Genomic DNA, 120044 nt, shown 5'->3' with positions numbered 1-120044 from the left:
GTTGTAAAGCAATGTGATCATAAGTTTGTTCTTTCCAACCTGTCGTCACTCTCAAAGAACCATTCCCCTTCATAGACCAACTGAATATGAAAATGCAATTTGAATTTCACAGATTATAAACTTAACTCAGGTGGAGCTTTCTTCTCAAAATGAGGATGATATATTAGAGTATTTAGTACAGTATATCACATTTTGTCCTTAGCATTGAAATAGAAATGTCTCTTATGTTGATAAATCCAATTCCTATATATATATATATATATATATATATATATATATATATATATATATATATATATATATATATATATATTTTGTTTGTTCTCACAGGGACAGCGATATATTTCATTTCTGCGTTTTTGGGAAGATTTTTGTTTGTTCTCACAGGGACAGCGATGTTTTGTAACAATGCAAAGAAATAAACACTGGACTCAAGGTTGTGGGTGATTTGTGTGCATCTTTTATTTTTAGGACGCATACCGAGTCTTATGTCAGTCTGAATTTGCTCTCTGAAATTGAAGGTTTGTGTAAATGTGGGGTCTGAGGTGCTATAAAGTGGTAATTATAGGTCATTTCAAAGGCTGGGGTAAACAGTGTTTTCGGGTTAAACTATGGTAGATGTGTTTTGATTGTCCAGATTTAGCTCTGTGGATCAAGGGGTTTAGTGTAACATTTTGCTCTCATCTACACACTCTCACTTGACATCCACTATGAAAGGAAAACCAGTGCCATATGTCTTATTTCAACTCATTTTATTGCAGCAATTTTCTGAGTCAGACAGAGATTTGAATTTCACAAGTGCTAAAAGAGTTTCAAATGAAATTGCAAAAAAAGTATGCACAAAAAGAATACCAACAATATAGAATTAAAAAAAAAAACTTCAAATGTGCTGATGAAAAACACCACAATGAAAATGTGCCCAAAACACTGTCTACTCGTGTTCTACTGAAATGATACAACTTTTTTTATATCCAAGTGATAGTTTGTTAAAAAAAAGAGATATGCTTATGAAAATACAAACTGTATTTTTTACATTCATCAATTCCATGTTTTAGCTTTTATATTACAGTATATACAATGTATCCTAATGGATTTAAGAATACAACACCTAAAAACTTCTTCATAATTCTGCCAGTCGTACGAGAGGTATAGCTATACACATAAAGAGCTTTGATTCCTAGTGCAAAAGCAAGCGACAATATCTAAAGAAATGGCCATCAGTGTAAACCGCAAAGCTCATATAGCTGCAGTGTAGGGGTGTTAAGAAATTCAGTTTACAACAAGTTCCTTTGTTTCCGCCATAAATGTAACAATACAAGTCAATTTTTACACTATGAAAACATTACAGCAAGTACATTAAACTACATCAAGTTAAGAAAAGCTGAGTGAACTGATCCACAATCCACTTAAACACATTTATGGTTTCTTCTATTTTGTGCAAAGGATGTACTTGCTCTGCCGTTAGGGTCTACAGTGGGTCTACATATGCAAACTGAATATTATAAGTGACTTGATGTCCGTTATCCCAGGCGTACAACACCCTCTCTTTGGGGTTGTAATCGATCTGAGTGATGTAAGTATAGTTGTTGCTGAAAGGCAGGTGAGGGATCACCTGAGTGTTGGTGTGGGTGTCAAAGGCATAGGACAATTTAGTATCGTGCTGATTGTAGCTATCTGTCGCGTAAAGAACGCCGCATACGATGAAGCAATTACCGTAACGATTGCGTCGGAGCCCGGTCCTCCATGTGGTTTCACGCTTCATGCTTAAATCATTGGGGTTCAGGCGGCTCAAGACGATCATTTCCTGCAAGAAGCCCTCGTCGTCCAGCGCTGGGTAGATCACCCAAAGCCCGCTTTCGTCGACGGCCAGATCCATTTCCGAGTTTCCTCTCCATCTCCATGTAGACACGTCGTCATTATCAAACACTGCGTCATGGAGCATGGTCCAGGCAGCCACGTAACGCAACCGCAGGTCATACTTAATAATGTCTCGTGAGAATGCGCGGTTGTAGTAGAAAGCACCTTTGTAGACCACGTGGCCAGTGCCGATCCAGTTATAAGGCAGCTTGTAGGAATTAGTGAAGCGGCCGAATGAAAGAAAGAAAAAAAACAAGTAAAATTACTTGGAAAAATTCCTTTAATGTTCCGAGTTTGTTTATTTGAATTAAAGAGCAATACCTTGTTTGAAGACATCCATGTTGCGGAATTCCAGTAGGTTGTTGCCGTAATGATAGTTTGTGACATAGATCTTGTCATCTTGAGCCAGTGGATCCTTCATCCAAGCGCCCTCGCTTCGACCGTATGAATTGTGTGTGACAGGCTCTGAGATTGTGGCCAAGGTGTCTTTACACATTCCTGCAAACAAAACCAGAATTAAAACCACAGTGAAGTTCGTGTTATTTAATCAATTTTGTACTAAACAATGCCGAGTATTCTTCAGTGCAGAAATCCCATTCTGAATATATATATATATATTAAACATTGTAATTATTACTTTTACTTTCAGAAATTAATCGGTACAATTATTTAAAAAAATATATTTAAAAATATTAATACTCACAATTGTATACGTGTGTGTGTGTGTAACTGTATTTATTATATATGAATTTTATTTATATTATTTTTTTAATAATTGTATAGAAAAAAGTTGAAATCAGCACTTCAAAAATGGAAAATAAATAACAAGAACATAATACATCTATACCTGGCTTCCTTTGAGGTTCCTCTCCCACACTCTTTTCCACCATAGTTTTTACGGCTTTCACTCCTTCCATTTCCTCCTCTACCACTACCTCTTCCTCTTCATCCCAGCTTATGCTATATTTGCGTTTGCCAGGTTTGCTTGTGGTTGTAGTAGTAGTTGTTGTTGTTGCTGTGGTAGTTTTTTTAGTGGTCCTCAAAGATGACACTGAGGTTAATGTCTGTTTAGGAGTCATCTTGGGTAAGTAGGTAACTGAGTCTGCCTTGCTTTCAGTGACATGAGGTGACTTCACAATGGTGGTAGCAGCTCTTGTGTGAGCAGCTGATCCCAGTGAGCTTTCTGTGACTGTTAAAGTGTCCGAATGAGGAGTTGGTAATGATGTTATTCCCCTAAATGTGCTTTGAGTTAAGCTCTCCATTGAAAATGGAGGTTTACCAGTGTGAGAAGCATTTTCTTTCAGATTTCCCTTGTTCACAATTCCACTTTCAGTCAGAGAAGATACATATGTTTGTTTTTTAATAGTCCCATTGGTGGTAATCTCTGATAGGTTTGGCTGTGCAGCCACCACTTTAGCAGCAGCTGCTGTGGCTGACTCATTTGTTTTTATGTGGCCCAGATTGAATGACCTGACCAACATGTTTTGAGCTTGTTTTACAGATGGAGTTGAGGGCTCCACGTTGCTTGCCTCCATTTTTTTGATGATGGTTTGAGGGTTAGTATGTTCCTTGGGGATGGTGACCTTCAAATTATCCATCACAGTAAGTGTCGCTGTGGTTCTTTCATCTCCTTTAGAGTTGTCTGTGGTGGAACGACTGGTTTCAGTTTGAACAGATACTGGTTCAATAGGGGTTTTAATCTGCAAGGCAGAGCCCAACAGTCCAGTAAATTGAGTTTGATGACCATTTCGTGCATCTCCCCCTTTTGAAACTTCACTCTTTGGTTTTGGTCGGACAGACCACGCTTTGAGGATCGGCCTGAAGTGGCGAGCTTTGTGATGAAGGAACTGCTCATCGGCAAAGAGATCAATTGGGCTGTCACCACTGTGATTATCATCGACTGGAATGAAGGACAAAATATTTTAGAGTGGCTGTAGCGATTGTAGGCGACTACAATTAAAAAAAAAAAACAGCTTTCACAGCAATGCCATAGAAGAACCATTTTAGCTTCTCCAAAGAATCTTTCAGCAAACTTTTTTTTTTTCTTAATGTGAAGAATATTTTAATATTCTAATAATTTTTTTCCAATATAAAGAACCTTTTGTACAATAGAAAGTTTCTATGGATGTTAAAGCTCATTCATGGAACCACAGTAACCAATAAAGAACTTTAATTTTTTAAGTGTATAGGCACATTTTTTCAAACTTCTAATTCTGAGAACTTTGAATGTAGATGTCGAAATCACACAGTTATACTTACAGTTCTCCTCTGTGTTTGTCTCATCCACTGGGTCAGATTTATAGTATGTGATCCCCTTAACAATTATTTTTGGTTGCTTCTCCCTTCCTTGGCGCTCTTGTTCTTGCAAAGCTGCGACGGCCTTGTTTAGGTCTGATCCGCTTCTCTTCAGAAGATCTCCCACAAACTTTTCCTCATATTTACTCTGTTAAGTGCATCATAGGACACTGTGATACTGCAGCCTTCAAGATATAATGCAACAAATTGATAGTTCACCCAAAAATTCAAATTCTTTAATCGTATACTGACCCTCAAGTCCCTTCATAGAATGTCCAGGTAAACAAAACTTCCAGATCCAAAAAGGTAATAAAGGCATTGTAAAATTAATCCATATGAACTGGTTTAATCCAAGTCTTTTGAAGAGATAAGATTGATTTATATGATACTTTTTCACATATACATAGAGCACATCACATATAGTAAACACGGAAACTTGTGTGTCACACAATAGAACTAACCTCATTGGTTCTCATGCATGTACATTTGAGCTTCCATGTATTTGATATGTGAGGTGCTCTATGAACGTACTGTATGTGTTAATGTAAATAAGTTTTGAGTACCTGGACTTTCAATGGGGGGACAGAAATTTCTGAGATTTCATTAAAAATATCTCAGTTTGTGTTATGAAGATTAAACAAAGTCTTCTGGTTTGGAATGATATGAGGGTGAGTAAATGCTGACAGAATTTTTTTTTTTTTTTTTTGGTGAACTACCCCCTTTAACAGGTTATTATATAGATCATCTGCTTTGGATCTTTGATAGTCCAAGTCATTTGGCTCTTTATATGCCAACTTATGTAAGAGTTGACAGTGGGATCAATTAGTGAGGGTTTCAAGTCACAACATGAGGTCACTTTTGACTCTGAGACAGCGACCCTACAGTAAGTAAATAAATAAACACTCACAGCAGATGGGCCATTTCACTTCATGGCTTAACATAATGTTTGGATTGTTCCATTGTTACGTATTGGACATACTACTTATGTAATGCAACATTTGTTTTAAAAAGCACCTCCCACCTCCTTGTGCTGAAAAGCAGCTGCCTCTTCATTCTGCTCCTTCAGACTCGTCCTCTTCTCCTGCAGCTGTGGAGGCAGAGTTGCAGGTGAAGACGTGGGCAGCTGTGGATTTGGAGAGGTGCTCATTGTGTTCGACTTCTCCTCGGTCTGGTTGTTTAAGACCATCTGTCAATAATAAAACACATTAATAATGTGTTTAATATGTATAAGAAAAAAAAAACGTATGTATAAGAAAAGCAACCACCACATACTTTTTCCATAGTGTCCATGCGATCAAGAAGCTTTGTAGTGACTGAATGCAATTTCAATAGATCCATGCCATAGAAGGAACCCTCCAGCAATTCCAGTATAGTTGACAGCTGTAACGATGAAGTAAATTCCGTCATGGTAAGAGCTGGTTTTTATTTAAGGGTAGGAAAGGTTATGCATTCATATCCTGCCATATTTTGAACTTATTCTGGTATATAAGATCCAACTGCAGATGATCTGGTCACCTTAATATTATCTTTCCCAGCCTGTTGCAGCTTCTTCAACCGGAAGTCGCCCTCACAGGGGTTTAAAGCCGACGGAGGGGCAATGCATGCGCATTTGCAGTGGGGTCCTGATGTGATGGTCTCCACCGTATAGAAATCCTGAGGCGTCGCGTGACCGTCCCGGATCCGCTGGCACGCGCTCGCGCTCAGAGGTCTGACAACACATTTACAGCCACAGTCAGAGCCTTCCGCAAGCGCTTTCACTTTGTCATAATCACCCAGCAGCTACAAAGAAAAGAGGACGGATGCATTTTCCAGCCAGCAAAATCACCGCACTTTTTTGCAAACAAACACATACTGACTGTATTTATATATATATGTACATTCAATTAACATTAATTATTGTTTTTCTGTCTGATACTTTTATAGTAACTTTCATTAATAACATGAACAAACTTACATTCAAACTGTATGCGAATTGCGCATATTTTTAAAGACTTTTAAAATGTTTTTTTTTTTTCCGACTGTGAGTACTGTAACTATGTTCTCCGTTCGTCTCGCGAAACTACTTGTCACTCCCGGCACATTAGCAAAACTATCTTAAAGATGTTTAAACAAAACACAATTTCAAACAAAATTTAACGATATAGCCTACGTGTGATATGAAAATTGCAATGAAGCGATAAATAATGTCATACTTGTGTGTGTGTGTGTGTGTGTGTGTATTATCAGATACTATTGCTATGGTTACTCGCGAGACTAAGTGTCTGAACGCAATGTCTGTTCGCAACCGTATATTTAATATGCTCTGAAATGTTTTATTTTTCTTTGAAAAATATTTTTAATATATTTGTTATTTACAAGTAAACCGGCATGCTTTTGAAATCCCCAATTCAAACACTGCATTCAAATAGTTCGAATTTAGAAATGTCATCCAACTTCTTCAATATGCCTATATAATATCTGTTATCATATATTATAGGCTATTCATATGAATTTACATCAGAAACGTATGTTTAGCATTGTTGATAAGTTATTAATGAAAGTTTTCATGAAGTAATAGGCTACTGAAGGTTATAAAGAAGCTGCACAGATAGACATAATAGTTGAATTATCGTATCGAGCGCTGGTGAGGAGATTCTTACCTGACTTAATATATTTTCTTGGTTGTCTCTTTCAACTTGCAAAGTGTGGTTCTGTTCAGTCGTCTTCTCCAGAAGTCGCTGGTTTGAATTCGGAGCGGCTGAAGTGAGAGCGAATGTGGGGAGCCATAAAACGCACCAAATTCCCATCGCAGTCATCGTGCAAAGTGTGCGATATAATCCTTCCAAACATATGCTACTTTAGATTGTACGTTCAAATCGGGCCTTTTTCCACTTCAGAGACGATATAACGTCAAACAGATCTCCATTTGAAAACGATCTGGCTTTGCAAAAGTCCAGAAGAGGTAGGCTAAAGTCCAGATGAGGGCAGGTGCCTGGTCCCCAGCATGAAACTGGTTTGAGAAGAAGCAGGAGTGACGTGACATTTGAGCTGAAATGAGGGGGGCTGGATGAGAGACGCATGGAGCGCGCTGGATGTTGCGCGCACGGATCCATAGCTGCCAATGTTCACGCTTTAGCTGAAATGGCACTTCCTCTCGACTTCTATTTCTAGGAATTATCTATGTGGAATTTCTTAAATGTGTTTGTTGCCTAATAAAAACATTTACATTGACAATATGGAGCTCACCTGTGTAGTGACGTCATGGGAATAATATTGCGTATGGACCTAAAAATGACCCAATAACCCAAATATTATTTTTCGAAATTCGAAATTTTAGTAGATGGTGCATTTTATGCAAGAAGTGTGAATAAGCGTTTTAGCATTGATTTCATAATGCGTGCAGAGGGTTAACTTATTATTTTTATTTTTTTTTTTGTTCCTAAAGGTATATCTAGATCAGAAACATCACGCATGACAATCGAAGTGTTACAGCGCCACCTAGTGTGTGTAAAGACACACAAGTTCGATCTTTTTCCTATATGAAAGTGCCAGGTGTTACACTACTATTATCAACCACTAGCGGTCAGTGCTGCTCCATATTAATGTTATTACTGCGTGAACCAGAATCAACCCATTCTGTCGGGCCCCTAGTGGTCAAGTTTTCCCTTTTATTTTCACAGAACCGGTGACAGTAAACTATATAGTATGTATAGGAAGTATAATGTGACCAATATGTCACTCAAACAAGTATCTGAACAAGTAACACCACCATGTCCCTTAAACAATTAACTAAAAAGAAAACAGTGTTCATACTGACCAAATAAACTGTTAAAACAAACAGGTCTACAATATGTCATGAAAAAACAAATAAAATAAATAAATAAAAGTATTATTATCAATAATAATAATAACAATACATTTTATCAGCAACCAAAACATTTAATTATTAAATATTATCATAATTGGTAACACTGTATAATAAGGTTGCATTAGTTAATGTTAGTTAACTACTTTAGTTAACGTGAACTAAGCAAGAACAATCCTTCTACAGCATTTATTAATCTTAGTTAATGTTAATTTCAACATTTACTAATGCATTATTGAAATCAAAAGTGCTTTCAAAAACTAACAAAAAAAAAGTGAATTAGCATGAACTAACAATGAATAACTGTATTTTCATTAACTAACATTAACAAAGATTAATAAATACAGTAATAAATGTATTGTTCATTGTTTGTTCATGTTAGTTAATACGTTAACTAACATTTACTAATGGAACCTTATTCTAAAGTGTTACCTAATAATTTATATTTATTTATTTAAATTGTTTTTAATATTATTGCATATTTGTCTCCCAAAATTGCACACTTGTATATGCAAACATCATGTTTCCCCATCCACTTCCTATAAATATAGGCCTATATTATTTATAATCATACTAATAATAATATTTAGCGTAATAATACAACATTATGAATTTGATAACTATGGAAGAAAAATCTAAAAGTCAAACTGAAAACAATTTACCAGCTGATTCTCACGCAACCTGTGTAACTTCAAAATGAGTATACTCTACCCTTTAAGTCACAGCGTTATACATGGAAACATTATTGTGATTTCTCTTTTTGTGTACTATCAAGATTAGGTTACACTTTATTTTAAGGTCTCCTTGTTACAGTGTAACTATGGATTTAAGCACTGAGTAATATTAATTAACTACATGTAGGCTACTTATAAGGTTAGGGTTTGGCTTAGGGTTACCTCCATTTAATTATGCATAATTGTTTTTATAATAGTAAGTACATGTAACGTGTAACAAGGACACCTTAAAATAAAGTGTTACTCAAGAATATATACAACCCTTAACTCATTTGTTACATGTATGAGGCTATGTACTATGAACTGTCCTTTGTCCCCTGATTCACTTGAGCTTTATGAGTTGACTGGCCCTTTAAGAACCGTCGTCTGTGTTTCCACTACTACATGACAACACACAATACAGCAGCACTACACAAGCTACCGCGGAGCGGAGCAGTCTGTCACCTATCACCCACTGACTGCATATCCACTGACGAGCATAACCATCTTCAGCACCATTTTTGATTGTGACGATGTAGTTAATGTTATAAAAATTCGTCAGGACTGTATGATCATCGTTAGCTTAGCTTTCTATATTAAGCAAAGGGGATTCCAGTCTTGGCTAACGGCTACAACAGAGGTTCACCAAAGATGAGCAAATAAAGTAATGCTCCTTCACAGCGAACGACCGAAAGCATTAACGAGCGCTAACAGGACTGGTGGGAATCGACGTCAAGATGATGAAGAAAAAGAAGTTTAAGTTCAGAGTTGATTTTGAGCTGGACGAGCTGTCGTCGGTTCCGTTCGTCAACGGAGTTCTGTTCTGTAAAGTGCGCCTGCTTGACGGCGGATTCTCGGAGGAGTCATCGCGGTAAGGAGGCTGTGAGATGTGGAGGGATGGATATGTTTTATTATCATGGTTATGGGTGATATTGAGGGGCTCATTCTTTATTGCTTTTTAATAAAGCATAACCAAAACAATACATGTTATGGTGCGCATACAGAGCTGTGAAATGAACTGGTCTTAAACTGGTGTTTCTTAAAGATGGTTAGTCTTTTATGATCATTAAGGGGTATAATTGGACATTATTTCAGTCACTTTTGTGTTTTTGTAGTTTTGATTATTTCAAATCAAATTCAATGGAGACTTTTCATACTATGTGACATGTCATATCGAGTTGTTATACATGGAATGTTCATATTATAGGGTATTTATTCCAAATTAATTCATTTCATAATAATATCTAAGCGAATTAAAACCTCAACAGAGCTTCAGGTGTCAAAAACCTTGACCAAACTACTTGAATATCATCATGTATATTACTTTCATTTATAAAGAAAGTTTGACCTTCATAGCATATGAATATTACACCATATATGACCTACATGACTTCATATTTACTTAAGAGGAAATGGCCTTGTGCTCTATAAAGCTAACATGCCATTTGTGTAAAGATTAGTTAGTAATTCTAATATGTCAGAGGGCATGGTTAAAAACATAAGCATAAGTGGATTGGTCTTGAATTTTGTCAGTGTGTATATAGATTAAGTTTAATTTTAAGACAGAATAAACAAAAGTGGTCTAACATTTGGTTTAAGTTTCCCTGCTGTTTTTAACTTTATTAATAATTGCAATATATTAAGCATATCCTGTGTGCTGTTTGCGGTTCATTTTATAGCAGTTCTTGTGCTGAGTCACTTCAGGCCACACACTATAACTCTATGTGTGTGTGTTTGATGTGTAAATGAGCTGCGCTGTTCTCAGACCCGCACACAGGTTGACCTGCATGCAGGATGTTGATGCATCAAGTCTGAGGGGGCGGATTTAAATGTAGAGCGGTGAAGAGAACTGTGCAGTATTAGAGATTATTACTGCATGATGAATGTCTTTTATGACGCCATCAGAGGCGCAAATGTGACAGTCAATTGCTGCACCTTCCAAAATTACTCTAGATTTATTTATGCATTTGGCAGATGCTTTTATCCAAAGCGACTTGCATGGCGTTCAGGGTATTTATCAGTTCATGCATTCCTTGAGAATCAAACACTTGATCTTGGCATGGCTTGCATCATGCTGTTTGAGCTTCAAGAGTATTATCCCACTCCTGTTTCTATCCCTGTTTTAATATCTCAGTCTAAAAACAGACTGAATTTTTAAAAGGCCTTGTGTTTTTATTGAACATTATGGGTGAACATTAGCACCCAGCAGAGATGAAAAAAAGGACTAATTAATGATAAAAATCAATAATGACAAGTACTGACTACTAATATCATTGTTGTTAAGTCAGGTTTGTGGGTTGGTAATTTTTTTAATCACTCTATTATGGTAACTTTAATATTTGATTTTTTTTTTCGCACACAATATAGTGCATAGATTATATAGACTTAAATGTGCAGTGATCAAGATGTTGAATATCCAATTCTAAATAGTTGACAGATTAACCAAGCCCTAAAAACCAAAAAAGGATGTCTCTACTCTTCCCCCTCAGTAGAGATATCACAAACCCTTTGTCCGTGTCTTACTTTAACGTTTGTCAATCACTCTTTTTTTTTTGGAGCTCCGCAATACAAAGGCTTCCCAGAGTTAAATATTAATATGTCAGGCAGTGGAAGTAGGCTGTCAAACTTCATGACAAATTCCCTTCAGACAACTCCCCGACAATGCTTATTCATCCAAACAGAAAGAGAGCCGTAGACCAAAACCACAGCAGCTGAGGAGATCAAGCTTGGGCTATACATCAGTGCTTCTTTTTTCAGTTATGCAGTTTGCAGGAAGTATCTAAGGTTCATGAGTTTATTCTCCCTCCAGACTTGAGTTTGCCTTCATCCGCCTGTGCTGATCCTTTTGAAGAACTCCTGTTTCATTGCAGACATCCTGTGGGAGAACCTGAGGAAAGAGCACACTGAACCTGAGCACTCCAGCTCTCATTCGCTCAGCTGACTTTGCCATGGCAACGGCATATATTCCAAATACGGAAATCAGACCAGTGGCTTGTCATGGTTCTTTATTACAATATTAAGCCTGTTGCACATTTTGGCATAAGCATTGGCTTAACTGCTCGTTATTCCAGCGAGAGCAGTGGTACTAATGGCTCCAGCACATGCATGCTGCACTAATTGTGTCTGATGAACAAATAGTACTGTGCCATTTTTCCAGGAAGACAATGAGTGCAAATTTGGTAGATTGTTTTCATTTGTGTTAGTAATGCATACCATTAGTACCTAATGCTACTGAATTCAATATGTCCTCTTTCTTTTCGCATCATTAGTGGTTTGTAGGGAAGGTATTAATGAGTCATTGTGATTCTGAATTGTTCCAGTAAGCTCTGTGCACATCAAATGGAGTCTATTAGATCAGAGAGTCAGAGACTAAACATTATTCATTATGTGATAGCTAGAAAGCAAAAGTCTGAATTTGACCTGCGGAGGTGCAGTTATTACGAAGATGGAGGCCTCCTGTATCGATCAGAGCTCTGGTCTTGCTCGGGTTGTGTGTCTGAATTATGAGTCTGCAGCTTTTCGTTTCTAGTCTCACTGCCAGTAATTTGCCTATAATCATATCGGGTCAGGAAAGGAGTCATATTACCTGACATTATCATGTCCTCGTTTTATTATCATTTGCAGTACAGCCTTCGTGTTGGTGAGAAGAGGCAGCAATGCGGGACTTTGGACTGATAATGGAACACTAAGGAGAAATAACAGTTAAAATCAACATGAAATCATAGTGTAATATGATTTGATCTTGGTTTGCCTTGAAATGACTTTCCTTTTTGGCAGACATCACTATGTGAGCCATTAGTTATAGTGTTAACCAGCAGCCAAATAGCTGTTTAGACATTATTTATAGGCTACTGTTGCAGGTTCTAAAATTACAATTTAAAAAGGTGAAATTATTAGTATAGTTAAAATTTTATTTAATTTACATGTGATTAAGCATATCACTGGGATTCAAGATATTAATATCAAGTTCCGGCCTACAGTTTGTGTTATCCTGTTTACTCTGAAACATGTCTCTTTATGGAAGTAAAATGGCTTTCGAAATGCATTTCACATTGACTTTAATCTTTTTTTGTTGTCAATGTTTTTATTATTATTATTATTATTATATGCATGTCAAGAGGTTAATTTAAGTGAAAGACGGGTTGTTTACAGTGAGTCAGCAAAGTTTTGTAGTGCTTCATACAAGAGGGTTTCAGTCTAAAACACTTCAAGTCCTCTGAGGTCTCTAATAACACAGCAAGTCTCTATTCCGTCCGCCCAGTTTTTGTAAGTAAAAAAAGTGTGATATTTTGAGCGTTACAACAATTGTAGAGTGCATTCCGCTGAACAAGCTTTTGCATGTGTCATTGTGTTGTTAGCTTGAAAGAAAATCTCTCATACTGTTTATTTCCTTAGAAACCACCCACGTTCAGTGGAAGGAAAAGAATATTTCGTTGGTAGGAGAAATATGCTTGCATTGTTTAGAGAAGACATTGGCCTCTGCTGCTATGGTGACAGAATCCGAGTTGAGGGTTTCATCCAGCTGTGGTTCATTCTGGTTCATGCATTAGAGGTTGTTTTTTTTCACCCAATGACTCCCTCGGCACAGAGTGCAAGCCTTATGGTAGGGATTCTCCCCAGCTGGATGGCAGGTGGCCTGAGTGTGTATTATTTTGGCTGTGTTTCCCAAAAACGTCATTGTGGAGCGTTAGGAGATGACAGAATATGTGGAGGGACTCTGTTTATGTAAGGGCAAGTGTATGAGCTGTGGAAGTTTTTTCCCTAACATTATATTAATGATACATCAAATGCAAATTCATTTTTTCTTTATTTTTTAAAGAAATTACTCTAATTCAGGAATTCACCAAAGAATCCTGAAATACATACAAATATTAAGCATCATAACTGTTTTTAGCTTTTATAAACATAAGCAAAGTTTCTTGACCTAACCAGTGTATTAAAATGATTTCTGAAGAGACTGGAGTAATAGCTGCTAAACATTCAATTATATCATCACAGCAATTAGTAACATCTTAAAATATGGTTACAATTTTAAATATTTTACAGTATTGGTTTTACTGTTATTTTTGATCAAATAAATGCAGTCTTGGTGAGCATAAGAAACTTCTTTCAGAAACATTAAAAAAAAATTACAGATCCCAAACCTTTGAACATTAGTAAACACATGCTTTTAATGAAAGATTTATTTATTAATATGGTACACTAGATAATATGAAAATCTAGTTTTATGATCAGTGCTGCTTGGCCAAAGCAACATACAATTAAGTGTTTAAAAGGGCATTGCCTTGCATTTGCAACATGCATCTTTGTGTTAGCGCTGTCCTTTGACTTCCAACAGGGACAAAACACTTCTTCCTGGCATTTATATGCTTGCAGTGTTGTGTTCAGTCCCTTAGATGTGTATCATAGCATCACAATGTCCCTGAAGCTCGTTTTATAGCCCTCTGGGCCTCGCTCATCGTCTGCCCTGTCTGCAAACATCTATCTAATTGGGAAGCAGAGCACCTGCACAGGGAGGTCCATTTTCAAATGGGAAATTAATTAAACTTCTTGTTGTCAGCATGGCCTTCTGACTCCAGGCTCTAATTAATCAAGGAATGTGAGTCAGACTTTTTTAATGCAGTTGACTTGAAGTGAATATTAAAACTCTCTATGAGGCTGGATTGTGAGTGTCTCATTCTGTTGTGAACTCATTTCAAAATCTCCCTGAGGAGCAATGCTGCAGGAACTGTCCACCCCTGTTGGATTTTGCAAATGCAGATGTGGATGTTTGTTTTAAACTCTTGAGCCAAGTCTTTTCTTTACAGTGACCTTGTTATAACATCCTGGTGTGTGTTTGCATTTCACAGGGAGACGGTCCAGGCAAACTGTGTACGCTGGAGAAAAAGATTCTCCTTCCCCTGTAAAATGAGCGCTAATGCTGGAACCGGAGTCCTTGACCCCTGTGTGTGTCGAGTTTCAGTCAGAAAGGTAGAAACACACTCTTGCACCCTTTTTTGGTTTACAATAAACAGTTTGGAGTTTAAATACTGAGAATGATTTGATTGTTTTTATGTAACAGGAACTGAAAGGTGGAAAGACTTATGCAAAGGTAATTTCTTCTTCTTTTTTGAATTAAACATACCAACACTATTCAATTTACTTTTGTGTAGTTGACAAAAAGCAATGTGCGACATTCTCAAAGTCATCTAATACTATTTTAAAAAGTGTTTTTTACAAAATGATGGCAATTGAGAGACTATGTGGAATATTTATAAAGATTAGAATACTAGTCACTCTGCAGGACTATTTAAATCAACCATAAAAAAGCTAAATTGTCATTTTTAAATGGTGAAAAAAAATACCTCCCATGTACATTCACGTCTATTTTAAGCTGAAATCTTCATGTTGCAATAAAAAAAATTACCAAATTTACCTTTCATGAATAGAAACTAAAACAGGACATTGGTAATTCATCAAGTAGACAGTTCTGTAGAGGATTATAAAATATTGATAGCAAAGGAACAGATGAAAATAGATCACTCTGGAACACTGTGTTTGTGTGAGCAGTGCACTTCTGTTCATAAAAGCATTAACCTTATTATTTAGCTTTTTATTCTAAAGCTTCAGTGCCTTTTATTTCATTTTATTTATTTTTTTCTGGCAAAAATAAATTTCTTTCCTGAATTTGTACTGCTTTGGCTTTCTGTACAGCTGGGTTTTGCTGATCTTAACCTGGCAGAGTTTGCAGGATCGGGTAGCACCACACGCAGGTGTCTACTGGAGGGTTATGACACCAAAAACACCAGACAGGACAACTCCATCCTTAAGGTATAGAACCACTCAGACTCCCTTTCAGGGTCTTCTCAGCTATTTCTTTATTGCTTTAATCTTTATTGCATTCTTTTGCATTCATTTTTCCTCTCCTTTTGGTCAGTATTAGTCTTACTCATGCTTAAAATCCCCATGAAATCAAAATGGACAATTCTTATTTTTTAATGTAATATTGCAATATTTATTATAAATGTTTTTTTCTCATGCACATCATTCTCTTTTTTTTTATTCCTGTGCCCTCATAATCTTAACTTCCCCAAAATAACTTCCCCTCCATCTTGCAACAACATCTCTTCTCTTCTCTGATGATGTGTTTATTGGTGCAAGGGCGGGACAACCTGTCACTCATGAGAGATGGCAGCAGTAGTAAACTTCAACAATCATTCAGTCAGGTTCAGTCAGTCAGTTCCTAATGGACAAAATCAAATCCACCCCAACATTTTTTTGTTCAAGAAGCTTTTTCATTCAGATACATGTCACAATAGGGAAGAAAAGACATTTTCAACTTGTTTAATTCCGACTTTAAGAAAAAAAACATTAACCCCAGATTTGTGTACCTGAAATCATGTTATTTTAAATGGGAGTAAATCCATGTGAAAACATTGGGGGGAAAATTGCCTTTTTACCTGGCAGATAACAAAAAAGTGAAAAAAAAAAAATCCATCTCTTTTTACTTGGTCACTAAGCAACCATCCAAAACACCCTAGCAGCTGCATAGCATCACTGTAATAACCACTCAGAGCACTTTAGCAACACCCTGGAAACCATCCAAAACATGCATATGAATTTTGCATAATCAAGAGCCACTCACATTCTCAGAAAAATGTGTTACACATCCAGTTTCTTACTTTTTGTCATTTGTCTTTGCCTGCAGGTAATTATCAGCACACAGCTGATGTCTGGGGACCCCTGTTTCAAAACGTGAGTGTTACTTTAAATGCTTTTGAATGTGTTATAATTTGGTAGGAAATGCTACTGAAGTGAGAAAGAATTGAAGTTGGGTTGTAAGAAGGCCCTGTTTTTATCTCTACACCAGTGGTTTCCAATCCTGGTCCTGGAGAACCCCCAACACTGCACATTTTTGGTGTCTCTCTTATTTCACACGCACATTTGAGGTCTTGGAGTCTTCACTAATGAGCTGATGAATTGAATCAGGTGTGTTGGAATAGGGAGACATCTAAAATGTGCAGTGCTGGGGGTTCTCCAGGACCAGGATTGGGAACCACTGCTCTACACCATGCATTTTTAAAATTTAGTTTAGCTGAAGAACCAAAGAGACCTTTTCCTGTTAAACATTTTAAGTTGCTATTATAGTGTTTTCTCAGAAACGGCTTAGGAAGGAGTGTGAATGAGCGCTCTGGGGAAATCAGAGCTTTGAACACAGATTTGCATACTGGAAACCAACACTGTCCACCCACACATGTACACACACTGTGTGTGAAGGCAAAAACCTGCTTAAAAAAGTTTGTGTGGGTTGGAGCGTGGGGAGAGTATGGAGTTGGGGGATTCTGGGGGCTGTTTTTGGACCACCGTCAGTGGGTGGATTCAGATGTTATAGTTTTTTAATTCAGCTTTTTTTATAGTCTGTTCATTCAAATCCATTTAAACCATATTCTTGATTGCGTGTTCTCCATGTATTAGGCCTCCATCCACCGCAACGGTAATAGGCATTCAGGGTGATGCAGAGAGCCTGCTGGAAGACAGGAAAGGAGGAGACACACAGAAACCTTTTCTGAGTCTCTCAGGTAAACCTAACACAAAACTCACTGCTCAACCCAGGCAGTGTTTGCAGTGGGAAAGTCCTTTATGTGTGCTTAAATGTGGTTGCATTTCTTGTATTTTTATGTTGGGATAATGTTGGGTGCTCTAATCAACTGTCCAAATCAAACACCCTTTGAGAAGCTTCTTATTAATTCTGCATCGAGTCTTGTAGCAAAATACAGGACTGTATGTTTGATTTGATTTCAGCTGAACTAATGGGAGCTTGAAAGAGCGCTCTCTCTCTCCCACTTTCTCTTTTATCGTTTCTTTGCACCCATACATGCTGCGTGCCTTTTCTGTCCAGAGGCTGGCGGAAGCATCAGTCTTTAATGTATAATTTAGCCGTGTGCAGCTCATGACTCTGCTTCATAGTGATTCAGTATGACTGCTCATACTGCTCATGATGTAGAGCAGGCATACAATTCATAAAATATGATAAGCTTACAAGTCCCAGTGCCGCTTCCATTGTGTTTTTATTTTCAATAATTGAACAATAATAAAGCCATGTTAGTATTCATATTAGGCCATTTAATTTGAAATATTAATTAAATAAAAGGCAAGAGGCTAAAAGTGGCTTTCTTTTAGAGGTGACTGATGAATTAATCAGTATTACCATTTGTTCACAAGGACATGTTTGGAGAATTATACGAGTTAAATACAAGTTAGCATGGAATTTTGGCAGATAAATGCTGGTGTTTTGATGAAGCAGACTAGTTTAGAGATTGGTCAGGATGATCAGCTAGTCTTTCAGCATCTGGCAAGTCTGTTAGTGAGAGCGATTTGTCAGCTTTAATATTAGAGTATTGAGCGTTTTAATTTGTTAGTTTTAAGGCCATGCATGTGCTAGCCAGTGTTATTTTACTATTATTTATATACTATTATTGTATTTATTATATTTATTTATTAGCTTTTAGTTTTATATTTTCAATTTTTATTTTCATTTTAGTATAAGATTTAGTTATTTTGTTATGTGATTTTGTCATTTTTCATACTTTTAGTAATTCTACTACTTCAACTTGAATTTATTTAATTTCAGTTAATTGCCAAGACAACATTTCTACTTTTTTGTTTATTTTTATTTGAGCTTTATTGCCGTTATTGAGAACAATTTCTTATAGTTTGTTTTAATTTAAAATAATAACTCTTATGCTTGCATACTTAAAAATAATAATAATAATAATAATTAATGGGATCAAAATTAATAATGACAAAATTATTAACCTTGGTATATGCAAATTTCTAGCCAATAAAATGCTTACCAGAATGAGAAAATTCTTCCTTCTAATGCACCACCTGCTGTCAACTAGAATCAGCAAGTAGCAAATCATGATTCAAAGATGTGTTGTAAATGGAAGGCTAATTTAAAAATCCTATTAATATCCATAACATGTTTTTTTTTGAGGACTAAAGGTTCAAGTTGCAACAATGGTTAGTATTCAATAAAAATGTATTTATTAAAATGAGCTACTGAACTACACTTGCCAATTATATGTCCCTTATATGTCTGATCAGCTTTCGGTGGACAATGGACATGACCCTAAACCACTCTTAATTATATTGGACTTCCGCCAACTAGTCGATTTTGAACACTTATGAAATGCATATACAATCGACAGTCCTAATTTAAATAGTCAAATCATTAAATGCCTGAATACTACATGACTACATTAGATATACAGTATAATGTATTTTAAGGTTGGAAATAGGAGAAGAACAGGTTTGATTGGCTTTGAATCCCATAAAGTGATTGAGCAAGTTTAATTAAGACTGAACTGAATCCCTTATGTCCACAGAGACATCAGGGAAGTGTGGCTCTCTGCCTGATGAGCTCGGGTTGTTCGGACACTCTCGAACGTCCAGTTACGCTAGTCAGCAGTCCAAAGTATCTGGTAGGCTTTCCTTTTCCACTGTTTTCTCTCTGATTGCTCAGTCATAACTCTGGGTGATTCTGTTGTCTTGCTGGACTTGAATGCATGCCTGATTAGTATTTTCTGTAACTCTGGCTGTCAATCAACATGATGCAGTGGTATTGCATGACGCATAAGGGATTTTGCATGTAGGCTGCATGTCATGTGTCTCTGTTCTGTGCCATGGAGTGAAGATGAGTGTGTGCACATATCAGAGAGAGAGAATGTGTGTGCAAATCCATTAGCTCACATTATATTTTATTTGTCCCCCCATTGTAGGAGGATTGACCTAAAAATATTGTCATTTTTATTTATTTAAATTTTGATGTACACTATCATTCAAAAGTGTTTTATGTGTTTGAAAGAAGTTTCTTATGCTCACCAAGGCTGCATTTGTTTGATCAAAAATACAGTAAAACAGTAATATTGTAAAATGTTATTATAATTTAAAATAAATGTTTTCTATTTCAGTATATTTGAAAATGTAATTTATTTGTGTGATGACAGAGCTGAATTTTAAGCAGCCATTACTTCAGTCTTTATTTATTCTAATATGCTGATTTGGTGCTCTGCTCAAGAAACATTTCTTATTTATTATCAATGTTGAAAACAGTTGTTCTGCTAAATATTTTTGTGGAAACTGTAATACATTCATCCGGGTTATTTGATGAATAAGAAGTTCAAAAGAACAGTATTTATTTGAATAGAAATCTTTTGTAACGTAAATGTCTTTACTTCTAATGAATTTAATGTTTCTTTGTTGAATAAAATCCTTAAACAAGGAAGAAAAAAAATCTTACTGACCCCAAACCTTTGAATGGTAGTGATGTAAAATACCTTATCATATAAAATAATACAAAACAGTTCATATAATATTTAAATTGACGTCTTAGTTTGCTGATCAACAATTTAAGCACCTACCTTGACCAATTTCCTGAACATGGTAAAAAATTAAATTTTTAAGATCACTATTCTGTTCCCCTTTTATGGAAAGTGATACTTGCAGACTTGACTTGCTTTATTAAATAAGTTAGGCTTTTATAAGGATTCCGTGCCGTCACACAGTAGCTGGATTAAATGTCCCAGATCTAATTTTATAACACTACTTCCTCTAGTACTTCAGAGAGGAGACAGCACTCAGTCCTTATTTCATTAAGCTGTTCTCTCAGATTGAGTTACACATTGCTCACTTTGACCTTTTGCATTAGATTATCTCAAAGTGTAAAGTTAGTTTTAAAGTCCAACAAAGCAAACAGAAGTGTTCATTGTGTTGGAAACTGGAGTTGCTGTGTGTGTATACATGTGTGGGAGGATATTCCCTCCAGTAGCTGCCCATACTAGCATTATCACTTTCTAAAGCTCTCTGGCTTGATGGAAACATGGATAGCATGTGTAGGTGGGGGCGTTAAATGTCCCTTCAATACAAAGTGATTGATTGATTAATCTGTGAAGGTTTCTAAAGTGCATGCTGTGTATTACCAGGGCAGATCAACTTTTTTTCCTTAATTAAAAAAATAATAATAATTTAAATGTGTTGTTTCTCAGGCTATAGTACAAGTCACTCACGTTCCTCCAGTCTGTCGGAGTTCTCCCACAGGAGGAACACTTCGATCGGCAGCGCTTCCACCGGCATTGCCAGCATCCCTGAGCCCAGTGAGGAGAGTGAACTACAAACTACAGTGCCCCCTACAGCCCCGGGGGTCTGCGCTGCTGTGCCTGAACACCCATCAACCCCTGACAGAGCTGCCAGCAGGTCAGACAGACACTGCTACTGCTGCCTGCTCTATATTCATCAAGCTTTCGATTCAGGAGATTAAATAAATGTAGATTTATCAGGCGTATTTTCTCATATATACAAGTATCCAGTGAAACAGGATTCAATGGAGTCTCAGCTGAAAAGGGTGGATGCCACACGGGTGGACGCTGATGACGTAGTTGAGAAGATACTGCAAAGCCAGGATTTCACCCACAGTCTGCTGGACTCCAGCACTGAAGGTAACAGTGGGTCCATTATGTTTATTATGATCAGAACTAATTGTTATACATATAGGCTAACAATTAATAGCCAGGTTTATATTCTGTTACGTGGGCCCTTACTTTGACATTCTCTTCTGTTTTCTTTACTTCCTGTTTCAACGCTCTATTAAGATTCAGTTACATTGGTTTCTGAATATAACCTTGTTACATCATAACACACACAGATTATACATATATAGCGATAATACAACATAATGCGCTATTGAGCCACTCAAAAACTTATTTAAAAGCAAACAAAAAAATCTTAATGACCACAAACTTTTAAAAAGTAGTGTAAGTGATGTAAAATACCTACATAAAATAAAAAATAAAACAGCATATATGATATTTAGTTTGACGATCAACAATTTATGAATGTTAAGCACATCTGAGGATGTGTTGATGTAGGCTTTTAAATCGTGTATAATGCCCAAATTCCCAGTAAAGAACTATTAATGAAGCATGCAACACTTTGAAACCACCAATCAGAGAATTCGCTGTTACCATAGAAATGAGCACTGCACCAAAAGAGCTTAGCATTGAGCTGTCATGAAGAACTGCAAATCATGTAATCAAATTAGTCTTTTTACAATCTCAAACATCTTATTTTACTGTTATATGTCTCTTTCACATTTAACTTAAATTATATTGCATTTTATGCTTAGAATAAATGGCTATAGATTAAAATAGTTTTATATGGTACCATTTTTTAAAAATTTGTTTACATCATCAGTGCTTCATGGGATTAAAGTTCATTCTCTTATTAACGATTACTAAACATTTCATATTTTTAGTCACTATGTTTCCAGTAATATTTTATAAATTATATCATTCTTTCATTCTGACTGCTATAAATCAATTGTTTTATATTGTACTATTAATTGTATACATCATTTGCAGCATCTCTTGGGATTGTAGTCTTTCAAATTGTTGTCTTTCAAAAAATATTTCATAAATTCCATCTTTCATTCTGATTTCTAACACTGAAATTTTGCTGCTATGAAATTGCATTTTGGGCAACTGACGTGCTTGTGACGGATCGGCATCAGTGCAGACTTGGAAATAAAAAAAAACAGAGCTAGAAACAGGTTGTTTAATTGGTAGCAATGTTTACAGGTGGCTGCTGCTACTTAGTAGGTGTATTGAAGTGTCTCTGTGCCAGAGCACGTCTCGATGTGTGTGTCCTATTAGTTTTCGTATTATTTTTAGATGACCTGGCGACAGGTTCTCATTAGAAATGGACCAATTTGGTTTTTGTATCCCCAGAGAAGAGTCGTGACTTTGTGCGTGAAGAATGGAGGCGATATCTATTTCAAGTGTGTGTGTGTGTGTGTGTTTCAGAGGAAGGTCTGCGCTTGTTTGTGGGTCCTGGTGGGAGCACAGCACTTGGTAGCCATCACCTTCCTGCCAGGTGAGTTTGAAGGAATATTTCAGCCATAAATGAAAATGCTGTCATCATTTACTCACTAAAATGTCATTCCAAACCTATATGTCTTTTTTCCTTGTAACACAAAATGAGATGTTTAGTAGAACACCCAAGTTGCTTTTTAAATGGGGGATTGAGTCTGTTAAGCTTTAAAAAATTACCAGAAGGGACCATAAATGTATGGTTTTATGCTATATTCAAAGTATTTCAAATTCATACAATAGCCTTAGAAGACAGACAAACAGGTTTGGAATGACATGAGGGTGAGTAAATAATTATAACTATTTTAACGCTCGGGTTACTGTCTCTTTAAATAACAGAGCAAAATCAGCCCGTAAGCACTGGTATTCCTCTCCGCTCTAAAAAATAAATGTAAATCACTGCATTTACCGGGTTGTATGTAAATGCTGATTTCTTATCTTTTCAGAGTTGGAGCAGGTGCCTACGAACAGGTGGTGATCAAACGCTAGAGTTGAGAGATGACAGAAGGAGAAGTGTCAAAAACCAAAGTCTGTTTCGTGGGAGGAGAAAGGGACGAAGAGATTCAGACATGTTGGTCTCCTCTCACATTAGGTGTGTTTGTCACGAACCCGTTTCATCCTTTTGATGGAATGGTGTCCTCTGCTGGCTACATAAAGAACTGACAGCTCCTCTGTAAGAGGCTGCCGTTATAGGTGTCTGTGTTTCACTGTGAGGTCAGGTTTGTCTCTTAATACGTCCGCTTTAAAAATCATAGATCGTTTTCCTTGCAGATTTTTAAAAAATTATATTTCATATTATTGTTTTAGTTTAATTTTACTCATGTTTACATGTTTGTGAGCCATGTCAGTAACGTTTGATGGATTGTATACATCTACAGTACATATGAGGTGTATACTCTCTCTGCAGGTTTTTGTGATCTCATTACTGTCAGAATGGAAATCAAACCGTCCTCACTCACCCACAGCGTCTCACTTTGTGCGTGTGAGAAGTCGTGATGCGTTTTGACAGATTGAGCTGTTTTCAGACTTGAAAAAATGTCCCTTTGAATAGCACTTTGAATTGAAGGACCTTCTGTGTATCTCCAACACTAAGGAGTTTTGAGGCTGAGCTGTTGATCAAGTTAACCTATACACGGAAAATGTGTATTTCTTCTTTATTCATTGTCCTAAATGACTTTCAGCTTGAGAACTTAAAGGTAGATGAAACTCCTACAGCTGCATTATATGTTGAATGGGACTACTTATGAAATTTAGCAGTTCAATATATTGACATAAGCTACCTAAAATCCGAGCAGGTGAATATCTGATAAGTACGTCTTTGGCATCAATAATAATATCTCGTAAATATATGCTGGCTTTCATGCAAGGACAAAATGAGCCAAGCTGTTCTCAAGCTACAATTAGTAACATAGCAGCACAGAACAAAGCATTTAACTATTTCAGCAACGCTTGAAACATTTAGCACAAGGCTCTTGAGAGGCGTGTAGCTCCTTTTATCCTCTCTATTACACTACATAAACTTTTTAATCCATGTTTTTGTAGTTACTTGATGCATCACAAAAATGAAGGTATTGACTATTTTCATAGTATCTCTGTCTGTAAGATCAGCTATAGGGTGTATCAGAAACATACATAAGTGCTCCTCTAGTTTTATGTGACTGTATGCCCATATCTTCTCAGAATCCATTCGCTGTTTTATTAATATAAACTCACTTGCCTCTACAATTTAAATGCGTGTGAGGATTCGCATTTGAGCGAGTGTGTACAATTTATTTGTAGCACTTGATTATATCATAACTGTCTAGAGTTATAGTGTAGAAATGCATGGGTGTCACACCTACTCAATGTGTCCAAAGCATTTTGTGTAGTCTTTGCTATCTCCATCAGATTTATCCAGATCTGTTGAGATCCAAACACTAAAAAAAAAAAAACACTAATGGGAAGCTTCAACATCTCAGGTTTATTATTTTATCTTTCGCAATTGCTGCACAAATATCAAAGCACCACACTGCGAATGTACAGAGCCCCTAAAGAGACACAGTGATATGTCTAAATAAGAGATGGGAGGAAAAATTAAATATCAGTGCTCATATTGTTCTCATATTGTTCTTCACCATCTCATATTGTTCTTCATCACTAGGTCCCTTTAAGTGCTCCGTTGCAAATGTTTGCAAATACCAGTATATTTAGAGGTTATCTGCAATTTTTAAGCTTCATTAATTTTCATCAGACATTTACAAATATGAGAGTTTAAACTTGATTTTTAGTTTTTTAATTGATCTACTGCCAAAATTAAAGTCTATTTTTATGTATTTGAGCTTTAGTGTTACTGAAATTGTCAAGATTCACTTTTTCCCCCTGGTCCTAGTAGGTCCTGGTACTTTACATGTTGTAAAAACATGGTGGCTTTATCTCTTCTGTGAAGTTTTTGGTCCTTGTAATTGTACTGTGTCTGTTATTTAAAGGTGACATTGCTTTTTTGACTGTCTCGCAATGTTGTATTCTAACTTTTGGCTTCCATGCCATGTGTTCTGTTATGATGCTGGTAAGGTATGTACCATGCACTGTTAAATAAAACCATATTTCAAAGGTGGTATCACGTATTTGTATTTTTAATGACATGTTTAATGGTTGTCTTCTCCATGTGTCTTTCTGATGATCCTACACATACAGTCAAAAACGAACAATCATCTTAAGTGCAGCTGGCTTTCTTTTATTCTGGTTGCAGAGCTTTCTGGGTCCGTTATACATTTCCTTAACTACCAAGCTCCCTATCCCAGTCCTCCTCCATGTTGTTTGCTACACCTGATACGGTTTTCACATCATCTTTTTTTACCTCCACCTCCTCCTCATCATCATCGGTAGGCAGGTTTAACACCGTTCCATCAGCGCTCATCCTCACCCACGAATCGTCCAGCAGTTCCTCCCTGAGACGCTGCATGTTCCCACACAGCGCTCTGACTCTGGGACTGGACCACACACGTTCCAGAGGAACTCAAATGGTGCCGCCCTGCTGGCAGACAGGCTGCCACTCACGTGCATCCCCTTCAACCCCATGCTGGAATACTTCCATTAATGGAGGAGCGTAGAAGTGTGCAATATTGTTGGAGTCCATGTTCATTCTCCTGAGCCATTCCTGTCTCAGGTGTTGTGCCTCATACAGGACCTCATTAACTTAAGTCTTCTGGTAGATGTTGTTATCACACAGGCTTGGATACAACTAAACAAGGAACAGCAAAGAAAGATAAGTCATGACTGCAAATATCAGCAGTTTCAGACAAAAACCGATGGACAGATCCAAGTTCCCACCCAACATTTTTTTCTTTTTCAATAGTCTGTTTACAATAAGGAAGAAAAGACCTGTTTCTACTTCCTCTTCATTGTGACTTCAAGAGCCATGTCAAATTAATCTTCTTTTTTTCTTTTTTTAATCAAAGTTTGTGCTGTTCATGGCTGTGTGTAGCACTGTGTAGTACAGCAATGTAATGAAACAGATTATGGACAAAGAAAAAATTTGTTCAATGTATTGGTTGTTGATTAGGTTGGGGGGGATATCTGAATGCAAGATTGCAGTCCATTGTAAAAAAAAAAAATAAAAATAAAAGAGGTGGGTTTTAAACTGACTAAATGATTGGTCAACTGGCAATCTGTCATTCCATCGGAGGATCAAGTTATATGATATTTTAATTAAAAATTGCATGGATCCATTTATGCTGACTTTGTAATTTTTACAAAGTCTATGTAATTTTTTTTTAGAAAGTACAATATGACTCTTTTAAACAAATAAGCAATTACAAGTGCAACACCTCATGAGAAAAACAGTTTCTCACCAGTCAATACACAGAGGGTTCCAAGCTTTCAGCATTGCTCATGGATCGACCTATCCCATCAAAATTCCTTTGGAAGACACCGATCTGGGAGCAGAATCCCACATCTCTCCAGTGGCCAAAAGCTTCTCCAACTCCAGTGAACTGCACAGAGTAACCATATTCTCTACCGACCCTGTGAGGGAGAGAGGGATGAAACATCTTTTAGCCAGAAAAACTGTTAATCATTTTTAACATGGACACATCAATCAACACTGGAACGTGTTTGCACTAGATATGAACATTTGCTTAATAAGTCTGAAACTCTGCTATGGTCCATTCAAACTTATGATCATAGTTTGTTAGGTGTGCTGACAATGACAACACCAGGTGCCATGTACCCAAACACTACCTCTGAAAAGCTCTCCACCTCCACAAGCTCCAGGTGTTCGATTCTTAAAGGGGTTAGAGATGTTTATATTGACAAAGCTCAAGTGAAACATGTAATCTTAAAGTAATTTTTAGTTTATTTACCTGAAAAACCAAAGATTTGCAGGCAAGACAGACTCAACAGCCATTCATATATATACAGCTATATATACATATATATTGTTTACATTGTCAGATGTGTGTGTGTGTGTGTGTGGGCTATATATACATATATATGGTTTACATGTTTGTTTATTTGGTTAACTACTCATTTTTATTCAGTTATGTAATTTTATTAATATTATTTTTAACAAGAAATTTGCCAGACGCGTTTTCATATATGCTTAAAAATGAACCCATTCAATATAACCACCAGAGGTCAGTGGTGCGCGTTCACAACTGACTGGCAATCACTGATCAATAATATAGATCTATAATATATAGAGCAGTGCTGACAATACGTTTATTTAAAGGGTTGTCAAAAGTACACACGCGCAGGAATTAAACTCTAAACCACATAGCGACACAAAATAAAAGAGGTTTTTTTTTCACTATTTGAGTGGGATATGTCTCAATATGCCACAAACTATTAAGTAAAAACCTCAACCCCAATAAAACCCCTAATTATACAGATCACATTGGATCAGTAGAAAATTAATTTAGCTGTTTTTTAAAGTCAGTTAATGCTGGATTATGGCAGTTCTCTCTAATCTAGTCCATACAAATTAATTAAGCAAGCTAAACCCTGGGGACACTTTTCTGAGACATGCAACAAACTGTTTCCTCATTCCTAACATTAAGACTGTGTGCAAGAAGAGGGCGTTGTCTGACGAATTGGCTACTATCTTTTTTGTGTGCGCGCGCGCGTGAATAAAACAGATTGTGGTTACTATAAATAGGTACAGTGAATATTTAAGTTACATGCATGGATTTCTGTCCACGAGGTGTCTTCAAATCTGTTACTTTTGTTCTTTATAAAATAGCGTACAGAGATGTTTATCTAAGCAGGAGTCATATTTAAGTTACAATCCGTGCATGTTTCCACGCTGGTGGGGGGCATTCGAGGGCCCGTGCCCCCCCTTAAAAAAGATGGCGTGGCCCAAAAAAAAAAATCCCTTTTAGTTATTATTTTCTGTCAAAACCGAATGGTGTCTTCAACGTCTAGTGTCATACTTTATTCTTAAACTTGTTATCAGTGATAATCGCGCGCGCAAAAGCTGTTGAAACAGTTTGTCCGATAGAAGAGATGTCACAGGTTGTTGATGAATGTTTGTGGGTTCTAAACTGCATTTGTGTCTGTCTAGATAGATTTATGTCATTTCGCTTGGTGCGTGCATAAAACTGTTGGAGTCAGACTGTCTAATAAAAATTACAATCCGTTTTCAGAAATGTTTCCATTGACAGTTTTCTTTTTATCTATTTCAAGAAAAAAATCAGTTAACGGTAGTGGGCTCATGTTTGCGTCATCCTTATTCTCTGCATGAGGAATTTTTAGTTTCTGTTGGTCATACGCAGGACCTTTGTTGTGATGATGTCCAACCGTTTTATTAAGAAAAAAGCCTTAAGTTTTCAGAAAAAAAAAAACATCTATACCACTTAATACTTTGCGCTTTTCTGTATTTTTTTTTCCATTTTCCTGTATTTTCTTTTCTTTTATCTATAGTTCTACAGAGCGTCAAGTCAACACAAAAATATTAGTAATGAGTTCATGAAATTTATTTGCCAACATATGATGGGTTATTAAGAAAAAAAGCCTTAAGCGTTTCAAGAAAAATAAAGCTATCGCGAAAACACTTTGTGCTGATGGGTTTTTTATTGCGGTTTTTCTGAAGCTTATGGATGCCATTTGGGTGGTTTGGTCGTCGTCATACACAGAAGTATAAAAAAATATAAGCACATTGTATGCCAATTTTATGATTAGCTTTAAAAAAATGTCCTGTTCTGTTGTGTATGGTTCTGGCCGCCTATGTAGCCTGTATGCTCTTAAAAACGCTCTCTAACGTTCAAGGACGATAAACGTTAGCCGCAATTCGCCAACCCCCCCCGTGTGTGTGTGTATTGATGAAACTACAAACCTTTATAATAGTATATATATATCCACCTGGTTTGTATTATGAATCACGGAAAGGTAAAAAAAAAAAAAAAAAAACGCTATATAATGACATTCATATATCGATCATTGGAGCCTAAACAGTATAGGGTATATGTCATCCTATATCATATATATCTATTTCAGCGCTATATATATATAACTATAGCCCTATAAAGATATAGTTCTATATAGCCTCCATACCACACAAAGACAAAATAAAATTTCAAATCACGATTTTTTCCAGCTGATGAAAAATTCATTTGACAGCAATGAATCCATCCTGGGGTGGAATTTACGCCAATACAAAAGCTATAAAATGTTTTGATTCTATCAGCCATGATTGTTCAGACTGAGAATTAATTGTGTATTAGCATTTGAGTTATTTATTTGACGTCATTGGATGACATGACACGCTGTTTTCATTTTATGCAAATGCCTCTAAAAATAATTAATGACATGACACGCTGTTTTCATTTTATGCAAATGCCTCTAAAAATAATTAGGCAAATATTACCGTAACATAATAGTTAATACAGAGAATGGCTTTAAAATATTTACATAAAAATATTCAAATAGTCTACTATGAATGGTCACCGTGTTCACAGCGGAGATGTTTATGCCATCATTTTCACACTGAATGTCAGTGCTGAATTACACCACAGTAGCAACATTTACGAAACGCACATGAAATAAGTCGTCTATAATAAGCTTATTCGTGCTATCATAAATACATGTATGCAATCGTCTAAATATATCTAGTGTAGTAGGCTATATGGAGTCGTATTTAGAGAGTGACGTTTAGCTGGTAAAAGCGATGGCTGAGATAAGATCCGAGGAATTCCAGCGGCCGCAGGGGAGGGACGCGCGCGGCAACAAAGAAACACGCCATTCACCTTCACATGTTCTCCAAGTCCTCTCTGCTTCATTTACTTAAAAATAACAGCCAGGAAGATCAAGAGTGTGATTTTCAACACAGACCGAACAAGGAAAGGTTTTTCCCCCTATAGTTTTTGAACCGGAGCGGGAGAGACACTCGGACGCGTGAGTCTAATTTGATTTTACACCGCTGAGCACGCGGAACGCCGCTGTCATTTACACAGGTCAAGCAAGCCACAACACCACTGAGTTCCTTACATTTATGCAGTGTGTAACATCGGCTAAAGAAGTCATTCATCCAGAACCGGTGAGCTTTGAGAGGCGCCGCGTTGACTTACGGCAGGTAGTGACAAGTTTGTTTCGGACGTTTGAAGTCTCACAATCGCGGCTCTCAATCTGATGTTTACCGGGACCTTCAAAACACCGAGCTGCAGCAATGTCGACCGGTGCAGGAAGGAGACTAGAAAACCGGGTGAGAATACTGGAGTCACTCATCAAGGACCAACGATCACCTCTGAATTTGGAGGGTTTGCTGGTAAGGTTATGGGGATAATGGGATGCTATACAAAAGGTGTTTGTTGTCTTGTAGACCTTGTCACTAAAATACATCTCTGGGAGTTTGAGGTTTTGTAATAGGACTATACATATAGCCTATGTATGGAACATTCAATTCCATTTACATAACATAATAATAAAACAAAATTTTAACATAACCATAATAAAATTATAAAAAAAAAAATGTTTCTAGAAAAAAAAAAAAAATACTGCTGGCTTTATTAGCCAGAAGGTTGGATCGTGATCTAAAAACTCACCAATACAAAAACAAAACAAAAATAAAAAAAAAATAAAAAAAAAAAAAAAAATAAAAAATATAAAAGCAGTCAAAAAAATAACAACAATTAAAAAAAACATTACAAACAATATAAGACACATCTTGGCCAAAATTTGTCTCATGACATTTATTTTGTAAACATTAATCAGTTGATTAAATTAGTGTTTAAAAATAACTTACATGCTTGCATCAGAAAAAACATATATGTTTATTCAAAATATGATGATTACATGTGTACAGGAAGTTTTTGAAAAGATGTGGAGCATGCAATTTGTTTATTTTTGAATTATCCAAATTATAAGCCACATAGGCTTGTTGCGAAGAATATTTATGAAAGGTTGGTTATATTTTGTGTTTGTGTTGTAATGTTAATGTAATATATGTTATTATATTAAGACCACCTTATAAGATAATGAAGATACCAGAAAGCTCTTCCTACACACATAGATTATACAACGCAAAACAAAACTGCATTATATCTTGAGGGTGTAAACAAATGAGTGGACGTTTGTCCCAGTGGACTGTGGTCTTATCTCTGATCAGTGTGTTATCAACACACCCTCCTCCACAGTAATGCTGTCTATATATTTCAAAAATATTCAAAAAAAGTCATAAAAAATCATAAATCACCAATATTACATGATACATCCATATCATGAGAAGGCAGGAAGTGTGAAGATACCATATGTTTATTAAATGACACGGTTAGAGTGAAATGCGAGGACTTGTCAAGCAAGTTTTACAGGGTGAAAATGACTAGAATGTATGCTCCTATTGTCACTTCTAATCAAAGAGTGAAATCTCTTATTACCCAGCATTCTCCTCAGCAGAAGAAAACCCTCATTCCAGACAAGTGCTGCATTTTTGAGCAAGACTGAAAGTTGGCACACCCTGTTTTCTCTGGTGCTTCTTTACTGTTCAGCATTATCAAAATAGGCCTCAACTGTCTGCCTATTGTATTAATTAGTCATTTTGCATACACTTTTATCTGACGCATCTTACTGACTTATTACAAGGAAGTTGTCTGGACTTAAGTGGCTTGCTCAAGGGGACAATGGTGACAGTTCATACTGTCCTTTTTATAGTAGCTGTTCCTTGTGCCCAGGAATCTTTCCTCATTCATTACACCTCAAGCAATGAGTAGTATTTTTTTTAAATTCCTATTGGCTTCATAATAAAAGCCGTTTTATTTCACATGGAGTGGGTTGCCTCAGGGGGTGACCATTTTGAGACCACATGACCAGCTGAATACTTCTCATTTTGTCTTAATAAGCCTGTCATTATTGTACACTTAATCTCACCAAATAAGTTAATCATGAATGCTGACTGCCAGTAGCGCATTTCTGCAATGTCATAAGTACCTGAATACTTTTTTTTGGCTAATGCTGCATCCACAGTATAAGTCCAAGACAACTGCTGTATCATCTAAATCATTAAAATGATTAATGAACATACTTTAAAATAAATAGTTCAGCACATACATGCAGAAATATTTATACAAAGACAAACCCTTTTTTAATCTCTGTTGGAAAATTAGATGATAGCGTTGTATGCTGAACTGTTCCATTTATGGAAAGTGATAGCTATCTATGAACAAACGCTGGAGGTATTGGGTGATGTATTTTTGGTGTGTGTGTGTGCCTATCATGCTCTGTCTATGGGAGGCCCAGGGAAAGACCTAACGAAATCCCTGCTGGTTCAATCCACAGCACATCTACTTTGAAACATCCACTCACTACCTCAGCTGCTTAACCATGCATGCTAAGTAAGCTCTCAGTATCATAGCTGAAAATATAAACAGCCCGAGTTGCATTTCATTCCTCTTTTATCCAAAGGAATTATATCTTTTAATCCCATGCTCTTCCAAGTCATGCTTGTCAGACAAAGATTCGTTTTAGTTCATGATGTCGACATCACAACCCCGTTCTGATACTGAAGTCATTTAGTGTGTTGTTTATATTGATATTTATGATGCAACTGAACTATGGACACTTTATGATGAGTCTCATGACTGATGATCTTTCATTTATTATATTGGATGCAGACTCATTGTGTCCTGCTGTGTTGCTACCAGAGGTAATGTCATACAGGAAACTGAGGTCACATCCTTCAATTGTGGAGAGAGATAGCTGGCTCCAGCTTCCTTTGAGTGTGTGTCTTTGTTTTTAAACACTGTATTGTGGACTGACTCCTGATGCAAGGAAAACAGGATTCTGTCATTGTTGATTTTGCTTGTGTGTGTTTTGGTTTGTATGTGAGTGTTGATTTGTGTTACGGAAGTAGAATTCATGTAACACTCCTTGCGAAGTTAAACCTAAATTTTGAAGGTAAATAACAGATTTTTTTTTAAAGATTTTGAAAGAAGTCTATTCACCAAAGCTGCATTTATTTCATTAAAAATACAGGAAAAATTGTATTATTTTAAAATATTATTACAATTTTTAATTACTGTTTTCTATTTGAATATATTTAAAAATGTCACATGATCCTTGAGAAATCATTCTAATATGCTGATTTGCTGCTCAAGAAACATTATTATTATGAATGTTGAAAACAGTTCTGCTGCTTAATATTTTTGTGGAAACCATGATTTTTTTTCAGGATTCTGTGATAAATAGAAAGTTCAAAAGCACAGCATTTATTTTAAATATAAATCTTTTGTAACATTATAGGTGTCTTTACTGTCAATTTAATGTGTCCTAGCTGAATAAAAATATTAATTTTTACTGACTCCAGACTTATAAACTGTATGTGCATGATCAGTGAATGCAAGATGTAGTGATATCGCAGCACTGGCCTGATAAGGGCAAGTGACAGTTTTTATCAACTGGGCTGAAACGCACAATAGCACGGTGCTATTCAGTTTCCTAATGGCTGAGCCCATGATTAGCTCTTTTTCTTGTTCCAGCTGCAGTTAAACATATTTGTTAAAATTTTTATATTGGGCAAACTAGTTTATGATGAAATGGAAGTGTTTGGCCTGGGAATGTTGGTGTGGGGGTAAGTGTGTTCTATGTATTTGGAAGGGTATGTGAGGCAGTTTCCAGGATCATCCAGTGTCATTCATATCATTAATTTCCGACAAATAAAGTCATTTATAAATACAATTACTTAATGCTGACTGTAAAGGAGACTATACAGGCCTAATCCCATTCCTAAATCTCCACTTTAGCTTTATATCCAAAGTTAAATGTCTCAACAGGACTGTCAGTGTGAGCTTAGTTCTGGGATTAGAGGAGAGTGATGAACTCACTTTGAAGAGATTTTTGGCTGTGTAAATGAAGAGGAAAGCCAACTGTAGAAATCACTTTGTATTTGAAATTATAAGAACTATATCTTAAGTGTTTTTTTTAATGCTTTGCTCTTGTCTTCTGCAGGATTCAGTAACTGCTCTGGCCCTTGATCTGAATCATCCCGCACTGAGAAAGAACAAAAACATAGATTCCTTCTTAAACAGATGTAAGTCTCTTTGGAAGTTCATAGATTATTCGATTTATTGTATGTGCATGGCTTTTGCTGAAGCCTTATGACTTCATATTGTCTGTAATTATAGAACTTTATGTCAGTAACTTGATAATAACAACAAAATAATAATAGTGACTGTTTTTAATAGGTATTGCCAAAATACTACACTACTGCACTTGCTTAATTTCTTTTTTTACATTATTTTTATATATATATATATATATATATATATATATATATATATATATATATATATATATATATATATATATATATATATGTGAAATAACTGGAGAAATTTTGTGCCTGATAAATTTTTTGAGCCTTGTATAATGTAAATGTTTGTTAATGATTAAATGATTAACTGTATTCATGTAGTAACATGCGTGGTGTGATCTCTCTAGATGAAAAAGCTGTGACTCGCCTCAGGGAACTACAGGTGAAGCTGGATGATTTTGACAGAGTCAAGCTGATTGGTCGTGGAGCGTTTGGTGCAGTGCAGCTGGTGAGTGAGTGAGTGAGTGAGTGGGTGTGTGTTTTTGTGAGAGTCTGCCCATGTTATCTGCTGTTTGTCTTCAGGCATAGCCTTTTGTCTCTCTGTGTGTGTGTGTGTGTGTGTGTGTGTGTGCACGTTAACGCCTGTGAGGCTTGTATGCACATGTTCTGCTTGCTCCTACTTACCTGCAACAACACAGAGCATGCCTGCTTTTGTCCTTGTGATAGGCACATATTGTCTCATTCTTTTAGTTTCACACTTGTCAGTCTTTATAAATAGTTAACTATGATAGAGCATTATGTAATGCTTATGCATGCAGTGTGAAGATGAGTGATTTCAATTATAGGTTAAACACTTGTTTGCATAAAGCAACATATTGCAGAATTTGTGTAGTTTCATTAAGGATTTATATGGATGTTTCTGATGTTAATGCACATATGTGCATGTAGGTACGACACAAAGCATCCCAACAAGTGTATGCCATGAAGCAGCTCAGCAAGTTTGAAATGGTCAAGCGCTCTGACTCCGCCTTCTTCTGGGAGGAGCGTGACATCATGGCATTTTCCAAGAGTCCTTGGATAGTTCAGGTGGGATTCCTTCTCATATATAGATATGCCTGTGCGGTACTTTTTTGTAATGTGTGTACTTGAGGATGTTTGAGAACTGCATCTATATTTGGGAAGCTCCACAAGCTGAAAGAAAAACAAAACTAAAGCAATAACAGAGTGCATATAAGGGCACTGTTAAAATATTAAATAATAAATAAGTAAATAATCAAATTTAGGGATGTCAAAATTACCAGTACTTCAATACTAAGTTGATAATAAAATAAAATAAAAATGCAAACCAAGTGCTGTCTGACTGACAGGCGGATGTGTTTGAATGCTTGCACCTCACAGGATGCACCTGCACATGTTGTAGTACTAACACGTCAGTTGACAGTCAGTTGTGTCCTAATAATGTAAATCGGCAAGACAAGAAATATCAGATCTGCTCATTAGACCTTGAAGCCTAACAGAATTGCTGATGTAAAGCTGATTTGTTCTCTATGATAGACTTATCTTAAAAAATAATTAATAATTACTCTGAAAAACTTGATTAAGAAATAATTGAGAAATACTTGAAGACCACATGTCCCTTCTGTTTTTAACTTTACATTTGTAATAGTTATTTTAATATGATAATTTGAATGAAATTAATTTTTAAAAATATTAAATATAAGAATACATTATTACATAATAACAATGTTTTTTTAAATGAACAATTATTACTGTGTTCAATAGGATATTTAATATAGCTGTGGTCTTGCAATTGGAATCAAGTATTGTGAAAATGTTGGCCTCACTCTCTCTCTTTGTCAACATAGCTGTGCTGTGCGTTCCAAGATGTGAAGTACCTTTATTTGGTGATGGAGTTCATGCCCGGTGGAGACTTGGTGACTCTGACCAGCAACTATGACATCCCAGAAGAGTGGGCTCGATTTTACACGGCAGAAGTGGTGCTGGCACTGGATGCCATCCATTCTCTGGGCTTCATCCACCGAGACATCAAACCAGACAACATGCTGCTTGACCGCAACGGACACCTTAAACTCGCCGACTTTGGAACATGCATGAAGATGGACTCGGTGTGTTTTGGGTTGATAAGTGCTTCTGATTTGTGTGTTTGTGTAATTGGGTGTACAGGAGAAAGACAGAAAGAACAAGTCTACATTTCAAAATGTATAGTATGCAAGACTGCAGATAGTTTGTCACAAATCATAGTGTAATGACTATTTTAGGACAGGAAACCTGGTTGAAACTATTACTTTTGCATGTAGGCTGCAGAAATCCCCATGCTGTGATAATTTTGTCTTCGCTACCATCTTGTGGTTAGATCATATAGTGCAGCCTGAATTATGATGATCTCTCAATTAATTTATTAAGTGTTTTTTTTTTTTTTAAAAGCTTAAATGTGCAATTTTTCCATGCTTATATTCTAGCAACATTAGATTAACCTGTGTATAGAATGTTTATATTTATGTAGATACATCTGTATTTGTGTTTAGAAAGGTATGGTCCGCTGTGACACTGCTGTCGGGACTCCTGATTACATTTCCCCAGAGGTTTTGATGTCACAAGGAGGAACGGGTTACTACGGCCGGGAGTGTGACTGGTGGTCTGTGGGCGTTTTCATTTATGAGCTGCTAGTGGGTGAGTAGCGCCAACTTCATCTGCACCCTTCTATCTCCTATAATCTCATTTTATTGTTGTTACCATCCTATGTTCATTCTTCTGTCGATGTGGGCAGGTGACACACCGTTTTATGCCGAGTCCCTGGTGGGCACCTACGGAAAGATCATGGATCATAAAAACAGCTTAACTTTCCCAGATGATATCGAAATGTCAGAGACAGCCAAAGACCTCATTTGTGCCTTTCTGTCTGACAGGTGAGAGAGAAAAACAGTGATTTAGATTGAGTAACCTCTTTTAAACATTAGTCCCCTATTGTCCTGAGATGTGATGTCAAAAGCAGCATGGAATTTTTTTTTTTTTCTAGAGGTCGACCGATAGTGATTTTGCCCTTAACGTTAAATAAAATCATAACAAAAATAAAAAAAAAAAAAACATCCAATTCAAAATAAAACATAACTTAATTTCAAAATAAAAAATAAACAATAAACACTTAAAATTTAAAATAATTATAATAATTTAAAAAATAGCTATACTTGATATTATTTAGTTTGAATCAGTTTTTATTATTTTTATTGTCATATGAAATATATTTAAAAAATTAATAATTGTATTCAGCAAGGGCACCTTATATTGATCAAAAGTGACAATATTTAAAGTGTCAATATTAAGTGACGTTTATAAAAATGTTAAAATAATTTTATTTATTTATTTATTATTTTGTTTATTTATTTATTTAGTTTGTTAAAGAATCCTGAGGGGAAAATGTATTAGTTTCCACAAAAATATTAAGCTGCATAACCATTTTAAACATTAATAATAAAAATATGAAATCAGCATATTAGAAATGATTCCTGAAGGATCATGTGACACTGAAGACTGGAGTAATGCCTGCTGAAAATTCAGCTTTCAGCTATATTCAAATAGAAAGCCATTCAAATATATTTAAATAGAAAAAAGAAATACAGTTTTGTTCACTGTATTGTACTGTATGATTGATAAAATAAATGCAGCCTTGAAGAGCATAAGAGTAACAATCAATAAAAAAAAAATCAGTGTACAGTAAATTAAATCAACTAAAGCCTTTTTTAAAATGATGTACCTGTCTACATCTCTTCATTTTATGTAAAAAAAATCAGTCACTGGTAAAACATCATGTTCAAATGCTTCTACTACATTTCTTTTTAATGCCTTGTCACTCTTTCAGCCTGACAACTTCAATCTGTTTTTCTTATAACTCTCTTTCTCCTCCCTCTCACATGCACACACATGTGAGTATTCCTGATCAGTTATCCAGAGAGGGACTCTATGTTTTCATGTAAAAGCACAACACACAAACCCCCCTCCCTTTGCATTCTGGCTGCAGGAATGTCCCACACGTGGCAGTCCAAACTGCTGCACCCCTCTTATCCAGATGCAAGGGATGGGAGGGGAATGACCTCTCCTTATTTTGGGATGTTGCTGCGTGTGACGCTTTCGCTCCTCAACTCATCCATACTCTGCCGTTTCCCACCAGCCACTCGCTGTTGGATGTTCCAGTCTCACACACAAACGTCACTTAACGGATTAGTGAGCGTGGTTGTGGTTCTCTGTTTGGTTTGCTGACCAGTGTTTTGCTATGTTCAGGGAGGTGAGGCTTGGCCGTTCTGGAGTGGATGAAATAAAATGTCACCCCTTCTTCAAGAACGATCAGTGGACCTTCGACACCATACGAGACAGTAAGCCTCTGAGTGTGTGTGTGGCTGATCTGTGATCATGATTGTAAAAGTCACATTTACTCATGATAATGATAGCCAATTAATTATCACTACTTATAACTATTAAGTCAATATTATTCACTAACTGTAACATTATGCATGTGTAGAATGATAACAGTATACAGTAGATGTCTAGAGAATATACTGAAGTATTGCATTGGTTCATGTCTTGCGTTATTCATATATGATCAGATTATGGATATGGGTTTTTGGAGCACAGCCTTTAAATTTCCTGAAATTGCTGCTCATATTTTTCTCCAGACAAATGCAAACATTAATTTCACACCCTCATGTTATGCTTCTGAGAAAGCCATTTCAGTCATGCATACATAGTCTTGCATTTGCTGAAACCTTTTTTGTTGTGGTTTCTACACACTGACTGTTTTTATTGATATATAATTATAACTGATATAACTGACCTGTTTAGATGTGTTTGTCTTGTTAATCATAATATATTATGGCTTAATTGATGTATATTTCTCCATGAAGCATAATTATCTGATGTGATAAAAAAGCAAAGTGTGATGTTACAGCAACATCATTTTTTGCTGCTTTATGTCATCAGTATTTCATTTTATTTTTTGTTAGTTTTGTTTTGTTCAGTAACATTGCTCTCTGCTGTTATGTGCAGTGTGGAGGAGTGATGTGCTCCTTTTAGGGGGTTTGGTGTTTGGGGCAGGGTTACGGGGGTATGGGGTTGGTTTCAGTAAGGGTGGAACCCAACATGTGGCCCGTAAACAGTTACTAATGAGAGAAGAGCTTCAAAACCACAGAGTTGGACTCGTTTTCTCCTCCTCTCTCTGTCCCTCGCTCCAGTGATGCCTAAATGCACATACTCTATTTGCTTTCTCTGCCTCCACAGTAGTCTGTTATTAGCAGTGGTATCAAGGGGCATTCTGGGAAACTGAGCAACATTGTCCATTTATCTATATAGTGCGGTGTTGCCATAAGGCAAAATATAATTTTCTTTCATTTTCTTGCTATTCAGAATAAAATACAGCAGACTGTGTTTTTGCAAAGAAACCGATTCGATTTTTCTTGCACAAGTTTTTGATAAGTTTAATAGATGTTTATGTCTGACTTTATCTAAATTGGTTTTACAGTATATTGAAAAAAATATGGATGTTTCCATTGTGGTCCAGAGAAGTGCAGTAATACATTTCCTCTTTGAGATTTTTTTTATAGATCAGAATCATTATTGACGGTACTGCAGTTATTTATTAATTTTTTGGAATCACTTGTATTAATAGATTTATAATTGTATTTAATCATTAAAAACAGACAACTGACTCTTAACAATGATGATAAACTTGACTTGGGGTTCAAGATATATTAAAGGATAAATGATAATGATTTGTTTCATTTGAGTGTGTAGGAGTGCAAAATTAAAATTCATCAAATGAATGCCGTTTTTTCACTGTTTGGACATAATGTGGATTATGAATGTATTATATCCTCCTCTAATTCAAAAACTAAACTTAAAGCACAAAGATCCAGCACATCTGTCTCTTTTCTTTTGGCTGTGGAGAGTTTGAATGCAGCCCGTCCCCAATAGATATCTGACACATGTTCTCCCAGTGTGCTCAGCACGTTCGCTCCAGAAGCAAGGAGTGTTTTGGATGTGTTAGTGAGCATGAACGTGTGTGTGTGTGCACAGTAGGTAGTGAGTAAGCACCGGCCAGCTTGGCTAGTCATACATGCCACTCCTCCCTTCAGTACAGTGTCTGCATTGTGTGCTACACACACTGAGCCTTTCACTGTGAGCCTCTCTCACACACAAGCACTTAAACACGACACACTATTTTTGCTCAAATCTTTTACAATATTCTCTCAACCCCCCCTCCCCTCTCTCTCTGTCTCTCAGCCATGGCTCCAGTGGTGCCGGAGCTGAGTAGTGATATTGACACCAGTAACTTTGATGATGATATAAAGGATGATCCGTTAGGAACTGAGACCTTCCCCCCTCCCCGTGCCTTCGCAGGAAATCAGCTACCGTTTGTGGGCTTCACCTATTTCAGGGAGGACCAGTAAGTGTGAAAATGTGTGCGTTTTGTGTTTTATTTGTGACCAGATGGATTCTGACAACGGAACTGTGGCTATTGAAATGTTGTATTGTATTGTTGTATGGCAATTTAATAGAACTCACCTGCGTGGAAAAGGGATTCAAAAAGTCCTTTTTGACCAATGCATTTCCATGATTTTTCCAGGCGCTCAATAGAGATTTTAAGAGTTCTGCACTCAGAAATAACAGTTTCTAGCATATGAAATATTTAGAACTAGAAAATTATATATATATATATATATATATAGCTATATATATATATATATATATATATATATATATATATATATATATATATATATATATATATATATATATATATATAAAAACATGGCTTTTTACTGTTATATTAATTTCCATGAGCTTTTTATTATGCCAGTATAAATATCACTTCTTTTTTTTTTAAAGGAGTTTCTATGACTGGAAAAAAGTTAAATTTGTTGTGAATGATTATCTACAGTAGAGATAAATAACAAAAATGGTGCAATCTGAGACAGAAAGAGTTAAAAGCCCACCTTTCAGACACTGTAGCGCTGTTTGACTTTTACACAGGTATCTTGTTCTCTTCCACGCATGCTCACTCACAGATGAACACTAAAGAGCTATAAAACGACAGCAAGCTCTTGTTATGGATTGATAGAGACAGGATGTACAGTATTTTTGCATGATTATGGTAACCGTGAATGAGTGCTGCATTTGTTCCATCACAATTCCCTCCTTTTTCCCTTTCCTTTCACTGTTTCCTTCCTTGCTTTCTCAGTTTCTCCAGTGTGGCTGAGTGAAGCCACATGGGCCGCTGGCTGAGTTGAGGAGATTGAATAGTTGCTTTGAGATTTTCATTCTTTCATTTCCTCTCTCCTTCTTGTTCCCTCTCTCTCTCTTTCTAACATATTCTCCAAACTGTCTTTTTCATCTTGAATTGATTTGTGAAACCTCAAAGTGTGTTGCTGCAGAGTAAACAAGGATGAAACTAGCAGAGAAGAGTGGAATGTTTACCGTAATGCTCTTTCTATCTCTCTTTCAGATTGTTAAACCAAAACAATAAGTGTTCAGAAGAGAACTCTAGTGCTGAGAATGTCAATGAGGATCATAACTTGAACCAAGCAGAGGTGCATATTTTTTTTAAATAATATTACTGACTTTTATCATAGTATTGATTAATGTTAAATGAGACACACTACAATATGAGTTAAAGAACATATTTCTTATTTTATGTTGATGTATTTGAGCTTTACTGATAGAGCTGTTAGCATACATAAGGCAAAAAGTTTGGGGAATATTGCCCTATAATAGTGGGTGGCACAAAATTAGCACTTAGATTTCTAAAACAGATGCTTATATGACTTGTTCTGCAGCAGAATTTTTTGTGCCATTACTCAACATAATTGGAGTGTTTCTCCACATTCTTTAGATAATTGCTGCTTTTAATAGAGTGGAAAACTACTTGGCCTCAGTTTTTTGTTGACTTTTCAAATGTGTTATGTGCATGTCCCTAGTCCAGTGACCTGCAGAAGAGGCTGAAAAAGTTGGAAGAAAAAGTCAAACATGAGATGCAAGCAAAGGAGGAACTGGAAAATAAATGCAGGTACAAATACTCATAAACATTCAGTAGGATCCAAATAAGAACATATATATTTTTTTGCGTTTTATAAATTTTTTATTTAATATTACTTTTTAAAAAAGATTTTACCACCATAACAATTTAAGTGGAAAGATGAATTTTAATTCGAAAAATATAGCAGAATCATTAATATTTCAATTTCATGTTACGTCACAACGTTCATTTTGTTACTTTTTTTATTTTAAAAATTAAATTACGTATTTGCGGCCCCAGAAATTTGTATTCCACTGTATATAAACACACACACACACACACACACACACGTGTCTGTATGAAAGATAATGGATGTTAAATCCAGAATACTATTAAGTCAAATTCATAACATTATATATCTTAACTTATTCAACAAATTTAAACTGTGTTGTGTCTCAACAGAACAGCAAATCAGCGGCTGGAGAAGTTGTCCAAAGAGCTTGAAGAAGAAGTAAGGCACAGTTTTAAATTGCTCTCACACAACAATGGCCATTACTTCAAAACTATTCAGAAACAAAGTGCAGCTTTCTTCAAACTATTTCTCTCTTGTTATAGGTGAATGCGAGACAGGCGGCGGAAGACTCTCTGAGGGAACTGGAGAGAGATAAGGCTTTGTTGACGCACCAGCGTTCTCAGAGCATAAGAAAGGCTGGACTAGAAACAGACAGAAAGCGTCTGCTTGAGAATGAGGGTGAGAATAGCAGATAGCAACACATGCCGTTGACTCTCAACAATGGCATTCAATTCTGATTCCTTTGAACAGTGACTACACTGAGTATTTACTAGGAGAAGAAAAAAATCTATTCACTAATACATTGATATTAGATCAGTCTACAAAAATTATGATCATAATTTGCTTTATACCTGGTGGATTATTCCATCTTCGGTATTACTCAACATTCTTTGAATTTATTCCCCAAAGCACTGGCCCAAAATTTCTACCTGATTTTCTCAGTATTAACCTTCTCCCATCTAGAAAGTATTAGTTCTGCTCTGCTAATGTTGTGATGTTAACATATTTTGCATTACTCTCTTCTGCAGTGAGCAGCCTGAAAGAGCAGCTAGCTGAACTGAAGAAGAAGAACCAGAACTCTCAAATCTCTGCCGAGAAGAACATTCACCTGCAAAGACAGGTGGGTCCCTGAGAAAAACTTTATCAGACCATTAACCTCAGAACAGTAACTATTATTTAACAAATAGCCAGATGCATTTTAAAAAGAAAAAAAAAGAGGTAATAGTAATTACAAGTAATTACATGTATAAAAAAGGAATAGGAATTAAAACATTAAACCTACTAAGGTCTGTGCTTAATGCTAAAGTGTGTACTTTTTCAATTTTAAAATACTTTCTCCTATACTTTCTCCTAACTTTCTAAAGTAAAAAAAAAAATTCTAAATATTTGAGGTTGTTTATTAAAATAAATGAAGAAATCCACCAATGGAACAACATACTGTTATATTCAAGTTAAGTAAATCTGGTTTTGTTTAAGGGATATAATAAAAGAACAAAAGAGATTCTGATAATGAATGTGTTTTTAGTTGGAGGAGATGAATGCTAAACTTCAGGCTGAGGTGGAGGAGTCCGAGCGGCTGAAGAAGGCCCAGGCCGAGGCTTTGAGACAGTCCCAGCAGCTGGATATCTCTCTCAGGGAGCATCAGGAGCGTCTGGCCCAGCTGGAGAGCAGCCGGCAGGGTCTGGAACAGGAGAAACTGAGCCTGCAAACCTCACTAGAGGTGGAGAAGAGAGAGAGAAGCCTCGGCTCAGAGACCATCAATGACCTACAAGGTAAGTGCATGTGTGTCTATGCCCGTTTATGTTCATTATGAGGTAGGATCTGGAGCAACTTTACCACTCACAAGGTGCATGAAAACAACTGGAAACAAGAATGTGAGGAAAGATTCCAACACTGCTTGTGATAAGGAGATTTTTATTATTTTAACAATACAGATGCGTTTTGGCCTAAGGGCCTTCCTCCCCCTTCCTTAGGCCGAAATGCATCGGTATTGTTAAAATAATAAAACTCTCATCACAAGCAGTGCTGGAATCTTTTCTCACATTCTTGTTTATGTTCATTAGACAGATGTAGCAGTGAATCAGCATCTACAGAGCTTCCTAGAAAGAGATTGTGTTACATTCTAGGGATCACACTTGTGTGCAGGTCTATGTGAGTGAATTCTTGAGTGAAAGCTAACGTTTATGTTTGAGTATGTAGTGATCTGCTCCTCGCTGAAAGACACACTGGGCTCTTGTCTGCTGGGCAGTGTTGTTATGTTGGGGTGGAGCTGCCCGCAGCGAGTGTAAACATTTAAGTGTTATTTTAAGGTCAGAGGCAGGTAGCTGACATTATGTCACTGGACAGAGAAAAACAGGCAAACAAGAAATGTGTCGTGTTTTCAGTTTTGTCTATTAAATTTAAAGGATTTGTTTCTGCAGGTGAAACTTATCATGCCTTCATTTATTTTTGCTATTTTTCATATGCCTTTTATGTGAAGATTTTGATATTTACCCCGGACTAAAGGCCTGTTCACACCAAGGATGATAACAATATAATGATAAAGATATAGTTCTAAAAATCGTTCTCAATATTAAAGAATGGCAGAGTCCACACCACAGCTATAACCAAAAAGGCACAGAGAAACGATATTGTTGGAATCACTTTCAAAACAATTTTTTCCAGCTGATGAACAATAAAAACATTGACAGTCAATCAGAATCAATCCTGCCATAACGAGCTTGAGAATTTAAAGTGGCAGACGAGCGTGCTCATGGATTAAATGGACAATATCGTCTGCTGGTGTGGACGCTAATATAGTTATCATTCTTGGTGTGAACGGACCTTAAGACTTTAATCTTAAAATATGAAAATTTTAAGCTAAACAAATAGTGAAATAAACAAACCATAAACCACTAAATATTTATTGTGTACAAATAATTTGCATCCCTTTTTTTAATTATTCTCAATTTTTTGCTCAGATTACAACTGTCCCTCATTCTTTTCCACCATGACAAATGATTTTGTCACAAGTTTTATAAAAAATTATTTTAGGATTATTTTTGAGATGAAGTACATAATACATATGTATAAAACAAAGAAAAATCCAGGTCATTTGTCATGTCATTTCAAAAGTCAAATATATTAATAATACAGTAAAAATATTGTATTCATTTTATCCATTTGTATTCTGACAATACATAAAATATAATTTCCACCACAAAATAATAAGAATAAAAAAAAAATTGAAATGAAAATCATAAGTTAATTGTTTTTTTAGGAATAGACAAAGTGAAAAAAAAAAAACTACGTTTTATGAGAATTTATTTATTTATAAGGTCCACAGGGTCAAAAATGCCTATAGAAGAAACACCCATTTATGGTTTATATGGTTTGAGGTTTAACATTTAATAACTTGAATTCCTGTCCTTTGACTTCAACTTAGTTCTTGTGTTTTTACCTATCTGTCTTTCTTTCAATTTCATTTTTAATTTTATCTAATTTTCAGGCCGTGTTTCTGGACTGGAAGACGAGTTAAAGCACATAAAGAGTTCTTTATCAAAGACTGAAGCAGAGAAAAGACAGTTACAGGAGGATCTCACTGCCCTGGAAAAGGTGTGTGTGTGTTTTAGCAAGAGACTGAATGATTCAAGTTCTCAGCACATGATGTGTGTTTGGTTATGTGTATTTTTGTGAAACCCATATTAATGTTGTCCCCTTCACCCATAGGAGAAGAGCAAGCAGGAGATCGATTTCTCCTTCAAACTCAAAGTCATTCAGCAGAGTCTGGAGCAGGAGGAGGCAGAGCATAAAGCCACTAAAGCCAGATTGGTCGACAACAACAAAATCAACCAATCCATCGAGGAGGCCAAGTCTGAGGAGCTGAAAGGTAAAATGACAAGGTTGACTCTAATTTAAAAACTCACATGTATATGTGTACAAATTTCACTACAAATTAAAATAAAATAAAATAGGGGAGTGCAGTTTAGAGTGAGGGGGAAAAGGCTTACCTAAGGTACCCATACATTTACTCTGGGGAAAGTGCCCAATTTCCTCTCTTAAAACAAACCTGGACTAAATATAAAACTGTTGTTCAAAAGAAATTTGAGACATAATTTAGACTCACAACAAAAAACTTGAGCATTTAATCTTTGCTAGGACATTTGGAAGTGCCTTACATTTACCCCGTATGAAAACAAAATATTTTCCTCATTCCAAAATGACTTTTCCATTTTTTGTGTTCTAGCGGAGTAAATATTTCCAAAGTATGTAGTACAAGCTTTTGGCTCTTTCAGAGTTTGGTGTGTGTGTTTGTGTGACAGATATGGAACATAAGCTGCTGGAAGACCGATCAGCGAAGCAACAGTTGGAAAACAGACTGATGCAGCTGGAGAAAGAAAACTCAGTATTAGACTGTGACTACAAGCAGGCCAAACATGAGCTTCAGGAGCTCCGCTCACTCAAAGAAAAACTCACTGACGAGGTACACCTGTCTGACTCTTCTTCTTGCCTGACTGTATCTGTCTGATGTCTGAATTTTAATTATTTAATAAAAATTTGAATTATGTCACTTGCTTTGTAAATATGTTTTATTTTTGCTCATATTTTTAGCACTTCACTATTTTTGGCACTTCACTATTTTTGGTGTGTGTGTGTATGACAGATGGAGGTGCTGAGTGTGCGTGTGCAGCAGGAGACTCAGAAGAAGACTCTGTTTCAGGCAGATCTTAATGTACAGAGGCAGGAGATTAGCACCCTGCGCTCCTCTGAGAAACAGCTCAAACAAGAGCTCAACCATCTGCTGGAGCTCAAACTCAGCCTGGAGAAACAAAATCAGGAACTACGCAGGTGAGTTAGGGTTGCTGATGTACTGTTTACTCCAATGATATTGTTCTTCTGTGTCATTGTCTTTATACAGTGGTTGTGAAATGTCACTATTCTCATGGAATTAGAATGATTAATAAAACTTATAGTCATCGCTCTTTAACTCACAAAATAAGCATAATAATGCATAGCACACTCATATATTACGCATGCAATAAAAAGGTCTCTTTTCTCTGTTTCTAATCAGGGAGAGAGAAGAAGCTGACAAACAGCTGAAAGAGCTGAAGGACCAGTTGGAGACAGAGCAGTACTTCACAGTATGTCTTCACATATTTTGTCAGTGAATGTGTGGAGGGCTGTATTTAGGTTGGTTTGTGTATCTGTGTCCTCATATTTGTTTTGAAATCAAATGTTTTTCCTTGATTTCAGAAACTTTATAAAACTCAAATTAGAGAGCTGAAGGAGGATGGTGATGAAAGGGCTAAACTCTACAAAGATGCTCAGCAGAGAATAGAGGACCTGGAGGAAGAGAGGTGTGTATTTGCACACAAGTATTTGCTATTGAAATAGGATGGTGGGACATATGAAGATGACTCATCTTGTTTTTTAACTACAACTTTTTTGTTTGACACAATCACCTGTAATCATGATCTATCAGATAGATACATCTGCGCAGAACTCATGTAAGGACCTAAACAATGTTTCTCAACAAGTAACTTGTAGTTTTATGCTTCAACCGCTAGACGTTACAAAACATTACACAATGTAGCTTTAAGATTTTCTTGGCTTTTGGTTCTTGTCTTTTGGCTTTGAAGCCATCTATATGCTAGTGTATTCCACATCACAGATAGAGTGCCTCGTAATGGAACATCACAGTTGAGCGATATAAGCAGAGCTTTTTCCCAGTATGGAGAAAGAGCAATATGCATTTGAAACCATACCAGTTAGCACAAGGCTAGATGAAAAGTGAGGTAAATAGATACAGTTAGTTAAAGATGAAGGAACAGATAAGAAGTTGTATGCATGGTTCTCTTACAGCACACTGAATTCCTGTTCATATACAAACTGGTTTGTGTATGTTTATATAGGGACTCCTTGGCAACCCAGCTAGAGGTGAGCCTGACAAAGGCAGACTCCGAACAGTTGGCGCGCTCCATCGCTGAGGAGCAATACTCAGACCTGGAGAAGGAAAAGATCATGAAGGAGCTAGAGATCAAAGACATGATTGCCAGACACCGGCAGGAACTAAGCGAAAAGGAGAGTACCATCAGCTCGGTGAGAATTAGAGCGAGTATAAGAATGTATTTATTTAATATATAATAAATATTAATTAATCTGTGCACACAACATAAACATTCATTCATATTAATTAATTAAATATTATTTTTAATCTTTTGTGTTATACCAGCTCAATCAAACCAAACACACACCGACCATGTATGCAACCAACCTAACTAGAAAGAAGAGCTCAACAATCAGCTCAAAGACCTACATCATAGTGAGTAGGCTGCTGAATTCCTGTTAACAATATAACAGTATGAATGGATGCTATAATGGATGCAATATGAATGGATGCTATTGATGCTATAATGTTCATATATGTTAATATATGTGCTGTAACATTTATAAATGTGTATACACAGAGCTAGAGATGTCCAGAGAAGAAGAAAAACAGATGAAATCTTTGATCCTGTCTTTTGAGAAGCAGATACAGTCTGAGAAAACTCTCAAGAATCAGGTGTGTTTGGCTTATAACTACAGTATACATGTACATGTTACAACATTGTTCTGATAGCATAAAATAGGTGTTATTAGCATGTCTCAGGTAAATTTGATCAAATGTTTGTATTGTAGGCTATAAACAAACTGGCTGAGGTTATGAAGAAGACAGATGTCAGGCCGCAGCATGGCAACATCATTGACATCCGCAGGAAGGAGAAGGAGAACAGACAACTGCAGTCGCAGCTCCGCAATGAGAAAGAAAAACTCAACAACACCATCATTAAACACCAGAAAGAAATCAATGAAATGCAGGCTGTGAGTGATGTTAAATATATTTAAAAGAAATGTAACCACCAGAAAACCTAGCCACTGTTCTGCATACATATATAAAGGACTCATAAAATATTGTTTGGTTTGCAGACATTAGCAGAGGAGTCTCAGGTGCGACTGGAGATGCAGATGGCCCTGGACAGTAAAGACAGTGATATTGAGCGTCTGCGCTGTCAGCTCACTTCTCTCAGCATTCATTCTCTGGACACCACCAGCATCAGCAGCACCGGCAACGACCTGGATAGTGATGACGTTTATCCAGGTAACCATCCAGGTTATGACCCGTCAAGCACAGGACCGCCTAATGGTTTATGCTATCTATCTATCTATCTATCTATCTATCTATCTATCTATCTATCTATCTATCTATCTATCTATCTATCTATCTATCTATCTATCTATCTATCTATCTATCTATCTATCTATCTATCTATCTATCTATCTATCTATCTATCTATCTATCTATCTAATTATATTTTTCCCCGATTATCCACTGACTCTAGAACACATATAATCAATACGTTACTGCCACTGTTTTTCTGTTTTACCTGTTTTCCATTTCACTCTATCTTTCATTTTTGTTTACTTCTACCCTTCTTTTTAATGTTCCTTTCTTCCCCTGGTCACAATGGCAAACTAAATTTATGCATCCTTTTGCTTCTTTTCCTTCATTCTTCTTTCACTCTCACCGTGATGCCGCTGTAGTGCGTATCACACACTCACACACCTCAGAGTCCATGTCCTTCACATACCAACGAAGCTCCAGGTCAGTGTGTATTGATACCCGGCCATGCCGGATTGCTCCTCGGTTCCCCTCCGACTCAGAAGAAGAGGAGGATGAGGAAGTCGAGTGGGGGCAAAGGCCCGCCCTCACATATGAGAAACCCACTGACCAAGAGTCTGCAGGTGACCCTGCATGGAAACAAATCAGCACGCATACTGCCCCTTGCTCTCCTTTACTTGCATTCAGTGTGGAGTTCAAATACTAAACACCTAGACAGCATTTTGGGGCGTGAAAGAGCCTGTGAAGCCGAAAAATGCTGTCTAGGTAGGCAGCTCACTAGGTCAGTGATTCCCAACTAGGTGTACACATACTCCAAGCAGGCAATTGGATTATATTTTGCTTTGTTAATCTATAAAACAGTTTTAACCTATACAAATGGCTTTGTTTAACCTATACAAATAATGACTTTAAAACTATAGGAACAAAAAAAAAATTATTAATTCATTCATTTATTTGTTTATTATGTATTATTGTAATTAATGGCTTAACACATTGAGATATTAAAAACTCACAATAATAATTCTGGTCTGATGTTGATGAAGAGGTACTACTGATGGGGATGTTGGGGTACATAAGACAAAAAGGTTGGGAACCACTGCATTATGTTTTGAAACACAGCCACACTTTCCAATATGGTGTGAAGCTCATTAGATTTGCCATAATTTTGCACATAATCACACTGATCACCATGTGTGTTTTTTGAAACTCTAATAACACTACTAAAACATTTTTATTCCAAGAGACTTCCAGTACAGGTTTGCATTATCCAGCTGGGAAAGATGTTTTTGAAGGCTTAAAATTGCTTGAAGAAAAATGAATCTGCTTGGTCATTTTCAGTTTGACAAAACCTTTAAATAATTATTGATTTTGTAAAACACTCTTCTGTTTTTTTCTTTTTCTTTTACCACAGATTCTAGTTTTGAGGGATGGCTCTCAATGCCTACCAGAAACACCAAACGGTTTGGATGGGAAAAGAAGGTAAAGGTTTAGACCTATATACTCACATGTCACAACAACAAACCCACTCTGATCATCTGTGCGTGTATCTCTGTGTAAATTGCAGTATGTGGTGGTAAGCAGCAAGAAGATCCTGTTTTATGACTCTGAGCAAGACAGAGAGCAGTCCAGCCCATTCATGATTCTGGACATAGAGTGAGTTTGAAAACTTATCTAAATTTAACATTTATATATTTTAAACAGTGTTATATTAGTATCATTGAGATATTATTATAATTTTTATTAATATTTTGAGTTTATTTTAATATTTTCTTCAGTTTCATTTCTACTTTATTAAAGTTTTAGTCATTTTGTGTTTTTGACATTTTTATTCGTTTTTTATTAATATTTCTACAGTTTTTACTTTTTATTTCAGTTTTAGTAATTTTAAATTCAACTTATTTAGTTAAAGTTTATTTTGTATCAAGTAATGAATTGTAATTTTTAACAGTTTTAGTTTTAACCCTGATTCCAAGTTCATATAAAATTTTGATTACACAGGCTGAACATAAACTAATAAACTTGTGTGATGCATATTCGTCTGTCATACATAAATGAAACACATAAGATTTCTGCATATTTGTTTTTTTTTATAAACTATTTGCATCTATTTTTTTTAAATAATCATATTTTCAAATTGCTTAGAATCAGCATAAATCTGTTAATTGTGAAAATAATTAAATTAATTTAATAATAATAAAGAATATGAACATGGTTAAAATATGGCTTAAAATGTTAAAATGTGAACTGGATTTATTGATAAATATATAAACCTGGATGTTGTGTATTTTTAAAGTTTATTAGTTTGTTATTTCTCTGTAATCCAAATGGATGGAAATTTTATATGCTAAAAATATAAATTCCAATAGATAAATCATAATACATACTTCATACACCATAAACATTTACTGCTCTCTTGCACAACATTAGCCAACCCATTTAATTGTAGCCTCCTTTTTCCCCTCTTAGCAAACTCTTCCATGTGAGACCTGTCACTCAGACAGATGTGTACCGCGCAGACCCCAGAGAAATCCCACGCATCTTTCAGGTAACATGCTTAATTTGTCCCTCCAGGAAATGTTTTATCATCCTTTGAGATTAATCTTACCAAACTTCAGCTTTCTTCTTCTGTTCTGTCTGTAGATATTATATGCTAATGAGGGAGAGAGCAAGAAAGAGGAGCTTGCTATGGAACCCTTATCAGCAGCTGAAAGGTCGTCGTTTATCCCACACAAAGGTCACGAGTTTGTGCTTACGCTTTACCACTTCCCCTCAAGCTGTGAAGCATGTCCAAGGCCTCTGTGGAACGTCTTCAAGCCCCCACCAGCCCTGGAGTGCAGGCGCTGCCGAATCAAATGTCATAAAGACCACATTGATCGCAAAGAAGAGGTCCTAGCTCCTTGCAGAGGTCAGGAGGTCACACTCACAAAGCACTAAAAAATTCTAATTTATATTACTGTCTGTAGCTTGTTATAACTATTATTAACATTATAAATGTCTTTACTGCCAGTTTTTATGAATTTGATGCATCCATACTGACTTCAAATGTTTGTTTGTTTATTTTAAATATGGACTTTTGAACCTCCACATTGTGTATTTTAGATTGAAACTGACCCGTTTGGTTCTTTTTTTTTTTCTCCAGTGAACTATGACATGTCCACGGCGAAAGAGCTACTGCTGCTGGCCAACTCCACAGGAGAGCAGCAGAAATGGGTCAACCGCTTGCTCAAAAGGGTCCCACGTAAACCTATAGCCCACTCCTCAAGCATAGCTATAGCTTCTTCCCACTCCGAGGCGGCACCAAGTGGCCTGTCCCCTCAGCCATCTCCTCACCTATCAGGCCGTTCATCCCCCAGACTTTCACACAGAGGAGCCGTCAAAGTGCATTCCACCCGACAGCAGCCTTCACCTAAGACCAGGTGAGAACCTCTTGACAGATCCATTTCTTAGAAAGGAGCTTGAGAATTATGGGTTGAAATATGATTTTTAAAAACAGTGGTTCTTAACCAGGAGGTTAGGCCCACAAGGGGGCCTTGGCACACTCCCAAAGGGGACCACAGAATATTAAATTATTGTTGAATATATGTATAATTCTAATAATAGTTGATATTAATGATAATTTTAATTATCTTAATTAAACTGCTAAAAAAATAAAATTAAGATGAATCATATTTCTTCTCTTAATAATTATTGTTTTTATAGAAGAACATACAGTTCTTGAAACATTTGGAATCGCAAAATGATTTGAGATTAATTTACCTACACTGACACTCACAGTTTCTGTTAATAATATATTATAGTTCTGTTAATATGATATTATGTAGGGGGCTTGTGTCATTAGTAAGACAGTTTGGGAATAAAGTGTCATAAATTTTCTATGAGGAAAAAAAAAATTACATACAGGTTTGGAACAAAATGAAAGTGAATAAATAATGGCAGCTTTTTCATTTTTGGGTGAACTTCTGCTTCAGTCGAAGTATATGTAGATGCTCCAGGTCATGGTGCTGTCGTATGTTAACCTGGCACAATAAGTTAGATTTGGCTGTGAAGTTGCACAGGTTCTCTGTGGCTTACATTATAATGCTAACCTTTTATTGCCCTGGCCCCATGCTCCGTATCATTCTTCATTGACCTGTTCACCTTTCACCTTTCACCTTCCCCACTTGTGCTTATGTGTGGAGAGTAAGTACACTGCATCGCTGCTTGTCGCCCAGGTTTTCTGAATGCATGTGCTGCCCTGAAACAAACGGTTGGCTCTGTTCTGTTCTCTGTATGCATATAAAACAGCACAGATATTCACAGATGATTATGAATGAATGAATAGCTGCCAACAAATGCCATGGTAAAATCAGATTTTATAGTATAGTTAACTGTAAATAGAGAGCTGTGTCTGACACTATCACATCTTTTTAAAACTTAAAGAAAAAACTCATTGCATTTCTTTTGCATTGCATAAACTGCATTTATCTGTATACTTTCAGTTAAACATGGGTGGCCATAATTTTTTACGTTGACTTTGAGGCCAAATGACTCCTCTTTGTTCCAGATTGCTTGAGTTGGGCCTGAAGGACTGGGGTTGGTCTCTTGATGTTGAAATGGATGATGACGATGTAATAGACTTCTGAGTTGAGTTTGTGGGGTAACCACAGTGATGCCTTAGCATGTATTTGTGCCTGTGCGTTAATGCTTTGGCTTTAAATGTGTTTTTTGAAGTATGGCATTAAATAGCGTGTTTTGTTCTAACTGTGAGGTACTATTACTAGGGCAGGTTTTAATATTGATACTGTATTTGATGCACTAATATGAGTTGGCATGCATGTGTGTAAATGTTTGGCTGAATTAAAATATGTCTGGCTTAGTTTGATTGAATAAGGTGGGTCTGAAAACTGATGATGTGGTTGTGTGTGGTTGAATATGGAATGGGATGTGAAATGTCTGCTATTTGAGTTTTGCATATTTTTTTTTTGTCACTGACCTGAACCCTCTCTCCTCTCTTTTAATTTCAGTTAACCTTGGTGAAGGTTGGATAGGTGATAGTCCATCTGGGAACAATGAAAGCGGAGAATGTCATAGTGTTCTTTTTGGCAAATGGCAGGACTTCCAAGTGCCAAACTTCACAAGTATAAATGACTGGGGAAGGTGGGGGGGGGGTCTAATATTTAACACAGAACAAGCCATAAATCACCTAAAGGGTGTAGTTTCAATTTAAATCATTTAAAGGGTGTTTTGTGTCTTTCTAGACTATACAATTCCTCAAAAAACATTAAGTAAAAGAATTTTAAACTTCAGAAGTTATTTTTGGTTTCCTTGCAAGGTTGTCAGTTAAGTATGACTGTTGCCTGAGTGTGTGTTTGAAACAGAATATATACTTCAGCTCTGCAGTTACATGATCATCTGAATCTGAATCTATTTTTGTTAGGAAAAACAGATAAATATTTAGTGACAGATTATATTTTTATCATGCATAACATCAGAGAACACTTTTGAAAAATGTTTTTCAAAGAGCATTACTTAGTTGTTTGCCAGATCTATCTGCTCAAAATATATGCATTATTGAAGACTGATATTACATGATGCAAGGATGCAATCCATAGCACATTTTAGCATTTTATTAATTGCTGTGACAAAAATTAGATACAACCTGTATGTATAGTGGAACATGAAGATCTCCGGTCTAAACATTTTCTGTATTTTGTCATTTTGCCACTGAGAAACTGTTGAAACATTGTGAAATTGTTAATAAAAAAGATTTATTTGCTGGAAGACCTATGACTCCTTACGTGTGATGATCCAAAACTCATCTGTGGCGTTTATACAGAAAACACAAACATTTTTTTTTAGGAAGGTTGCATTAAGGTATTCAAATAGCATAATCATCATTACTTGTTTATAAGAAGATAAAGCTTTTCTAGATTGCAGTATTTAAACAGGTGGGTAACTAACATGTTGAAATATTAGATGACATTCACTGAGGCACTGTAAAAATTAACAAGAAAAAAGGGGAAAATATTATTTTATGTAGTAAGATATGTTGCCATTGTAATTTACATGCTTTTTGGTGGTTGTAAATGATTCACAAGAATTGATTAATAAAAACCTGGAAAATCCTTTATTGCATGTTTACCTATGTAATATGTGATTTAGGTTATAAAAAGCAGAATCAGCTCTGCATGAAACTTAAGTTCAAGACTAGACTATATATTCTTATTTCTGTTGTGTCTTGTCGAAATATTTACAGCTATTATTTCCTAACACTTGCACTGCTACACAGCTGCCTAGCTTATGTGCAGAGTGTTTCACATCCAGCAAAATGCAGACGTGTCTTCAGATCCGACGAGGTCAGTGTCATTTGTGTCTCTGTTAACTTCAAGCAGCAAGACCTTCCCGGGTAACACTACAGGCCTCAGTGTCCACTTCAGCAATTTAAGCTCCATAACATCTGATGACCTGAGGATCTTGTCCCATCTGAGGCAGCTCAGTCTGATCAGTAACCAGCTGTGAACATTACCTGTTGACATGCTTTTGGGCCTGTTTAATTTTCATGTGCTTGACCTTACTGGTAGTGTGTGTGTGTGTGTTTACTTAACTAAAATTAGTTCCAGTCCTCAAATTTAATCGACCCCATCTGTGTTTCCGCATCCCAGAGACTGTCAGTCTGTCTGTGCATTAGTGAGGACTTTTCATTAGTAGTACTGGTTTTATGAGTATCAAAGATTTGATCTATCAGGAGCTAAAAAAAGCAAGACGAACTTGTTTTCCTTGACCTCAGGAACAACTACCTGCAAAACCTGACTCCAGGTATATTGGATGGATGTTTGTATGCTGTGTTGTATGGTAATCCATGGCCCTGCAGCTCTAGTTTGGCATATCTATGGCATTGGCTGCATATGAATGAAAAAAACTTTTCATCATGATAAAATCACTTGACAAACACCTGAACACATGAAGTGTAGAAACATCACTGAAATTGCTGCCGCAGAGCTTGGGATCATATAATAAATCATATAATAAAATAATAAAATACATATTTTAAAACATGCTTTCACAGATGTTTTTGAAACGTCTGAATACTTTATAAACTGGAATGTAAAAATGTACTTTGCAAAATGATAACGTAATATTTACTATACTTTTAGGAGTTTACTATACTTTTTGTCTCTGATATGAAATTCTTATTTCATGGTTTGTACTGTACTTGGAAAACATTAAGGAAAAAATATATTTTCTACTACTCCATCAATTTTCATATAGACCTTTAAAGTAAATGTTTCATCATGAAGTAGAAATGTCATGTTATTAAATAAGTTTGTGCATGCATGTCCATATGAATATTTTCATGCTCAAGTGAATTACTTAAATGTGAAAATCTTCTCTGTTTACAAATATTTTTGGACAAATAATTCAGTAAAATACTGAGAATTGATAAATTAACAGTCCAAATATAATAGTGCTTTTACAGAAGGAAAACCTGATTTTGGTCAGCAGAGGGCACTAAACTCTAATCAAAGTAATTAGAGGTACATACTATATGTCCTGAGGGAAATGTAGTTTCAGAAAAATTCATTAAAATTTTTTAATGTGTACACCTATCTTTATAACTGTTCTGTCTGTGATTGCTTTTATTAACGCGTTACAAATTGTAATTTTACTTTACCTCTCTCTCTAATTTTTTGTGTTGTCTCTCTGTCTCTGATGTAGGCTGTGTGTCCTCCTACTGTATCTTAGTAAAATGTGCCTTGCAGAGATTTATAACTCTTGTGTACAAGGGCCATTTCCAGGGAAGGCTACTTATGAAAATTAAACTTTTTCATGAAGGGCATAAAGAGGATAGAAATGATCAGATCATGCCCTTGTTCCAACTTCTGCCCCCCAGTATCCATAGAGAGAGACATTATGTTGGGGCTTTCAAATTGTAATTGATATTGCATTTTTATTGGTATGACATCACTGTAAAAGCATTGAAATGTATTTTTTCAAGCAGGAAAATAGCATGGTGAATTATGAATGGCCATGTGCAGTTCCCATTAAGAAAGCCATAACAAATACAGAGAAAAATAATTAATTTATCTGACATAGTTGAAAGGATAAGTTAATGATAATGTAATGTTTACACTTTTAAACCTTCAAAAATGCAAACGGATGTGTGTCTGACCCTGTTTTCACCTTCTACATTGCATTAAGGATGTGAAGATTGGTTCAGTGTTCAGTGCAGCATGATGATTTTTATAATTCCTCTGAGAGACTGACTATTACCTGAGCCGTCTTCCAGGCCACAAATCTCATGCACTTTCATAGCCAGAATAAACCCTTTTAGAAGGTTTAAAGAGCTCCCAGAGACTCACAAAGCTACTTTGTGACCTTCAAGATCTCTGAAATGAACCAATGTTTTAAGGCCAATGATCATATATCATTGTTAAGTTGTTACAGTAAACAATTTACAATAACCATTCATTTAAAATTGACAGGAGATGTGGGATGTGACAATATATAATGATAATGATAAAAGTTTGAGTATTCTTTTAGGAGAAAAGTATGAAAATTCATTCAAGGCTATTCCACACTACCACTTAATCGATATTAAAAGCATTAATGCTAATGGAATTGTTCAAAATGAATTCCTTTCCATTTGCTTGCATGCATGAATCTACAAAAAATCTACAAACTCCAAATTATATATATAGTGAAGGCTGTATGTGGACGAAAAAAAAGGAAACACTGTCTGAAACACTGATCTATTAGTCAATAAGCTTTAAAAAGGTCATACTAACTCTTTAAGAACTCTTTGCCAAAAACATTTTGCTCAGAATATTGCCCATATCCTGAGAGAAATATGATCATAAGTCTGCCTTGTAACAGTAATTAATTATACAGAGTAATGGACCTGCCCTGCTCTAGACCCGGCTTGCTCTGCCACTCATGGCCAATTTCCTTAATTAGGTGTCTGCTGATGATTTAAGCACAGTGTGAAATATATCTTCAATAAAATCATGTCTTTTGTGGGGTCTTGCTTGACTGAAGGGCGAGAAGAGTGTGCCTCCATAAGATTTAAGAGCAGGGATTTACTAGGCTTTTCAATCTCAGCTTGTCTGTGCCGTTGTAAGAATGACCTTGCTGTTGTGAGTAAACTATAGTGTGACTGTCACTTCCTGTAATGTCGAGTGAGTCCTACCAGATAGAGATTCCTCACAGCAGCTGAGATGACATGAGGTGGTGAGGAATGGCTGCCTGAGAGCCACGTGCCTTTTTCATGCACCGAGGAGATATTGACTGCTAAACACTGCACAAATAACTTTAGCGGCATCATTTATATATGACCTGATGCCATCTGTCAACAGAAAGTTAAGTGTTTTACCATCCAGTTTATTTATATTCTCCTTCATGCTCACATTTTTATCCTCATTTAGCAAACAGGGTGGCATAGCAGCATAGTTGAGTACCGTGTGTTTTTAATGTGGTTGTGGCGCCCGGCCATCTTCCCAATAACCTGCACTTAATTATCTCAACATAACTCATTTTTTTCATTGATTTCAGTCAGAGGTTGCTATTTGCTAAATCCACGCTGGTCTGAATGTTTTAAGTGTTTATTTCACTTTGCTAAGGCCAAAGCACATTAAAATATTGTTTGAAAAAATATTTTAATTTGAGAGTTTATCTTTTTTATATCAATTTTTAGTGTTAGATATATAATCCTGAACAGAAACATTTTCATTTCAATTCAGATTTATTCCTATAGCACTTTTTACAATAAACAGGTAATATGTTAACTTTGACTGCACTCTATGTAAAAGCCTTTTTCGTTTCTCTCAGATTTCTGCTGACCTCATAGCACTCTTTTCTGGCCCCTCAGTCCCCCTATTTTGAAAGCCCCTGATTTAAAAAGATTAAACCCATAAAAGGTGAATAGGCCTATTATTTTTTGCTTTTCAGACTTTTCTCTCATTTTCTTTCCTTATCTTCCACCATCAGTAAAGGTCAGTTTTGATCACTGTAATTATTCTTCTCTAGATTAACCACAGTACTGAAGTGTGGTGAGCACTTATGTAAGTTCCTTTTGTGAAGAAATAGCTTTATTCTTAAAAGAAAAAGGGGAACTTCTACAGTACTTTCAAGTATCAGTTATGCAAATGTGCTTTTTCTCCATTTTCTCCTCTGAAAATTACTCTAGATGTGAAGGAAGATCTCTTTCGTCCTGTCATTCATTTAAATCACAACAGTTGCTTTTGTCTATTGGTATTTTTACTGTACATGAATCTGCGAATTCAAACAGTCACATTTATTTTCATTAGATTCCAGTCATTCACATTCTATCCACCTCAGCACACGGTTTCACATAAACTATGGAAAATGATTAGCTCACACCTGTTTGTCTCTTGAAATGTAATGCTTGTACTCCCACAAACTTTTGAAAGGTCAAGCACAGTGACCTCTGAAAAACAGACAATATGTAAGAAACTGGCAACGTAGCAGCTTGTGTGCAATGGCTGATTTTACCTCGTAGAACTCCTGGAGGGGAAACTTATATTTAGAAGCTGAAAAGCAGTAGGCTTTGAGATTCAGAAATGTGTCTGATGTGAAGGGGGGCAGACTATGTTCTCTGGTTACAATGTAGTGTGTGTAACTCAATACTGATCCATGTGCAATTCAGATTTTGGACACCGTCAGCTGCATGAAGCATGTGCTTCTCTCTTAGCTGGACAACAACATGATGGTGTGAGAGTTATAGAGGTGCATTTTGCTGTTATTTATGTTGTAGACACTGATGGCCTGTATTCCCTATTTTAGCCATACTGTGTTGTGTGATGCTGATTTAGCTGTGCTGGTGGGGTCAGTGATTACTGGCTATTAGCACTGGCTGCTCTTTTGTCCACCCACATTCCTGATCTAAGCCATATCTCAGTGTCCAGCCATCAGTAGTCATACACATAAAAACACAACAACCTTTTCATGTGGGCACAAATAAATTCAATGCATTAATTTACTCAGAGAGTATGAATAACACCAACACCCACACCCACGCACAAACACACCCACATGCATGTCCACCCACGTCTTTCAGGAGCCAACAAATGAATGTCTCACACCAGAGACGTTCAAAGCACTGCAGCAAAATTCAAACCCTCTAGTGACACATCATTCAAACTCCCACAGAGGGGGATGGTGGTTCACACTGTTATTTAATGGGCAGGTGACATAAAAAAATAAAAAAACCTAGGGAGAGAAATAGTACAGGTAAATTCATAGATGTCTACATGTAAAGTACAAGATCAGAGAGAATTGTTTAAATAATCTGATGTATCTGAAGCACCATATTGTAATTGCTACAAGGTTTTAAACATCAACTGGCATATCATAGCATGCACATTCAGTCACCATAGCAAAAACACATTTTTTTTTTACAGTTTTGAACTACTGCTATTGCTCAGTCTAAATAGTAGTAATAATAATATATTACACAATCAGTTGCTGTTTAATCCCAAATGGCTACAGAAAGGAGAGAGGAGAAATGTTTAATGTGGAAAGAAAAGTAAAACAGACAGTCACTTTATTTTGAAGATCATTGAAAAATATATGATGTTACAAATATTTATTCAAATTAGGTTGTGATTGAGAGTACTCTAAATCCATTATAAAGTCAAGTGATTTTTCTTCCTTCAGGCTTGTTCAGTTAAGAGACCAGTCAGATATTCTAATTACTGTAAAATGTCTTCAGAGACAATGACTCTTGAAGCCTCTGATGTGTAAAATTGAAATGATTGATTTCAAATGATTTTGTTTTTAATACATTTTACTTACAATTATGATCAACCCTTTTAAATTTACTTCTCTATTGTTTTACTTTAATGTTCCTTGATAAATTGTTGTTCTGAGTTGCACTGATCTTTAGTAACCCACTTTATTTAATTATTTTTCTGAAAAGAGACTTGGGGTGTATACAATTATAGCTATAGGTGATTAAAACAAGAGAGATTTTGTTTTTAAAATCTTCAAGTTTTGATTACTGACATGAAACAGTTTATTGACTGTTGAGCAGAGGGTTATACATCAACTACATATTTAAACATTAGATAGATAGATAGATAGATAGATAGATAGATAGATAGATAGATAGATAGATAGATGGATAGATAGATAGATAGATAGATAGATGGATAGATGGATAGATAGATAGGATTATTGATCGAGTTCAGTCGTTTTCCAGGCTGTAATAATCACAGTGTACTGTTCATATTGATTAGTTCTGTTTCCGAATTAGTTTATTATTCTCCATCCCTGCTCCTGGAGAGCTGCCGTCCTGCAGACTTTAGTTCCAACCCTGCTCCAACACACCTGTCTGTAATTATCAAGTAGCCCTGAACACCTTGATTAGCTAGTTCAGGTGTGTTTGATTGGGGTTGGAGCTGAAATCTGTAGGACGGTAGCTCTCCAGGAGCAGGGTTGGAGACCGCTGTTCTGAAGTATTGACAAAGGACAAGTGCAAATCACTCTCTAGTTATAGTTGTTCTTGCAGTTATGGACAGGTTGGCCTTTGGACACATTTGCTGTATCACCAAGTACCGGGATATATTTGTCACTCTGTGACGCGCTCTGAGCAGTGCTCTCCCAAACGGACCTGGTGCCAGCCGAAGCCGTTCTTTCAGCCTTCAGACACTCCTGCTCTTCCTCCGCGCGTAACGCCATGAGTTCGATCTCATGCTTGGCAGCGGTTTCAAGCACACGCTGCTTACTGTAAACAATGACGAAGTTGTTAATAATCGGGTGGATTGGCAACGCGATAGCTATTACGCCACACAGAAAACTGACAGCGGCGTTGCACCTGCCCAGCGTTGTTTTAGGATAGATATCCCCATAACCCACAGTGGTCATTGTAATGACAGCCCACCAGAAGGACTGTGGGATACTGGTGAACATGGTCTCAGGGTGGCTCTGCTCCAATGTGTACCCCAGGGCGGAGAACAGGAAAATCCCCACGCTCATGTACATGAACAGCAGACCTAGCTCTTTCAAGCTGATTTTGAGCGCGAATGTAAGAGTTTGCAGACCTGACGAGTGGCGCGCGAGTTTGAAGATGCGTGCAATGCGCATGATGCGCAACGCTTGCACTGCCTGCTGGACGTTAGCGAGCTCCATCACGGCAGTGCCCAAATGCGTTAGAATCAGCAATACGTAAAAAGGCATGATGGCTAGAAAGTCTATTATATTCATGAAGGAAAACACAAAGCGCAACTGGTTCGAAGAGGACATGAAACGCAAAACGTATTCCACTGTGAACCAGATGATACAAGCTGTCTCGATGGACTCAAGGGTCGGGTGTTCCACGAGGTTACCCTCGGCATCTTCCACTTGGAGCTCCGGGATGGTGCCCACGCACATGACTACAGAGGAGAGCAGGATGAACGCGAACGACACTACTGCGATTACGCGCGCGGCTAAAGATGACTCGGGTTTCTCCATGAGCTTCCACAGGAACGCTTGGCACCTCTGACCTCTAGTGACCGATGCATCATCCTCCAGGTCGTCCAGGATGGCCTTGACCTTCTCTGCTATTTCCGCCAGCTCGGTTTGCACCTCATTTAAACTATTTATACAGCATTCGTCCAGATACTCCGCGTCGATCCCCCAATAGTCCATCTCTCTCATGAAGCACATGGGACAGCTTCCTCGCTTCATATGAATCTCTCCGTAGTAATACAGCTCTAGGATGCATTTGAAGGCCTCTGGGTCTCTGTCGAAGTAAAACTCTTGCTTTGAGTCGTCATAGTCATCACAGAGCGCGCAGAGATTTGCTTGTGTGGAATACGTGGCTCGGTTCACCAGTTCCGCCAGACGCGTCTCGGGATATCGGTTCAGCACGTCCCCGTAGAGAATGTGCTTGACACCACCGATATTCACGGCAATCTCCGTCTCATCACTCGCCTCTGAGCCGTTATAGTCTGCGTAACGAGTCCTCGGGAACTCCCACATGTCAGCTGATACAATCCAGAGTTTTACACAAAAACAAAATAAGAATCATTTTTAAAGTAAAGGACCATATACTATAAAACGCAACATGTCCATAGTAGCTAGATGAGAGACCGGGGCTAGAAACTGCCACATATTTTCACTGTTTATTTATTTATTTTTTTTTTTTTGAAAGTCTGCTTCCATCTTTTTCCCCGAAAAAAGATGTTCCTTGAACACATCCTGAACTTTTATGACAACATTTGCCACCAGAAGGGCAAAATGGGGCTATGTTCACACAATGAAAACTGCTATTGTAAATTCTGCTGCAACACAAATGTTACAGGAGCCTTTATATTATACTGTTTGGACAAAAATATTTTAAGTAATATGTTGTATAAATTTATAACATTCCTATGTGAAAATAGCCTACTTTTTCCCGAGAGCAGATTATACAGACACGATATTAACATTTTTATATATATAAAATATTCAATTAAAGAGGGTTTTGATTTTGACACCAACATACAAACCACTACAAGGATTAATTAATGAGATACAGCCCTGGACAACTTCCCAATGTGACAACTATAAGCTAGTCCCGGTTTCCCTTTTTCTCTTTGTACATTAGCAAGAAAGAGGACAAAACTCGTTTTGCTTACTTTAAGATGAAATATGTTTTATTAAAATATTGAAAAATCAATTTTACCTAAGGATTCAATACATTATTCAAATATATTTAAAACATTAAGTCCTGGTCGCATTAATAATGTGGAGGGCTGCACTAATGTTCTAATGTAATGGTCAATTGTGATACAACAAAAAAAAAACTTACATATGTTTGGATCAAAACCTGTGAAGAAAGTCTTAAAAAGCTTCTGACTTCAGCTGCATGATGTCCGTTTGTAGAGCAGAATAAATCCGAAAGAGCGCAACATGCAAAGACGGGTGACAGGAGCAGAACTAAGGTGTGTTGTGTGTGTGTGTGTGTGTGTGTGTGTGTGTAAAACATATACTCTCTTATTTTGTAGGGATGGAGCAGGCGTGATGGGAGGGGTGGAGAGCCATATTTTATACTTTCGGACTGAAGGACCAGGAACAGGATGCAACTCATTCAGTCATAAAACATATACTCTCTTATCGTGGATATATTTAGGGGTGCATTTAAAATATTCACTTAGGCTACATCTCATGATTCTTAGACTTTCTTAAACTTTTTTTTTTTTACACGCGTACAGTTTTTATATTATTTTAATTAGATAAATGTTATGTTTCTCTACGTCCCCGTAGAGAATGTGCTTGACACCACCGATATTCACAGCCTTTTGTCTGAGTTTTTGCTACTGTGGTTTTACTGTTTACTTGTTTACACACACACACACACACACACACACACACACACACACACACACACACACACACACACACACACACACAAATGGTCTGGAGACATGTTCAAATATAAAGGATCAGTTGAGAAAAAACTTATGTTAGGACTGCAGTCTATAAAGAAAGTTTCAGAAAGCGTGTTCTTCATTCCACTCCGCTGCTTTCCATTAGTTCTCCTGTGTAAATATGCGCTAAACTGACGTCTTTGACCGTTGCACTCGCATCTTTTGAAGACCAAGTCAAAAAACAAAACAAAACAAACAAACAAACAAACAAAAAAACGTCTGGAGACTTTGCATTTCCCCCATTACAATTAATTATTACAACCATACGTTTCCATTTAACGCTGAAATATCCCCATCTAGTGTTGAAAACTGAAAACTGTAGTGCAGTGTCACTTGATAAAACTGGCAGACATTTTTGCAACCCATGCACTGCTTACATGCTTAGCAATTAATTTTAAAAATTATTCAGATTCTTGTTTTGAAAATGGTTTATTTCTATCCCCATAATTTAACTTGAGCTTGACATTTCAGTTGTAGTGTTGAAATGCATATTTTTCAACACATAGATTACAAATACAGATTTAATTGTTTTATTTTTCTGAAGTATATCACATGGGGAATTGCCTCATCCTGGTGGGCTGCATCTCCGGCTCAGCACTGGCCTATCAGGAGAAGTAAAGTTAGATGATTTGAGAATAACAGCAAAACAGAACCTTAACATCACGTGACACACTCATACAGTCACCTTGGAGGTTGTATAAAGATGCAGCAGCTGTCTGAGCTCAGTATTCTGTTGTTGTACATTCTGTGTTTCCACCAGAAGCTCAGCCCTTTCAGTCAGTACAGTACTAAGGATAAAACATCATTGTTAATAATACAGGTTCATTTCTCTAAGTCTAAATCAAGGTTTTAATTTGGGCGCAGTATGGTATAATTATTGACTACAAAAATGTATACTTACTGGTACTTGTTGATTGCTGTATCTAGAGCACTCCAGAGCCTGAGTTTGGACTCTGGGATGACATTAGCAATGCTTTCCCAGTGTGCTGCATCTTCTGAGTCATCTCTCATAATCAACCCCAAAACACTGCTCTTCTGTGAGGCCTGAACACCACTGGACATAATAACAAATAGTTGATTTTAAGGAATATGTGTGACAGCAGAAACTTATTGGTTTGAAATGCAAGCGCACTGACTGGGGTCTGCAGTACTGAGCAGTAAATTCTTTCAGAGCCACTAGTAGGTCATTATGATGAATGAAGTCAGAGTTGTTGGTTGTCTCCTCTTCCTAACAAGAACACAAAAGAGAAACGCAACATATTTAGTTTTGTTTCAAGAGTGGCATAGTGAGAGGTTGAGCTGTGATGGGATCCACTTTTACCTCCATCAGTTCCCTCTGCTCTCGGCCATGTTGTCTGTAGTTCATTAAGAACTCAGCCATTGTATACACATCCTTCTCACTCTCAATCCCTATTGCCTGTGTGCATTAAAGAAAGAAGAAATCAAATTAGACATCAGTCTTTTTCGTTTTTAGTGGTTCTCAAACCTTTTGACTCCATGGCTCCCCTTTGTACAAGATAATATTTGAAGGCCCTGCTATAATATGTCCCTCTGATACTTCTGCTGAAATAAAAAATAAACTGAAAAACTTTATTTTAGTGTTTCTTTAGCATTTTAATTATGTCAACACAACTAAATTTAAATAACTGAAAGATTTATTGGGGGCTCCCCTGAAAGTTTGCAGAGGCCCCCTAGTTGAGAACCACAGGTCTAATTGTACTTACTGAGAAAATGGCATCTAGCTTTATAAGGGACTCATCATTCTTCTCCAGATGAGACACCAGCTTCAGCAGTTTACTCTCTACAAGAAAACCCTGAGAGAAAGAGACAAACAGAGACAGATTTTTGCTTCTGATTTTGAAAAGAAATACAATTGCTTTAAACTATTTACATGTTTTCTGCAGGTTTTATGAGGGGGAAACGACTTAAGACAAAGTAAAGAAAATCTTAGGAATAAATTGAAGGGAATGCAAAATGCCAATATGTTCTCATAATGGAAATGCACACAATGAGTTGCATTAGTTGAAAATACAACTTCCAACCACTCTCCATTACTGTTTAAGTCTTGAAAGTCTTGACTACCTCTGCTCCCAACCACTGGAAATAACTGGAAATAAGTTTTACTGTACCTTCTGATCACACTGCAAAAAAACGGACACATTTACTTAAAAATTTAAAATTGTCTTTGTGTAGAAGTACATTTATAACATAAGATAAGTTTTTAAATGAAGTGAGTTCATGATTAAATCAAGAAGAAATTGTTAATTGAAAGGGAAAACAAGTTTTCATTCGCCATTTACAGATATTTGTTATTGTTTTAAGCATAAACTTAATTTTGTTCAGTTTTTCAAGACTTCATTTACATTTGCATCTAAAACAACATTGGACCTCACTGACTAGTTTCATAATATGCACAAAATAGTGTTTAAACACAATATAAAATATCTTCTTTTGTGTTCCATAGAAGAAAGTCATACAGGTTTGGAACAAAGACCATAATAAGATACTTTGTATGTAATAGCAGTAGAGTTTGACTCCTAACCCTAAGGTTGTGGGTTCGAGTCTCGGGCCAGCAATACCACGACTGAAGTGCCCTTCAGCAAGGCACCAAACACCAAACTGCTCCCCGGGCACCGCAGCATAAATGGCTGCCCACTGCTCCAGGTGTGTGTTCACTGCTGTGTGTGTTCACTGCTGTGTGTGTGTGTGTGCACTTTGGATGGGTTAAATGCAGAGCATGAATTCTGGGTATGGGTCACCATACTTGGCTGTATGTCACGTCACATATTAACATAATTGAAGCATAATTTCAAGAAGTTTCATTTTTCATTATTTCAATCGGACAAAAGTATCCCTAACTGTTGAATCACACACCCACAATCACACACTCACCAGTTCGTCACACAGAAGCTCCAGAATTCTCTTCACTGTTCTCCTGTTCACTCCACTAGCAGTGTCGCCCAGACCCTCAGATTCCTCCACTAAATCTCCTCTTGTTTCTTCATGCAGGGTATCTGCAGCTGCCTGTGAGGCCGTCCTGAGGGTCTTATGTTCGATCGGGCCGGAGCGCTCCATGAAGGGGAGCGGAGGAGACACCCAAGCCAGACCCAGCTGCTGCTCGTGAATGATTCTGTCTGTCTCCAGCACTCTGTGTGCCAGGGCCTTTACCTCATCTTCATTTATCAACCATAACTTCTCAAAACGCTCGGCATCGAGTGCTGCAAAGTGTCTGTCGAAAAACACAAAAACAAGGTTTGTCCAGGTACTGTCTGAATGCCTTGAAGTCATGAGGTAAGTAAGTGCACTCACCTTGCTTTCTTCTGCATGTCTATGTACTGTTGTTTGATGCGTGTGTAGTCATTTCTCAGTGATTGTTCCTCTGTTTTCAACTGCTTCTCCTGACTGGCGCATTTAGACTTTAGGTTGTTGAGAACATCTTGCATTCTGAAAGAAATTCAGGTCAGTTCTGAATTTAAACTCACCAGTATTCATGACTGTTTTCCTGCACTGGGGTGAGATTACTAGACTAAACGTCCTTTCACACCAAAAATGATAACTCTAATGATAACTATATCAGCTGAAAGGCAGTGACTCTTGCTGCATTAAAATTATTGATTGAGAATGTAATGCATTAAAATGACTTAAAACTAAAAAAAGACAGATAAGAAGTAGAATATCTTTACTAAGATTAGTATTAATGTCTGCCTGACATCAAACTTTTAACAGTAGTGTACCAAGATTATGCTGTAAAAGTTATGATACCTTATAATTTTCCTCTTCAAATGGGATTTTAAGATTGCATTCTCTTCCTCTCTTTTCTTTAGCACCTCATATTTGTAATCAAGTTTTTCTTCATTCAGATGGCAGTTGAACTTCACCTCTTGTAACTTCTTTCTTAAATTTCACACACAGACAGACACAAAGGCAGATGTTTATTTTATATCTAAAGCATTACCGTCTCTAGCATATAGTTACATGTAAGCAGTACATGCAGTTAATTAATACCATATCAAATTCACCTGTACTTCTGTATCCATTCTGATTTTGTCTGTGTTGTATTCTTCAGCTTTCCAAACCCTCAGCTTCTGCAGCAAGTCCTCATGCTCCTCCAGGAGACTTAAACCCTGCATCATGTTCCTCAGCTGCAGAAAAAGATGCATCTTTTGTCAAAGTGGCTTCAGTCAAAGGTATTCACAGTTGGTTTCAATCCATTGTGTATCTTAATCCATGTGTGTGTCACTTTTTTAAGTATTGTACCTCTTTCTCGCTTTGTTCTTTCATCTGATGCCCCCATTTCTTCCTGTGTTTGGTTAGCAATGTTCTCCTCTCCTCATCAAATGAGTTCTTTAATGTCCACAGAGAATAAATGGTATATAACAGAAAATAGTGTGCATTCATAGATATGACATTATATATAGTGTAATTGTTCATTCCTTATTAAACCAAACATATCAAAACAATATTATGAGGGTGGAATGATAATTTGTAGTTGGACTCCAGCCTGCAGGGGGCAATACAACACCTCAATCTGCTGCAGGTCCTCTCGGTATGACTTTTTCAGACTTGAGATCTGTTCTTCCATTCTCTCAATAAGCAGGTCTATGTCTTTAGCCTGTCTTTTCAGGTCCTTCACATAGTGATCATCACTGGCCTTTAGCTCCTATGCAAAAAAAAAAAGCTCCTAATTACTCTTGTCTATATGTTTTAGCATGCATTTGTTGCAGACTGAAGTTCACCTGTTGTAGCTCACTGATCAGTTTATTCTTGTCCCCTAAAATCTGTTCACAGAGTTGTTGCTGGCTGTTCATAGCATCTCTTAGATCTAGTGGGGTCTGTTTCATTTTAGCATCTGTCCATTTGCGAGTGATCTCCTCAAACTTTTCCTGGCTGGACTTGGCCTCATTTTCCAGCTTTTCTCTCTTATAGGATCAAATGACACATTTTTTTGTGTGAATACAAACTTTACAGAGGTACATTTTCAAAGACTTATAGTGACAGAAGGTGACTAAGTGTTTTAATTGCATGTACCTCAGTCGGCATGCCTCCTCTAGCTCTGTTCTCCTGTCAGACTCTCTGGCGTCTACAGCTACCTGAATGTTGGTCACCAACTCTAGACCATCACTTTGCAATTTTACCATGTGCTGGAAAAAGAGCAGAGGAAAGTGTCCTGAAAACTTGATCTAACGTTACCTTATACATTATGTGCACAATATTCAATACTACAGTATTTCAAAACTAAAATATTGGCTTGTATAATGTTTCTTATCATAATATAATATAATATAATATAATTAATAATTTATAATATAAAAGAATACAATATATTTAAATGCATAGGACTGACCCTTTTACTTTTCTCCACTTCCTTCTGACTTTTCCGTGTTTCTTCTTGAATATCCTCCTTTCCCTGGGAATCTTCGCCAAGCTCTTGACTGCAAAAAAACACAATTTGTAAGTATTTCATTGCACGTATACGTTTATTGCTAACTAATGAAACAAGGTACACGGCTAATGTAACGTTACTCGAGAGGAATGTTTAACGTTACCGTGTTTTGGTCTCATTTCGTGCGGCTATGCGAAGGCGACGGGATGTAATCCTCTCCGCTTGGTTTTTAGACTCAACAGATGGTCCAGGTTCGTCTGCCTCTTCCCCTGCAAAAGGCTCGGGTTGAAGCATTTTCAGTTGCGTTAATAAGCACTAGCCCAAGAAATATAACACAGTGCGATGAATGAGAGAGTATTGTTTACAATACCGTTGCTATGATACTGCGCGAGTGGCAGAATGTTGGTACTGCAGTGCAACCACTGATCTGTAAGAATTTCATAGATCAGCGAATGGCAAACATTTACAATCAAATTGACCATTAAAATTATATGTGATTTATGAATATTCCGTTTTGTTTATATGCATTAATATAAACATAATATAAACATATATATATATTTTAAATATATTCTGTTTTTCCAATTCATCATACATATATACATACATACATACATACATATATATATATATATATATATATATATATATAGAGAGAGAGAGAGAAAGAGAGAGAGAGAGAGAGAGAGAGAGAGAGAAATATTTACAGATATATGTTTGAAGTTTTATTAAATGTTTAAATGTATTTTGGTTAATATATTTATTGTATTTTTAATGTTAAAAAATATTTTGGATAGAAAAATATGTATATATTTATATATACTTATGCCAAATAAAAAAAATATGTATTTTTGTCATATGGGAAAACAAGAACAAACAGTAAGAACTGCAGGGCCATAACTCACGAAAAAAGTATCACATGTCAGCAATGTCTTAGCAGCAGCAGCTGGGTTTTTTTTAGCAGCAGTGATGTTTGTGTAACAAGCTGAATGTGACGATAATTTAAGAAAGCTGTCTTTATGGCTTTCTCTCTGTGTTTCCTTTTCGTGTGCAACCTTTGATTCCTGATAACTTTTGCTGAACTAGCTTGTGTCTAGCTTAATTTGTGCACATGACTGTGCCATTAGATTAAAAGACCATTCATCAGACTGTAACCTGATGTGACTCTCTATTTACAGCCACATATTCAATTATTTTGCTCTCCAAATGAGCATTTTGCACATCCATTACAGTAGAATTTTTCCAGTCACAGAAAAACAGGCACACAGTCTGAGGCTAAAGTACTTGTGTTGGCATGCTAATCACCTTAGTGATTATAGTGGCTTAACGTTTAGCATGGCACACTTTTACTTTTGCTTGACTGATCGTTTGGCATTAGGAGCAGAAGATACTGTACATCAATCAACCATAGTTCTCCTGTCTTTGGGTGTTACACGCATTTATGTGTGTGCATCCATGCATGTTTTTAGGGATGTGTTTAACTTTAATAAAGGGGATTGCCAACTAGAAGATAACATAATGTCTTTTAGATCAGTGGTTTTCACAACCCAAAATCATCTTGTCAGTCTTTCACAGGCAGTGGAGATAAAAACAATACTGAATATAAATAAAATACTAGCAACTATCATACATAATTTGAGGGGGAGGAGAAAATGCTTTTCACATCTTAGTTGTTGTTGTACAAAGGCAGCTGATTCATTCCAATCAAACTTTACAGTATTTTTTGGCATTAATGCATCTGTCACTCAGTAATATGGTTGTTCCATGTTTTTTGGATGATAAAATCACATTTCTGCTGTTGTTTATGTATTTCATTGTTTAATTTTTCTTTTCAGCCTATGAATTTTGCTTATTGTTTGGCCTATGTGGTTTGTTGTAATATTAATAAATTTCAGTTCGATTTTTAAGGAGATTTTTGCTGACATTTTGTATGATTTGCTGTTGAAAAGTGTTATTTTATTATTTTCTATATATTGTTATAGTATTTATTAAATTTTATAATTTAATTTTACATTATTGTTATTTATTTTTATTTCAATTCTAATTTTTAATTTAATAAAATTTTCTTATATTTATATTTTATTTCAGCTTTATTTTATGTTATTTTATTTCAGCTTTATTTTAATTAAGGATTTTTTTTTTTTTTACATTTTAGATTTTAGTTAACAAAACAGTAACAGGAATTGGGTTGTTACTTGATGCCCAATGTAAAATCTTTAGAAGTCTAGAAAGTAAAGAAATACTCTTGACAAGGAGCTGCAGGAAGCCTTGGAGACCATCGCTAGACCTCCAAGACAACAAATACAGTTTGGATGCCAAGAGAAGGCAAGCTGAGACGCTCAACAGACAGCTCTGATGAAACTGTAGACAGCAGCAACCAGAGCCACAGTTTTTACACTTTTGGATAATCAACATACGAATGGCTTACTCATAGTCTCATATTAAAATGAGATACGACCCTAAAGATTTTAAAACTGATATGGCTTTAAAACGCGTGATTTCAGCGCGATATACACGATAATCAAAACCAAACAGATGTTGTTTGGCAGAATATTTGAGGTACGAGCTGTAAAGGCCCAGCTCTATTCTGGAAAAGGGGGCAGGGAGCAGCAACTCATATGCATTTAAAGATACATGCACGAAAACAGTGTTGTGCTTTCTAATTCACCTACTTATACTATGTCCTAAAAGTATGTACTGTTTTTTGTGAAGAAAAAGTACATACTTTTGAGTATGAAGCAGAATAGTAGGCAGGCTTTAGGACATACTACTTCATCATAACTGCGTCTTTTAACGCACGCTCTGTTTAGCTTAGCTACATAATTACCCTAATTCAATTAAATTAAATTCCCAACCAATCATCTTGTCAAAGTAAACATTATCCGTATTTCATTTAATTTAAATTCCCACCATATTGGAGAGAAATGAAGAGGCATATTGATCTGTCAGTCGTGGGTCTATCATGCCGAGAACTCTGCTCATATGTTTGCATAATGATGCATTTAAAAAAAATGACCAAATGTATCATAATAAAGTTCACAGTGTTGCTGCAGATGAAATATAACGCGGGTAACATTAAATAAATATTTTTTCAACAGGTTAGATATTGATTATTTATCACTCAAACCCCTTTCTCTACCTGTCTGTCAGTCTTGCATATCTATAGCCATTTTTGTAGTTTTTTTTAACACTTTTCATGCGTGTTTGTATTTCTAATCGAATCCTTGTACACCACGCAATGTGTTGTGGACAATTTTAGCCATTAGAGTATTCACGGATTTCCACTTTGAATTTCTATCAGAAGCAGTAAACCATCTGGGTAAACCATCAACGGAGTCAGAGCTTATAGACTGAGATCCCGTGCATAAAGTAGTTAAAAGATGGGACACTGAAATCCCACAACAAACAGATCCAGCTCACATACATGTCACATACAAAATGTCTATTCAAGGTACAAGCAGTCATTAAAAGCATCTTGGGATTAAAATGTTTTAATGAGGAAAATAATATTAATTGCCCCCTCAAGCTTTTTAATGTATGTTCAGAGAAACACATTCACTTTATAGTATTTGTCAAACATGACAGTATCAAAACAAGAACAATTTTCACACATTCCAATATCAAAATAGAGCAGTTTCATCAATTTCATGAAAAGAAAATTGCTGTTGCTGAATTAAGCTAAAATAAGCTTTTCTTCATTTTGTTTCTATATCTTTTTTTGCAGACTATGATCTGTACACTTTGTACTTCAATTGTATAGTCTATGCCATTAAAGTGCAAACAAACCAAGCACACTGATTCTTTATGATTTCACTTAAATTTTTAACTGAATAAATCTCTTGTACAAAATGTGAGACAGTCTTGGAAGCATTTTTTAAAATTATTATTATTATTATTATTACTATAAATGCACCAGAGTTGGCCTAAAGGCTATTTTCATCTGTAGTCCCTGAAAATGTTACAAAGTCACCCTAAAAAAAAAAAAATACATTTCCAAGTATGATATTAATTTAAAAAAAGCAAAACAATCTTCTGCAAACAAAGTCTGTCCAGTATATTGGATATATAAATCCATCTAGCACAATTCAATGATATTGTTGCATAAAACAAACGCAAAATATAGCGTTTAAGGGAACAAAATATATGAATTTAACCATTATTATTTTGCTGAACGTTACAATACAATTCCAAACCATCACAGTGTTACCAGTTTCGTAACATTTTCAGTCAAAATAAAATAAATACATTTTAAATCAACACACTCTGCAATAGTGTCACAAGACTTTAATTCTGAAAATCCAACGCGTCATCGCCACTACCGGAAGTGGATGCTCGTTGCACATTTATGCTCTCTCTGTAGCTGCTATCAGTGATTAGCCGTCAGCGGTACCACAGCCTTCATCGGGACATTTTAGATACCAGGACCAGCTATGGTAAGTATTTCACTGCTGTATTTTGTATTCTGGTGTATATTATATAAGATTGCCTTGTCAGAAAGTCGTTTTTCGTCGGCTGCACTGACACGTTCTAGAAATATTCAAGTGAGTAAACCCGCGTAGCTAGCAGCAGTGTAGCGAGATAACGTCGAATGTTCACGAAATGAACGAGTTGTGAAGTCTCCTGGAATATTTCTAGACTTTCGTCTATAGAATTAAGTACTTAAAATAAAGTGTAACTAAAACTTATATTTAATTTCACCCGTTGTAGTAACTGCCTTTCTGAGAAGCATCTAGCGTTAGACTGTTTTGTTTGGGGGGGAGGGTTGGAGTCCAACAGCTGCTGTTTTCAGAGTCTTATGTCAGAGATTCCGTTTGAACGTTCGAGTTATCATTCGAGTAAGTTTGATTAGTTCATATGCCAAGCAGGGATTGTTGGATTGAATGTCAGATTAAAATGTAATCTATTTAAAATATATACGCTCTATTAATCTCACTGCTAGGAGTCAAAGCTCTGTTTCTGGCAGTAGGGGGCTCCACATAATTGGGTCATACCTGGCGTATTTAGAAGATATATATGTATATGTGTGTGTGTTTTAAGGGACAGTTCACCCAAAAATGAAGATTCTGTCATTAATAACTCACCCTCATCTCGTTTCAAACCTGTAAAAGCTTCGTTCAACTTCGGAACACAAATTAAGATAATGTTGATGAAATCTGTGAGCTTTGTCCCTGCATAGACCGCAACGCAACTGTAATGTTCCCAGGTCCAGAAGCGTAGTAAGGACATCGGTAAAACAGTCCATGTGACATCAGTGGCTCAACTTCAGTTTTGAAAAGCTACAAGAATACTTTTTGTGCACAAAGAAAACAAAAATAACAATTTATTCAACAATTCTTCTCCCCCGAGTTACGTCTTCTGCCATTTTAGAGAGTATCACAATGCATATGCACACTTTCCCCCAAGGGTAAACAATGCTGATTATGTTCATGTGCGCGCTTTCTCGATGGGTACTCTCCAAAATGGCAATTAAATAAGTTATTTTTGTTTTCTTTGCGCTCAAAGTATTCTCACAGCTTTGTAAAACTGAAGTTGAGCCACTGATGTCACATGGACTGTTTTACCAATGTCCTTACTACAATTACAGTTGCGTTGCCGTCTATGAAGGGTCTGAGAGCTCTCAGATTTCATCAAAAATATCTTAATTCGTGTTCTGAAGATGAACAAAGGTCTTAAGGGTTTTTGAACGACATGTGGGTGAGTAATTTGACAATTTTCATTTTGGGGTGAATTAACCCTTTAATTCAGCTCATGTCTTTTTGGTTTCTAAAATGTGTACACAAGTCAAAATGTATGTAATATTTATTTACACTTTTCTTTTCTTTTTCTGATGACAGTCTCACACCATTCTGTTGGTGCAACCTACCAAGAGACCAGAAGGCAGAACATATGCAGACTATGAGTCTGTTAACGAATGCATGGAAGGTAGAATATTTCTTTTGATTTTAAAGGGCCAGAAATTATAGTAATTAACAATTCTAATGCTTTATTGTGGAATTTTTAATTCTTTCTTTCCTCTCTAATGAAAGGAGTGTGTAAGATGTATGAAGAGCATCTGAAGAGGATGAACCCCAACAGTCCTTCCATCACATATGACATAAGCCAGTTATTCGACTTTGTTGATGATCTTGCTGACCTCAGCTGTCTTGTGTAAGTAAACTAACACAAGATCTTATCAATCATGTACAAGCGTACAAATTTTTTTTGAGCAATGTAGTAGTTTTCTCATTCTTTGGTCATTTAAACAGGTACAGGGCAGACACACAAACCTACCAGCCCTACAACAAAGACTGGATTAAAGAAAAGATCTACGTGCTGCTGAGGCGTCAAGCCCAGCAGGCGGGAAAATAAGGAGTGTATTTGGCTGAATTATTTCTGATGCTAGGCCCCAACTCTATCAGAACTATGCCACATCACAGGACAAACAGAGATGTGATGCCGTTTAGTTCAGATTTTGTTGAATGCATGTCTGTTCAGTCAGTACATCAAAGCATAGAGTGAAAATATTTTACATTTTAAATTGCATTTTTGTAACTGGAGTTAGGGACTTGGGATATTTATCAGAAAAGAGGGTAAGATTGGGGGGAAAAAGGGTTTAGTTTTTTTTTCAATCCCTCTCAATTGATGTTTTCTACTTTTTTTTTTTTTTTTTTTTTTTTTTTTTTGTGTTTTTAATTGTGGTTTAATTGTTCTTTAATTCAGTGAAGTATAAAACGTACACATTTCAGATTATGTAGATGGTTCTGAGTCATCTTATATCCCAACGTTTGTCCTCAGTGCTGTTACAGATTTTGTTGGCCCTGTCTGTTTTGTGTATATATCCAGTAATCACCGCTGGAAAAAAAATAAAAATCTTCTCACACAAAGTCTTGATGTCAGTACTGTTTTTGTTGTGTGTGTGTGTTACAACACTGATGTTTAAAAGTTAGGTGTCAGTAAAGTTTTTTGAAAGAGTTAACCTGCTCCTTTCATCACATAATAATTAAACGTATCCTATGAAAAAAAGCTCATAAAATCAAAAACACACAAATACAGCTCATAAAATCCAAAACACACATTATATTTCTTAACAAATAAATAACAACAATATTGTTTTACTATTGTTTAACAATATTACAGTTTTCCTGTATTTCTGATCAAATAAATGCATCCTTTGTGAGCATGGTAAATTACAAAAAAAAAAAAAAAAAAAAAACTAATTACACAATACTATAATTACTTTTAAACTGTTGTGTATATGGTATAACATATGCCAGAAATGTACAACTTGTTGACAAACTAATTTTGTAAAGGTTTTTTTGGCCTTTGTCAATGTTGTACATCTTCTCTCTTTGTCATAAAGTTATACTAAGCATTTCTGAGCTTTTTCCTTAGTCATTTGCATGTGTTAAGGGTAAGTGACCATGTGCTTGTCTCTGTATGCTACAGTTTATTTGTTAGAACACTTTAGTTCACAGTATGTCCTTTCTGTTAAATTATTGATACTCAGACATGATTGTGTTTGAAAACTTGAATATGCTTCACATTTTGTATCCTGACCAAGACTAAAAATTAGTTTTTTGTCCTCAACAACTCCTTTGTTAAGGAGCATGGGTAAAATTTCAGTCTAAAAGGAGCTGGTATTTTCTAAAACAAATGTGAATAACATTATACAGCGCAGCATGACCGTCCTGTTTTTCAGCTCTCAGAAGCACACTGTACTGTAGCATGAATGTCCTTTTCATCAGCTGTACTGTTAATTGTTAAGATAAGAACTTGCTGAACAAATTCTCTGAAATATTCAACTCTTTTCTTTACAAAAATGTTCATGTTATCACCGGGGCATTCTGATTTGTCAAGAATCTGATCAACATTTGCCCTGTAATGAAGCATTAAACTACTGTAATTGTGTAATTACTGAGACCACTAGGTTACAAATATTTTTTTGACTGATATTTGTGATCATGTTTAGTGCTGATGTTGGAAACCCCGAACAGTTTAATTTTGTTCTGTGGGTTACATGGTCTACTGCAGTTGTAATGTTATTGGAAAGCACTTACCAACTTGTGAGGAAGTGTATGCATTCTGTTTATGAGAGTTGCTTGGTAACTAAGGAAACAGCTGAGCACAAAACTTTAAAGTACCAGTAAGAACACAATAATACTAATTACAAGTGTAGGATAAAGCCACAACATTTTTTATTTGGTAACAGAATTGCAATTTAACCCCAACTGGCATGGCTAGTCTAACTTGAGCTTTGCTTCTTAGCCCAATTTCTGCATTGGGAAATTGCAGTATACTGTATATTGGACCTTAGCCCTCTCAAATACTTAGAGTTGTGATTTCTAACATGCTGGCGATTTTGCATGCATTTGTGTGGTTCATTTTTTTTTAGAAAAAAGGAAGCGAGATCCAGAGAGAAGCCTGTTGTTTCACCAGAAGATCAAGTTATGACATTTTGATTAAATATCATGAGGGTTCAAATAAATAAACAAATGAATGGATGCATTGTTTACAATAAGATGATTAGGGCGCATTTAGTAAGCATAAGGAGGATTTTCATTTCATGCTTACTTTAACCTTTTCAAGTCATTTTGCAAATGTTAACATGATAGATGGGCCTATACCGTTAACAGAGGCTGAATTCATAATCACTCATCCTGCACCACATACACATAGCAACAACCCACAACACACTATCAACCAAATAACAATCCCCTGGCAACACCAACACCTTAGTATTTGTGGTGGCTAGTTTTGCACGGACAAGCAACACTAAAAATGTAGTTAGTAAGTCATTTTTACAGTTATATAATATTTGAGCTGGTGGTACAACCTGGCATAGCTGGTTGGCCACACTGGCTAAAATATTATAGGGACTTTATTTGGTTAACCATGTTCCAAAGCTGAGACTGGACTGGGTTACCAGAAAAGGTTTGTATGGGCTATGTTTATATTGTCAGCAGAAACTGTATTTATAGTAACTGAAATGAATGGAACTATAATGTACGGCACTTTGTTCTCAGAAACAAAGACAACAGCACAGCTGTACACACCTGCATTTCATTCTACTGAACGGCAAAAGCAGTATGAAGTTTATTATCTTTACGCGCGTTCTAGCAGTCATTAATTCGCGAAGCCGCGCGTCTTTGAGCTTACTTTCACCCTCATTCACAATCGTTTCTCTGTGTCCCTTTTATTTTCAACAGCAGTGAGTGTTTGGTGTTACGAAACACCAGTGTGTCTGCGCTGGTCATTTTGGCGCACTGTGTCTTTAAACTGTTGGCGGCGGCCCTGCGCCTGCAGCACAGGAAACCCCGTAGCGGCTTTCAGAGGGGACCCAAGATGGCCGAATCTTCACAGTGGGGCTAATAATTACTTTTCGTCAAGACGCTGCTATTTCATGGTGCTCGACGGTCGCGCTGGCCATTCGCCGTCCCGGAAAGTGAAACGAGCGAGTCTATTCGATTAGTTACATCGGGGAATGTTTATCTCTGTGTGAAGAGACTGGCTGGTCCATCCGCGGCCCTTAGCCAGAATATGGCGGAATACCTAGAGAAAATATAGCTTAGCTTATTATGAACGCGCCGCTTTATACACGACCCTTCCCGCCTTTTCACCGACCGCGCGCGAGTATAATGATAAAATAGCGTTATCGGTACGTCTTTGGAGTTCATTCGCGCGCGTTTCGAACATTTCTAGGTTAAAATGACTCGCGCGAGGAGATAGCCTGCTAGCTGAGGCGCTAGCTACGCTAACCCCGTTTGACTGAATTAGTCGCAGCGTTAGCATAGCCTAGCTAGCTTAAAGTAAAGGGGAACGCAGGAAAATAAACACATTCTGCGTTCGTGCTCTGACTGCATGCTTTTAAACTCTTTTCTCACCATTTCACGGCCTTTAGAAACGGAGGAGCGTATTTCGTGCTTGCGTTTATAAAAAGTTCAAAATATTGAGTATGTTGTGGAGAGTCTCGGCTGCACACAGCGGCTAGCTGACCATCGCTAGACTGGTCAGAATAATTCTTCTGGACTGAATACGTTTACTGTGATAGAGCCCACAACAACATACTGCATCAGCTTAGCGACAGCTTGCTAGTGATTGCCATACATTTCAGCTTGAAGTTGACAGCAGATTCTGTTGCACCTTGCAAGCAGAGGACGTTGAGATTTATTGAATCAAGGGCAAAAGCCTGTTTGAGTGTTACTTGCAAGGATGACTGACACTCGTAGACGAGTAAAAGTGTACACTTTGAATGAGGACCGCCAGTGGGATGATCGGGGGACGGGACATGTGTCATCCGCCTACGTTGAGAGGCTGAAAGGCATGTCTCTCCTGGTGCGCGCCGAAAGTGATGGTAGGTTTCAAAACATTGCAGAGATGATGTACAGGGCCACTTTTCGTTGACTGTGCAAGTAAGATGTGCCCGTTCTTTAAAACAGGGTCACTGCTGCTGGAGTCCAAAATCAACCCTAACACCGCCTATCAGAAACAGCAGGTGCGTTTAAAATGTTGTGACATGATTTTGTTGACAGCTCATCAGTGTTTTTGTGAACATCATTTATTAGTATGTGCTTATAAATATCTTGGTTAAAGGTCAAATACACATTTATAAAGATGACAGACATCACTGGTGAATTGGGAAATATATTACTTTACAAGTATCACCATGCTTCTATAGTTAATCACATTACAATAACCCTTTAAAGCCTTTGTTAGAAATAGAGTGGTAATGTTTTCAATCTTTAGACAAGGTATTAAAAAAAGTTTGCATCTTTTGAATACACAAGGCATTTGTTGCACTTATCAAATATAGAGCTTACGCTCAAGGAGGAAAATGTTTTATACAAAGTCATTTATATGGACAAAAAGTAGATGCAGTTCTGATAGCCTGTAATGTAAATCAGTAAATTATTTGTGCAGAATATGTTCCACTAAAGCTTGATGTATGATATTTGAATCTTTCATTTTAAAATGTTTTTTTCTTTAAAAATATGTATGGATAATAAAGTAAATATAAGTTGCTTCAGTTCAACAAATGTTAATCTTGAATTATTAATAACAATATAAAAGTTATTCTTACATTTACTTTACAAACATTATTTCACAGCAAACAGACACAAAGGTGAAGGTTGACATTTTTACAATTATACTAAAAGGCCTTTTACTTAATAAAAAAGCATAAACTATCAATCAGATGGCATGAAGTAGATTGTGTAGAAGTTTTCAGTTTTGACCATGTTGATAATTTAGAGACATTAGAAATTAATGTATCTAAGATAGGGGTGGCATGATACAATTTTTTCAGAACCGATCCGATACCAAAAGTTCTGAGTATAAGACAGTACTGATCCGATACCAGCAGAGTTTTTTTTCTAAACCTTCAGCGTGTGTTGACCTGATCATCACTCTTTTGTGTGTTACACACAATCTACTAAATATAGACTCAACTAAATATAAACTTCATTATAAAGAAAAATAACAATTAAAAAAAATATATAATCATAATCTATGAGAAAAATATTATTATAAACTAGGTTAGTGGATAATTCAACAGCAAAATTACTCTACAAAAAGGATGAGTTCACAATAATTTTATAAAATCTAAATATTTAGAGAAAAAACATTATTTTTGGGGGGGGGGGGGTAAAAGTAAATGGGTGTAATCTGGTAAAATGTTAAACATTGCTCTTTGTATTGTATGTATAAGTGCATTCATGAAAAACAGGTAAATATAATTATATATATAAATATATGCAAAAAATTAAATACATTTCTTTAACATTTATAGCACAGTAATTCATTGTGCAAAAGTATTAAAACACAGAACAAGAAAGGCTATTAATAATCTTTCATTGTGCAAAAGTATTATAACATGAAAGGCTATACAAAGCGGCACAAAGGTCTTAATGGGCATCTCGTGTGCAGAATGATGCGCTTCAACACGGAGTCACAGCGCAGCGCTTCGCATAGAGAAGTTTAAAGCACAAAGGGAAGAGACACTGATGTGTGGTGCATTACATCTGTGCTATAGTTTATTGAGCCTTTTCTTTTAAATGTTTTTTAAAATGTTCAATTCATAGTGCTCTCTACTCCAGTGTGGTGATCTCTAACAGACATGCTTTAGAATTAGCACTAAACTCCAGCAAGATAAAGTCCTTTTATGAAAAACTGATGTTTATCTACATATCAAGTATAATAATAGGAACATTGTATCCTCCTAGAGTGAGTTTTGTCGTCTTGACTGTCGTAACCGAACACGACGTGCAGTTTGAAAGCTGAATGGACAGACAGCCGCAGCAGAGAGAACGGTTTACGAGAACTTGAATTTAACGACTTAAATATTCATCTGTACCTCACAGTAAACTATGGAATGGCTTCAGAACACTTGAAATATAGTGCACGGAAACTTTATAGTGCTTTTGTGCCTTTCGTGGGGCTTAACAAACACAGAATAGTATACGCACAATATCAGATTTGGATCGGTCTTGTCTGACCGATACCCGATCCGGCAGAAAGTGTCAGTATTGGAGTGATAATGATACTGAATATCGGATCAGCGCACCCCTAATCTAAGATGATACAGTAGGCTTATAGGGTTAAGACCGTTGTTTTAAAATTGGATAAAGTCATAAGTCAAAATTTTGTTGTTTTAGGAATAGAAGGTTAAATTAAGTGAATGATATATAAACAAAGATATGTATTGAAATTGAAATCTACAGTTGCAAATAGATCAGGTGTAGTAAAATAAATACTTAAATTTGTATTTTGGATGTTTTATTTTTGCTTAAATTTGACCTGTGCATGAACAAACCATGTTTTTGTCTGAAGTGTCTTGCATTAAACTTTAGTTCCCTGTATGATAGTGCTTGTATATCACATGCTCTTTTGGCTTTTGTTGATGTTATTTGTGTTTTGTCTTTGGGACACATTAATAGTATGGTCTGAGGCTGAAAACTATGACCTAGCTCTTAGCTTCCAGGAGAAGGCTGGTTGTGATGAGATCTGGGAGAAAATATGTCAGGTGATTATGTCTGTGATGTACATTTATAATATTTTCTCTAGGTATGTTGTGCATGTTGGTGTAGTGCTTTATTCTGAAAGCCTTTATTTTTGTGTCTACAGGTCCAGGGAAAGGACCCCTCTGTAGATATCACCCAGGAGCTGATAGATGAGTCTGAAGAGGAACGCTTTGATGACATGTCCTCTCCTGGTCTTGAACTTCCGCCATGTGAGCTCTCCCGACTGGAGGAAGTGGCTGAGCTGGTGGCATCATCCTTACCTTCTCCGTTACGGCGGGAAAAACTGTCCCTGGCGCTGGAGAACGAAGGTTACATCCGCAAACTGCTGGAGCTATTCCGAGTGTGCGAGGACTTGGAGAACCGAGAAGGCCTGCATCACCTCTATGACATCATCAAAGGCATTTTCCTCCTCAACCGCACAGCGCTTTTCGAAGTCATGTTCTCCGAAGAATGCATCATGGATGTGATCGGATGTCTGGAGTTCGATCCATCGCTACCCCAACCACGGCGGCATCGAGAGTTCCTCACCCCACCACGGCACGCACGGTTTTTTTTCTTAAAGAGGTCATTCCCATTTCAGACCCGGAGCTGCGGCAGAAGATTCATCAAACATACCGTGTGCAGTATATTCAGGACATGGTGCTGCCCACCCCCTCTGTCTTTGAAGAAAACATGCTGTCCACCCTGCACTCCTTCATCTTCTTCAACAAAGTGGAGATTGTTGGCATGCTGCAGGTGGGTTTTCATACTCAACTATGTATATGTGACCAGTTGTGAACTTTGTACATTGGCGGTTGAGTTGAAATGCTGTTCATGGGCTAAACTAGGTGAAGGAAGCTGTAGATTAACTTTTAACACCGCGTTATTACATCATATCTTACAGGTAACGTACATACATTGTCAGGCTTGCTATGTGTCATTGTGGCTTTTCGACACAATTTTCAGACCAGCAGTGGGCTGTACTTTGGTTCTTTGTTGTAAAGGTCATATTTATATCAGGGCTTGAATTTCGGCAGGGGATTGCGCATAATTCTATAAAAAGTTCAGAGTATTCACAGAGTTCAGAGTTTACATGAGTATTCATGTAAACAGTTGATTTATACTAAACATTGTTGGTATACAGGCTTTTAAGTTAATGTAAACAAATCTTATGTGTAGCAGTTTGGTCTGTGCATGAGGTCTTAAAGAGACAGCAACCTAAAGTTAAATAGATTATTCTGTTTCTGTGGTATTTCTGTACCTGAATATTACTGTTAAACCTACCTGAAAAACTTAAAGAACAGTTAATTTTAGTTGTATGTTGTTATTGTATTGTTTGTGCCATTGCTTTTCATTAATCTAATCTTAATTTATTACTCACTGTTTACGTGTCTTTTTTTAGTTAAAATAAATTCAATTCAGAGTTTTAATTTTTTTTAAGTACCTTCCTCACAATATAAATTTGAATCAATAACATTATAAATTGTAAAACTGTAAAAAATTGTAAAAAAAAAAATGATTGTAGTTTAAAAATAGGCCTATGTCTAAAAAATACCCTAACTCCCCCTTTAAAAAATCCCCCCCATAAGAGCCACCTAAAGGGAGAATTCCCCCCCATTTTCAAAAACGAAATTCAGGCCCTGTATATATATAAATATATATATATATATATATATAATATGTTATATGTATATATATAAAAAATGATATGTATATGTATATGTATATGTATATGTATATGTATATGTAATGTATATGTATATGTATATGTATATGTATATGTAATGTAATGTATATGTATATGTATATGTATATGTATATATATATATATATATATATATATATATATATATATATATATATATATATTATATATATGTATATATGTATATGTATATGTATATATATATATATATATATATATATATGTGTGTATATATGTGTATATATATATATATATATATATATATATGTGTATATATATGTGTATATTTGTATATATATATATGTGTATATTTGTATATATGTATATGTGTATATGTATATGTATGTATATGTGTATGTGTAGAGAGATATATAGAGATATATAGATAGATAGATAGATATAATATGCATGTATGTATGTTTTCCACACTAAATTAAAATTCTGCAGATGTAGATAACAGATTTAAAGATAACCATGCTAACTGCTATTTAAGATGCATTTAATGGATGACATCATTTATTAGAAAATCTGCAACATTATTTGTTTCAGTGGTGAGTATCAAGAGTGGAGTAATTATAATCAATGTAATTTAATTTATTAATGCTTTGACAAGTCAAAAAATCTGATTAAGTTAGATTTTACTTCAGTTGTGGCTAAATTCATTAAAAAAAAAGTTGTTCATGGAAATGGTTTGATACGTGCTTCTCACCTAAGCCTTAAAGTGGAGTTGTTTGAAACTGGGATTGGAGATAGGGGAGGGTGCTTGTTACTATGGAAACAGCACCATCATGTTCTTTAGAGCCATATCATGTGATGTCACAAACACTTGGCAGGCGTGCTGGATGATTATTTTCTCCAACCTCCAGCCAGCTTCAGTTCAGTATGGTTGTTTGTCCATCTTTGCAGATAAATGTGCATGTCACAATATTGTTTTAATATCACCATATCCAGTTAATACCTGGATGAAATCTCCTAGATTTTGAATAAACCAACCACAGATAATAAAAGCTTTTTGTTATGGTTGTTTGAGCAATTGGATGTACTTTCCCATGGCAGCATAACCGCAAACAATGTTTTGATTCACTTGACTGGTTCCCCTTTTTTTGAGGTGTAATATTTTATGTCCATGACAAGTTGATGCAGTAAAATACAGTATCGGTCACGTCTAACCTTGGTGACGTTTATCAAGAACCAGATTTATTGTGCCAAATCTGTCTGAACAAAATAATTTATGGTTGCAATTCAAACAGCGCACTTCAAGGTGCATCATGCAGCATATATAGAAAGAGTTTAATTTGGTGAAAATACATTGTAACATGAATATTGGCTTAAATATTTCAATAGTTTCTTATGCTGTGTATTTCTAATGTATACTTATGTGCCTTTTCTAGTGTCTTTTCTTTTGAAGTAAACTAGTTTTGTGTATATATACAAAACTAGTAGTAATCAGAACTGATATAACCAGAGCTCTCTATTTCATATGCTTTTGTTTTCAGGACGATGAGAAGTTTTTGACTGAGCTCTTTGCACAGCTAACTGATGAAGCCACAGATGATGACAAACGGCATGAGCTGGTATGAGCAGCATTACTAATGGATGTGTTAACCTCCTATTCAAAACACTGGACATAAACAAAATTGATGATGTTTGTCACATTCAGGTAAATTTCCTGAAGGAGTTTTGTGCGTTCTCACAAACGCTGCAACCACAGAACAGAGACGCATTCTTCAAAACTCTGTCCAACATGGGTATCCTGCCAGCGCTGGAAGTTATTCTTGTAAGATATAATTGCTATTTCAAAGAACAGATTTGCAGTTAGATGTCAGTCAGTTTGCTGGTATCTTTTTATTTTTTTAATTTAATATCTTTTCTAATGATCTATATTATTGTATTTTATGGAGAATAGGTATATCTGCTACATTTGAAACTAACTAACTTCAACTTTGCTCTCAATGAAGACCATAACTTTAGCTTGCTCTTGCTGTATTTATGAATGCTTGTGTGCTTTGTGTTAAAGGGCATGGATGATGTTCAGGTGCGTGGAGCAGCCACTGATATCTTCTCCTACCTGGTGGAGTACAACCCCTCCATGGTGCGAGAGTTTGTTATGCAGGAGTCTCAGCAGAATGATGACGTAAGTCACACGCCTACTGACTCTTGTGATCCTTCCATCTACCTGTCTTCCTCACTACTTGTCTCTATTTAACAGGACATTCTGTTGATAAATCTGATAATTGAGCATATGATCTGTGACACGGATCCAGAGTTGGGTGGAGCTGTACAGCTAATGGGGTTGCTCAGGACACTAGTGGACCCAGAGAACATGCTGGCAACTGCTAATGTGAGACATGTTTTAAAACAAATATATATCTGATACATTGTAGCACCCTTTCATTGTCATTTGTCAGAATGACAAAACGTGCTCCTTTCATGAACTGTTTGATTAACTGCAGAAAACGGAGAAGACCGAGTTCTTGAGTTTCTTCTATAAGCATTGCATGCATGTGCTCTCTGCTCCACTTCTTGCCAACACCACAGAAGAAAAACCCAGCAAAGGTAATAGATTTTTTGCAAGCTTGTAGGATGCATGCAGACTGAATGTGTAGGCAGCCTTTTTGAATCATTTCTCAATTGACATTTTGCATACCTATTTGAAGAGGTGAGCTCTGCAGACTTCTCACTGTGTGTTTGTCTTGTCAGATGATTTCCAGACGTGTCAGCTGCTGGCTCTAATCGTAGAGCTGCTCACTTTCTGCGTGGAGCATCACACGTATCACATAAAGAACTACATCATCAACAAAGACATCCTCCGCAGAGTACTGGTGCTCACGGCATCTCAACATGCTTTCTTAGCCTTATGTGAGTATATGCACGCGCACACACATGCAAGACATTCATAAAGCCACATTTGAAACTGAATATTCAGCAGGAAATATTGTAGGGTGAGGTTTTTTTGTCCATCCAGATTTTATTGGATTATTCAAAAGAGCAAATGGTACTAGTCAATATTTTTTATCCCTGTCCGTATTAGTGGAAAAGAGGAATTTTTTCAGAAATGTTTTTATGCACTGCTGCATCTTGAAGAAGAAAATCAGGGACATTAAGAATGTAAATTGGGTCAGTTGTTTTTAAACGCTAACAGAATGAAAGTCAGGGATTTTTTTAATGCTTGTCCGGCTGGGCCAGTATCTCAGATTTCTAATTGTCCTGCCAATATTCTCACTTGCCCTAACACCAACAATGTATATAGTTTTAAATGAATTTAAATGTTTAATTTTATATTTAAATCTGACAGGTTTTTTATATCTATGCGTGCAATATTTACTCATCAAATGTTTTTCAGTATAAATTTATAGTCTGATTTTCAGCCATTTCTTACCAAGGGCTTTTCCATGTAACACAAAGACTTTGAGCTTAGATCAAATTATTTTTAGTATTTTTTATATACTATTTTATTAATTTTATTTTTGAATTGGTTTTTATTTTGATATTTTACTTTATTTATTTTAGTTTAATTAATAGAACTTTCATTTTGATTGTCAATGTAATTTTTATTAGTTTTTGATTTTAAATTTTTCGTTTTCAGTTTGTAATTTTAGTACATCAGCTTAAGTGTATTTTAATTAGATGCCAAGGCAACATTTCTATGTTTTTAAATTTTAATCTAATATTTATATTTTTTCAGCAACAAATTTTAATTAACCTTATTTAATGATTACTACACTGGTTATATGTTTTTGATACTGAAAATATGGAAGAATGTGAAAGACTGCAAACCCTTTCACACTGCGATTCCGGAAAATACATTGGTAATGTCTCCCGGCAATTGTTCCCGGGTCGCTAGATTTTGCCCCTTTCACACTGCCAGTGATTACCAGGAATATGTGCGTTGGTTCACACACAACCCGTAAAGGTCCCGTGAAGACACGTGATATCAGGGTGTGACGTGTAATGTACGAGTTGAAAACGCTAGGCACTTTCACTTAAGCTGGCGAACGATCTCAGCTTCAGCGTGGAAAGTGAGGAACTAACTGATCTCGGCTTCATTAGTTTGCACATATTTGTTTCGTCACAAACGTTGATCTGCCTTCAAAACACCCGCTAAAAGAGTCGCGCGATAACGTGCGTCATCACTACGACACACCCTTTACGGCATTAGTTCTGGCTTTTGTTCACACAGCGCTCGTTCCGGGATTGAAACCGGCAATTTTACTAGGTCCCCGACCCGGGATCAATCCCGGGACGTGTTTGCGTTCACACAGAAGGCGACCCGGCAATGTTCGCCACCATCACAACTTCAAACCACATAGTCTACAACAGAACACTAAGTGATGCTGATCCTTTTGCACTATGAATTACTCTGTTGGTAATGATTACTGTTACACTGTTATTTCAACACATGCCAAGGAATTCTGCATTCAGGGCCAGCAGCATTAACAAGCACTAATTAATTTAGAATAAAGACCAAGCATGCAGTACTACCTTGCTGACAGACATTGATTACCGCTTGGCTGTTAAATCTCTCTGTACCTTTCATACTCATTTCTCTTATCCAGGTGCTTTGCGTTTCATGAGGAAAATCATTGGCCTGAAGGACGAGTTTTATAACAGATACATTATGAGGAACTTCCTGTTTGAGCCAGTGGTCAAAGCTTTCCTCAACAATGGATCCAGATACAACCTCATCAACTCAGCTGTTATAGAGATGTTTGAGTATGTCAGGGTGGTGAGTACATTTATCCACTCATCATATCTCGTAATGCTCCTGAACACACTGATAGGTTGTTTATTTTGTGTGAAATTGCGGTGTTTTATGTGTAGGAGGATGTGAAGTCCCTGACAGCTCATATCATAGAGAACTACTGGAAGGCCCTGGAGGATGTAGACTATGTTCAGACATTTAAGGGACTGAAGCTCCGATATGAACAGCAGAGAGAAAGACAGGACAACCCTAAACTTGACAGGTCAGTGGTCATTTCAGACCTTTATTGTTATTTGGATCCTCCTATGTAGTAAAATAACTTTAAAATTTTTTTTTTTTTTATCATTTTATAAAAATTGTAAATCATGCTTTTTGCAGTAATTTTATAGTTTAATATGTTACTATAGACATTGCCCTACCCTGCTCATATGGTTTTCATTTTATTTGTGCAGGTCTTAAAAAAGGTCTTAAAGTCTTATATGAGTCTTAAAATTCCTGCAGCAACCCTGTATAATGTTTGTTAATTGTTGTTTTTCATTATTACTGTGTTACTACTATTTGTTTCTTTTAAAATACATTAATCTTAACATTGAGATACCCATAGATGTTGGTATGGCAATAAAAACAAAAACAATTTATCATTATTATTATTATTATTATTATTATTATTATTATTATAATTATTATTATTATATTTTACAGTACAATAGTGGTAACAATACCGTTATAGTAATATATTTCTTAATTGATTTTAACTTTTATAAAAAAAAGTAAATTATTTATATAAATATTTAATAATTTAGTTTCAGTGTTTTTTTTTTTTTTTTTTAAATTGCAATATTATTATGGTATTAATGTTTCTTTCTTTTTTTTTTTTTTTTATAAAGAATATTATTGGCACCAACCGAAATGCCTTGATACCATTGATTATCGAAAAATGACTTGTCGTTTGGTACCAAATGTCAATACCTAAAGGGTTAATCACATCAAAGTCAGTGAGCCAAACAGCATGCAGCATGGTTTGTGCCTAATTCAGTGTTAAGCTCTGGCAAGGCATCAAGGAAAAGGCATGTTACCTTTGGTATCAAAAAAAAATTTGGTTTCGGTATCGAAGTCAAGGTATTGGTATAAATTTTTTTGAATGATACCCAGCCCTAATTAAAATTGGATTGGAATTTCTTGTGCATGTAATAGTTACTTTTGAGTGGAAGTACCTTTTAATGAATGGATTTTTTGTGTCTTCATGCTCGTCTCAGTATGCGGTCGATTCTGAGAAATCACCGTTTTCGCCGTGATGCGCGGACACTGGAAGATGAAGAGGAGATGTGGTTTAACACAGATGAGGAAGACTTGGAGGACGGTGAAGCTGTAGTGCCGCCCTCAGATAAGATGAAGAGTGACGAGGACCTGATGGATCCTATCAGCAAGTTCATGGAGAGGAAGAAACGTACGTTACTGCAACATGCAGGCGGCATAATATTGATGTCCAGCTACTATGATCCACTATTTGTTTGCAAAATGCTACTCACGTTGCTTGATGTGTTTTGGTTGCTCTCTCTCTTTTCCCAAGTGAAAGATTCAGAAGAGAAAGAGGTGCTGTCAGGGAAGGCGAGCCTCTCAGGACGGCAGAGCCCCAGTTTTAAACTCTCCTTCTCCAGCTCCCCAAAGCCCAGTCTGTCCTCTCCCCCAACCGCATCCCTCCATCCAGGTTCACCTGGTTCTCCAAGTTCTCCCGGGACAGGAGCCCGGAGCTCCCCCCCTACGGCAGCTGTCACCACTAAGGTAGTTACGCTGATTCTAACAGATCAAACAATGTTCTAAAATTGCCTTTGTTACCGGTTATTTGTTTTTGACGGCATCTCGCTCCTATTCCAGGGAGGTCTGGTGGGGTTGGTGGACTACCCCGATGACGACGAAGAGGACGAGGATGAAGAAGACGCAGACAGTAAAGAAGAAAGTCCTCCGCTGTCCAAGAAGTCCAAGCTGAGCTCCTAAAACAGTCCCTCGTCAATCAGTACAGTCATGCTCAAAGGGAGCTTCATCCAGAGACTATTGCAGCGCTCGGCCTAGAACTCAAAACTGAAACAAAATGAATGAATACACAAATGAATGGATAAATGATCGAATGCAGCCCCCCGCAGGAGTCCAAGGGGCGCCATGTGAGGAACAGAGAAAGGGAGAGTAAGAGAGGGAGAAGATTCGGTCACAGAGCGAAAAGGTGAATGTCTCCACGTGGAGTTTGTCCAAGTGCCAATCTGCAAGAAAGAGAGAGAGACTCGCGAAACGAACGGAGAGACCGAAGAGGAGATAAAACTGGTCTGGACAAAGAATAATTGAAAAAAGAAATAAGAAATTAATTTCGACAAAGCTAGAAGTACTGGGGGGTAAAAAAGACCTCACACACAGTCAGTCAGTCGCTCACAGACACTCAAACTGTTGCCCCACAGAGCGTCCCAGGCTTGGACCAGGACACACTGCCCCCCCTCTCAGGGAAGGACCTCACGTGACCCGAACTGGGCCAGCCAATCCACAACCTTCACTCACCTTTGCTGACTCAATCTCCATTTATTTCTCTCCTTCCTCTCAACCCTTTTTTCTGTTGCTCTTTTTTTTCCTCTTTATTATTATTTTTTTCTTTTGTCTTTGAGTTTCTAGGGCTAGACGGGACACTAGGGAGCAAAGAAGTCTGGGTCGTCATTGTTTAAGATGTCACCGTTGTTCTCGTGGCTCAGCGGAAGTTCTTCCTCTTTCAAAGCCAGCAGTTCCCTCCTTTTTCTTATTCTGTTGTTCTCCTCTCTCATTTTTTTAAATGACATAAGAGACCTGCCTTTAATTGTTCAGGATGTTTTCAGCCGCACTTGAACAGGTTTTTAAAACCTCAGTGGGGGGAGATAGTTTTACCCTTTTTTTGCCCTTCAAAACTGCAGATTTTTTGGAAAATTTGTAAGCCCGTCTTGATTAAAGATTGAGTGGAACTCTAGATGTGATCGATTTGTCATATCTTCATTTTCTTTTCTTTTACATGAGTGTACTCTTAGTTGTTCGGTATATTTGGGACCATTAAAAAGATCTTTGCTGTAGTAGATCTCTCACAGTTGTGCTGGTTCCCTGTATCATGTCAACTGTGCTGATATTCTGTCTTTTGAACTGGGATTTCATCACTGAAATGATCGTCCTGTCTGCTCGTCTGAATACATCAGTGGAAAGTCCTGCCTCCGCTGACGGAGGCTTTCTAAACAACCTGCACACAATTAAAGATGAGTTTTTATTTTCTGAAACATCATGTTTCCCTTTGTACTTGAAAACCATGAGTATGAAGCAGTCGTGCACTAGAGGGCGTCCTTCACCGTCATTGGCGTGCAACAATAACAAGCAGGAGCCAGAAAGCAACTTAGTCTATATACTGTACACTAGCAATCAAAAGTTTGAAATGACTATTATTTTATTTAACCACAGTAGAAACAGTGATATTGTGAAACATTACAATCTAAAAGAACTGTCATCTTAGTATATTTTCAAATGTAATTTAATTCTGTGAAAGCAAGGCTGAATTTTCAGCAGCCATTACTCCAGTCTTCAGCGTGTCAGGATTTTCAGAAATCATTCTCATATGCTGATATGTTCAGTTATTGTTGGTACTCATTAATTAATAATGGTTCTTATTATCAATGTTAATGCAATATTAAGCAGCAAAAACTTTTCGACAGTAAAATGATTTCTGAAGTATCAAGTGATACTAAAGACTGATGATGCTGAAAATTCAGCTTTGCCATCACAGGAATGAATTACATTTTAAAATATACTAAAAAAAAAAAAAAAAATCTTAAATTTTCACAATGTTGCTTCATTGTATCTTTGCTCAAATAAATGTTGATCATAAAAAATATCTTACAAAAACATTTAAAAAAAGATTCTAATCCTTTGACAGTAGTGTGTTTTGGAAAGGTTCATGCTTTATTTTCATTTTTACTTAAAAAAAAAAAAAAAAAACTATGGATTTTATATGACATGCTATAAAAGTTTTAAGACATTCTCATTTGCACAAATGAAAGCAATTTCCAGGCTGCACAAATCAATCCTTGTCTGTTATAGCTCTTTTGTAGTTGTGATTTTAAACATGTTTTCCACCTCATCTCTTCTCATCATTGCCTGAATGCAATATGTCTCATCTTTGGAGAGATTATAACTCACATAAGCAACACGCACCTGCCAATGTCCTGGCACTAACGTGGCTTTTAATTAGAAATTTAACCATGACAAATCAAGCCACACAAATGCTCTTAAGAGTGCAGCTCATCCACATCCGCCGCCAGTCAAATCCAAGAGCTGCTGGCAGTTCCTCAAAGACGATACCATGCCAACATAACCGCACGGCCTGAAGTGTCTCCCTCATCGTGTGTGGTGGTCTGCACACATTATAAAGCTGTGTTTCATTTATTTGTTGAAGATTATTGGTCCTTTCCTTTGGCATGTGGTAGTGCCAGTGCTCATGGAGCCGTTAGGATGCCAGTGGAGAGTTTCTACAGATGTGCCTTTTGATGTGAAGCCACCCAGCTACTGAAAGATTCAGGTCAGATCAGGATCTTTGGAAACAGTTTCAAGAAAGGGTTGATGGTTTAACTGATTTATTTAGACTATCCCTGCTGAAAAGACCAGCTAAGATCTGTATCGTGCTGTCCAGCAGAACCAGCATGATCTTTCTTGTCAATCTGGCTGACCTGGTTAATGTATTGTAAGAAGCATAAGCAATTGTTTGGTTAAACCAATTACATGCTGGTGATTTGTGTTGGTGCACTTGGATTCAATGCATACTTTGAAGGCTATATATGTTTAGAAGTCTGGGGTCAGTACAGTTTTTTATTATTATTTTTTTTTGAATAATTCTTCCAGCAAGGATGCATTAAATTGACCAAAAGTAACAGTAAAGACATTTATAAAAACATTTACAATTCAACATTATATAACATTTATACTTCAAATAAATGTCTCTTTTAAAACTTTATTTCCATCAAAGAAATACATTATGCTTTCCATAAAAATAAACAGAACAACTGTTTTTAACATTAATAATAAATGTTTCTTGACCACCAAATCACCATATTAAAATGATTTCTGAAAGACTAGAGTAATGGCTGCTGCAAGTTCAGCTTTTTCATTACAGGATAAAAAAAAAGACATTTTAAAATATATTAGCATAGACAAAGTTATTTTAAAGTTAAGTTATTTTAAAGTTAAGTTATTTTGAAGTGTGCATTTGTTTTGACTGTTATTTATTTCTCTATTTTTTACCTTGTTTTTGTATCACTGCAGCACAAAGTCGAAAACTGAGTTACTTTTAATCTGTCTCAACCTTCAATACATTTCCAATTCCATTTTTATCTTTTTACTTGAAATCTGAGTTTCAAAAGCTTTATGTGTGCACTTGCTTGCACTGTCCAAAGTAAATTTGTAGTGGATCGTTTGTAGGTTGCTCTGCGTCAAGTCACGTGCACTCCCTCGAATCCACCAGTAGATGGCGGGCGATGTCCACTCTTCCCAAGGAGGAGAAAGGCTTTTGTGACAGATTGTATAATCGTTTAGGGAAAGTAAAGTCTGCCGAGCAGGAAATCCCCAGCGTCACTCGTCGAGGTTGTCAAAACAGCTGCACAATGTTCACTTTCATGTGTACAACTGGACCCTGTCGCCCCAACCAACAATCGCTTGTGTTCGTTGCACAAAGTGCCCTCTGTGTCGGCCAGGCCACCTCCTTATGGCCCGGCGGCCGCTGTGGAGGTGATCAGGGGGCATGTTCAGCATAGCGTGTCTGCCTGTGTGATTAATCACCGTGTAAAACTCCAGCGTATCCGTTTCGGTGAGAGCAAGGAGCCACAGGCGCCTCTCCGTTTATGCGTCATTGTGTCTAACGGTGCCCGGTAGCTGAGAGCAGAGGGCAAAAGTTTGAGCATATGGTTGAGATTAAGGCGCTAAAGAAACTGACTGGTTCACATGATTGGGATTTGTTTTATTTTGAGTTTGGCTGATTACTGAATAAACGTTTTAAAAGTGATTGATCTTTGGGAATACTCTCTAAAGCCTTTTGTTCAGTGTAGCATGATCAAACATCCATTCCACATCTTAAAGTGTTAGTTGCTTCCTATGTGTGTTTACATCTGTTCAATTTGGTTTTAAACTATTTGCATGCTGTCTTCATTAACCTTGGTTGTTTCTAAAGTCTAAATGATCCTTTTTTTGTAACTTTTAAAATCATACTGCTTGTTATAACAATGGCATATATATATATATATATATATATATATATATATATATATATATATATATATATATATATATATATATATATATATATATATATAGTAGCCTATATATAGTATATATTTTTTTTTTTCAATATATAGTAGCCTATTTATACAAAGTATTTTTCTGAATGCAGATAATACTCAAGCGCCCTACAAAATGTTAACTAAACAACAAAACACATTTTGATGAATGCTTTTAAAAAGTGAAAATTAGATTAGTTATCTTGATGAACAAAACATATTAAGAATCATTATCTTGTGTTGGTCCAAGAGTTTATTTTCTGCAATTATCCAAAACCATTGGAAAAATACTATTGGTTTTGAGTGTGTGTGTGTGTGAGGGAACCTAATGCGATGCTAACATCTGAATTGGCCTGCAAAATCTCTGATTAGGTACTTCTTTTGAATAAGGAATTATTTCAGAACCATTAAAGTATTTTCCATGTTGCATGAATGTGTGTAGTATTAATGCAGTCTGGACATAATACATTGGTCATGTTGTCATTGTCATGTGACCTAACAGTGTCAGTAGTGAAGCTTCTCTGGCATTCACAAATCCTCTCCTGTGTCCTCATGGGATAGGACAGTGTGCACAGGTCAGGATGTGAATTTCCAAATCTTACTGGAAGTAGTAGGTCATCTGGGAACTTTTTGCTTACTATATAGTAAGGAAGTGTGCAATTTCACATGCAGCGGCCCTGTCCCAACTCGCACCCTAAACCCTCTAAACCCTCTAAGCCCTTGCTCCGAGTCCACACTTTTGTGATGTAATCCCACCTTGACTGTCGAAGGCTCTGTCCCAAATAGCACACTTCATGTGCACTTGCGGACTTACAATGGCTGCAGTGTGCGCGTGTCCGTTAAGTCCACGAGACCATGGGATGTCCCATTCGTCATTTTAGCTTTCAGAAGGGTTCTCGTGGGCACCCCTTATGCACCCTTGATGCACAATTCTGTTGAGCCTGCACTAGGGCGAGCTCTGCAGCAGACTTCTACCCGACAGTCAAAGCGGCATTACGTCATGAAAGTGTAGACTCAGAGCAAGACCACGAGAGTTTATAATGTGATTTGGGACAATCACAAAGTCTGTAGAAGTCTGCCGTGGAGCTCCCCTCAGAACGGGCTCAGCAGAAGTGCGCATCAAGGGTGCATAGCAGCCGCAAAGGGGGCGGTCGCCAGCACCCTTCTGAAAGCTAAAATGACAAATGGGACACCCTACGTTCTCATGGACTTAACGGTCACTTGCACGTAGTGGCCATTGTAAGTCCGCAAGAAGCTGACATGAAGTGTGCCATTTGGGACAGGGCCAGTTTCATCCCTCCAACACATTCCTGCAAAAATAAATCTCTATTGTGATCTTTTTTTAATGTCTCTTTCTTGACTTGTTTTTTTGATCGTACTGCCAAGTTTAGACATTTTTCCTTTTAAAAAACTTGTATAAAAGCAGAATATTCCTAAAATATTTTGATGATAACTTAACACGCGACATAGTGAGATCATATGAATTTACCCTACTTTTCTTCAGAATAGGCTCATATGAAGATGTTTCTATCAAATGGAAAATTATTTTCTGCTCTGTGAATCTGAACTCTGCTTTCTGCGTTTTGTTAAGTAAATGATTTCATGAGTGATGTTTTCTCCAGTGAATGGTAACTAAGACTGAACCCTGTGCACTCAGCCTCATGGACCGCCCTCAATCTATTCCTGCTTGGCTTCGCATAGAGACTAAAAGAACCCTGATTAGACAGACAACAAATCTGAACAAGCTTTATTAAATTCACATATTGGTCTCTAGTGTTGGTTAAACACAGTGGTTTAGGCTACATAGGACAGCTGGATAATCTACCATGCTAAATTTACCCTGTATAATGTTACATAAATGGACTAGTGGGTGTTTTCATTCTATTCATCAATAAACACATTTGAGCAGGCATGAAGAGCGAATGGGTTTACCATGTGGATACTCACACACATTTGGATTCTTGCCTGCAGTTAATGTTCAAATAAAAATGTAACCTGCAGTTCTTGTTAGAGTGTAAATATAGCCTGTGCAGCTGTGAATCTGTGCTGTTCTTGGCAGCGCCATTTGGTTTTTAATGTTAAAACATCACTATTAAACTTTTACAGACTTCGCTATTAATATATTTAAATTGAGGGTCTTTACAACTTCTTCAGCGATCTAGATGGTTATGGTGTTTAGCTTTTGCTTGTCTGTGGCACTGTGTAAAGGGTCATGACTGTTGCCATCTCTCTCTCAGTTGCCTGGGCGAGAGATAAGAGAAGCATGTCAGTCTCTGCTGATGTTCAGCATCTCTCTTTCTTTCTCCGCTGTCAGTAGCCTGGGGGTCTCGGTTAGCCTGGGCACGAGATAAGAGAAGTGTGTGAAAACTGTACTGCTGTTTAGCACTGTAATGCTCTGTTTCATTCTCTCTCTCTCTCTCTCTTGCCACTTTAACCTATTTCAGGCTTGAAAGTTGGTGGATTATCTGGTGACAAGTCCCAGACCAACGTTCTCTCATTAGCACATGTGGCGTTCCATCACATGGTACCTTTGAAATGCTTCTACATCTGAGCCCACAGTCGGAATGTCAAACACCTTGAAAGAGGTGTCGGAGCCCGTGTGTTTGATTTACACCCACCGCCGTGCTCAAATTGCCACATGCTGTTTCTTTTAGTGCTGGTAAGCATGGGTAAAAAACAACAAAGTGATTAAATTTAATTAATTGCATAAAATATATATTTAAAAAAGACATCAACATCTGTTAAAGAACTATAAAATATGTTTTTGCAGGCTGCTGCATGTGCAGCATGGATCTATTCTCTTTCTTTCTCCCTCTGTTAATTTTAAGTGCCGCTTTGAGTGCATCATAAAAACAACAGCATGAAAGACTAGTGTTGCTCTCAGTGCTCTCATATCTGTCTCATAACCCTTAACACAAATGTACACACGCACACGCACACACACACACACACACACACACACACACACACACACACACACACACACACACACACACACACACACACACACACACACACACACACACACACACACACACACATACATACACACACGCACGATGATGCTTAAAACAGGCTGTTTACATTGACTTGGTGGAGTGAGGTCTTCCACTGATTGCATTGGTAAATTGTAATGAATTTATTTTTAAATAATTATATACATACATAAACACACACACACACACACACACACACACACACACACACACACACACACACACACACACATATATCGGAAAAAAAACATCATGAAGACTCGTCAATAATATTATTACAAATTATGCATTCTTTTCCCAGTTCCATAAACGTAAGAGTGAAATGTTAGTTAGTTAATTTTAAGTAAGATAAATTTATCTTACTTTAATTAAAGTTTTAGGGCAACAATTTGTATTGTTATTGAATTTGTAGGGCAACAACTGGGCCTTTCTGTAGTTAACATTATTTAGTATAGAATTCCAATAAAATTGATTTTTGAAAGACTCGACTAATAATCTTAGTGTATCTTAGGTCAAATATTTAGAGACAGTATATAGCTAAGACGGGCCATTTGTATTGCCTTGTATTCCTAGTTAAGGAAGTCCCGCCTTCCAAATGAAAGAGGCAATTGGTAAAGTCATTGCAGGGTGTTTGATGACCATGGCTGCATCCGAAATCGCATACATCCCTACTGTATAGTAGGCGAAAAAGTGTATGTGTCAAAAATAGAAGTATATCCATATTCACAGTAGTCATAAAAGAGTAGGAAAAAAAAGTACCGAGATGACCTACTTCCTAATGAATGTCAGTGGGGTCCAGTGTTGTTTGGGACCCTATGATTTTGATTATATGAACAAAAGCTGTCTTCAAATGTCTTAATTTTGTGTTCCACAGAAGAAAAGTAAGTCACACAGATTTGGAATGAGTGTGAGTAGATGACAGAATTCTTAATTTTAGGTGAACCATCCCTTTAAAATGAACTGTGACAATGCATACTATTCTTCCCCCTCTCTCTTTTGCATATGGGCTTAATCTACACGATTTCTTTAAAAGTTAGTTCAGAAACATGGTTAACGTGTGTCGATTTATGTGTTGAGGGAGAGAATAGAGTCATATCTGTTAAAGTACATCGGGGCATTGAGATCTCTCTCCTGCTGTCCATAAAGCCCGCTCAGATTGTAAAATTGCCTTTCACAAGATGACACAGGAAGCACTCCCTTGCTGAAGCTTAGCCATTCCCCACCGACCACAAATCACTGTGCACCATTCAGTTGCTCTGTCAAACCCTCTCTGGGTCAGAACTGGTACAGTAACAGCTGGTTTTGGATTTAAAGGTGAAGTAATACATTCACAGAGTTTATGGCTGGTTAAAGATCAGGGATTTGTTGAAATGTAGTTGTCTACTGTCACCGCTGGTGGTCATGGGCTAACAGGTCAGTGCGGTCTCAGAGGAAGTGCACCACTGACAATCAAATCCATTGTGCAGGTCTGCTTCGGTTCATGTGTCTCACTTTTTCAGGACTTCACATGCTAATCAAAAACATGTTTAATTTCAGTCTATTTATGACCTGTGGAAAAATGTTGTAGGGCCACAGCATGAAAGGCCCTTTCTTGTGCCTTTTACCATCCTCTGTGGAAGTGACAGTTCCTGCAAACCTTGTTATTGGTTTTTAAGTGCATGGATGTCTTTTGACTTTTTGAATTTAGATAAGATGGTGTTGTTGAAAACATTCATATTGGTTCTAGATTCCATTTATCTCTGCCCTTTTTAAATAATTTCTATTATCCCCTGGCTACATTTAGAATTTTTGGGAATGAGCTATTCCAGGTTTATAGTTGATTCTACTATGGTTTTCTTGATTCTTAAAAAAAGTGTATTGAAACAATATCTTGCAGATTAATGTAACATGATTGATATAAATGACAAGCTAGCTTATATAGCCTTTTTAAAAATAATATAAGTATACAGCCAGGTAAAAATAGTAATATATAGATATAAAACATGTATACTGTAAGCTATACTATATGCATATGCAGTAACTGTAAGCACACATAAGTTTCTGTAAAGCATTTTCAGCAGGTCTGCAGTGAATCTAATGGTGAAAAACACAAGTCGCGTTGATCACTTAGTCAAGTAGCTATTATACTTGTTTATCTGAAGGTCAGTATTTTAAAGGAGAGCTGTTGGTGTTTGGTTGTGAACGACTGGCTGTTTTTAAAACCATTCTGAGTTATTGATTCATAGATTCACTCATAACTTGCTTGGTCGCCACCTACTGGTGTAATGGTGTAACCTACAGAAAGAGCCTTTTTTGGTGAACAGATTCAAAAGATTCAATTCAATGGGATGAATCAAAATACTGGTAGTGGACACAGTCAATCAGTTAATGAATCTGGTCACGGATTAAAACGCCTTTGACATTTATCAACATATCGCTGTATAACGTGATAGAATAATTTTATCAAACGATATCAGTTTTATTTATTAACTATGTTTGCTGGCATAATGGAATATGCTCTTGTTTACTTTAATTTATGACTCGTGAGTCGTGACTGAAGAAAACATGACAACGTAACCGGTAAGTTACCGATGCTCGTTTATTTATCGATTCTTTGTGGGAATGTTTAACATTGTGACAATGATAGCCTTAGAATGAGCAAACTTGAGTGTCAGTGTACTGACTAAGGTACTGAGGTCCAGCTGATTAATCCCCAGTGGAGTCGATTCCCCAGAGTAAAACCGACTCTCACCAACCTTAGGAGTACCAAGTTAAATACACAAAGTTTTCAACAAGCAGCGAAGGCGTCTCGTTTTGCTGTAATGAGAAGATGATGTTTGTGCTTTTCATCGCCGTTGCCCATTTTTATATGGCTTTCCAAGAGACACCCATAGAGCATGTGAGGCGGTTTTTAATAGATTTTGAGTCAGAGGCACAAGGGTCAGCGCTGTACTTTAGACATACACGAGAGATAATTTCCTTGGTTTGAGTAAATATGAACATTTTCAGTCATCACTCTCTGTCTGAGTGGGTTTTACATCAGCTGATTTTTTTCCCCACTTGTCAGCTAATGCTGCTTTTTTGTGTGTGCTCTCATTTCTAGCAGCTTTGTGTGGCTATGAAGGCTGTTGTTTGTGTTTTAAAGTTAATTTAATTTATGTGCTCAGTATACAGTGTGAAAATATCACTTGCACTGTCTAACCAAGGGTTCCTAAAATATGTCCTACATCAGTATCCATAAATCACCCCCCTACTCATACATAATGCCCTGTTTGATGTACAGCCATTTGAAGTGATGCAAGAAACCAAAGTGGTTATTATGGAGTGCACTCGTTAAACCCCATAATGCACAATAACAATGATTTTTACAGCTGATGTACGCAATGGCTAGCGAATACCCACAATGCACTGTGATGGTCGGGTGACAGTAAATGCTGTTCACAATGAAATCAGACAGGTGTAGGTTCCTTTTTTAATTGATTTTTAGTTGTTTAATACAACTTAAGTTCTATGAAAGTGATCAATTTCATTACTAGAATTTGCCAGTTAGCTAAGTGTCAGATGTTTATTAAATAGTAAGCACAAATAACTCAAAAGTGTCCGTATTCTCTCACTTGTTTTCATTTACTCCCTATAGAGGACTGTAGAGGAATACTGCATATAATAAAGGAGGCTATATGGGGTGATTTTGGATACAGCCCAAGTCTTTTTTGCAATGGCGTATTAGTGAATTGCTTACTTTATACTGCACTATGTGTGCTAAATTATGTACTAAATACTGCTTACTGTTCTTTAACTATTCTGGACGCAATTTCCCAAAAGCATCGTAAGCCTGTGCAGATCTTAGATTTGCACTAATTTGCTTACTAAATTGCTTACAATACTTTTGGGAAACAGCCCTGTGATTTATGCTGCAATTGGGATACAGTGCATCATAATTTGCTGTATACTGCACATTTTTGCAGAACGTAAAATGTTTATTTGTTCCATGTATACAAAAAATATGCATACTACTCCACCCCCACCCCTCTACAAAAAAGTATGTATGTAGTATGCCATTCCAAGCATACCTTTTTTGTCCTGATGAACTGATGATCGAACAGATCAAAACATCAATGATGAGTGATGAGCTGTTTTCTCATAAGCGCCACTAACTGTCGTCATCTGATGCACAGTGCAGTGACTGGATTAACCCAAACTCCATGACCGGTCCTGAAGGTGAGAGGTCACTGGTATTATAGGATCTCTCTGCAACCTTTTGGGACAGGAATGTCAGTGACCACAAAAGACTGCCTTGGCCAGATGATCAATGAAGCCCAAATGCTATCCGTTAAGGTCAGGGTTGAAATCCAAAAAAATGATGCTGTAGTGGATCCAGGTCAGAGGTGACTGTGAGGCCACATGCTATCTGCTCAGTCATGTGTGAAGTTTTGAGAGTCGTGTTTCGTTCTGTTTAGTCACATTACGAAGAGATATGCTGGCTTGTGTCACACACAGAAAACAAAGACCCAGACAAGGTAATGCGTTACTTTACTAGTTACTTGAAAAAAAGTAATCTGATTACATAACTCATCGATTTAGTCTCGTATGACTTTTATTCTTTGTGGAACACAGAAGAAAGTATTTTTTGAAAATGCCTCAGTGTTTTTTTTTTCTCTGTAGAATGAAAGTCAATGGAATCCAATCCCCAATGTTGATTTTGATCCCGTTGACTTTCAGTATATGGACAAAAAACAGCTTTACAAGCATCCTTCAAAATATCTTCTTTTGTGTTAAAAGAATGTCATGCATGTTTGAATCTACATAAAGGATGAGTAAATTATATAATTTTTTTTGGTGAACATCCTTTAAAAGAGGGCATTTAATGTAAGTAGTTTTGAATGTATGTGAGTTTTGCAGTAGCAGAACTACAGCAGGTGGTCATCATCAGTCAGGTCGGACAGATGTACTCTGGTCTGTGGAGGTCAGAGTGAACAGACTGAGCTCCGACCTCCGGTGTGCTGAGAAAGCGAAATTCTAGTGCAGTCTCTATCCTCATTGATCGGCCACACTTTAGCATGCATTAGGTTGCACCCACCCATGCAGCATGTTATTATGAAATCAGCCTGCTGTGGAAATGCCTTACCCAGGTACCGGAGACAGGAGGAAGGTTTAGAAACCTGTTACTGTACTGTACTCAGTCACTGTATATAAATGTGTACGTGAATGTGATTTATGCAGAGGAGTGTTCATATCCTGAAAGGAAAAAGCATAAATGGAATAGTTCACCCCAAAATTAAAAAATTTGCTGAAAACCCTCAGGCCATCCAAGATGTAGATGAGTTTGTTTTTTCATAAGAACAGATTTGGTCAACTATTCCTTGCAGTATAATGCACAGCATGCAGATTTCTTTCTTTGCATGGAATACCTGGATGACCTGCTTGCACTGCACGAGATACTGTATCCCACAATGCAGTGCATTATGATCTGGAAGCAATATTAACTATGATTTTCTTTAACTACCTTTTAACTTCTTATTTGATTATTAAAGGACAAGTTCACCTATTTTGAATCAGCTTTATCTGTAGTACATGCAAATGAACTCTGTGTTACCTCTGTGTTCTCTCCCGGTTGGTTTGTCAGCTTTAGTGTTTTTCTTACAGATTCTACTTTACATTTTTGTATTCCTGGCCACAGACAGTTGGAGCCCTGGACATTATGGGTGTTGAAATTTCCCTACATTTTTGGCCAAAGGGAATTTCATAGCACCCTTTCTTTGTTTTCTCTAGTCATGTAACACTTTTTTTTTTGCACTTCTACTGCATAGTTAAATGAAAAGTCCATCTTTCCAGCGGTGAATTACCCTTTCAACCCTTCGTTAAGCTCCGCCCCATTGGTTACTTTTGCCAACTCAGACTTTACAGAAAATCCCATATAGGAATGAACTGGAAATTTCTCTAAAAAAAATTTTTTTTTGTAAATTTAGAATAAATTTTCAGCATTAGAGACATTGGTGAATCATGATTTATTTGTGAAAATGCAGATTTCATGCACAAATCTGTGCATACACACACTTAGTGACTGAGACCCAATGTGTTTTAAACTCATTTTATTGTTTTTACTCACTGTTTCTCATACTTTTCTTGCTCTAAGTTAGAATTCCATTCTGAACATATCCTGTGTCTGTTTTACCCCGTAGCTCAGCTCAGTGACACACAATCTCCGCTCTAGACAAAGTAATAAATATCTCTTCTGCGAGATAAAGGGAGAGTGTGTGTGAGATGATTACCCTCAGATGTGCCATATGTATGAGTTTACCCACAGTACACATGGAGCCGAGAGGATGAAGGGAGTAGAACGTCCCCACACTTGTTCTTTTCATCCCTTTATTCTCGGAGGAAGAAGCACATGTATATTTTTTTGGGGGGGGGCTGTGAGTGGTGTGTTTTCTCTCAGTAGGGATAATGCTAGTCATTAATCATCGTGTCTTGTGCTGAAACAGCCTCCTGCTTGAAATGTCACCGGGATCCGCTGCGCCCAGCGCCCGCTACCGTTCATCTGCTCCGTTAACTGTTTGCGGGGGCCTCCCACTGGTTCACACACCTGGAGCAGAGCCAGCAGACCGGGATATTTTTAATTCCGCTTCCCCTTTACCTAAGTTCTCAGGAATGCTCTCCCACCTACACAGCGTCTGCTCACCATTACTTTTATTTGAAATTCAGATCTATATTCGCTCATCAGAAACACATGCTATGGCGGGTAAAATGCACATGGAGCACTTGCAATGAGGAACATCTTAGAGCCCATTAAATTGCCCCGAACCATGAGAATATGTGTATCTGTGTTACAGGAACACAGGAAATACAATCTTATTATCCAGGTTTTTGATCTATATGTCCATACATGACATGTCATATAAAGTCCCGTGCTGGGATCAGATTAAAAGTGACTGAGAACCAGGTCAGTTATATTCAAGCTCACACACAATGCTCCCATTTACAGTGAGTCACAAACACTCTTGTGTGACGTTGAAGTGGATCCTTTTTGTTGGAGTGATGATGTGTGGCATCTGCGCACTTCATAAAGGCCTCATGCTCACAGGGGTTGTGTTATTGTTGTAGTGGGAAGTTCTTCACATCATAAATATGGCCCTGGGAAACGCGACTTTGAGGAACTGAAACATGCTTTCGAGGTAATGTGTAATTTACCCACCAAACATTCCCAGAGACAGATGCCTTGCTTGCTTTTTTTCCCCCTTAGTTTGAAACCGGAATTTGAACTGCATAAATAGGACAAATCTGCCCGGTTCTCCTCCTGGACCCCGTCTCGGTAAGTTTGGGGGAAGTTTCCATGATCAAAAGCATTGTAAAATGGTTCCAGGGCAGGATGTTTCCTCAGTGTGTTTCTCAGGTTTATATGGACAAGGATAAAGAAGGTTTCCCTTCCTTTTTCTTTGAGCTTTTAAGGGGAGACCCCAGAGTTTTTTTTTTTTGGGGGGGGGGGGGGGGGGGGGGGGGGGGGGGGGGGGGGGGGGGGGGGGGGATTGGTAACGCTACATTCCACAGCAGTCATGAGAGTTGGGGTGGTCTCGTGTATGTTTGCATGTCTTCATGCTTGTCTCTCCCTCACAGACCCAATGAAACATCTTCTGCGAAAAGTTCAAGGGAGGGAAAATGGTCAAATCAAAAGTCAAAATTCAGGCTTCATTTATTTGATAGAATTTTATGAGATATTATTACAATTTAAAAGGACTGTTTTCTATTTTAATATATTTTAAAATGTATTTCTGTCTAATATTCTGATTTTGTGCTCAAGAAATATTTCGAATTATTTTGAAATGTTTGAAGATTTGTTTTTCAGGAAGAATAGGAAGAATAGCATTTATTTGAAATATAAATCTTTTGTAAACATCTTTACTGTCACTTTAGGTCAATTTATAGCATCCTCGGTGAAAAGCGTTAATTTCTTTAAATTAAAAAATAAATAAATAAATAAATCTTACTGACCCCAAACTTTTGAACAGTAGTGTATGTAGATCTGACTAGTGAAAAAAGATTTCTTGTTTGAGTAGACATAGAGTGGCCCAGTATTGTAGTAATTTCAAAATTAAAGTATTATATTCCCGCTAAAATATTTAAATCCACTTCCCTGATTAATTAGTTATTATTGAATCTTTGACCATCTGAGACCCCAAACAGAACATAAGGGTTGCTGCTTTGTTCATTTTATCCGTGATGATTTACAGTTATCGCAATCAATAGTACGTAACTCTGAAATGCATTTCTGTGGTGTGCCAGAACACAAACAAGCCTTTGATTGGCCGACAGATCTCTGCACCAATTAGGATTGCTTTAACAAAGTGCACTCCTCCCCCTGTTTTACATGTACTCTTTATTTAAATTGGCCCTGTCATATGCAGATAAGTGGCTGCATTGTTGTGCAAGGGCCGGCGAGTTTCACACTCGTGTGTTGAGGCAGATGAGGCTTTCCTTCCTCTGAATGCACAAAAACAAAACATGTTAAGCAAAGGGAGGAGGAAGCTGCCAATTAGAATCTACAGGCCTGTGGAGCTGTGGCTGCTGATTGGCTAATTGGGTGTCTGAACAGAGAGCTCTCTCAAGCAGCGATGCAGATCTCATTCCACAAACATTAGCGTTTCTCTCTCGAGGTGTCTTTTGTGGCTTTATTTATGGATTATTGTGTTTCTCTTTATCCTTTTCTGTCTTTTGCGTAATTATTTTTTTTTTTTCTGTCTAGCACACAAACACTTGGATCATGTCCTGTAATACAGTGATGCCGTTATAAATGGAAACAGGTATTTGATCATTTTGGGCTGACTGTTTTTGAAATGAACATCTTTCCCTTCAGATTTTATTATATTAGGCCTATATTTTTACAGCTGTAGCAATAAATGTAATTGACTGTTGTTTTGGCAGGAATTATGGTAAGGAATACCATGGTAAATGTTTGTTAGGAATGAAACATTTGCATCAAATATATGTGATGTAATATAATATGTGAGCTCTACTTTATAATTATTTAATATCTGCAGTTATGTAACAATTCTGCGATGGAGAGGGACTGAGTTGGCTGAGGTTTTGCGCATTTGTGGTGTTTTTTCATCTTGTATCTTCCCCGTTCTTTGCCTGCTCACAATATTTTAATGGATGGCTCACCCAGATTTTTTGTAAATTGTCATTATTTACTCATCCTGCCATTTCAAACCTGATTTTTTTTAAAGTGATATAATGAAAGTGAATGAGGCTTGGGGCTGTCAAGCTCCAAAATGACAAAAAACACTGTGAGCAGAACACCGCAACCAGATCATTAGGTATGTTTACGTACACAAATTTTCCTCAATCGAATGAATTCAATCTGACTTTAGACTCTTTAAACTTTGCTGTTTGATTCACATATTCGTTTCCATGTTTAATCAGATCGAAATTTCATTTGGATCGCGCTCATTGGGATCAATTGATGTGTTTCCATTAAGGCTTTTCATTCTGTTTGAGCCTTAAATCCAATTGCTAACAGATTATATTGGTGTAAGCATAGCGAGAATAAGATCATTTCAATTCATGTACAAATCGTTCAGACTGTTTTTGTGAACTAGATTAAGTGATCTCATTGAAAATATCCAGTGCAAAAGAATGATTTGTTCACTACTGTCAGTACTTCTCTAAAAGAATAATGACTTCATTGGAATTAACATCAGACCCAGTTGTTGTTGTATGACTTCGGAAGACTTTATAGTTTATAAGTCATATTGACCACTTTATAATGCTTTTATTGTTCTTTCTTGACATTATAGAGGTTGACAGCCGCAGTTCTCAATTACTTGTATCATAATAGGAAAGGCAGAACATCCTTCATAAATTTATATTTTGTGTTCCAACATGAGGGTGAGTTATTCCTTTAAAACCTGAGCCATGCATTATCTAATTCAAGTGAGCAGAAAGTATAAAAGAGTGAGGGTTAGATGAGAAAAGGACTAAAAGAACAACCACTGAAAAAATAAAGGGAAAGGAATTATAAAAAGAGGGTAAAAATGGTGGAAAAATGCCGCTCTAAAGGATTTCGCTTGAGTTCTGTGCTTTATATTGAAATCTGATGGCTTTTGACAATAGTGAGCCCCCTCCTCCCCCTATCCAGATGCCTCTACCCCTGAGGGGGATCTCAGGGGCCCACGGCTCTCCGCTCTTGGGAACTACTGTGGGGGATTGGCCCCCCGCCTCACCCACCAACAACGCTCACCCGAACAGAACACTGTGTGTAGGGCAGAGGCAAGCGGGACGACCTCAGGGCCTCCTAATAAGCAACAGCAGCCATGGAGTCGGACATCTAAAGAGATCCAGCAACAATGATTGTGCAATGATATGGAAATGACAGCAAAACCTGAGCTCGGTTACCAAACGGCAGCGCTGTGAGGGGAAGCCGTGTCCAAACTCATTAGGGTTTCTGTATGTGTCTCTCTTCCCTTTTGCAAGCATTCCCACTTCTGATCAGACTGATTTTTTTTAATACTTGTGCATGCGGTGGTTGGAACCTGGCAGGCTTAGTATATGTGTTGTGCAACTGGACAGTGAAAATACCCAAACCCGACTGGGCCCCTTATCATGTACAGCACACAAATTAGGCAAAGCAGCATCCATCTGCCACACAAATAGAGCTCCAACCCGAACCGGCGCTCTGCCATTGTTCTGGCCGTTCGCCGCCCCTCCCGGAGTAATTCATGTGCCCCGCTACTCTGCTCACCCGTCACTGGCTATTCACTTAAACCTGAAACATTTCCATGGGCACAAAGGCTTCAAACATGGCTGTGACAAAGGAAAGGATTTCTGCGTTTCTATTCTTTTCCTCCTCTCTGTATTTCTCCTTTCTTCAAGACATTGTGTTGTTTAATTGGTTGTGCTTGGTAATTTTGTCTCTTGTCTTCTCCCATACTGAGTGATTGTGCGGGGACGGACGTTTGCTTTGACTGGATCGGACAGTAGTGGGCTCCCTCCCGTATGCTGGGAGCCATCTACCTTTGTTAGGTACGCGGAGTTCGGTTCGGGCTCTGTGTGTGGTAAGGTTTGGGAATCCTGCACGGATGTCGTGGGAATGCAGAGGAAACGTCCCTCCTCATGCCGCTGAATGATCGAGATGACCCCTCTGTGACGTGCTCAATGAATTCATATCTCCGGTCTTGCTGGTGATTAATGATTCCTGGCGCTTTCATGCCGAATCTATTGAAAAGCCCAGCAGTGAGCCTGTACTGTACATTTTCTTTGTTGCAGAGACCGTGTGTGTCCTAACATGTTTTTTTTTTTTTTTTTTTTTTTTTTAAATGAACTCTATACTTTGGTGCTGGGCTGCTGGCTGAAAGAACATCAAGGTTAACAGTCCATGGAGAGAGTGGAGAGGACGAAGGAGTGTAAGGAAGAATGATGGTGGCTTTGTCTGTACAAAAGAGAAGGTGTGTGTATGTGTGCTCCAGTGCATGTGTGTACATTTGAGACAGAGAGAGTGAAAAAAAAAAAAAAAAAAAAAAAAAAGTAGGTTCATTGGGTTTATTACCTGGAGTCAGACATAAGCTCATCTCAGCCAATCCTGCAGCGCCTCTTTATTGTACAGCTCTATGGTTGTGTAATAAATTTTTTTAGCCAGAGCTGGGATTCTTTGTTCACTGCACCTGCCTGGGATTCTGCAGGCTTTGTTCTACACATTCAGTATATGTCTTACAACCTATATAACCCCAGTTTTACATCTTTATTTTCTTAAGATGTCAATTTTGTAATTTATTTATAATATTTTTTATAATACAGAAACATTTTTGATTATTTGAATATCTGTTTGTGGGTTGCCTGCACCCATTATTATTGTTTTTATTATTTATTTTTATTTAATTGTGTTATTTTGTTTGCGATAGAAAAGATAAACTGCAGAGATAAACTGCAATAAATCATCTGAAATTCATGTAATTATGTGGGACGTTGTAAATTGAATCTTTGGCAGGGCACGTTTGTTATTGTGCAACCTATAAGAGAAATCTAATGGTTTAAAATTTAAATAATGTATTTGTCATGGTTTTTGTCAAGACTGTAGACATTCATCACTTTAACAATTAGATTCCTAAATGTATACATTTTTCTATTCATAAAATTAATATGTATAAAATTATTATATTAGGACAATTTATAAATGTACAGTTAAATTTTTTTAATATATAATTTATTTTATTATTCTTAGTTTTATATATATATATATATATATATATATATATATATATATATATTATATATATATATATATTTATATAATTTTTTTTTTTTTATATAATTTTTATTATTGTTTTTGGAATATATGTAATTATAAAACATTGATTGTTGAACAGAATTGTTATTTAAAATTTTTTTTGTAATTTTTTAAAAATGTACAATTTATATATTATTGGGTTTTACACTGGTTTTTAGTCTTTGTTTCCAAGAGCCATTGTCTGTAACTTGAGCAGGCTGCATGAGTGCTGGAAAAATCAATATTTATTTATATAGCATGAGCTGAATGTGCATGTATAAACGTGAGAGCATATGAGGCATTCCAGACAGTACGTGTTTCATGTGTCCTTGTAAAGCCCCGCAGTACCACGTCTCCCTGTCCTCTCCCCCATGTCGCCTCTCTCCCCGTCTGTCTCTCTCTTGCATAATGGTAGGAGTGAGCGAGCGAGCGAGCACGTGAACGAGGCTCAATGTATAGAGAAAAGGGATGATCTCACTGTACAGCTCGTTGCTGAAAAGCAGCCAAGATTTCATCATCTCTCTCTCCTCTCTTTCTTTATCTCCACCCCCATAGGATGTGTAATACCACTGTCAGCCTCATAGGGGTGACATAGACCTATGATCAGATCACACACACACACACACACACACACACACACACACACACACACACACACACACACACACACACACACACACACACACACACACACACACACACACACTTGCTTTCTTGCAACCTGTTATTGAAATAGACTGGCACCAGCTGAAACTGCCAGACTGCCTTAAGCCCCTGGTGCATACTGTGTGATTTTTTTTTGTTGCACAACATTTTGCCAACTGAGACACATTTTGGTATGTTACAAGAATCCTTTTATTGTGGGGCAAATGGATGATTTGCAATAAATAGTAGCCTTTTTAATAGCATCAACAGTTTTAGTCTGTGGTCCTGTAAAGTGTCTTATTATATTATTTAGAATTTATGTGCCTTTATGTTATGACCATATCTCAGCACTCTCATATTGTACAATTTAAAAAGAAGCAGTCTTAAAGGACAGAAACTATTGCCCAAATTGCCTAGTGTGCCCAGTTGCCCAGGATTGAGACAGAGACTGAGGCACCATCAGAAAGGAGGAGGAAGGGACCACTGATGTAGAGGTATGATGATGGACAGCAGGAGAGACTGCAGAGAAGAGAAAGACTGAGAGAAAGAGGTGTGGTTAGGTGGGCTGTATTGTTAGAAGCAGAATAAATCAGTCTGGTCAGTGTCTGCAGGGCTTCACTGTTCTGGGATCCAGTGTGAATCTGTGTGTGTCTCTGTAGTCTTTGTTTCAAGGTCATACTGTTCCACCAGCTTGAAGGCTGAATTATGTAACCCAGATATTAATGCCTTGAGTGTATCTCTCCTCTCATTTCTGGCATGCTGGGATACCGTGGTTGAAAAGCATCTGTGAGACAGTGTTGTTATCATTAACAAACAGTAAAACTAATGTAATAAAAAAGAATAAATGAAACAAAATTAAATATAATATAAGATGAAAAGTGAAAAATTTAAACGTTGCTTTGAAAACTGAAATAAATACATTTAGCATAAGTTGAAGTACTAGAATTACCAACTACTATCTATCTATCTATCTATCTATATATATATATATATATATATATATATATATATATTATATTGTTTATATATGTACACACACATTATTTTTTTCTTTTGAGTGAGAGAAAAGAATCAATATATAAAATAACACTGCTGTGAGATTTGGTTTATTTCAATTACTGTGTTCATTAAAAAAATATAGTTTTGAAGGTAGGTGACAAAAAAATAAGAATAATTGTATTTGTCATTCTAATATCAAACTTTCATTGTTCTTTAGTCTAAATCTTTTGCAGTGAGGAAGTTAGTTTATACTGAAGGTGTACATTCTTTAAAACATGTGTCGGTCACACACAGATCTGAGGCCTTTTCTCCTCTTGACCCGGGAGTGCAACATTTTGACCTGTCAAAGTGTCTGGCAATGGTGGCCCATAAACCAGTGGGGTGTCCGAGAAACCCTCACGTCTCTGCACGCTTCAAGCCTTTATTAGAGGAACAGGAAAGAAACAAGGGATCAAGAGAGGAAAAGGGAAACCTTCACTCTTTAGGAGGCCACAGATCCATTTTCAAAAATAAACGTCACACGCCTCAAAAACTAGTAAAGAAATCACCAAGGCTCGTCGCTGAACCCGGTGCCCTGCAATTACTTCCACACCTTCTCTCCGGCTCCCACACACACCTGGTTCAGTGAGTCCAAACCTGGCTAATCTGTCTGCCAAACCCTCCCCCGCCCCTTCCTCTGCACCCAGCAAACATCTCATCATCTTGACTGAAGTGTCATTGGGAAATCCCTAAAGTCATTAACAAATAATTCATTAGCAGCCCACTGAGGGAATGGATTAAGACCTCTGCAATGATGCTTTGTTGCACTCCTGGGAAGAGAAAAGGGGGAAGTGGAGTAGAGGAAGAGCTTTACAGACCAGGTTGATAATTCAAGTCATCACCTAACACATGCAGCCTGATTCATGCTTAAATCTTAAGTTATTGTGACTTCTTTTTAGTTCCTTTAAAGGATATTGCATTAATTTATAAGGAAATCTTATATTCTGAAATGGTAATAATTTGGGATTTTCTGTGTTTAACAACTACTACTGTTTAAAGCAATTAAATAATGACTATTATATTAAATAGTGCTCTCTCTCTCTCTCTCTCTCTCTCTCTCTCTCTCTCTCTTCTCTCTCTCTCTCTCTCTCTCTCTCTCTCTCTATATATATATATATATAAAATACAGATATATACATGACATTATAAAGTATATAACAAATTGGTTAAAGAAGACAGTGGTAATAACAATTTCGCATATTTAAATAAATATATCAATGCTTCCAATATCGATGCTTAGGGTCTTTGAGATTTACAAGGACATAAATGTGTCAGTTGAGAAAGATCTGTGGGTTAATATTTAAACAAATCCCTAATTAGACACATTATTGAAATGAGGCAGAAAAGCAGCAGTAAAGGACCATTAAAGTTTACAAGTAGACTTTTAAAGCCAAACGTTGTAAATGCACACACACATTGATAGGCTTAACTTCAGGGTCGCCAGGTTCAACCTTGACCTTTAGAAAACTCACATATGTTGATGAAGCCATTAGCTCCACAGCCCATCTCTCTGTCTATCTGTCTCTCTCTCTCACAGACAGCTGAAGAAACTGCTCTTGTCTGTATCGTCTTGTACCGATGACCTTGTCCTGCTCATCCTTGACTCTGCCCACTCGTCTTGCCAGCGTGAGTGACATCATCACATGGTTGGATTACAAAGTTTCAGCAGCTGTCGCCCTTAAATCCTTTTAACCTCCTGTCATCTCTCTCTTCCTCCTCTTTCTTCCTTGTCTCTTCCCTCTAGCGCTTTTGTTGGATTTTGATAGCAGAGATCGGGATGGATGAATGACGGCCTCCCTAACTCGCCTGTGACTCTTTTGTTTCTGTTCAGATGAGTTTGAAAAACACACACAGTCCATTCAGATACAGGTGTGTGTGTGTGTGTCCTGTGGTGTCAGTCTCTCAGCTGTGATTACAATGAGGACTGACCCTGGTGTCGTGGTGATAGTAGTGCTCTAATGAACACTAATGAATCAGATGGCTGACAATGTGAGCACCAGGAATCTTTTGTGTTCATGTCACTTCAGTCATGATGAAGAGGTGTGTGTGTATGTGTTGTGTGTGTTGTGCCTGAAGCTATACAACCAAATCAATCTATCAGCAGATAAAAGAATCATGCATCACACAGGAGTCCAGGAATAGATGCAGATTTAGAAGATAATTTGCTGGGCTATGCAAAACCTATGCTAATTCTCAGTGATTGCTCTGATGAGTCATTTGGGTTTTGTCTTTCTTCTCTTTGTATGTGGCTCTGCTCTACATGGGTTTTCTTTGAGTATTTTGGTATTCCTTTGTTCATCCTCATTGTTGGATATATGTTTCCATTAGTAATAACACAGATTTTTACCTTAGCAAAAGCAGCTTCTCAAATTAGCTTCAGAAACAATGCATTTGTTCGCAATTACTTATATACAGTATGCATACACTGGCCTGTTGTGGCTGATAGACAGATATTCAAATTCTATTGTATTTTGTCAAAATAAATAAATAATAAAAGCACAGAAAACTAAAATCAGTAATTTAAATAAAAGAGCTAAAAATAAATCATAGCATGCAATATTCATTTGAGATCTGTTAAAGATTACATCTAACAGTGTTATAAAATTATTTATATTTTTAATGTTTAAGATTAAGGCATTAGATGATGGCAAAGGCAATCTAAATGTTAAAACTGGGAAAATGAGCATACAATTAAATATCCAATAACAACTGATAAATATTCAATGTTGACTGATACGATGAATAAAAAAACACCCTCTAATATCAACCGATAATAGATATGGTACCAATAAAGTAAAACTAAAAAACTAAAAACTGAAATCAGTTATTTTAAATTCTATAGTGAATTTAGGCAAAACAACATTATAATGTGCATTATGAAAAAAGGACTGATTATTTTAAGATATGAAAATTTGGGAAATGCACATTTAAATGCCGAATATCATCCAAAAGCCCTAAATAAAAATAAATCTGTAATATCGCCCAATAACCAGTCTATGCTGCACTCAAAGCTGCTGTTGGTTAGGTGGAGATTTAATGGATAAACTTATTTAATAAATAAAATCGTACAAATTGTGAAAATACTTTTTTTGTTGTGAAAGTTATAAAAGTTGTCATCTGTGATATTTACTTTAATCACTCTAGTTGTTATGTGTCATTAATGGCTATTAATAGGGCTAGAAAAATAGCTTGACTTGAATCATTTACTAATACAGATAATAATCGAGCTGCTTCTGTTGCATGAACAGAACAATTTTGGAGTGATTATATTGTTGTGAAACACTGGCTGAGCAGATGTACTTAGTAATGCTCTCAACAGTTTTTTTTTCAGAGGGAAATAGAGAAGTGAGTGCTTAAATAAAACCTTCATCTGAGTTGTGTAGAGGCCTGGAGGTTGACTTTTCGGTGAATGCATTCATCGTTTATAATGACACGATTGGCCTCATTTGCATATTTGAACTGTTTGGTTAGACTGTTGGTTGGCTGGTTAGACAGCACGCGGTTCCTCTGGGTTCTTATGGAAACATTTTGGTAATCTGAGTTATTTTACCCACCTAACTGATTTGGTAGATTTTGGGATTGTTATGTAACCAGTAGCACAATGTTGTATGAGTAACCGCTGGACGTATCATTGTAGCTTAAAGCCATCTCACACACACAAGCTAATGATGTCAGCGCACACCCTACACACTCCCCTCACAGTATGACTTTCACATCCAATGCTGCACTGTGATTCAACAGAGGAACAAAGAAATTAATAAATGAAACAAACTAAATAATGACACTCATCCTCTCTTTGCGTGAGTGTGTGTTTGTGTGAGTCAGTGTAATGGTTTATTTAATGAGGTTAGATAAAAGATGTTATTTATATTGAAGTCAGTAAAGTTTTTTTTTTTTTTATGTTTTTGAAAGAAGTATCTTAGGCCCAAAAACACTGTAGCATATTTATTTGAGCAAAAATACAGTAAATTCATTAAATTGTGAAATATTATTACACAATATTAAAATAACTTCTAGTTTAATATATTTTGAAAGGTTATTTATTCCTGTAATGGCAAAGCTAAATTTACATCAGCCGTTACTCCAGTTTTTAGTGTCACATGATCATTCTAATATGCTAATTTGGTGCTTAAGAAACATTTCTTCTTCTTACTATTATTAGTTTTGCTGTTTAATAATGTCTCTGAAACCAAGATATATTTTTTTCTGAAACCATGATCATTTTTAGATAATTTAATGAACACAACTTATAAATTGTTGAAAATTGTTGCTGATGACACTAATATTTTACATAAGAATTTTAACATTACCCTTAGGGAGATGATTGAGGACCCTTGATGTGCACAAAATTTTTCCCTGCCAACTGCGGTTACATTTTTTTAATAGAGAATTGCAAAAATAAGATGTTATATTGGTACACTGTAGCTTTTAATTTGTTTTTAAGTTATTGTATGTCGTACTGTGCTATGTGAGTTTTATGTTATGTACTGGCCATTTCATGCTTGTCCAAGATGAATTTCCCTGAAAAGGGACAATAAAGTATATTCATTCATTCATAAAACTTATTTTTTGTAAAATTATAAGCATTTTACTGTCACTAGTTGACATTTTATTATTGTATTGTTGCTGAATGAAAGTACTAATTTCTTCTTCTTCAAAAAAGGAAAATCTTACTCACCATGTCTAACTTTCCATATTTTTTACATCTAGATTAACTTCGCTGTCATCTAACGCACACCTAAAATTCATCTTTTAAAAACACTACAAAATTTAACAACACTGTTAAATGTAATTTTTAGCTATTTTTTCATACTCTGCATTATAGTGTGAGTTGTTATAACATGAAAATTATTATCAGTTTGATCAAAACTTTTAATAACGGGGCATCCATACTTGCATTTGTGCTGTTGTAAGGACAGCATGGCTGTGATTACCTGCGGCCTTGCTTTTGCTTAAATAAATGTTGTTGCGGTGTGGTCTGTTGGCACTTAATGTGGCAAATGCATTGGAGACAAGTTGAATTTCAAAATCAAAATCGCCTTGCACTTTAAGTGCCCCTCTGTGCTCTATATACAGCAGCTGTTCCTTATGGATCCCCATTTTTGCTTCACACACACACAGACATCAACGAAACTGATCTGCCACCCTGGGCAAGCAGCCAACAACCCCCCCCCCCCCCCCAAGTATGACCTCAGAAAACACACACACAGACATCACAGCCCAAACCAACAGAACATTCCACTTGGCCAATGTTTAGCTTTAATCCCATAATAAGACCCTCAGCTGTCCAGGAAACGAAAGAGGACTTTCCGCTGCTGAAGTCAGACACTTCAGTCTTCTCCTCTCTTATTTCTCATTCTACCTTTGTTCTCGTCTCTTTGTTTTAATTTGGATCATTTGGCCCTCTCAAGTTGGCCATTGTGCCCTTTTGATTTAACTCTCTTTCTTTCTCTGCGTCTAGCTCTTTTTCCTTTACCTCTCGTTTGCAGTGACTTATAGACAGTCATGGATTTGTTCAAGACCACACACAGACATGGATGCTAGTATAAGCAAATGTCTTGCGTTTCAAGTTAGCATTAAACATATAAGCCTGGTTCTTTGAACAGTCTTTATGCTGCCAAAACTGAATATGCAGTGTATTGTACAGCGCTCCACTAAGCTAATAATATTCTGTGTGCTGTTTGGTCATTGGGTCAGTGTGTCAGGACCTCTTGAAACTCAGGGCACTAATGCACCAGCATGAACTAATGTACTTAAGAGCAGAGCTAACCATCTTATGTGTAATCTCTTTAATACGATTACAATCAGCAAACCATCATGAATAAAAAAAAAAAAACTAACTGTTGCAGCTGTGATTGTTTTGGAGAAATGTAGCGAGGCATCCATCTTACCACAAATACCACAGTTACTCTGTTTATTTACTGCACCATTATTCAAAAGTTTGGGTTCAGTTAGGGATGCAAAGGGGCGGAAAAATTTCCAGTAAATATCCAGAAACTTTCCAAAGGTTTATAAAAAATCCTGGAAAGTTTCCAGAAATTTACTGGAAATTTTCTGTTGCTTTGCAACCCTAGGGTTAGGAAAAAGTTTTTTTTTTTTTAAATAAACCAATACTTTTATTCACTATGGGTGGCACAATTAGTTGATTGAAAGTGACAGTAACAACGTATAATATTACAAAAGATTTCTATTTCAAATAAATCCTGTTCTTTTCAACTTTTTATCAAAGAATATTGGAAAACATTTTTTTAACATTTATAATAATAAGAAATGGTTCTTTAGCACCAAATCCGCATATAGTAATGATTGCTGAAGGATCATGTGACACTGAAGACTAGAGTAATGACTGCTGAAAAATTAATCTTGGCTATCACAGGAATAAATTACATTTTAAAATATAAAACAATAAAAAAGTAATTTGATCAAGTAAACTTATTTGGTTATCCAAACCTGTTCCAGATTGCAGAAGGAGCTGCTCAATTTCAGGTCCGCCTTCCTTTCCATCACTCCACACAGTTGCACACAGAAATATGTCAACAACTAGAATTTATCGTTATTATCGCAGGAAGACTAATTCTTATTGTGGGGAGAATTTTTACCGGTATATCGCAAACGATAATATATCGCCCATCCCTATTGAAGAGACTAATTGTTTGATTCCCAGAATTGTTTGCTTTAGATCAGTTTCCCATTGTTTTGTGTAGTAGTCCAGGTGGTGATAAAGGGATTTAACAGGTTAAAGAGGAATAAAACACCAGATGGAAATGTCTACTGTCTACTGTACTAATCCACAGTCGCACACAATCTCTGACACTCTCTGAAGGAATGTTGAACCGAAACATCGGAAATGTATAAAGTGTAACGGGACATTTTCCAGTGTCACAGCAAGCTGTTATCGCTTTGATTAAAGTCACTGCATTAGCACAGGGGTGGTTGGAGATTAGAGTTTGGTTGTGTTTAGAACACAGTGGAAATCCAATCGTGAGAGCTTTCCATTTGGGTACATCGTGAGTGTGAAAGCAAGTTATGTCTAGTATTATAGCCTGCCCATGAAAGGAGAAGATGGGTTGAGTGATGTATCGGCTTTTCATAAATTAGTTAATTAGAAATCCCCTAATTACACAGCACAAATCTTTCTCTGAAAGAGAGAGATTAAATTTGCAGGTTAAAAACTGATCTTAAGTGTTGTGTGATCTTAATTGTTATGTATGGCACTTGAGGCTGAAGTGTGCAATCTCTTTAGGCCGAGTAGCACCAAATAGAATTGCAGTAAAGAACCTTTGCAAACAGGTTTCACAAACATTCTCTCTTCTTCT

General features: G+C 36.8%; 7 protein-coding genes, 1 long non-coding RNA gene and 1 pseudogene across 13 annotated transcripts; 5 read left to right on the top strand and 4 right to left on the bottom strand.

The window, feature by feature from the left end:
* Positions 1-735: 735 nt before the first annotated feature.
* On the bottom strand, positions 736-7275 carry LOC109083845 (olfactomedin-like protein 2B). Its single transcript, XM_042777917.1, has 8 exons — positions 6792-7275; positions 5668-5931; positions 5425-5532; positions 5174-5338; positions 4117-4300; positions 2705-3757; positions 2178-2355; positions 736-2087 (listed from the first exon to the last, which is right to left on the bottom strand). Exons 1-8 carry the CDS (start codon positions 6945-6947, stop codon positions 1469-1471), a joined length of 2727 nt encoding a protein of 908 aa, XP_042633851.1. The 5' UTR covers positions 6948-7275; the 3' UTR covers positions 736-1468.
* A 1834-nt stretch (positions 7276-9109) lies between these two features.
* On the top strand, positions 9110-25207 carry LOC109083841 (protein FAM102B-like). 2 transcript variants are annotated; one of them, XM_042777915.1, is made up of 11 exons: positions 9111-9580; positions 14559-14679; positions 14771-14800; positions 15403-15519; positions 16397-16443; positions 17164-17267; positions 19077-19172; positions 20736-20943; positions 21049-21185; positions 22548-22617; positions 23060-25207. In XM_042777915.1, the coding sequence occupies exons 1-11, from the start codon at positions 9447-9449 to the stop codon at positions 23100-23102; spliced, it is 1107 nt and encodes a 368-aa protein (XP_042633849.1). In that variant the 5' UTR covers positions 9111-9446; the 3' UTR covers positions 23103-25207. The 2 variants fall into 2 exon arrangements, with proteins under 2 accessions (XP_042633850.1, XP_042633849.1); XM_042777916.1 differs by lacking the exon at positions 19077-19172 and having other exon boundaries at positions 9110-9580.
* A 149-nt stretch (positions 25208-25356) lies between these two features.
* On the bottom strand, positions 25357-26963 carry LOC109083805 (annotated as a pseudogene).
* Positions 26964-29595: 2632 nt separating this feature from the next.
* On the top strand, positions 29596-55106 carry LOC109059047 (rho-associated protein kinase 2-like). Its single transcript, XM_042777914.1, is given in 34 exon segments — positions 29596-30351; positions 34026-34107; positions 34518-34618; positions 35059-35196; positions 35976-36236; positions 36657-36801; positions 36899-37037; positions 38407-38498; positions 40402-40564; positions 41624-41708; positions 42096-42184; positions 42596-42644; positions 42749-42884; positions 43235-43326; positions 43732-43978; positions 45694-45800; positions 45915-46074; positions 46508-46668; positions 46849-47033; positions 47257-47326; positions 47439-47542; positions 48098-48300; positions 48418-48507; positions 48653-48747; positions 48864-49046; positions 49152-49323; positions 49767-49967; positions 50756-50823; positions 50909-50997; positions 51811-51889; positions 51985-52249; positions 52484-52760; positions 53888-53966; positions 54348-55106. Coding segments are annotated over 33 exon segments (4506 nt in total). The 5' UTR covers positions 29596-30252; the 3' UTR covers positions 54348-55106.
* A 6586-nt stretch (positions 55107-61692) lies between these two features.
* LOC109059052 (potassium voltage-gated channel subfamily F member 1-like) lies at positions 61693-64262 on the bottom strand. Its single transcript, XM_019076254.2, has 2 exons — positions 64115-64262; positions 61693-63308 (listed from the first exon to the last, which is right to left on the bottom strand). The coding sequence occupies exon 2, from the start codon at positions 63301-63303 to the stop codon at positions 61828-61830; it is 1476 nt and encodes a 491-aa protein (XP_018931799.2). The 5' UTR covers positions 63304-63308; positions 64115-64262; the 3' UTR covers positions 61693-61827.
* An 884-nt stretch (positions 64263-65146) lies between these two features.
* On the bottom strand, positions 65147-70510 carry LOC109059054 (dynein regulatory complex protein 1). Its single transcript, XM_042777913.1, has 16 exons — positions 70280-70510; positions 70078-70165; positions 69762-69874; positions 69470-69653; positions 69256-69393; positions 68991-69077; positions 68753-68875; positions 68496-68635; positions 68043-68177; positions 67626-67962; positions 66458-66547; positions 66055-66150; positions 65870-65961; positions 65635-65787; positions 65419-65521; positions 65147-65335 (listed from the first exon to the last, which is right to left on the bottom strand). The coding sequence occupies exons 1-16, from the start codon at positions 70408-70410 to the stop codon at positions 65282-65284; spliced, it is 2064 nt and encodes a 687-aa protein (XP_042633847.1). The 5' UTR covers positions 70411-70510; the 3' UTR covers positions 65147-65281.
* A 3885-nt stretch (positions 70511-74395) lies between these two features.
* Positions 74396-76979, top strand: LOC109073863 (enhancer of rudimentary homolog). Its single transcript, XM_042777911.1, has 4 exons — positions 74396-74549; positions 75951-76038; positions 76143-76263; positions 76362-76979. The coding sequence occupies exons 1-4, from the start codon at positions 74547-74549 to the stop codon at positions 76462-76464; spliced, it is 315 nt and encodes a 104-aa protein (XP_042633845.1). The 5' UTR covers positions 74396-74546; the 3' UTR covers positions 76465-76979.
* Positions 76980-79389: 2410 nt separating this feature from the next.
* Positions 79390-92775, top strand: LOC109059055 (serine/threonine-protein phosphatase 4 regulatory subunit 3-like). The gene is given in 16 exon segments (XM_019076259.2): positions 79390-80446; positions 80532-80587; positions 83015-83113; positions 83215-83640; positions 83643-83846; positions 86292-86369; positions 86456-86572; positions 86813-86929; positions 87005-87136; positions 87249-87351; positions 87496-87654; positions 89352-89521; positions 89617-89759; positions 90754-90944; positions 91068-91279; positions 91373-92775. Coding segments are annotated over 16 exon segments (2469 nt in total). The 5' UTR covers positions 79390-80304; the 3' UTR covers positions 91493-92775.
* A 535-nt stretch (positions 92776-93310) lies between these two features.
* LOC122148993 lies at positions 93311-116677 on the top strand. Of its 5 annotated transcripts, XR_006162771.1 has the most exons (7): positions 101037-101369; positions 106030-106098; positions 107527-107584; positions 108922-110227; positions 113858-113909; positions 114266-114354; positions 114473-116677. It is a non-coding gene; the product is annotated as an uncharacterized LOC122148993 (long non-coding RNA). The 5 variants fall into 5 exon arrangements; XR_006162770.1 differs by lacking the exons at positions 101037-101369; positions 113858-113909; positions 114266-114354; positions 114473-116677 and adding an exon at positions 93311-94067 and having other exon boundaries at positions 108922-110419; XR_006162769.1 differs by lacking the exons at positions 113858-113909; positions 114266-114354; positions 114473-116677 and having other exon boundaries at positions 100977-101369; positions 108922-110419.
* The last annotated feature ends 3367 nt before the right edge of the window (positions 116678-120044 follow it).

The sequence above is a fragment of the Cyprinus carpio genome, chromosome A20 (genome assembly GCF_018340385.1).
Source record: "Cyprinus carpio isolate SPL01 chromosome A20, ASM1834038v1, whole genome shotgun sequence".
NCBI lineage: Eukaryota > Metazoa > Chordata > Actinopteri > Cypriniformes > Cyprinidae > Cyprinus > Cyprinus carpio.
Note: the sequence above shows the minus strand (reverse complement) of the source record. Positions and strands in the feature narration are given on the sequence as shown.

Coding starts and splice junctions, on each gene's coding strand:
- LOC109083845 (XM_042777917.1), bottom strand. CDS start 6,947: ATGACTGCGATGGGAATTTGGTGCGTTTTATGGCTCCCCACATTCGCT. Junction 4,301..5,173: donor CTGCTTTTCAGCACAAGGAG/GTGGGAGGTGCT, acceptor TGCACTTAACAG/AGTAAATATGAGGAAAAGTT. Junction 3,758..4,116: donor GACAAACACAGAGGAGAACT/GTAAGTATAACT, acceptor CCTTCATTCCAG/TCGATGATAATCACAGTGGT.
- LOC109083841 (XM_042777915.1), top strand. CDS start 9,447: ATGATGAAGAAAAAGAAGTTTAAGTTCAGAGTTGATTTTGAGCTGGAC. Junction 16,444..17,163: donor GGGGACCCCTGTTTCAAAAC/GTGAGTGTTACT, acceptor TCCATGTATTAG/GCCTCCATCCACCGCAACGG. Junction 20,944..21,048: donor CCTGACAGAGCTGCCAGCAG/GTCAGACAGACA, acceptor TCATATATACAA/GTATCCAGTGAAACAGGATT.
- LOC109059052 (XM_019076254.2), bottom strand. CDS start 63,303: ATGTGGGAGTTCCCGAGGACTCGTTACGCAGACTATAACGGCTCAGAG.
- LOC109059054 (XM_042777913.1), bottom strand. CDS start 70,410: ATGCTTCAACCCGAGCCTTTTGCAGGGGAAGAGGCAGACGAACCTGGA. Junction 68,636..68,752: donor GAATGGATACAGAAGTACAG/GTGAATTTGATA, acceptor GTCTGTGTGTGA/AATTTAAGAAAGAAGTTACA. Junction 65,522..65,634: donor ACAGCAATCAACAAGTACCA/GTAAGTATACAT, acceptor TTTTATCCTTAG/TACTGTACTGACTGAAAGGG.
- LOC109073863 (XM_042777911.1), top strand. Junction 76,039..76,142: donor TGTTAACGAATGCATGGAAG/GTAGAATATTTC, acceptor CTCTAATGAAAG/GAGTGTGTAAGATGTATGAA. Junction 76,264..76,361: donor GCTGACCTCAGCTGTCTTGT/GTAAGTAAACTA, acceptor TCATTTAAACAG/GTACAGGGCAGACACACAAA.